The sequence below is a fragment of the Haemaphysalis longicornis genome, unplaced genomic scaffold (genome assembly GCF_048455015.1).
Source record: "Haemaphysalis longicornis isolate Haplotype H1 unplaced genomic scaffold, Haemaphysalis longicornis Haplotype H1 scaffold_4, whole genome shotgun sequence".
Classification (NCBI taxonomy): Eukaryota; Metazoa; Arthropoda; class Arachnida; order Ixodida; family Ixodidae; genus Haemaphysalis; species Haemaphysalis longicornis.
This window is the reverse complement of record NW_027526361.1, coordinates 85,941,962-86,086,140: the sequence shown is the minus strand read 5'-3', so window position 1 is coordinate 86,086,140 and position 144,179 is coordinate 85,941,962. Positions and strand designations below refer to the sequence as shown.

General features: G+C 46.7%; 5 protein-coding genes across 6 annotated transcripts in view; all 5 read left to right on the top strand.

The window, feature by feature from the left end:
* LOC144179812 (neprilysin-1-like) overlaps positions 1-14,867 on the top strand; it is a 40,944-nt gene extending 26,077 nt beyond the window's left edge. The window contains exons 7-9 of the mRNA XM_077708246.1: positions 2,304-2,721; positions 9,874-10,031; positions 14,609-14,867. Of these exons, the coding sequence (XP_077564372.1) occupies positions 2,304-2,721; positions 9,874-10,031; positions 14,609-14,867 (835 nt within the window). The remainder of the gene's footprint in view (positions 1-2,303; positions 2,722-9,873; positions 10,032-14,608) is intronic.
* A 25,832-nt stretch (positions 14,868-40,699) lies between these two features.
* LOC144179810 (high-affinity choline transporter 1-like) lies at positions 40,700-48,009 on the top strand. Its single transcript, XM_077708245.1, has 5 exons — positions 40,700-40,703; positions 41,305-41,412; positions 42,763-42,918; positions 45,138-45,286; positions 47,827-48,009. Exons 1-5 carry the CDS (start codon positions 40,700-40,702, stop codon positions 48,007-48,009), a joined length of 600 nt encoding a protein of 199 aa, XP_077564371.1.
* Positions 48,010-60,042: 12,033 nt separating this feature from the next.
* Positions 60,043-75,919, top strand: LOC144178951 (high-affinity choline transporter 1-like). Its single transcript, XM_077707102.1, has 4 exons — positions 60,043-60,124; positions 62,611-62,828; positions 73,759-73,960; positions 75,043-75,919. Exons 1-4 carry the CDS (start codon positions 60,043-60,045, stop codon positions 75,861-75,863), a joined length of 1,323 nt encoding a protein of 440 aa, XP_077563228.1. The 3' UTR covers positions 75,864-75,919.
* Positions 75,920-81,944: 6,025 nt separating this feature from the next.
* LOC144178964 (uncharacterized) lies at positions 81,945-111,806 on the top strand. 2 transcript variants are annotated; one of them, XM_077707113.1, is made up of 7 exons: positions 81,945-82,091; positions 90,136-90,380; positions 97,993-98,075; positions 104,271-104,434; positions 108,192-108,250; positions 109,096-109,161; positions 111,465-111,806. In XM_077707113.1, exons 3-7 carry the CDS (start codon positions 97,995-97,997, stop codon positions 111,584-111,586), a joined length of 492 nt encoding a protein of 163 aa, XP_077563239.1. In that variant the 5' UTR covers positions 81,945-82,091; positions 90,136-90,380; positions 97,993-97,994; the 3' UTR covers positions 111,587-111,806. The 2 variants fall into 2 exon arrangements, with proteins under 2 accessions (XP_077563239.1, XP_077563240.1); XM_077707114.1 differs by lacking the exon at positions 81,945-82,091 and adding an exon at positions 88,680-88,759.
* A 14,492-nt stretch (positions 111,807-126,298) lies between these two features.
* On the top strand, positions 126,299-134,565 carry LOC144178959 (uncharacterized). Its single transcript, XM_077707109.1, has 5 exons — positions 126,299-126,503; positions 127,132-127,295; positions 130,193-130,251; positions 131,090-131,155; positions 134,214-134,565. Exons 1-5 carry the CDS (start codon positions 126,393-126,395, stop codon positions 134,333-134,335), a joined length of 522 nt encoding a protein of 173 aa, XP_077563235.1. The 5' UTR covers positions 126,299-126,392; the 3' UTR covers positions 134,336-134,565.
* The last annotated feature ends 9,614 nt before the right edge of the window (positions 134,566-144,179 follow it).

The following is a 144,179-nucleotide window of genomic DNA, read 5'->3' as shown; positions in this document are numbered from 1 at the left end:
AGGATTTATATTGCATAATAGAAATTTGTTAAACTCCGTCTCGATATTGGTTTCAAACGCCTGGTTTTCTCCTGTAAAGGATACTTCTTAGCATGTTGCGGCGTGTGAAACGAAGACAGCTTACGGCCAGTCTGTCTCTCATTTAATTGCTTAAATCCGGTTCAATGCAAGAGAGTGAGCAAGCGCGCGATTGCTCCTCCCACCGGCGCTTCTCCGCGTCCAATCAGGAGCGTCGTCTGGCAAGAGAGAGCCAACGGCGCGCGTTGGCTCCAGAAACGCTCTTTTCTACGATGGACGATTGCCCACTAGCGGCGATTTGGCTGTGGGAAACACCCGCGCCCACTGCATTTCTTCTAGCTTGTCTGACCTCGTGCTCCGCGTTGTAGAATCTGTGGAGCAAAGTTTTTGGAATTACTCGGGGTATCGCCGTGTAAATATTTTCGCAATTCGCCAATACGTCACTACCTCCAGAATGTCCGAACATTTAGGTCCTATTTTGTGCTTATTTCATCACGGGGTGCACGTTACTGTTTCGGGGACACAAGACAAAGCTTTCTTATCGTAGCCAGCTTGTCAGGAGCTCGCTGTATATATCAAGCGTCTTATTTACCGGCTGCACGTGCATCACGATGGCTGAGTAACATCCGCCTGTTCAATGCAGTGCATGAAACTTGATGATATACTACTGGTGCGGCGGTGATCTCAGCGAAGTTATTCACTGTTCAGTTCCGAATTCGAAGCATCCGAACATTAATGACTTCGGAGCTTGTCGGCGCCCGATATCTACTACACTAAATAACCGGATAAATCCCCCAAAAAATGGGCAGATTTTTGTCATTGAAAGCTCTACAGAGCATTCAGTCTTCAATAGGCTGATGTTGATATAAAAGATTGCTTGTGGAAATAATTCAAACAACAATGTAAATTGTTACTACGACATTATGCGTCAGAGACTCCCAAGTCGCAGTGACGGTATCGGTAACGACCATGAGGTTCAAGCTAATCGACCTGTCCACGACGCCGGGCACCCACTTGCATCCCCGTGTCGACCATTAATCCTGCGAGATCTTTGTACAGAATTGCGCGTAATACTTAGGAGGTTGAACTGCCCACCCCGGAATTTTCCGAGTCTAGCTTAATTTACTCGATTCTGAACTGCACCTCCAACTTTCTGCTGTGCTCCCTTGCTCTGAAGCAATTCTATTCGATCACCAGTCGTTAGGTGCAGTCTCTTCCTCGCGCAAATGGCGGACAGTGCCGTTGGTGGTATATACATTTTCACTGAGAATCTCTTGTCTGTGCGCCTGGTTTACAAGTGAGAGGTGCACACTGTGTGCCACATTTTGATGACTGGTTGACCATCCGTTCACTGAGCGCGCTGGGTTGTGTCCGTTAACATCACCCATCAGTTTTCATTATAGAAGGAAACCAAAGCGCTCTTTCCATTCCTGAACATGACTGGCGTGTTCGAATGGTTCTAGAGACATCTTTCTCCGAACAGTTACATTTTTCCTTGCGTTGTTTCTCTGGAGTAATATTGCCATGCACGTCAATGGAAACGCAAAACGTTACCCCACGTTTCAATTTAGGGCTGAATAAACCGTGCCCTGTCGCTATTATTCGGGTATCATGTTTAATGTAACCCATGAGTGAATAAAACTACATTTAATACACTACCAGCTGGGTTTGGTATCGACTTTCAGAATTCTCTTGGCGAAATCTGCTAGCTGCGTTGGTTATTAGGGCTGGGGATGTGAATGTTCTCTCACTTCAAGAAATGAGTTGTAGCCATTGAAGAGGCGGTCCGGGTTAAGGGCATTAGAGCGCATTACGTGGGGGGTGGTGTAGATTTCCGTTTTAAAGGGCCACTCTGTGTGGGATTAAGAGGGTATCCATTTGTGCTTCCTTAAAGTGTACTTCCTTGTGTTTTTATACGTATGAACGGGGGCCGTACGTAAGGATTAAAGTGATCGCGGAGGTCTTGGAGATGAATGCTTTGTAAGTGTTAAGGTGATCGCGGAGGTCTTGGAGATGAATGCTTGTAAGGGGGGGGTTTAGCTGTTAAAGGGTGATTTTATAATAAGCGCACCTCGGCCCGCTTCCCCGGCACGTCCGGTTAACAAAATGTCACCGGCATGTACTCCATGTTCTTCGCCATAGCAAGAGCATTCCGCGTCTCTATCCTGCCCGAGCAGGGTTTCCTCGTTACCACCATGGCACCAGCTGTAAATAGTTATGAACCTCGCAGCTGCTGCGAAAAATCCACTGAGTGAGACAATCAACTACTGCTGCTTTTTCAGCAGGTCTGCGTCGTGGCTGGACGAAAACGCGCGGCTACAGGCGGCGGCCATCTTGAACCGCACACAACTGGAACCCGAGATATGGCGCCAGTGCGGCAACGAGACGTGGTCCATCAGTCCGCCGCTTCGTGCGTATATCGGTGCCATCCCGCGTACATTTGGCACAGCCTTCGAGGGTTGGATCGAGGCAGCGAAAATCCACAGAGACCACTTCCCGGGCTGGCCGATAAACGGCTCGATCCTGCATCATAACAACAACTTCTACCAACTCGTGAACTACGACTACTGGAGGAATTCCATATACGCCCACCCAGCCGTCTTGTCGCAACCCGTGTACTACGCTGACGGTCCGGACGCCATCATGTATGGTGGCCTGGGTGTCATGCTTGCCCGAAAACTGGTCAAGGCCATCGACGTGAAGGTGAGAAAACCGCACTGCAGCAGCTTTCCTTCTCTGCGGTTGGAGTAAACTACAGCAGGTTCTGCTTGAGTTTCGGTTCGCTTAAAAAGGTTGTTTAATACCGTTACCATGAACGGAGCCAATTCCTCGAAGCGAATGCTTTATTTTACCTACACAATCCCAGGATGTTGTACTTTTACCAATTTGTTAGCTACTTCACACGCACAGATTTTAGCTGCAAAAGCTTAGTTAAAAGTCAAGACAAACACAGAATTTACCGAACAATCAACCGATGAGCAGCGTTGAAAATATTTGACTACGCCTTAATTGTTGGTCACAACAAGGTTCTAGGTATTACGACAGCGGCTGCGTTGAATTTTTTCTTACCTGCTCGCTGGCTGCTGAGCCCATGTTCCGGATCCCCGCTTCTCGGCCACTACAACTCCTGCACATCATCGCCCGAGCACGCAAGCAGAAAGTTAACAACACGAACGCGTGTCCACAAGCGCGAAAGACACAAAACCAGCACACAAAAACACAATAAAATAGGAAGAAATTACCAGTAGGGAAATCTAGAGGGCGAGTGAAAAAATATGAATGCGAGAGCATTACTTAAAGGGATACTGAAGTGAATTTGTCAAGCTCCCGTTTTTTGCTTGCGCTGCGTAGACTGGCTCAAATTCCACACAATATGGGCCTGTGATCGACATCCAAAGTTGACCCCCATCCCGAATCCAACTCTAGCATCCTGGGAGGCAAGTCTGGCTTACCCCAGCGCTGCGACACAGCTCCTGCTGACGTCCAGAGCGGAGGAAGCCATGGCCACGGCTTCCCAAGACGGCGCCCTGGACTAAGGGTGCTCAGAAAAATAAAGTTTACTTCCTTCCTTCCTTCAAATTAACACACTTGTCATCGTTTATCCGGTTGATAAGTCGGTAATTATTTTATAAAGCCCGAAAGAAGAAAAACTACCATGCGCGGTCTGCGGCGGCCGCGCCAAATAGAGGCTGTGACGTCGGGAGGAGGTGCAACGTGATTGGACGATGTCCAAGATTAGCATTCAAACAAGTTTCGGTTTTGGTTCTGTAAAACAACATGCTTGACATCCGACGTTACCGTTGGGTGGGCATTCTCGATATCTCAATAATCGCCATACAGCTCCTCTGCCATGTTGTCTGCTGTAAAATGCCTAAGATAAGCCTCCCGGGACGGCGTGGAATCGTAGCAATAACTATCCGAGGCCTACGCAGTGAATGAACGCCCTCCGCGTCATCGCCGACGCTAAAATTCCATGCGCTTTTCCCCCATATTTGGAGCTTGCCACACTCCTGCCTGTATCGTAAAAAGCGTGTTCGCACTAGGGAAAGGGTCTGCTGATTCTGCACTGTGCCCTGTGCCCACTGCACCGAAGCAGTCGGTGCTTATGGCAACCAACAGCGCGGCAACGAAAACTCGCTAGAACGTCAGTGTCAGTCTGTGCGCGTTCTGCGAACTCACTTGTGGAGCAGTGAACGTTACGGCCCAAAAATGGTGAGCTCGGTATAAAACACATCGGCCTGAAACGAAAAAAATCAACTTACTAAAAAAAAAAAAGAATGTACCATAGGGGATTCGAAGTTGCGAATTGCAAGACAACATTCCTAGCGCTCCAAACCACTCGGCCACGAGCTTTTTTTAATTTTTTTTCTTTTTGTTTTTTTTTACATTTTTACAATTCAACGATGTAATAAAAGGCGCCTACCATGTTTTGGTTGGCGTAAACTACTATAAACATCAAATGATGTCAATTTTTGAAGTACTAGCAAGATTTCAGCGTCAGGATTTTACACTTTGTACAACTGACACAGATAGTTCACTTTTTCCCTGAAATATGTGCTCACGGTTTCCGCATTCACATCCGCATGGCGCACCGCCATTCAAGAACGCCAGATACTATACAATCCTAAAAGCATAATCATATCATGCAGTACATCGTCTTCATTATTTCCACGGAGGAACATGATCCCATAGGGTGTCACCGAATACTCCTTTAGGGTTCTCATTATACGTCCAAGAAAAAAATGGCATCCCAACGCTCTCATAAACACATGTTCTGTAGTTTCAGGTTTTTGACAGAGGACGCACACGTTCCAAGCAACAAAAAGACCTAGCTCTTCCATTTATGTTTTCACGGGTAGTGTGTTGGTGTGCAATTTAAAAAAGAAGGTTTTCACGGAGGCTGTGAGTAAAGATCGTTTCCCCGAAGTCCGGTGTCGATCAGGAACCCAATCACCCGGGCTCCGGTTGATTTGGCAGAAGGCTGGCTGCGCGATGGTGTTGAAGTTCTTGGAGACTGCGTCGAATTGACGAACTCGAGGCGTTGGGGTTGATTAAATGAACGAGGAGTTTATATACAGCTATTTACAGTACGAAAACTGGGTACATGAGAAATAAAAAGAAAAAACTTCAAACTTCGGCTAGACGCTATAGCTCCGAGTGCGCACAAATCACTCGAGCTCCTCAACTTCGTCTAACTCTCCTATTCTCGGAGCGTACACAAACCGCTCGAGAAACGACGGCCGAGACTCTGCCTCGCCGCAAGATCCGTCTAGTCGCCCGGTACGGCGCTGCACCCTAAACCCCCGACGCGATCTTAACCTCGACTAGGGGGCTCACAAATCCCAACCTAGTTTTAACAGCCGAGACTCCTTGTCCCGCCGGGAACTGCCAGCTCAGCGCTCAGACAAGAACCATTTCCAACGGCCAAGTTCGGTCTTATAAAACCTCGAGATCACCCTCTCTCGGGAACGCCCCTGTAGCGTTCGTACACGCGTATGGGAGTGCCCGAATTCACGTAGACAGGTGTCACTCAGCACGCCACGGAATATTCATTGAGGCGCCGCCACCTTCGGGTCAACGGCACGCCCGCAGACGAGCAGGTTCGCGCGACCCCGCGGGTTGAAAGCGAAAGACGGCGACATTGCGGCATGCTGACCAGGGCGCGACAACAATGGAGAGACTCGTGCGGCACTCGTCCTGACGCCGGTAATCCCACCACCTCCGCGCGTCAGGCATACGTTCCCGGAATCCGGCGGCGCCGTCTGCTTTCTCAATGGGGGATTATCCTTGAGGTATGCGGTGGGCCAGACGATCCGTCTCCCGTGCGCGCCGTGACGAATCCAAAGAAAATCCAGAGAAAACCGCACAGAAAAGAATCTAACTGCGTCAACTACTTCTTTCAGATATCCTCTAATTGTAGGCCATTCCTCGTTGCACGAAGAAACGGTGAATTGCTGTAAGACATTGGCAAGTGCAACTTGGAAAAAACTCCGCAAATAAGGGTCGTTTGAAACCCTGAAGAACATAAAAGGATTAACAATTTGCCTTACGTACCGTATTTACTCGCATAATTATCGCACTCGCGTAATGATCGCACCCCTGAAGTTCGTCGTCAAAATATGACATTTTTTTTATTTCCCGCGCAATGATCGCACCTTCAGCTTGCCGCAGCCATATGTCGTTGTGTGCCAACTGTAGACGACGATGGTGCTGCTTACGTTAGTTTCCTCCTCTTTCAATGCGGGCATGGCTACGTTATTGCCGCGGACTTGATATTAGCGATATCCGCAAGCGTGCACGAGTTCATTATTGGTGCGGAAGAAACTATCATTAAATGCACTTAATGTACTCACAAAACACAAAAACGCACACGGCTTGCTGCGTCGGCAGCCGTGTCTATATGTCCCACACTGTGACGGCAAGCCTCTTATTGGTCGACCTGTTCTCACCTCACAGGAAACTCGTACCGGCGCGTACCGTAATTTCGGCGCATTCTGTAATGAAAACACTGCATTTTGCATCACTGGGTGGTCATTCGGTGGTCAGTGGAGTTTTATTATGTTTTTATTTGTCATGTTTGTTATGTTTATTGTGTTCATGAGTCTTATCGTAAACATTCTGACCTGCAACTTGCATTATTCTGGGCTGAAACTTTTTCCCGAAAAATGTACCTCGCGTAATGATCGCCCCCTAACATTGCATCATATTTTTGAAAAAAAAAAAAAACGATCAGTACGCGAGTAAATACGGTATATATGCGAATGCCCGAGCCCTTCCAGCTTCACTCTTCGAAGAACAGAACTTCGGCTCGTGAGTTCCCATGTTGAATTCCAAATAAAACAGCAAAAATACGATGCAACTTATTCACATGAACACGGGAACATTGAACTCGGCCACTAGACAACGCTGCTTGAGATAGAAATATGAGGTATATAATGCATAACCAGTTTACTGTTATTTATATTTAGCATTTCAAGCAGCTCAGGTGACTATTTGTTGTATAGCGCTCGTGCAGTAAGCGTCCCCCAAATGTCCACACTACCTCACGTCTAGCAACTGCATTTCTTAGACGGAAAAGCGTTCCCATATGTGTGGTCGTGCTGCTGACCACTGTGCTTGTTCACCCAGCGCAAAAAAAGTGGTTCATGTTCCCTAGTTTTACGCTGTACGGTAAAAGTTTCAGTTGATTTTATTTCTTTAGTACTTATATTGACTTCGCCGACTCTTCTACCGCCTTCAAGTGGCCTTAGATTTTACTACTAGCGTACCAGTCAGCGAAGCGTCGCATGTGCGCTTGTGCAGCGCTTGTGTGGAGTCACTCGACTTGGATCTTGATGCAGTGTACAAACTAACAAGTAAGGACGTACTATCCGGAGTTCCATCATGTGGGCAAACACCTGGCGCGCCAGCCGTAGCTTCTCGGGTGACAGGCGCCGTGGTCGCGCATAGACCGGTGGGCCTGTGGTTTCAATGTGATGCTGGAAGCCGTGCTTTACTTCAGGAAATGCCTGTGGCTGTCGCGTTAGCTCTGGAAACTCTTAGTATGGCGGTGAAGTACGCTTCTCCAGACGGACTAAGCAAGTTTGGACTGATAGGGGGGTGCCAACACGGCGTGCCTTGTACCGCTACCCGAGAAACAGGACCTTGAAGCCGTTTGTTGCGGACGTCAACCAACAGGACGAAGTACTGGAGAAAGTCTGCGCCTAGTATGGCGAATTTGACATCGGCAGCTATGAACACCCAGCTAAACGTTCTGGCGAAACCGAAGTTCAGCTAGAGTAAACGATGACCATATGTTGTTATCACGGTGTTGTTGACAGCTTGCACGGGTGATGCATTAGGTTTCTTTCTTTCGGCTTGTGACGCCGGTATAACGCTCACCTCGGCGCCTGTGTCGACTAAGAAACGTACTCCGTCGTTGCGGTCGGTAACAAAGAATAACGAGGGACGACTTGGAGGCAACGTAGTAGCACTGGCCGCCCTCGGTGCTTGCCGCGGCTGTTTCCCGAGTACGCGCATGGTGGAGCACATTACGGGCACTATTTCCGAACCTCCGGTGATACCGCAGCATGTATGTTGGCACTGCATTTGATATAGCGGCGTGTTGGCTCGGTTATCGTTTGCGCCCTTCTGCTTGCGTGCAAAGCTGATACCGTTTCGGTGAGTTGAGAAATCGCCTCACGCATCTCTTGAAGTTCGTCTTGAGACTGCTGTGCTTGCACGGCAGCCACGGGTGTAGGCGGGGTTATCGCTACTAGTTGGTCAGCAAGCTCTGCGGCTGCGGTTAAATCTTCGTGCTCTGAGGCAGCGATGACCATGAGGACGCCTGAAGGCAACTTTTGCAAAAAAAGTTCTCGGAGCAATGCTCCGTCTAGCATGGTTGATGTCTCGCCGAGCAACTGTTGCATGCGCCGCGAAAGCTGGCTAGGAGTACGGTCGCCGAGTTCCGTGCCGCGAAGCAATTGCTGCAGTCGTGGTTCGGAGGGCGTGACTCGGCGAACAAGGGTTTGTTTTAGCGTTGAATATGCATTTTCGACAGGTGGTGCGAGCAAAAGATCTCATTTTTCAGTGGCTATGGCGGGCGGCAGACTGCTGGGCTATTTCGTAAGGTCTGCGGTGATGCGTCGTGCTGCGAACTGCAATTCCACTTGTACGAACCAAAGTGCGGGTCCGCAGTCCAAAAGGGGGGCAGCTTACCGTCGACTGAGGAGGCTGTCAGAGGGACGTCTGTCGTGGACGTTGAAGCCATATTGCGACTGGTCCGACACTCCGGTGGCTGCGTCTGAATTCCGGGTCACCAATGTTGGGACGCGCTGCTCGGCAGAGCCGCGCAAGTGATCAACGCGGGTCCCAAACAACAACTCAACTTTTATTATCAGCCTTTCTCCCGAAGATAACTTTCTCTTGCGTGCGCATGCGCTCTTTGCACCACACACGGAAGCGCCGCTTTGCGTCGCCACAGTACAAACTAACAAGTAAAGAAAGACACATTCTCCCATTCACAAACGTGTCGTGACTTAGTTTCAAATGAGCGAACGAATTGCGAAGCCGGCGGATTAAACGCTGGTCCGACTGACTCTGCCGGAAGGTCGGCGAGGCGTGCTGTAGCGCAGCCAATTGCCAGCTCATCTCCTCGTGACGTCACACGAAAACGCCAAAGAAAATGGGCGAGAGTGCAGAGAGGAGGACAGCATTTTGTAATTGATTTTTCTACTAAATAAATTCGCGTAAACGCTCTCAGAGTGGTCGAAACGTGGCCTATGGACTCCGGGCTACAATTTGCGCTATTAGCCCCGCAATGTTTCGAAATCACTTTAGTGTCCCTTTAACTATGTTGGCCGAATAAAATCACGTGTTATTCGCTTGCTCGATCACACTTATGTAGGAGGCCAAAGTGGTAACCTGCCAGACAGGCACCCGACACAAATGACAAAATACATTAATGAGAACCTACAGAGCCTTGTTTCTACACACATTTGGAAACACACTATCATAATCAACTTTAAAATAAAAAGATTGGAATTAGCAAGCATTTCACAATGTACATTCCAAGAAGGTGAAGTGACTGGGAAAGTTTTCACGGGGTTCTCCCACGCTTAAATAAACAACTTTGATTTCTTTTTGGCTTATTTTTGGACTGGTGGTGTGGGATGTGGTGTCACCAGACGAATTTTAATTGGAAAGTACCGTCATCCCTGGCTAAATTGGTCATTTTCCTGTATTGCGCCTACGCAACTTGAGGTATACCACACCACCAACGTGCGGCAACGCTTCATGTGATTTAAGTCTTTATGATGTGGATTTTCCATTTTGTTTCACAAGGAACTCAATTTTGGTGCCTTTCTCCTCCGCCAGGGCGTCTTCCTGGACGCTGACAGGCGGCCTCACAACTGGCTGTCCAAGAAGAGCTGGGAAGTCCTGATGAAAAAAGTTATATGTGCCGGTAACAGTGTCACCCTAAGCGAGATCGCGGCAATCGAGGTCGCCGTGGAAGCTTACGAAGCCACCGTAAGGCAAGTGAACCTATTCTGCGTTTTAGGCTAGAATTCTTTGTGGCGGATGACCATGAAAATAATCATGCAAAAAGCCCCATTGTCGCAGTTGCTCGACAGCTAGTGAAACAGCACCCTAACAGAACATGGCTAAAATCGCGCATAGCTTTACTGGAGACGTGGACGACGTGTTTACAGTCGTCAAGAACGGCTACCTGCCAGCGCCGCCCACAGGACCTCCACCGTCGTATGTAGAAGCACCGAAGACGGCGCTTGACGAAGACGTAAAACTCGAGAGTCACCGCTGCCATACAGGCTGTGAGAAGGCACACAGCCGTGGTAATGGACCACATATCGAACGAAATGCTGGCCAGGTTGTGCTACTCCAGCAAGGCTGAACTCAAAGCATATTCAACTGTACAGGGCGTGTTTCAACCTATCCACCGAGATAAAAAAATGTGAAAAACTAAGCACTCCTTATTATGTGACTGCGAAAGCACGAGCACCGAATTGCAGAACGCGCGCATGTCCTCTCCTTATCATCATCATCCTCTACCGCTTGTGTGTTTTTCTTCTTTTCGGTCACTATAGATGGTATTCGCATAAAAGTTTAGCGGGTGACTTGTTCGCTTGACAACGCTAAAAAATTCATGACAGTGCCCACCGTATCTGCGCATGCGTCTGCATCTCGCATAAAAAAAACAGGGCCCGCCGTCGGTCGTCTGCGCCGTTACCACCCGACTCTCGACAGTGGCGTCAACGCATGAATGATCGCAGTGAGATTGCGTGGGGATGCTCTAGTTGCGCGAGAGAACTCCACACCACCACTCGAGAATGGACCCGTGGCAGCAAAAGGAAGCGGAACGCGACGAGCGAAATTCCTACACTGCAGCGCAGTTGCCTGCGAACACGGATATCAACACGTGCGGCGCGCCTTGCCCACGGCAAAGTCGTTCAGCAGGAAGGCCAAATAATGCTTCAGAAAAAATTGAGAATTTTCACGCGCACGCGGACTGAGACCCGTGGCAGCGTAGCAGTGAAAATGTTAGCTAGGTGACTAGCGCCATCTATATGGAAGTGGCTGAAAGGGGAGGCGTTCTGTGGCAGATGAACAATCTGTGGCCGACATCGAAACGCGGCAGCTGGCAGCAATCAGCTGATCTGTGCCGACGACTTCGCTCGTGTATTGCGACGGGTAGGTTGCAGGACGCTGCGGTAAACAGCAGTTAACGTCGAGGTACAGCTTTTGAGCTCGGTGGGACGGACTTATGCGTGCGCCACCATGCCGTAGCCTGCGCGTCCCAGGTGCTAAGGTGACACACATGTTTGCCGGCATGCACGCCACGCTTTGAATACAACCGATACTCAGCACACACCCTTATTTGCATCGTCGAGAAAAGGACATTGAGAAGTACCTAACTTGCCTAACCATAATTGTGTAATTAGTATGGCCGTGTGATGTTTCACCACTTGGGAGGCCACATCCTGGGCGTTCATCCAGCAGCCGTGCACAGGCCCTTGAATGGCGTCGAGCCAGTGAAGCCTGATCGCACGTGGATCCCCCCACCCCACTCTGTGCATGAAAAAAGCAGTGAACGCAGCAGTGTTGTACGGAACGGCGTTCCAAGAAAAGGTGTTCCTGGAACTAGTTCCTTTTTGGAGGAACGGAGGACCGCAACCGTTCCATTAAGGGTCAGTGGAACTGTAACGGTGACTCGTTAGGTTTATGAAGGAACGGCAGGAACGGCGTTCCTTCTGCAAAACGTTACATCGCTAGGATATGGCTGTTTATGATGCCAAGGCTAGCATACAACAATCCACAAGTTGCTACTGCGTTTCTCATTCTATAAGCTGGCCACTTGGTTCGCCCTACAGCTGAACGTGCGGCCTCGAAGGTCAAGGGCAGAAGAATAACCATGCAGAGGGCCGCAGCTTGTGCTAGCTTTCATGCCGGAATAGCTTACGCGGCGGCGTTTCACGGGTGAATAGTGCAGCCACGAGAATCCTTTTCAACTTTCATAGTTTGTCTGGGGAGGCCAGGATGCGCGTCTGCACGATAGAATTGTTCCCTGCCGGGGAAGCGTTGTCTAGGCCCGAGTGGTGCCGCAGGTCCCTCGTGAAATTCGTATCTGTATTGTGCCAGTTGTAATTACCGCATTAGTGCGTGCAAGGCGCGGGTGCGTTGTTGTCGGGGGAGTTGCGCTGCCTGTGAGGTCATTCGAAGGATCACCGGCTATGGGCGCGCCGCAGTATTTCGGGATGTTGTACTGCTAGAAGGTACAGAGTACGCGCGCAGTTCGTCCCGGCGCCGATCTGGCGGGAATGGGTCGACGGGAGTGCCAGGTCATTTTGTATTGCACGCGCCATTTCGACGAAAATTTCGTCATTGTTGGGCCTAATTACCTCGCGCGCCGTATGGACAATAACTGATAGAGGCCGCCCGAAGGTCGACGGCCAGTGTTCAGAGTTACTTTAGTTGGTCGGTTTCAAGCTGCATTATACTTGTGCTTTGATGAATACCTGGGAGTGAGAGTAAGAGTGTGGATCACGTAATTGTTTGTGTACAAATCCTTGGGTTTTGTATACCTGGCCAATCAGCGACCCAGTGTGTGTTAGTTACTAGATCCTCGAGGCGTGGTTTTTCTGTAATAAAACCGACGTGTACGGTGTTCTTGGACAGTCAGAGCGAGAGTTAGAAAGTCGATATAGGGAAGCTTGAGTCCGTTGAGTGGACCGAATGAGAGTAAAGGACGAGCCCCTTGTGAGTTAGATATGTTTAGCTGAGGTCATTTAGGTATTAGCCTATTTTACTGTGAACTTTGTATATCAGGGGCTCGGTTAGACATCTCTGGAGTTTGCCCGATGTTCCTGAAAAAATTCGTGTAAGAGCGTTTCTTTGGATTATTTTCATCTCCAGATAAGCTGCTGCCGGCGGTGTTAATATTCGAGTAATATACGTAATTGAATGTGAGTTTTAATTTTCTCACTTTATTTCGCCTCAGGATTACCCAAAACCGTATTTTTTTTTAATGAAATGTAACGTTAATGTAACGACACGTTCCAATGTTCGAAGAGGAACTGGAACGCGTTCCTTTCGCAATAAAGGAACTTGTAACGGGAACTCGTTTCAAAATTAGGAAGGAACGAGGAACAAGCTTTTGTTCCTATTTTAGAGGAACGTGTACAACACTGGTACGCAGTTACGTGCGCATATATTGACGGGAAAGACCACGGAAAAAGTGTCGCCTCTTCAGGACCTCTTTAAGAGGAAGGAAAAACCGAGCCTTTGAACCGGTGGTCATGTTTGGTATGCCAAGCTTCGTCCACCTGTATGCCATTTTTTGTTTTGTGTGCAATGGACGCTGCATTTTGGACCAACATAGTTAACTGATGCTCTCGAATTAGAAGTTCCGAGGACTCCTAAGCACTTTTTAAAAGTACTCAATGCGAAAGCCCTTATGTCCACAGGAACGACTGAAACGTTACGCTTCTGCCCAGCGTTCTCGAAAAGCTTCGTCCTCTTTCCATTCGAGACAATTTCCTTCGCGATCCGCTTCCGCCTTACGCTTTATTGGCTTCAACTTATTACGCCTTTAGCGGCTGCTAGTTCCTGCTTGCATGCATTGCGGCAGTAAACGACGATTTTGGATCTCGCTGCCTGTCTGTTTGCCGGCTTGCTACATTCTCCCGCTCCCTTACTTCCCGCGCGGAGTTTAGGCGTGTACGGCCGCCATTCGTTACTGCCGACTTTACGGGAAGGGTATATAACGCCTCAGGCATTGAACGCTTGAAAGGCACGTGGTCGGGGAGCAGTATTGCTGTCAACGCCCGCTGCTTACCTCGACGGGCTATTTGATACTTTCGCATAAACAAGCATAGAGCTTTGAGTCTCCTTTGGTTAAGCGTGAAAGACTCTGCCAGGCGGTGTTAACCGGAACGGCGCGAGAAAGCGTTGGGTCGTTTAAACCACACGGATGCGGGCAAATCCTGAGGAGAGATGTTTAATTGAGCAAAGTAACATAATAGGGGCGCAGACTGCTCAACCAGAATGCTACCCATTGAGGAAGGACCAATGTTAGATGGTCCACCGCACTATGCTAGTGGCTGTGTCATACCGCTCGATGGTACGGTTAGTAACGGTCTTTCCCACGCTAGGTTGCACTCCACTGCCTATGCGCTCCTATTCTTTACGGCCAGAGGTAGCTCGGGGTAAAATGAACATCGTGGAAATAAATTCACTGTTGTCGCATGGCACATACTTCTTTTATCAAACTATGCCAAAGATAACTGGCGGCAATTATGTTTACGCCATTCATTATCTCCTTGGTATTCCCTTCGAACCATTGGAAGAGTATCCGCGTTCCCGTAGCGGCTTTCGCACGCCGAATTATTGGAGAACACAAAAAGAATGCGCTGAACAAGTAGATGGGAAGTTCTTTAGCAATAAGTGCTCTGACATACGTCACGTGTAAAGATCCCATCCTCCTCAAACCTTAGCTTTGCAATCTTAGAAAGGTTCCCTCATATCTATGGCAGAGAATTACTGGCGTATAAGTTGATAACGCAGAGGTCAACTATTGCTTGAACCTTTGATTCAGGTCATACGACTCCAACAAGGCTGAAATCGAAGAGCGGAGCCTCATCTACTGGGCGAATTCCAGCGAACGCCAGGGGGCTGGTCCAGGCAGCATCAACGAGAAAAGGCTATTCTTCATGGCAGCGGCGCGCTCGGTCTGCGGCCTTGAAGAGCCAAGCAGTTGGCCGGGGCGCCACGTGAGCGACTTTGGCCTCGCCTTCTCCTGTCCTACTGGAAAGCCCATGAACCCGGTGGCCAAGTGCTCGTTCTTCGGAGGCTGAAATCGGCACTGGTTTCCGTACGACCACCGTGTGCACTGTTCACCGCTAGGCCTAAAGACACTGCCACTTTTCTATATTATGGTTTGCTCCACTTATTGATTGATCCTTGGCGCTTTATTTAACGCTCCTAATAAAAAGACCAATTTTCGAACGTGATGATACGTTAGCGGAAATAATAGTTTCGTAATGCGTTGTTTCGAAAGAGGAAGAAGCGAAAACGGAGGAAGAGTCCCAAATACGGTGCAACAGTAATGGAGGTGCTAATGCCCTCTTTTGTTTATTTTGTTACACACGTAGAACAGTTCACCAAAAGGCCAACTTAGTTGTGTCCTGGGGACTTTTTGCCGTTTGCTTTATTCGGGAGCGTGGCATATGGGATGTTTACGAATTTTATAACCCGCACATTGGAGGCTTTCCCCTTTTTTTCTTTTTGTTGCACTTCCAGTATCTATGGCACCGGATCACATATGTATCCGTTTTGTTATTTTTTTTTTGCAGTGTTGCGATTTTCTTTTATAAAAATAACAGTAACGAGTTTTCGGAAAATGAAGCACTTGAGGCCCTCGCCTTGAAACTTACGCATTTGCACTCCGATGGGACATGGACTTCAATTTGGGTCTCTACAGTAGCGCCTAAAGCGCTACCAACTGTGCTTTCTCAGCACGTTGCAGACGGTGAAAAAAGTTGTCGTTCTTGTTCCTTTTTTCGTGGCACATACAACGCTTCTCAAAGCTATGAATTTGCAACGTGGTACTGAAAGAGGAGTGCGTGGTGCGTGACACCTGAACTTGATGGCACGTGAGCAACAGGTGCCCACTAGCCGCGCAGGACACGGATTGCAGTGAAGCTGTGGCTTGCGCCAGTCTGCTTGGTGACGTAGTTCACTCCGTAAGACGAAGACACGAAACGGTTGTAGCAAAAAGAAGGCGGTCAAAAGTAATTCGCGCCATAAGAAGCGTAAGCGGAGAAAGAGTCGCAAATAAGGTGCAGCAGTAACAGAGGTGTTAATAAATCTCCAGGCTTACGCCTTCACCACCACGACCATTACAATGCCAAATTCACGTACCGGACATGAGAGAGAGAGAGAGAGAGAGAGAGAGAGAGAGAGAGAGAGAGAGAGAGAGAGAGAGAGAGAGAGAGAGAGAGAGAGAGAGAGAGAGAGAGAGAGAGAGCCTTCATTTCACCAAGAAGACGCTAGGTCGATTGGGGGAAGCGGGAGTAGAAGGTGGGATGTTCGTAGCTTGGGCCATCTTGAAAATGGACAGTTCAAGTTGAAGTTGGTTGGCTCCTTACGAAGGCGGAAGAGGCCCCGCGTGGGCTTAGGAGAGGAGGTTCACGGCTCTAAACCGCTCGCGCTGTACCGCTCTCTAGAGAGTAGTAAGCAATTAAAGTCAGCGTGGGGGGTTCCAGTGTACGAGTGTCGATGTATGAGGAGGAGGCATTTGTAGGAGGCGTGATGGTTCTGTAACGCGTAAATTTCGGACAGAGCCAAATTGGGTGCTGGAGATTGGCGGGTGTGAAGGACGCTAAGAAGAGACATCGAGGCGGCAGGGATGGGGCGTACCATTTACGGAATGTCCCTGGGGTTAAGCTAGCGTTGGCAAAATATGTTTATACAAACTTTGCCTGATCTTGGGAGCGGCTGATATCACATCAGAACAGAACTTAATAGAAAAAGACCAACATTTGGACAAACACGATCGTGCAGCTTGAAATAATGCGTAATGCTTTCGCGACCATACAAGAAAGCAGTCTTAAATGTGTCTTTTAGTTTTTCTGATCAAACCTCTGGAATCAATCGACCTTCTTTTTGCCAATTGTCATGTTTGATTTTTCGCTATTTTGTTTACTCAAATTTTTCTGTTTATAGTTCATTGTTTTTGGAAGTGGTCAGATAAGCGCCTCAAAGCTCCCGATGGCTGACCAATCCACGAAGTGGGTATGTGTCACGATCAAATGAACAAGATCAACTTTTGTTCTATCGCTTGCAACGTGCGAAAATAACACTGTGGCAACGAACTCGGCTCATACTCTGTAGTCCCAGGTTCAAATTCCTCGTGAAGCCAAAGAAGAATTTTGCAGCGCTTCTCATTTTCTGTGCCGACGCTTTTTCGCAGAATGGCGCACTTAGGGCTACCAGATCTCCCCTGTAGGCGCCAAACTTGGAAACTTGGCTGCTGGATTAATCTTCTTCTCATGCGGATTTGTGTAATAAACCAACAAGATTGCTGGGAACTCAGGGAGAACAATAGAGATTTGTACAATGTCAAAAAGCTCGGCATTGCAGCGTTCGCTTTATAAAGTGTACAATGTCAAAAAATAAAACACGAGCATTGCAGCGTTCTTTATTAAAAAGAAAATACGACGACGACGACAAGGGAAACAAATACCTGCCGAGTGGAGCTATTTGGCTCAGACTACTTCACTAACTGAAAGAACATTTTCTAGCGCTCACGATATTTTGATTTATGCTTTTGTAGGATATAAGTATTTTAGGCATGCAAGACTGCAACTCTTACGGCAGTGGAATCACCTTTATTGCGAGACATTGAATGGCCTACTGAATAGAAAAACTGCCGTATGACGTCTGCAACAGAAAAACCGATCATACAGTTGAGAGAGAGAGAGAGAAAACATCTTTATTTGTCCTGCAAACGCGACGCGGCCTCACGTCGTGTCAGCCGGCCACTCGGCTTCCGTCACCTACTCATGCCTACCGCCGGGTGGGGGTGACACTTCCGGGCGTTGAAGCTCGAGGGCGTCCGACACTTGCTGGACGGGCATGTGTTGTATGACGTAGTCTTTGCACGCCGCCGCACTGACAAGGTACGGGAACGTCTCTGCTGCACTGGCCTCGCTCGGGTGTTTTCTGCAGTCCCACAGGATGTGGGCCGCCGTGGCCCTGTCCTTCTTGCACATCACACACATATCACTGGGGTACATCTCCCAGGCATATGTGTTTAGCTATCACTGGAGTCATCAGCGCACGTGTTTGCAGCTGCCTAAACACCACTGTTTCGCGTCGCGTCAGCTTAGGGTGGGGTGGGGGTAGTGTCCGGCGGTTAGTCCCGCCATCATCCGCAAGGCGTATAAGGCGGCACTCGGGCTATACACGCACACCAGCACGGACAAGCTCCTCGAGCTGGGAGTTCACAACACTCTCGACGATCATACAGTAGAAAAACCGCTCCTATAACCGCTCCAGAAGAATAAAAGTATAGTAAGTAAGTTGAAAAAATAGCAAAATTTGGGACTGGAAGGGAATCGTTCCAGCGCCTTCGAAATGGGAGTGGAGCAATAATCAAGCTGACTAGAGTTGAACGCGTTGTGGCCTTCGACATAAAAAAAAAATGAAACTCGCACTATAACGCGATAGACTTGAAGGTAGCGAAGCTGCATGCAACCTTTACGACCACCACGACAGTCCACGATTGCAGCGATTTGCTGCTTCTTCGCTGTCACAACGAGCTTTAGTCCATAATTGTGGCTACACGTGTGACCTTCTTTCATTTTTTTGGAAGTGATAATCATTGGACATTCCCTTGGAGGAGCGTACGCTATGGCATGTCCTCCTCGTTCCGAGCAAGTGTTACCGTGATTACGGCGAACGTTGGAGTCTTTCTCTTTTGGAGCGAGTGTCACCACGATTACCGTGAACCTTGGAGTTTTTTGGCCAATCTTGGATAATCTCGCTAAGCGGGTATGCTTGGCCTGACAAACGTGCGCCGGGAACGTTGGGCCGTAGCCGCGAGGCCCGCGCTCGCGTGAGTGCGCTTGGCAATTTCTGGTATTTTCAATTGCAGGCACTAAAAATTACAATTTGCTAAACAGCCTCGCTGTTAAAAACGTCGACAAGCGTTACGCGCAGCTTCGTGTAGAATGAGTTTGACGTTGACTGGCACGTCATTGCACTCGACGTTAAGGTAACCATACGTTAAAGGAGCCATGAAGACAAAATACAAGTTGGGTATATTAGAAAGACTGCTTAGTCCCGATAACAATGATACCAATATCATCGCAATCTTCGAACAAATAACGGAGATATTAAAGAAAACGTTTGAAGCATTCGCGACCCCCTAGCCAATTTCCCGCAACTTTTCTATGACGTCACGGAACCTTGTTTGTGCGATTGGCGGCCGCCCAACTGACCTGTCGCGACGACACATGGCTGGACGTCTGTAATGGGGCCTCTAGTTCTATTTCACCGCATCACTTGAATTCTAACGTGCAGTTAACGCACTGAAAATTATGTTTTATTGTTGGCCCGTATGACGTCATTCTTGCTCATAACACGTCACTGTGGCGCAAAATTTGAAAGTTTTGAAATACTTCTTGCTTTTTTTCGTTAAAAAAACTTCTTTTGTGGCTCTAATGAAGCTGAGTGAGATACTGAATCAAAGTTCTTTCAAATTAAACGAAGTTGTATTTTCTCTTCATGGCTCCTTTAACAAGGACGATAGAAAGACGACAAATGAGCGCTTGTGTTTGTCGTTTTTCGGTCGTCCTTGTTGAATTGTGCTCTAAGTTTTACCAAATATGCGTGTTACCACCACCACCACCTGACGGCAGCTGCCGTCATCACTGGCTATTCCACCCTAGTAGGCATGTTCGTATGCCTATACTCAGCCTTAAAGGAGCCATGAAGAGAAAATACAACTTCGTTTAATTTGAAAGAACTTTGATTCAGTATCTCACTCAGCTTCATTAGAGCCACAAAAGAAGTTTTTTTAACGAAAAAAAGCAAGAAGTATTTAAAAAGTTTCAAATTTTGCGCCACAGTGACGTGTTATAAGCAAGAATGACGTCATACGGGCCAACAATAAAACATAATTTTCAGTGCGTTAACTGCACGTTAGCATTCAAGTGATGCGGTGAAATAGAACTAGAGGCCCCATTACAGACGTCCAGCCATGTGTCGTCGCGACAGGTCAGTTGGGCGGCCGCCAATCGCACAAACAAGGTTCCGTGACGTCATAGAAAAGTTGCGGGAAATTGGCTAGGGGGTCGCGACTGCTTCACACGTTTTCTTTAATATATCCGTTATTTGTTCGAAGATTGCGATGATATTGGTATCATTGTTATCGGGACTAAGCAGTCTTTCTAATATACCCAACTTGTATTTTGTCTTCATGACTCCTTTAAATCGCGCTCTAAGTTTTACCAAATATGCACCAACTTGCCCAACAGCGTGTTCTACTGAAACACGCGTGTTTGTTTAGAGGGAGTACGAATGCGCCATGTTAGGCTTTTGCGAGTTTTGTTGTATGAATCAGCAGAAAACACGCACGAAATTGGAAGGGTGGCAACGGGGCGGCTCTGAGTTTATGCTCGCACACACGACAATTTCACGGAACTTTAGCTGCTTCGCTGTAAAAACAGTGCAGCTGAGCCGCGGAAAGACGTAAGGCTAGACACACATGAGCGCTGAGAAAACTTGGCAGGCACTTTCGTCTATGCTGCGCTATTTTTTTCGCGAGTTAAATACCCACTTTAGGGTCATCAAATGTTTACGGCCGTTTGCCCATTTCCCAAACACACTACTCAGATGGCCGCTCAATAGACTGGGCAATGACGAGACAGCTATCCTCAAAAGCTGAAGCCCGGCTGCGTATTCGACAAAAACTTGCCGTCTAGACACCCTCCGCGTTTTACCCCTTTTCCCATCGGACTAGAATGGAACTACTAATAAACATGTTCGCAGGCTAAAGCTCTCTAAAGGGTGCGAAACTATCCTTAGTTTTGACAAGAATGCGGATAATTGACCTAAGACAACACGTTGTGGCCAAAAAAAAAAAAAAAAAACCCCGCCCGCATCTTCCCACGGGGGGAACTCGAGCAAATGGGTCGCAGAGTGGTGGGGGTATCGCGTGAATGTTGCGTAATTGGGTATGATTTGAGAATGCTTAATTGTTATTTCGTCTTTATTATTCTTATTTATTGAATGAAGGAGAAGCGAAGGCAAGGAGTGTAAAGTTAAAGTCTGTCTTTATTGCTTGGTGTCAAGTAAAGCGTCAAGTCAAGCGAAAGCCAAGCAAAGACGCCCTTGACTGAATTCCGAACGCGCGCTCCGCCGCTTATATACACACCGCCCGCGTTCGAGGGAGAGGAGTACGGGGGAGAGACGCGCATGCGCACACTTCCGTACACAAGCGCGCGAACTTTCCACGCACCCACCACGCCGTTATCACGTGTACACACCCTGCCGCCGTTACTGTTGAGCGCGACGCAGCGCACGGGTAGCTACGACGCATGCGCGCACAGACGCGCTCCCCCCGCACCGCCGCAGCTGTTGTTGAGAGCGACGGAGCGCCCGGGGGCCGCAGAGGCATCTGCGCCTCGACGCGACGCGCATGCGCAGTGAGCGTGTGGACGGCGCCGACAACATCGACGAGTGACATCGCGAGCCTAAGAAATGCTCCGCATTTAAAATAAATTGTACCCGTTGCGGTTTCTCAGAGGCTAAGGCGTTGTGCTGTTCAGCCCTTGGACGCGAGCTTTATTCCCGGCAGCGGCGGCCGCTTTTCTGATGGAGGCGAAAAGCGAGCATGCCCGTGTGTACGAGATTTCGGCGCACGTTAAAGATCTCCAGGTGGTAAAAATTAATTCGTAGCCCTCCCCTACGGCGCGCCTCGTCGCCTGTTGATTGATTGATTGATTGATTGATTGATTGATTGTAGGGTTTAACGCGCCGACGCAACGCAGGCGATGAGGCGCGCCGTAGTGGAGGGCTCCGTATTAATTTTGACCACCTGGGGATCTTTAACGTGCGCCGAAATCTCGTACACACGGGCATGCTCGCTTTTCGCCTCCATCTGAAAAGCGGCCGCCGCTGCCGGGAATCGAGCCCGCGTCCTATTGCGCCTCGTCGCCTGTGAAGCGTCGGCGCTTTAAACCCCACAATCAATCAATCAATCAATCAATCAATCAATCAATCAATCAATCAATCAATCAATCAATCAATCAATCAATCAATCAATCAATCAATCAATCAAAACTGTCCGTTGAAACGAAAATTACGCCCATCTTCCCGCGAGGAAACCCTGGTGTGATGCGGCGCATCGGGGGGTTCAACTGGTGTTTCCGTTGGTTTGATTCTCTAGATCGCGTGAAACGTGTTGTGAACGCGTATGATGCATTTCCATCACATGCGAGTGTTCCTATACGCGGCACGATGGGCGTAATTGTTGTGTCACACCACTCACTGAAGGGACTGTCGCTTCCATCACGTCTTCATCGGAAGAATCAAGTCAAGCACGAAGTAGTCAAGCAAGGTCACGTCAAGTGCGAGAGCGAGCGCTTGAATGAACCGCCGCAGCGCGATACCCGCTTTATATTCACAGCGCTTGAAGGAGAGGAGACAGTGGAGGAGAGTCGCGCATGCGCGCACTTGCGCGCGCCGGAGCAGTTGTTAATGCAGCGTTACGCAGCGAAGTGCGCTCAAACAAGCGCGCCAGCTGTGGTATGCTAATGAGCCGGAGTGAGAGTGCTGCACACAGCTGTGGGAGAGAAGAACGGAGGAGGGATGCGGACGGACGGCGCGACGACGACGCAGGAGGGACATGCCTCAGAGCAAGAGATGCGTCGCATCTAAAATATTACAGCCACTGGGGCTGAACGCACGCCGTTAGGGTGAATACTTACGATTTTGACCGTAGGGCAAAGTCGGCGAACAGCGAAGCCTAATTAGCAATTACTCAAACGAATAGAAAGAGTGTTCTTGGCGAACCGGTTCATGGTGCTACTGGGGCTGCGTGTAGGCGGCCAGGCTTGTCGATCACGCAGCCCGTTTCACGAATCAGCGGCAGAGACGTCAAAATTACCAACCAAAACTGACGCCTACGCACTCAAAGGACCTGGCAGTGACGATGAACGTTGCCACAATAGGCTCTCAGCTGGTGCACCAGTTCTCACTGAATGCGCTGTCAACATGCTCACTCGATGCAGGAAAATTCGGCGTCCGACTAGGCATTAGCGCTTTCGCATTCACAACTCCTAAAAATTGCTTAGGTGTCCGATTTTACGTAATCATCGTCATCATCAGCAACCATCAAGAGCAGCGAACGTCATCGGCAGTTGCCAGTTGGAATGAACCGGCACCTATCTTGCCGCGTCGTTCGGGGGAGCTGTATTTCGCCTTTAAAACGGTTTAAATCCTTTGATCTACTGCTTGTTTTTTCCAAGCTGATGTCCGCTTCCATGCAGCAGTATAGTTGCAAACACTATCGCTCGCCGCGGTGTTGCTGAAACCGTTTTCAAAGGAAATCATACGCGCGTGATAAATTAATACCGCTAGTGTTTTGTTCGAGTTTTTGCAATTTTCATATTGCATTCAGCGTTCACCAACCTTGACATGTGACGTCTTTGCTTCCCGACAGTTCGAGTGACGCGGCTGCTCTCCCGTTTCTTTTCCCTGTGGACGAACAGTGGATGAACGAAGTAGCATTAAAGGAGCCATGAAGACATAACACAAGCTTGGCTCATTCAAAAGACGGCCTCGTTAGAATCACATTGACACCAGGTTTAACGTGAACTTCGCTCAAATAAGCAATATAATTAGGAAAAAAGGGAATGGCCATGCGACCCACTCGCTCATTTCCCGCAACAGAACCGATGATGTCATACAAGCCTGCTCTGCGATTGGCGGAGGCCGGCAAAAGCAACCGCAAATTAGGCAGAGCTTATACGCTTGCCGAGCGAGCCATTTGTGCTTAAATTTAGGGCACATTCTTTTAAAGCAATACGAAAAGTGGGACAAACAGCCGAAGTTACGAAAGCACATGTAAACATAGAATTACCGATGTGTACTGCTGTTGGTACTACGCGCAGTATGCTTGGTTTAGCTGCACAGCACTGCGGGGCTTTGGGGTTCTCTCAGACGACACTGGCCGAGGGACTCAAGCAATGGTGTTTTACGTGACCATATTTGTCGAGCGGGCACTATGTTTCACGAAACTATTATTTTCTCCCAGAACAACAACAGGCAAAGTTTAAATACGGTCAAAAACAAACCAAAGGTAGAAAACGTCTTGACACGTTATGGTGGCGCCATCTACGTGCAGTAACGCAAAAAACGCGCGAACGCCGCCGCTATTGCCCGGCCGTGCCCAATCGGCTGTAGTCTATATGGCTGCAGCAGAGTACCTCGATGCCAGCGCCGCCGTACAGGGTGGAGACACCATTTGAACGGTCCCGTGCCGCCGCAATTGGGTGAACGTGCTCAACCAGATGTTCTTTTCGTTTCCCACGAGACGCAGCAACGCAAAACAGATAACGTTATTCAAACTTCGCCAGTAAACCTCGCTGCGGTGATAATTTTGGCGCGGTTTTGATACAATGACTTGCTTCGGCGGCGCGCAAGTGACCCAAGATGGCGGCGCCAGCGTATACATGTCTCCACCCTGCTCGGCGGACGCGTGAATCAAGGTACCCTAGGCTGCAGAGCGGTCGGTTCCTGTGATGTCATTGCAGACCACGAAAACACGATTTAGCGGGAAAATGAAAATTTTAACCTAAATTGATTAATTTCACAGTGAATAAAGCATAGTTTGTATCCGGACAAGCGTTCGGGGCATTTTAAAACACGAAATCTTTCGAATAAAGCAAACTTGTATTTTGTCTTCATTGCTCCTTTAAGAACCATCCCCACGCTTGTGTTTCTGGGCTTACGGGATTCAAAGCCAATGGAGATGTCAAAAAATTATCAGATCTTGCTATCACAGATCCCGTTAAATTCTGTATACCGAATCTGTCTGTTAGAGATCCCGTTAAATTCTGTATACCAAATCTGTCTGTTTTTGCAACCTCAAGGTTGCATAAGGAAGAGGCGTGTAGATGCTGCTCATCCAGATGCGCTCCTGTCCAACGAAGAATACGTCCATTTAAAGTTCAGTTTGAATGCTCGTCTTTGTGCTTTGCGCCAGTGTGAAGCAACATTCGCAAGGCTCTGCCGTGGTATTTTCGAGCTCAACTTATATCTAGTAAGGTCAGGGCTTTCCGATACCGACCTGTATGCACGCTTCCAGATTGCGGAATCAGTCGAACACCCCTCTCTTTATTTTCCCTGCTTGTCGGCAGCTGAAAGTTTCCTTTCGGGGGAACCAATTACCGTATGGGACTGACGCTTTCTATGCCATTCATTCTCGCTGTTGGGGCGGCAAATATCGATATTGTAAAAGGAAATTCATAATTTTAAACATGCCTATGTTTCTAGCTACGAAAGGTCATTTGATTTCATAGAAAAGCCACAATTTTTCTCTAATTCGGATTGTCATAGCAGTCCACTTAATTTCATTTAACGCCCATATTTTCCGCAATGGAAAATAAATTTACTCTGTAACAGGGGCGCAGTCAACACTTTACCACGGCCACTCCACTCGTGTAAGTACGGGTTAAACACTTCAAGGACATCACCATCACTATCATCGTCGTCGTCGTCGTCGTCGTTGGCATGACAAAGTGACGGCCGAGTGAGAACGTATTCGTACGTCTTCGCCCAGTACTACCGCTGGACATCCCGCCTCCCGCGTTAGCACAATTACCTTCAAGGGCCCATGGGTTGGCGGGCTTCTATCCGAGCGCCGCAACGGCAGCGCCCACGACTCCTGCGAAACGCACATTCAGCAACTGGTGAGCGTGACTTTACACTCGCGGTCTTTGCGCCACGTCACGCATATTTGAAATGGTTTCGTTTGACGAATTAGCTTCGGTGTCGTGCATGTAAACGCAGAACACCAGCGAAAGTAAATTAAGCCTAAATTAAGCCTCTTAACGCTCCCTAGAGCAAGCGCCTACGTCTTGGGCCGCCTCGAAATAACAGATCATTCAACTAACCACCGAAGGATCATAGTACACGTCCCAAGAGTAGGATGCCTGAATGATATGCCTTCATCCATCGCATCCTTCGAAATATGAGAGTCCAAGTTGGCTCCGAATGGTGCCATTCGTGACAATTAAGTGAACGAATGGTGTCTTCGGTGCTGTTGATACTATTCTCGGGGAGTGACACGGCTCCTGAAGAACGCAACTCGGGGAACGGATACTCGAGTTACGTGCGGCGGTGGGAATCGCTGAAATCCAGCACATGCGTGCGATAACCTAAGGGGCACACACTCCAGCAATATGTACGAGCATATAATATCAGTTCAACATCGGTCGGTCACCTGCGACCTTTGAGTTTTGCAGCTATGGACAAAAGCGCGAATAATTTTAAATCACCGTACCAAATTTGCCGAGGTCCGCGCCCGGAATAACGCAACTATGAAGATTGATACATGCAACTATAGCCGAACTCACACGCGCAAGCGCAACCGCATTAAACATGCGGCAGAAATCACTACAGTAGTTGCGTACGATATGAGAAGTATTATGTAGGAAGACTCACGGACCCCCTACACAGGACGGATTATGTAACCAGTGTTTCTTCGCATCGTTCCACTTCGGTGCGAATCGGCGACGTTTGGCGGGAACCAACCGTATATTGTCCAGTCGAATAGTTTCTCCTCTCTGGATCATTTTCACCTGCGGGGCCGTCTTATGTGATATGAGTAGTAGTTCAAAAGCTAAATTTATCAATGGGTTCCAGTGCAATCATTGACGTCACCATCACTCCAGTGCGACACTTCGAAATCGCTTTCAGATGAGTGCTTCATTGTCCAGGAGCCAATGCAAGGGAGCCCGTACTGCCGATCCTCCGTGCACTCGCAACGCGGGTTTGGCTGCTCCTTTTGTTGCAACTCTTGATTCAACAGAAGGCATATCGAGATGAAAGGTGCTGAGGAATGCTCTTCATAAAAAGGCATCTTACCTGCATGTACAGACGAGACCAAGATTGTATCCCATCTATGACACACGAATGACTGGCGGGCAATTTGGCGAACAATACGTGCGACGGCATATGTAAGAGACAAGACGATTCTTGGTGTACCATGCGCTATGTGCTTATCCTATCACCCCTGCCTCGTCTTCTCGATCCTTTCGTGTCCGTCACAAAAGTTTGTGAAGGAAAAACGACAGCATGAGGACACGTTCCCACTCTTTCTTTTCTACGTTTTCTACGTTTTCATAGATTGCTGTGGGTGCGGACGACTTCTGGTCCGCACCCACAGCTACCTAAAAAAACGTAGAAAAAGTACATGCGGCACGTATAAACCGTCCTTCTTTTGCTTTTCTCCAAATTGTATTTCCAATTTTTCCAACTACGTTTTTAAATCACGCAAAACCTCACCATTCAGGGGTCACTGACGGTGACCTGCTGATGAGTGGCAGTTGGGTATAACCGGCGGAAGAATACCTTTAACAGTATCCAACATAACCTCAAATTCTTGTGCGTAGATGCGTTAGTTTACGCCTCGGGCGCGAACCTGAAAAAAGAATGCCAGTATCCTAGATTCAGCAATAAGCCGCACTTTGGAAATCGGGATTGTTAAGTCGGATATGATTATAAACTTCGATAAGAAAGTGCTGGGCTCTCGGTAGAAGTATTCTGGGCTCTGAGGACGCCCCTTTGGCGGAAGATTCCTTCCGATAATACTTTTGCGGGGTATTTTGTGGAAACTGTATAACAATTTGATGAGACATTAGGTTCCCAGACGTTCTCGTAGGCGATCGTCTGGCATAAAGGCAGGGTATCATCGCCCAAGGCCCGTACCCCACACTAACTGTGCAGACGCCACATATTAGCTATATCTGTGGAGATGTTCAGGGCAACCAAAGGTGGCCCAGGCCTGTTTTCATATATTGCACGCTAAACGCACTCATGAAGGCTGCTACAGAGCGGACGGGATATTAGCCAAACGTCGCATGGTTGATTTGCTAGACGGCTTCCAAACTTCTCCATTTGCTTAATCGCTAAATCGCAATTTTTTCGCTTTTGACGAGCTCCATGATTTTTCAAGGAAGTTTGCAGTGCCATTTTGTGCGTGTGTGCGTCCGTGAGTGGACGTACGTGCTTGCGAGGTAAATTTTGAAGTAGCGTGGATTTTAGTGGGGGCTCATTAAATGTGCTTGTGCTCTCCCTTTGGCACCTTACAGCCCACAAAATGGCCAGGAACCCCAAACAGCAAGAAAACGTCATTGCCTCGTGTCGGCAGTGCCCTGTGGCGACTACATTTTGTCAATTTCGGTTTTGCTGGCGCTCGTTGCCCTCTACCCTTGGAAACGGGCCCTCTGAGAACAGGACCTGGAGTCGCTGTACTCGGGCTGCCGGTTGTCTGGAGACTGCCGCGAGGATCTCAAGCTGTTCATGGGAACCGTCAACTAGTACAGCGCCCATCCGTGCGACGACTTTCGGGCGCACGTGTGCAGCGGCGGCGAAGGGAGGCCCGATACGTGGCAAGACGCGCCGCGTCTTCTTCAGGGCCATTGGTGTGACCAGGCCATCTGGTACCTCGAGGAACAGTGGATACCTTCCAAGAAGCAGACGCATATCGCAAGTGCGAGTCGTAATGAGGAGGTTCTGCAGTGACACTAACGCAATGTCGCTTGTGACTCAGGCATTGCACTCGATGAAGCTGAAGACGAGCGTTTTATTAGTGCCATTCGCTTACAAAAGCCTTTATTTCGGGAGGGGGAGAAGGCTTGTACCGTAGAAAGTGAGCAGTAGGAGAACGTGAAAAGAAGAAAATGTATAGCGATAACAAAAAAAAAAAAACTGAACAATGAGTTAATTAAAAAATAACATGACAAAGGCTGAGTACAGGACCTAGAGTATAGCCACTCAATTATATTTACCCGTGACGGTGAAAACAGCCGTCAAAACCTCATGGCCGATTTTAGTGGGCAGCACTTAGGTGCCCGCTCCTGCGGTTCCGCGGCGTCGTCATCCCCCGTGCGTATAGCCGTTTCCTAGTCTACACAGCCAAATGACGCATGACGCCATTTAGGGGAATATTCGAATCTATATCCATGTGCTTGTGGCACTTATTTAATACTCCAGAACCGCTTGGTATCGTAGTGTAGTGGTGCTGCTCCTGCGGAGCAAGCATCCAAACCAGGGTTCGAATGCTGTTAGCGCTGTTCTTTTTTATTTTTGAATGGTTTGTTCGGGTATTTTTGTTCAATGTTTTTAAACAATGGCGTTGTTTCCTGTTGACTAGGGTAACATATTTTCAATCTTAGTGTGTTTGTCAGCTTAGGTTGCCTTCCCTTCTCCGTATTGTCACGAAGCCAGAGATGACGCAGTTGTCTTGATAAAAAAAGCAAGTTACTTGGAGCGAACTTGTGCTCCCCTAACAACTAAAAAATACAGAAGCGGCGAAGCTGCAGTCAACAAAGTGGCGTGCGCAGGGGAGGGTCGGCGAGTAGAATACCGCGGCGTCAGCTCTGCGGGCATTTATTTTCCTGCGCGAGTGTTTCTCAAACCGTCGAAGTACATCCAGAACACTGTTGATCAAAGAAGATTATACTAGGCTGGTGAAGTTAGTTCGAAACACACTCCCCCTCAAAGAAGATAACACGTGCGGCATAAAAAATAAAGAATGGAACACGCTATTTACTTGGCCACAGATAACACAGGTCGGCGCAGCCAGGCGGCAAAAACAAAAACAAACCCAATGCGTGGTTCGCGGCATAATAGGTTAGCAAAGGTCTGGCTGAGTGAATACTTTTAAACACCGTCGTTTGCAGTTAAGTCGGTTAACATTAAAAATATGGTGATTTTTTCCGCTTTAGGTTGGTCTCACCTTCTGTATAAGCCAGCAAATGGCTGACTGAGCTACCTGCCTTGAGCATTTCCGTACGTTATCTTTTACAATTGCATTGTTTCATCCATTTTAGGCCCGTTTTGACTTATTTATTTCAGTTCGGGTGGCTTTGAGTGCTTTAGGTAGATTCCTGATGTGATATAGCCCTCATAGCAAGCTCAGATGACGGCTGGCTGTGTTGACTAGGAAACGCCAATACACGTTCCTCGCTGTAACCGAGTGAACTAAGGGGACACCGAAGACAGACTATATACAACGAACAGGAAAACGGAGGAGGAAAGTAGGAGAAAGTGTGAGGGGGAGGGCGATATGCAGATGATTGCGGGAGACGTGGTCCCCTCCATGCGTTCGCTGAGGCGGCGATCACTTACTGGGGCGCACCAGGCGTGCGCCGTCACTGAGAAGACCGCACTTCCACCTACTCAGACGTCCAAAAAGGCGCCTTTTGTAAGGTCTGCGTCCAATTTTCTACCAAATCCGGAACAGGAAAGGTTCCCATGGAACTGCACGGAGCCTCGTCACTTCGCCTTTCAGGAAGTGGAAAACTGGCTTTGAACTATTCGAAAACCACGTGAAAACAGAGTACCACAAACACGCAAGAATTACTGCCCAGTCATTTTTGGAAGTGGCTCATGAAAAAAATTGGCCGCGTATGTGCTCCTTTCGTTGCAAATGCCGTCAAAAGACGATAGTCTTTATCGGCTTTTGCGAAGTAAATGCCTCCCTTCGCTTTCCCGCGCACCTCTCATGTTGTTCCTCTTGCGTCGCGCTCCTCCCAAAGTAAAGACCCCAAAGGTTTGCTTAAATCATTTTAGATTTCCCGCGTTCCACTGCTCCAAACCGTGTCTCGATGCGAACGCTGCCGTACGGCGAAGACGCGCGTTAATCGAGGCGCCCTACTTCAGCGTTTATAGAACCACGTTTCCCTACTCCACGTGCGTTGCAAGCAGAACGTGGAACCTACCTAGTGGAACCTTGCGTAACTGTTGCCGGTTGATTTCTTAAAATGGCCCAGAAGCTATAGTGGCGCGGGCGACAGCAGGCGACGGCGGAGTGAATTCTTTTTCTGCAGTTGATGAAATATTTAATTTCGCAAATTCAAGCATGTTTGATTTTTTTATAAAGGAACACTGCAAATATCACTTCTGTATTGATTAGTTGTCTCATATTTGCGTAATGTCTTGTTCTTCTTCAACAATGTTGACAAGTATGAACATTCCACCGCACATAGACGGGAAGATTTAGCTGCGACTATATAAAACTATTGCGCAGGCATTGTTTTGCTTTGGCCGGGTGGCTGAATCGGGTCACAGACAGACAGACAGACAGACAGACATACAGACAGACCAAAATTTCTGGGTTTAAGTAGCCCAAGAAAGACTATCGTCTTTAAAAATAGACAAAATTATTCTCCATCTGAACAAGCAAGGAAAGATAGAACCAGAAAGAACAAGGCGTTACTGCAGACAGTCATTGAAACGGTACTTTTTTGCGGCCGACAAGAAATCGCTCTTAGGGGAGTCAGAGATTTGATTTGATTTGATTTGATTTGATTTTTATTCTCGCGCGAAAAAACAACAAACAAAACACTTTCGTGCAAAGGGGGCCGGGAAAAAAGTCGTAAAACAGCTTGACTTCCCCAGCCCCCCGGTGCAACAGGTCGGAAAAGGCATTGGCCAATATTAACAAAAATCAACACCGACAAAAAACACAACGTATATACACTATATATGCAGTGCATAAAAACAGTACTCAAAATACATACTGAGCAAGGTGTGGGAAAATAGTAAACTTGTGAATACAGCAGCGAGAAAGAGGAAGATATTCATCCTTATAACAACATCATGAGTTACACTGCGTAGGTGGTGAAAGGGAATGGTAGAAATGTCTTGAAAATTATTTAGTAAAGACAGAAATCTGTATCGAAACATTTGTTCTCCATAATTTGTTCGGAATTTTTTTACTTTACATGTTTCGGCATTGCGAGTAGAATATATCGAAGAGATTTTTTCTAGACCTGTTAGATTAATTAGTCAACCGTTATTTACTACTGCTTGTTTGTAACATCGGCAAAGTTTATAACTGCAAATAGAATCCGTGCGAATAACATTGTGCTTTTTAAATAGTTCTCGTGTAGCAGAAAGATATGGAACCTTGCTGACTAGGCGAATAGCTTGTTTTTGTAAAACTTATTTTTCATGTATTTTCTCTAGTGGTGGCGTACATGCACTAGAAGAACCTGCAGACTTGCACTAGAAATTGTGGCATACTTGCACTAGAAGAACCCGCAAAAAACGACAAACTTTTGAGCACTGCTACGCTACAGGGCGAGAGTGGGCGGTCAGATTCTTGCTGAGCACATAAAAACGTCTGGCGGCAATGCCCTCAACACAAGCCCAACGATTCAAAATGAGCTGATTGCGATAATCGTCAACCAAAAAAATTAAAGCTGTTGCACTCAATGTGAAAGCTGTCGGAAGAACAGACCAGTGATTCGCCATAATGGGCTGTAGCGCCGTTATCCGCTCACTGCTACCATCGAATGCTATTAAAATTTCCGGCCTTTGCAGTGCTTGCGCGCCCCCTGCCTGAAAGTGCGCCAGCGGCAGTTCTGTTCTTTTTGTGCTTGCTTTGCCTCCCGCACGTGCCGGCGTTACACCACTTTTTTCCCTTACTGCCGTAAAAATTCGGAGTATTCAAAACAAGCAAAAAGAGGAATCGCAAACGTATGCTTCAAAAAATTTTTAAATTGTGCCCAATTTAAAGGTACACTAAAGGATGAATGAAGTTTTGTTTTAACTCAATGATGATACGTTTCATAGCTCTCTCGGCTTTTGTTCTACAAGCAACGACGCATTATTTGCTTAGAAATAAAATAAAGCTCGCATTTCTCTCTCGCGCTTCGCTTTCATTTTTTCATGGCGTAACCATGGCGTCACAAAGTAAGACCGAGTCACTGCTGTGGTCTAGAGCGTAAATGGTTGGCGCTAGGCGCTCTCACGCTGTCACCAGCAACTTTTATGCCTGAAAGGCATGGTCTACCCCTACAACGTTCCTCTTGCCGAGGAGGCTGGATTGGACATTTATGATTTGTCACTGGCAGAATGAGAAGAGTCTTCAAATGCTCGAGCGACCGGTGTGCCAGGTTTGAGCCGCCTCCGAGACCCCATCGAGCCGGATGCGAGCGAAGCCTCTTCTGAAGCAATAAGCATCGTTTCGACGACGAAGAGCGCGTTACCACTAGCGCCCTTCGGACGGAAGACTGCAACCAACCAACCAACCGACCAACCAACCAACCAACCGCTTACACGGCGTTCCTGGAGTCGCGTCGAGCTTCCGTGGAGCAGGTGTTGCGGCAGCTGTGGCGGTGTTGGTTGCTAGGCAATGCGAGGCGCTCCTCGGAGTTTTCGCCGGTTTTATTTATTTTTTCTGAAGCCACTGTGCTTGCCGCAGACGCTGGGCGGTCGCCTCGAGGCACACGCTCAGAAGCGCTCGGCATTTTCTTGGTATTCTTAACGCGTTACGCGGCACGCATTACCGCCAGCTAAAACAGCTCCGCTGTTAAAAACTGTAGCAACGGCTATTTCAGCGTGCTACACCGAGCTTGCTACTTGGCCGCCTGTACTCTCTCGCGGAGGCGCACCACTCAACAGCGCTGAGCAGGTGGTCAATTGGCCACCAGATGTGTTCAAATTGTGCATTCACGCTTTTGAATTCACATTAGAGTGGCATCCTAATATATAGTAGAGGTAAATATGTCGCTGCAATCGCGTGCCATGATGGGCGCGGCCATAGCAGACGGAAGCGTTCCTCTGGCACTTTGCCTGGCTTGCAATTTCTTCTTGTGTTCCCTGACGACAAAGACAATAAAGTTGGCGTCATTTTTTTTTTTGTGTAAGGGTGCAGTAAGCCTTTAAAAATTTTAGACATGGAAGTCTTTTGTTAGCTACACCTTTATAATAATAAAATGAGGAACACGTGTTTTCGGAGCAAAAATTACTCTTTATGCAGCTACAGGGAACTCTTGACTTTGTTGGCGAGCCATGGAAAGTTAGGATGAAGCGCTTGTATAGGTCGCTGTGGCTGCTCTGGGGTACATGACGTCACGCTCGCTAAACGGCGGCTCCCGTAGGCAGCCTTAATTCCCTCTAGCATATACCAATAATGAACTTTATGGCACTCACAACTGATAGCAAGTGCTTTGGTGTTTTTCCAACTTACAAATCCAAACTGTATTGCACTTGAATTCTGTCAAACCTATTTATTTGACCGTGAGTCAATCCTGCTCTACTAGTGTAGCAGGTAGAGGCATACATAACGTTTTAATTTTTTGCGTCTACCTTCTCCGTTTCAGCTCAGATAAAACGTTTATAACCCCACCACCACTGGTCCCCTTATCATACTTGAAGTGCAGTAGCATTTCTAACGGTCAGGGGAGAATCCAGAGGGGGTGTTTCCTTGTCAGAAAACCCCCCGAAATTTCCTCAGCACGGCGTCCCTCCCTCCCCCGAACTTTCACCCTTTTTCAGCTATGCTAGCTACACACCGAATAGATACACTTTAATGAAAAAAAAAAAAAAATAGGTGGGGTGTCGGTTCATTAAAGCGAAAAAAAAAATGAAATTTTGTGGGGCGGAGGATCTTCCTTTTTTGTTTTTTCACCGGCGCCAAATAACACACCCAAAAATATTTCTGGCTACGCCACTGCTAAATATTATTCTCCTGAAGCATCATGATCCCTTCCCGTCTGGTACAGCGAAGGTTCATCTTGTGTCCGTGTGCTTTTTGTGCGCTTAAGATGAACGTTATGGAATACCAACTAGCCCGAACGCAGGCCCTTCTACAGCGAAGGGTCATGCAATCGCATAAAGGGAACAAAATGATCCGACCCTCTGCCAGTACCAAAGAGTTGGTGTGATGGATGGGAAGGAGGCGTGTGCCCCTGCTTGCGAGCCCAACCACACTACCCAGAGCCCGAGACGCTCGAGCACTTAATGTGCTCTTGCCGCCAGCATAACACCGCGAGTCGGAGTCGCAGTGACTCGTGCACCAAGCCACAAGCTGGAAGACTTCCTGTTCCCCACGAGACCGGACGCCATCCGACGGAAGGTCTTCCAGCACCTACTGGCCTTCCGGGTTGCTGCAGGACTAGCGCAGCGTTCGTAGCCATCGAGCCTTGGACGAGACGAACGCGACAGACTGTCCCCCACTCCCCTCCCTCTCTCCTGTTTCTTCCCTCTCTTCCTATCCATTCCCATCCGCGACCAATGTCAACAGTGCAAACTGTGCATTTAGGTGCCACTGACAGAGTGAAATGTGCATCTTGTGAATAGGACCTTACAACTAGAATTGTGTACACTGTGTGAATTGTGATGAATTGTGACCTCTCCCTTTCTGCTCCCCCTCCGTCATCCTCACTTCCCCACAGGGCCTCATGGCCTCTCGTCCTTAAAGGAGCCATGAAGAGAAAATTCAACTTCGTTCAACTTCGTTTAATTTGAAAGAATTAGGGTTCAGTATATCACTCAGCTCCATTAGAGCACCAAAAGGTGTTTTTTAACGAAAAAAAGCAAGAAGTATTTAAAAACTTTCAAATTTTGCGCCACAGTGACGTGTTATGAGCAAGAACGACGTCATACGGGCCAAGAATAAAACATAATTTTCAGTGCGTTAACTGCACGTTAGCATTCAAGTGATGCGGTCAAATGGAACTAGAGGCCCCATTACAGACGTCCAGTCATGTGTCGTCGCGAAAGGTCAGTTAGGCGGCCGCCAATCGCACAAACAAGGTTCCGTGACGTCATAGAAAAGTTTCGGAAAGTTGGCTAGGGGGTCGCCACTGCTTCACACGTTTTGTTTAATATCTCCGTTATTTGTTCTAAGATTGCGATGATATTGGTATCATTGTTATCTGGACTAAGCAGTCTTTCTAATAAACCCAACTTGTATTTTGTCTTCATGGCTCCTTTAATAAAGTATTTCACTCACTCATTCCCCACTCCCCCCCCTCTCTCCTCTTTCTTCCCTCTCTTCCTATCCTTTGACACCCCCACTTCCCTTCCCTGGACTGGTTTCTATGTGGGTGAACTCCCCGTTGAGTTCAAATATATCCCCAGTTCTTTTCTGTTCCCTCTTAATAAGTCACCACTACCACCTACCACGCTACGAGCATCAACATCGTCCTCAGTTATCATCATCCCTATCTATGCATTCCTTTTGCAGAGGACATTCGTCACCATTCCTCACATAACATGTTTTTGGGCATTCAAATGGGGACTCAACTTCGATTTTGTATATTTTTTTCCCTTTATTTGGGCCCCAGCAGTCTGTTCGCTTATGAGCCGCTTCCTAACAACGCGTGGCCAACCACCCTCAGCGAGCGACTACCTGCCCACATACCTGAGCTAAAAGAGGACCACGCGCTCGTTTTCCGCGAGAAAGAGAAGAAGAACGAGGAGGAAGGAACGCTCTGCCCTCCTGCGCTACATTGAAAATTCAAAACGATTCTCTTTATGATTGCGATTGGTCACCCTCGCTTTGATTTTTCAGGATTTTTTTTTCCCCTTTTTTCTCAAAAATTTTTCAAACCGGTCTAAATTATCTTTCCTAAAAGTCGCGTGATTAGAAAAGAATTCCATTCATTTTAACCATCCTCTGTTGATTGGCCGATCCCCTGATTGGGTATGTGCCATACCTAAAGGCGCAACAACAACAACAGCAACAAGGAACCTTTCAAGCGGCGTCATGCTCCTCGCGAGCGTCGTGGGGGCCTTGGCGCTGTTCCTGTTCTTGGCCCTGGTACTCTATGTGGGCGTGTGGGCGAGCCGGGAAACGGAGGACGACGACTCGCCCGACCATTCTTCCACTCATGGGTAAGTGGGCTTGCATCCGCTATCATTTGTATCTGAGGCTGACGACACGGGTGCGTCCATTAGCGGCCCTCGCCGGCCAGCTCATCCGCAAATCAGTGCAGGTAAAGTATAAACAATATCACTTGAGGCCATTCTCCATGCAGCGAAAAACCGGAGGAACAGCGCAGCAAATGCAGCGAAAAATCGGCTTCGAAAGAACCCTGTTCAGCGGTAGTCTGACCGAGCTGGATATTAGGCGGCTATAGTTCGCCGCCTCTGGAAGACGGCCAAGCGTACCTCGTGGCTGCAGCCAATCCCGGCTTCTACTTAAGCCCTGCGCTGCGGAAGGGGGCTCCCAACAGGTCACCGTTTCGCGCTCCTTTTTTGCGGGTAGCGCTGCTTTTTTCTCTCCCACACGTCCACAAAAATAAACAGGAATGATCGTCTGCTGCTCGTCGAGAGGCTGGTCGAATAGATACCCTGCGAACAGCTGTTTTTTTTTTTAATGCCCACGACGTCGTTCGCCGCTTAGCCGGTTTTTCGCTGCGAAGTGGTTGGTTTTTCTCGAGCAGATCACTGGCGAACATCCGTTTTTACGATATCGATGGACGCGAGGCCGCCGCAGTACGTCGTTCGGCACTTCGTAAGTTTTTCGCTGTACAGAGGCGGTCCTTGATATTGAAATTTCTTGCATTATAGATTAGTCCGATTGGTCAATGCAAATAGTTCAGGTTTTGTCAGAATGGAAGGAATGATGCACCTCCGCCGGCCTTTCGCATTTCAAATGCGCTTTTTATTTCGGAATTGGGGTCAGAAAAAATTTCCGCGGATTGTATGCACATCAAAACATTGCGTTAGCAGGTTTCTGTTTTTGTGTTGGCGATATTTTTTAGGTCCCGCTATCTGAGGGACTTAAAGTGGCTATTTATGATGTGTCATGAACGTTTTAGCCCATTATTCTGTTGTGGCAGTCTAAATCATTCCACCAAGATGGCAAGATGGGCGAGTTGGTATTGGTTCATGGTGATAGAAAATAGCCAGCGCAAGAAAGACAAAAACGAAGAAGGTAACAGACAGGTGTATGTTACCTTCCTCGTTTGTGTCTTTCTTGCGCTGGCTATTTTCTATCACCATTCGTCGTAACAGTTCGTCCTGACGCCTCGCAGGCTCGGACAAGTCCGGGCATACCCTTCGACCTAGGAACACGGCATTCTTCCCATGAGACCCTTTCCCCATCCTACCTACATGGCATATTAATAATGCTATAGTGTCATAAAGAACGCCCAGGATAAAATACTAAAAAAAAACGGCGCTAAAATTTTACCCCTCTTTGTCAAAACTGTAGACCGTGCAAGCGCAGGGGAAATACAAAGCCCCGGTAAATTTCGTTAGCTACTTGTCCGCGGTGGCAAAAACCCACGTAGGCAGCCAGCCGGGTCAAACAGTTGCGTCTAACAGATATCCCGGTGATGTCATGCTGTTTTAAACGGCCCATTCAGAAAGTGAACGGTCTTTCTCTCCACTGAAGATGGAAAACCGCGAAGCTGTGATTGTGGATAACTGTGTCGAGTTATGCATGGTGACTTGCCAAATTATTTTAAAATGAATTCGAATAGATAAATGTTTTGGTATAGTTTCTATATATCAAGAGTCATAGCCATTTTGCGTAACCCTACTCTTTTCGTAGAATGCCGTGTATTGACTGCAGGCGGTAATTCTTTAGCGTTTACAACTTCACTTTAGAAACTAATTATGGCAATGAAATGAAACTGAGCGTTATGATGGAGTCGCTCTAGCGTCCTAATTTACTATGACTTTTTTCCCCCGAGATCCCCCATTAAATTGACAGCTACAGGGAATTTTACAATAGCTCTGGGGCAGGCGCGTGCGATTCTTTGTCGACGCGACCCGAGAGGCGCTCGTCACACGTCAGAATCTGGCGCAACGCATCTGTAAAAGCTGGTCGCTGTGGGATCACTGCACCGGACCTCTTTAAAGTTATTATATAAAACGAAAACAGTACGGTACTGGGACCGGATAGTGGGTCCCTGTTTCCGAGAGTAAAAGGAAAACATGGCACATTTTGGACATTATTTTTACTAATTGTGCAACGGATGGTTCGAATACATCGAATCAGTATCGCTGCTGGCTGTGTTATTCATAGTCCGAAACACCAGTGCTGATAACACAAGTAATCGCAATTTGTATGTTCAGCAAACTAATAGCATTGTCATCAAAATAATATGTGGTTAAACACACAAAACGATTGCTAAAATACCTAAGCTAACAGTTTTCACGTTATTTATTAGATACAGCGATTTTGGCAAGGACTCTTCTGTGGCCAAAGTGGCCAAAGTCTGTTCTTGCACGAGATGTCACAAAGGTTTTTTTTTATCAGTTTCGGTTAATTGTATTGATTTCAAACGTAACTCATATACAAACGTATACAAACGAGAGATCCATAGTCAAAAGACTGCATCGGGACCCTCGATTAATTTCGATAAAATAAAAATACAGAACGAAGCGGATATCATTAAATATATTGAAAAAGTTATCGATTTGTAGGATTGACAAAGCGCAAACTACTAATGAATACAGCTAAAACAGGGAAAAAGTGAAGGCCAACAAATACCTTAAAATAAACGCAGCAAAATGATTAAAAACGATTACTGCCATGATACTAGCTCATTGCTAATTCCAATGAGATGCAAGTGTACACAGAAAAACAAGAGGTGTACGCTTATACTACGCGTAGAACTTGACTAAATAGTACAGTCACGTAGTCAACTAAACAAAAAGAAACCTTTAAGTATTTCTTTGAAGGAAGACAAGGATGATGATGATTTTATTGCTGCAGGTAGACTATTCCAAAATAAAATTGCTGGAAAATAAGATGTCATCTGTCCATGATTTGTGTGGGCTATACGTAGTAAATAATCATCTTTGGCGGCGAACTTGGGATTATCGTTTTGTAAACGGTGCCTTTCAGTAAACGGATATAAGAATAAATTAGCCCGCATTTGTAAGGGAAAAGTTTTGGTTATAATAAAAAGAATTCGTAAAAGATAAAACGCTCTTCTGCTGAACTAACCTGCTACTTTTGGAGAACGCATCAAACCACGGGTGATAGAACAAATTGCCTGCTTTGGAGTATTTTACAGTTCGCAGCACTATTGCATTACTGATTCACTGGGTTACAGTACTACACATCATTTGCGAATCTTAAAACCTTTGTTTATTCGTTCGGAAGAGATTCAACTACTTTCAAATACTCTAGATTACGAGTTAACGGAATATTTTAATGCAGGTTATGCCACAATAACGCTATAAGTAATGCCTTACTAATCCGAAGATTGCGGACTTTCTTCTATGACCGAATACGCTTATGCATAAGAGCTGCTATGCAATCTAAAAGAGCACCTCATATCTATAGTACTTGACCTCCACATCTGTTCGCTGGAAGATCACGCTGCTTCGATGAAGTTCGGTATTTCTTACAAACTCGTTGAGATTACTGGGCGCCATTGCGTGATTGCGGATAGTGGTGGTCCTTTACAAGTATCGCAATTAGAATTGTATCAGACTGGCTGATTGTGGGTGGGGTTTAACGTGCCAAAGATACATATTGGACGGTGTAGTGGAGGGCTCTGGATTCGTTTCGATCAGCTGGAGGCTCTAACGATGCGCCGACATCTATACACACACGGGAGTTTTCACTCGCCTTTCGCCTTCTCCGTCAGAAAAGCAGCCACAGCTGCGGGGATCGATCCCGCGTCCTTGGGCTCAGCAGCGCAACGCTTTAGCCCCTGAGCCACCTCAGCGGGTTAAATATATCGCACTGCGGTCACTAATATCTGAACTTCGAACTGCAGATCCGGGTCGGGTCAAAGTAGCCCCTTCCTTAGACAATTCGGCAACATTGGACGTACGTATCTTATTGCATGCACTCAGGCAGCAGAATATGTAAAAAAAAAATGCGTTTCAAAGGAGAAGAAAGTGAGAGGTGCGGTTCCCGGTAAAACAAAATCGTTCCGACGTCGTCCTGAGGAATCACCTCATGCATAGCTGTTTGTCTCTCATTCTTTGCAGCGAACGCCTACAGTCACATATTCCGGGGTCCAGGCCGCGCGGTAACAAGACTCCCAACGAGCTCTTGCTGTACCTCTTGGTTGCCAACCGCAGCCTTCCCGTGGCACTAGGCATCGCCTCCATGACCGGTGCGTCCGGGGCCCATAATTATATTCTCCTTAGTATTTCCGAAAATACTTAAAAACACACCGGAATGCGTGGGTTTGCTCAGGCTCTTTATGAAAGTCTCTAGAAGAATATTTCACTCAAACGAGCTACTTGGTGGCATTACTTCACGCTGGCATCTACGATTTGGCTAGAATGATCATGGGCGCCTAATCTAAAGAATGAAGTAATAAATTTTCCAGGACAACCAATGTTTTTGAGTGACTTTGAGGGTCATAAGGCTGCTTACAACCGACGCGACTCATGTAATGGAGGTGTATGTTTATTACTTGCGCCAGGCAAGCGAGCGTGTTACCACCGGCTCGGCTGATAAGTGTGCCGTCGGGCACGGACTTCGCGCGTCACTGCAATGATAAAAAAGAGGAGGTACCTACAGGTTGCAGTGCGATAAAAGTGTTTCGCTCCGAAATTCAGCTCAGGTATAACTCGTCCATCAAGTTGCGACTGATTTCAAATACTGAAGCTGTAATAAATATCATGGCCGGGCCTAGCACCAAAACAATTACTTCAGTTGTTCTGTACCGCTTGTACACAAAGTCGTCGCAGCAATGGTTTCCATGGGAATGAAGCGTTTATTTTCCGGGATAAGATTTCTGTAGTGAGCAATTTGAGCTTTGGCCCCCTGCGGTGCAGCGACTTGGGTCGGCGCAGGCTACATAAACGGGACGGCTGAAGCTGTCTTCGACTTGGGCCTTGCCTGGTGCCAGGCTCCACTCGGCTACGCCATCAGCCTGGTGATCGGTAAGTGATCAGTGATTATCTTCAATACCGGCGCTAATGAAGTGAAACTCGGACTTTTCCGCATCGCCATCGTGATACACATGATCCTAATCCTTGAGGGATGCTTTTCCCCAACATTAGCATAAAGAATGTCTTTATGAGTGCCGAAAAAGTTTTCACGAACTTCAGAGTGTCCCACATGTATGAAACCCCAGACCATTCAACGGTGCCTTGTCCCACTAGCTGGCCGATTTCGTATTCTCTTTACCAAGCTACGTTATTCTGATGACTTTGAGGAAGGATGTGTTTCTTCTGACAAGCCGTATTACGAAAATTATGTCTGCCGTAAACCCCACCGCTCCCCTAGATTTTAAGTACAGAGCACTTTAGGCGCTCGCCTTGTCGTCCTAGCTCGCTCGCTCGAACCAAGTATATGGAGCACCAAGGCGACGTCCCGGGGTAATGGTGTTATTCGCAGCGTACACCAGAGGCTTCGAAAGCCAAGCGGTTTATATAGTCATAAGCGTTCGAAACTCGTTGAAACGATAGCGCTTGTCATACATCTTCCCGTTGCTTAGCGCAAAGAAAACTATAGGTACATTTGATGAAAAATAGACGTGATTAACCGGCAGCGCCAGCGTTCATTTAGTTAAGGACTACCGTTGGGTTGGTTTTTACGATTGTAAACGCAAAATGTGGCAGTTCAACAACGGCACGTGCGGGGAGAAAAGCACAAACAGAACAGAATTCTTGCTGGCGCAGTTTCAGGCAGGAGGCGCGCGAGCTCTGCGAAGGCGGGGAATTTGAATTGCCTGGGGTGGTAGCAGTAAGCGGATAACGGTGGTACAGCCCATGATGGTGAATCACTGCTCTGCACTTCCGACAGCTTTCACATTGAGTGGAACGGCTTTGATTTTTTTTTAATTCTTTGAGTGTCCGTCTTCTCACGCTCATTTCTGCCGTGCAAAGCAAAAGTTAAGGCCGTTTTCCAGTCCTTACGCAAGGCGCCACGAATAATTCAGTTATACTAGTTTCACAACTAGTCCCTTCCATTCCTCCCCACTCTGGACGTACGTATCACATCGTTACGACGTTCACAGAAGGTGTGCGCTACGGTAGCCTTCTTCCCCCCCTCCCCCCCCCCCCCCACGCTCTTATTGTAAACTGATCATCACTCACCCCGCAAACTTTGTTTAGCAGTCACGTTGGCAGTACTTAGTTCTGCTACAGAACGCGGTACCTTCTCGCCTTATTTGTCGCACGGCGTTCAGCTAGATTTCATCGGGAGCCGTGGGAAGTAACGTGCAACTGCTGACATGTCACCTACATCATTCTCACGTACAAAGATGCTTACGCGCCATAAACGTGCAGGTGGGGCGCTATTCGCCGACAAGGTGCGGCCAACCAAGGCCGTCACCATGCTGGACCCTTTCCAGCAGTACTATGGACCCTGGATCGCCGTGCTGCTCTGCGTACCAGCGGTCTGTGGTGAACTCTTGTGGACGGCCTGCAACTTGTCCGCGCTCGGTGAGAAACTGAAGCTGCGAATCTCCTTTGCACCAGGCCGTGGGGAGTTGAAGACTGTCTCCACAGCCGTACATAACTGTGTTGAACATTTTTGTTCTCGAAGAAATGGCCACAATAATTTGTTAGAAAATGTGCAGCTTTCGCGCTATCACGTATTAAGACAACAGAAGCAGAGCTCTAAGAGATAGCCGCAATAATTTGTTCGAAAATGTGCGGCTTTTGCGGTGTGGCGTATTAAGATAACAGAGCCAGTGCTTAGTAAAGAATGGACCATTGGAGTGCGATAATGGAAGACCGTTGCTTATACCCTCACCAAAAAGAACTAAAATGCTAGTTGCATGTTTTATAGGCGGAACGCTATACTCCGTGCGTTAATGTCCCTCGAATGGGTCTTGACGACTTGATAGGAAACTTTGCATGTAATGTGCCGTTTCACGTCCAAGCCCAACGCACTTCCCTCACCTGTAGTCGTCATTCTGGAAAAGGCTTTGGCCAAGCACAAAACAAGCTCTGCCGCTTAAAACATTCTTCTTAGGCTATCATTCTCCCTCATTTGGTCAGTGATTGGAAACTGAATAGATTGGAAGTGAAAGTAATTGGAGAAAATGGGAGAATCCTTTGCCCTGAAGTGGGCGTGAATAGGCTGGTGGTGGTGGTGAAGATGATTATGATGATGATGGAAAGTGAAAACGTTCAACGTAGCTATTTACGCTCCTATCCATCACTTAGCAGAGGAGCTTCGTAATAGTCTATATTTAATTCAGACCATCAGCATGGCTATAAGGTGGACACGGGGGAGATCTAAATTTTCACCTCCATCAGCAAAAGAAAGCTAGGCACCTGGAACAGAACCCCGCGGCCTCATTCTCAGCACACAAAACCTTACCCTTGATTTGTTTCAGGGGAGAAAGTTATGGAACAAGTTACCGCAGGAACAAGTTACCGCCACTTCCACGTTCTACTTCAAAACGGGAGCAACGCGATTTAACACACGGAGCGTACGTAGCAGTGGCGGTGAGCTGGAGAAATCTCCTATTTGGGCTGAACGACAGGGAGTTGCATCGGCAAGTGTTATAATAGATGGCGCCGTTTTTCTGGTCAGCCGGTAGGGAACGTCCCTCACAAAACCTCTCATTACTGTCGTTGTGAAAATGCCACGTGGAGGGCTGCTAGAAGCTAAGTACTTGTTTTGGTACCTCCTGAAAGATGGCTCAAAGCTGGTTGGAACACTATGAAAACAGCCAAGCAGGTCAACATTTCCCGCTGGGCCGTCCGCCCCAGGAAGGTTATACGACATTTCGCCCACAGGGCCAACAGGCGTGCTGTATGACTTGACGACGTGCTCAGTTCCGCTGTACCTATCTTGTGAAGGGTTACTAGAGGCATGATTGAGGACGGGGCTTTGTGGCTATTATTCACCAATAGCAGGCCTGCCATTGTAGGACCCGGACAGTGGTTTAGAAAGAGAGCGTACACGTTTATGAAATGTGACCGGGAATTCGAGGAAAACAATGATCATTCGTTCCTTGTAACAGCGTCCAGAATAGCTGTGCCAACCAATGACGTCACAGAGGTGTCCTGCGTAATATTGTGCCTCCAGAAGTGACACGAGGTGTGACAACAGGGCTTCGTTTCCTCACTGTGATCATATCCCATTTATTATCATTCATCTATGTTCCCCATTCGTTTATGCGAATACTGAGCCTGCGGTTAACTTGGCGCTGCGGTGTTCGCTGCGCCCTTGAGGGTAAGCAAAACCATATTTGTGCGTGCGTCTGTGACTGTGAGTGTGCCTCTATCGGTGTCGTGCATGAATGCGCTGGCTGGTGAATGAATGAAGGAAGTCTTCCACTCTGATTGATTGTGGGGTTTAACGCGCAGACGCTACACAGGCGATGAGCCGCGCTGTAGGAGAGGGCTCGGGATTAATTTTGACAACCTGGGGATCTTTAACGTGCGACGAAGTCTCGAACCCACGGGAATTTTCGTTTTTCGCCTCCATCAGAAAAACGGCCGCTGCGGCCGGGATGCGAACCCGCGTCCTTAGGCTCCACAGCCCAATACCGTAGCCACTGAGCCACCGCGGCCGTTAAAGTTGTCCACTGTGGGCTCGCGATACCACGAGGTCAAACCGGCAACTAGACAGTTATTTTATTGGAGCACGAAATGAGGGAGCTACGCAATATTCCACTAAACTCAAGATTGGCGCTTCCCTGCAGGCGACACCGTGTCTATCATTTCTGAACTAAACCCCACTGTGGCTATGGTGGCGGCCGTTGGCGTCATCCTCTTTTACACGTCCCTGGGTGGCATCGTATCGGTGATATACACGGACGTCGTCCAGATCTGCACCACCGGTCTCGGCATCGTAAGTACAGCAACGACCAGACTTTTTGTGGGGCGCATGAGATTCTTTTAGTAAAACCAACCCATCGTAAAATGTTTGTGTCCTAACGTGCACTGACACTTCCGCAAAAGGCGACGGCAAGGGCATTACCCATGGCTATAGGCCAACAGTCGCTTTGGAGCTTTTTTATGTAGACGAAGTGCCCTGGCAATTCCAGCTGGTTGTTTTCGTTATGAGCGGCAGCTGCCAGTGGTGGCTATACTAGGTTTGAAACAAAATAGATATGCTGTGGTTTTACTACTAGAAGTTCGGACGGAAGCTGCTTCACGTTTTCTCAGATGTAATCGAATGTGAACGTACAATGGTAAGACCGTTAAACGAACAGATTTAGGGGAAATCCCCAAGGTGGAGTAAGATTCTGCGAAGGAAAATTTGACATCCACCTAAATGCAGCCATACCAAAGGAAAGCTATAAAGCTTTCTCAGAAACTTCGCAGTTGAAGAAAAATTAGTCCTGGTCCAGGATTCGAACCCGGGACCACCGCTTAACCGGAGCAGTCGCTCTACCAACTGAGCTAACCAGGAGGCTAGTCGTTTGTAGCGCGAGAGCGAATTGATCAACAACTCGAAGTGAAGGACAGGGGTTAACCGAACAGATTTAGGGGAAATCCCCAAGGTGGAGTAAGACCGACACTGCAATTGTGCTACGAGGCGCATAACAGGCTGCGTGAAGGGAGCATAAGGTGAAGCCACTAGAGAATCTTCGTTTGCTTCGCCTGCAGTGGCAATCCCTAACAGCCCTCGAACCGGCGTGCTCGTCAGCACAACTTATTTTAATCATTAATTCACCGCCGCGGACACTGTGTCCGCTAAGACTACTTTCTGAGCATGCTTATTAACGGTCACCCATAAGCAGCCAGCGAAGATTTAAAACCAATAATACTATGTTAACTCTGGCGTTAACCACTATAAGGAGACGAAAGGTAGTAGTGCTTTGCAACGGTAGGGGTTGTGGTCTTGCCCGGATAGGTACCAAATAAATCCTACATAATTGTATACACATTTTTTGGACTAAACTTGAAACCCGCCCGTCGGTCTGTAACACTTGATGCGGCGCACAATCGCCTCACCAGAAAATGCTAATCCCTAGGGCGGTCATATTTTCATATAGGACGGAAGATATTTCTTCTAAACCTGTCTTTTGAACATTTCACTTGTGTGAAGGGGTGAAGCTGACTTCAAAGGCGCTTAGTGTATGCCGCCTTGTAACGATAGATGAGCTCTTGCGAGAAGGGTACACAAAAGGCGCTAGGGTCTTCACAACCGATATCACTCTTTATATTGCCTCTAAAAATGCCTCACCAGCAATGAGTTTGCTTAGAGTAGTCAAACAAACGTTAACCTGGCTCGGTTTACAGCGTTTTATATTAAACCATGGCGGATTACGGAGTTATCCAGCGAAAATATCTAGGGCCTGGCTACCTCAGTATATGAGTGCTTATATTGTACCTAAAAAACGTTTGCAACATTGCATTCGTGTATAGTGGTGGGGCCGACTTTAAAGGTTCGGGTATGGCTAGATGGCTTCCGACAAATTTATCCGAGAATTCCCACTCTAATAGGGTTTCTGGGAATATTGGCCTAATATCTACGTGGAGCATGTTACAATACAATAAAGCTGCAATTTAACACAGTGTTATGTAGTTCTATCAGAGTTATATTATTCATATGAACAAAGAAGCTGAAATTAAATCGCTTGTTACGCCTTTCCCGCAGACCCGTTCGACCGCTGAAATAGCTTGTAACATGGCGACCTCACCTCGGTGGTTTTAATAGCGAAGCTGTGTAGTAATTCGTTGATTCCGGCTTGGATAGATTGGTCGCAGTTAGCACAGGACAGGGATAATTGGAGACCTATGGGGGGGTCCTTTGCACTGCAGTTGGTGTAGATAGGCTATGATGATGATGATTAACGCGCCGACGCTGCACGGGAGATGAGGCGCGCCGTAGCGGAAGGCTCCGGATTAATTTTGACCACCTCTGGATCGTTAACGTGCGTTGAAATCTCGAACACACGGGCGTTTTCGCTTTTCGCCTCCATCAGAGAAGCGGCCGCCGCGGCCGGGAAGCGAACCCGCGTCCTTGGGCTGAGCAGCACAACGCCTCAGCCACAGAGTTCTACTGATATGCGAAGGACGATTACCACGTTTGGTGGGGCCGCAGCCCTGAAAACTGACAGAGCAAGTGATAATAGGGAGTTGTAGCTGACCGTTTTTCACGCTCCGCACCGCTCCGATAGCAAGCGCGAGGGCCACTGCGCATGCCTGGTAGTGCGCTCGGCGGCGAACGGCATTGGCTCCGGTTGCGCTGAGCAGGACGCCGCTACCGGAGCGGACCGTCAAAAACGGTCAGCTAAAACTCTCTAATGTCACAATGCCGAGACACAAATTTAGCGATGTGGTCATTCGCGCGGTAAGGCTAAAACGCGCTCATCCATCAGCTAGGCTTGCGGCTGTCACATCGAGGCAGCGTTTGCTAAGCTTCTCTGCGCATGCGCGCAGTGGTCCTGCATGGCATTCTTGACGAGGAGTAAAGTCGTTGGCAAAGTGGGCGCCCCGCACAACGACTGGTTGGGCCGGACCGAGGAGGGAGACGGCAGTCGGATGCTCGACCAGTTTCTGATGACAATCCTAGGCGGGATTCCCTGGCAGGTACAAAACATCACATCAAATTATGACCGGTAATACCGCTTTTGGGCAGCTTTTTTTCTTGTGCAAACACGTCGAGTTGCCGAACGAAATTGTTTACCCGTGAAATATAGTGTATGTACAAAATAGTCTTCTTTGTGTCGCCAGAACTATAAGTGTTCTGTGGATCTTTGGTGAGCTTGCATACGAGATGGGGATTCCACGAAGTGGTCACAATGTTAATCTGGGAAGTGTCAAGCGATTCGCTCTTTCGTCTAAAGTCTCCTGAACAATAGCGTTGTCCCTGCACCCTGCGCGCTGTGCGGAGTTTGTGTGCCCCCCCCCCACCCCCCAACCCTCCCTCCCCCCCAAAAAAATAATAATAAAATGGCTTTAAAGGGACACTAAAGTGATTTGTAAGCATTGTGAGATTAGTTGGGCAGGATAAAGTCCGGACTCCCATTGCCATGCTTCGACCACTCCGGGTGCGTTCACGTAAATTTTAGTCGAAAAATAAATTCCGAATTGCTGATCTCTTTTCTGCTCCATTCTTGCGGGTTCCCGATGACGTTTCCTATGACGCGTACTCTTTCGGATTGGCTTGACTGCGCCGATTGCGTGGCTCGCCGACCTGCCAATTACAGCGCCGACAAAATCAGTCGGCCGGCCTTCGGCGGGTCGTCGCAACTCGATCGCGCACGGAAGCCTGAGCCCTTGCAAGATTTGTTTCCGAAAAAATGTGGCTTTATTTTGTTACTTTGTAGATCTTATTCAGCTTAGTAAAGGCGAGCAAGTCGAAATGACTTCACACTAGCGCGTATGCACAGGTAAATACTATTGACTTACGACGCCTCGCTGACTTTGTGGGAATTGTAAGCTCCATATGCCTGCTAGACTACAGCCATCATCATCATCATCATCATCATCATCAGCCTATCTACGCCAAGTGCAAGACAAAGGCCTCTCCCATTATTCTCCAATTATCCCAGCCCTGTGCTAACTCCGGCCAATTTATCAGTGCAAACTTCTTGATCTCATCTGCCCAAATAACTTTCTGCCGCCACCTGCAACGCTTGCCTTCTCTAGGGATCTACTTAGTTACCCTTAATGACCAACGGTTGCCCAGGTCCATTTCTTCTTCTTAATTTCTACTAATTTGTCCTTAACACGCGTTTGTTCCCTGACCCACTCCGCTCTCTTCTTGTTCCTTAATGTTACATGTATCATCTTCCGTTCCATTGCTCGCTGAGTCGTCCTCAATTTAAGGTGAACCCTCTTAGTGAGCCTCCAAGTTTCTGCCTCTAGGTGAGTGTGAGTACCGGTGAGATGCAGCTGTCATACACTTTTTTCTTCAGGGACAATGGTAAACTGCTATTCATTATCTGAGAATGCCTGCCGTATGCACTCCCGCCTATTCTTATCCTTCTAATTATCTCTGCCTCATGGTTGGGATCCGTGGTCACAACTTGGCCTAAGTAGATATATTCGCTTATCACTTCCACTGCCTCGCCACCTATCTCAAACCGCTGTGGGGTTTCGACCGAGTCAAATGCTTTCTCATAATCTATGAAGGCTATATATAGGGGTTTAGTATACTCAGCACACTTCTCTATCCCCTGATTGATCGTGTGAATATGGTTCATTGTTGAATAGCCTTTACGGAACCCTGCATGTTCTTTAGGTTGACTGAAATCTAAGGTTGCAGAGATTCGGTTAGTGATTACCTTGGTAAATACCTTGTAGACGACTGACAATAAGCTGATCGGCCTGTTATTTTTCAAGTCTTTCATGTCGCCTTTCTTATGGATTAGGATGATGTTCGCGTTCTTCCAAGATTCCGGTACACTTGCGGTCATTAGGCATTGCGTATACAGGTTGGCCAGTTTTTCAAGTACAATTTCCCCGCCATCCTTCAAGCGGTTAGCTGTTATCTGATCCTCGCCAGGTGCTTTGCGCCCTTTCATTTCTTTCAAAGCCTTCCTTACTTCTGTCATTACTGGTGGGATGTCTATCTCCTCTGAACTACTTTCTCGTTCGGCATTATCCTGGATGTCCCGGCTGCTGTAGAGATCTCTATAGAACTCCTCGGCTACTATGACTATTTTATCCCTATTTGTGATGATATTCCCTTGCTTGTCTTTAAGTGCATACATATTTTTCCCAACACCCAGACACCTCGTTGTTGCTTTCAGGCTTCCTCCGTTCTTTATAGAATATTCGATCCTCTCCATGTTATACTTCCGTATGTCCGCTGTCTTACGCTTATTGATTAACTTCGAAAGCTCCGCTAGTTCTATTCTGTCAGCTGGTGTGGAGATTGTTATGGTTTGCCGTTTCCTAATTAGATCTTTCGTCTTCTGGGAAAGTTTACCGGTATCCTGTCTAGCCGTCGCGCCCCCGACGTCTACTGCACACTCCGTAATAATGCGTGTAAGACTGTCGCTGGCTTCTTGTGTCGTAACTCTACTGTGACTACAGTACGCTTGTAGAAAACCAAAGGCCCGTTAAATGTAGAATAGTCGGTGAAGTTAAGCTGTAAGGAATAAAATGAACCGAAACAATTCTCGTAAAGTGTAAACCAATGTGATGGAAGCACTTTTTGCGGGGTGCACTAGCAGACCGGTTTGCAGCACGACCACACATATGTGATTGTTTTTCCTGCCTGAAGGGACGCAGTCGCTGATGATCAGTTGTTTGTGGGCGCTAGGGGACGCTCATTGCACAAGCGTTATTCAAGAAATGTACAGCTTAGCAGCTATAAGGCCTAAAATTCAACAACGGCGCAGCAATGTACATGTCGATGTCGGCCTCCTTGAACAATATCTATGCCTGTTATTTGTGAACAAATGTATGTATATACCTATTATACGTGTTACCGTAGCTTATTGTTTTGAAGTACTGCGCGAGTCGTATCTCACTGTGCGGGTTGGACACCCTGGAATCTGGCAGGATTAGTTTTTCCTTCAAATAGGCCAAGGGTTGGCTGTGTGCCCACGCACCTTTTATGACCCGGTGGCTGTGGCAAATACAGAGATGAGTCGGGCGCGCTGCGAAGGCGTGGGAAGTACGCCTCCCAGTTGAGTATCGCTGATCGAGCGGAGGGCTCGTCCTTCGGCGCTGAATGGTATTGTATTGTTGCCAGCACTGAGTGGTGCTGGCAAGCTTATCCCGCCCATTTTTGCAGCAAACATGGCAAGAGCGGGTCGCGTGGCGACTTTTGAATTATCACTAATGCCTGATCACAGATAAAGTTGGAAACCATGTACGTGTTGCACAGAACCGAAACCGAAACTGGTTTGAACAACTCTCCAAAAATAACGACTACATTCCGACACATATGCATGGTCCCATTCTACCAAAGTCATGTTTTTAGGAAAAATTGTGACCCACACGCAAGTGCGTATACACGAACTTTAAAATCTTGGGCATCGTTCAATCACATCGCAAGAAATGTCCGCGACTTTTCGCGTCAAAGCTGTAGTTGTTAACGTCGCCGCAAACGTTACATTTCTTCTTTCAAGCTTGAGTAAATAAATTTTGCTCGAGAGACCGGATAAACGATGAAACGTATGTGTTTAAAATGCCCGTTTATACAATTCAAACACAAACGGAAGCACAAATTTGACAAATTCATGCACTTCAGTATCCCTTTAAGGCCCGTGTTATGCCAATGATATGTTGTAACACCTTTACCAAAAAGAGGCCAAGCGGCCACGTGGGCTGGGGGGGGGGGGGAGAGTTCAGGGTAGTACGTTCTGCGATCTTCTGACGATTAGTTCTTAACAGGATAAAAAGTCACTGTTGATGCTGATTGCACAGCTTGTTCGAGCCATTTCTTCGTATGATTGATTGTAGGGTTTAACGCGCCGACGCAACGCAGGCGATGAGTCGAGGGCTCCGGATTAATTTTGCCCGCCTGGGGATCTTTAACGTGCGCCGAAATCTCGTACACACGGGCGTTTTTGCTTTTCGCCTCCATCGGAAAAGCGGCCACCGTGGCCGGGAATCGAACCCGCGACTTCGTGCTCAGCAGCGCAACGCCTTAGCCACTGAGCCACCGCGGCGGGTCAATTCGTTGTATAGTCCAGTACAATGCGCCACATCTTCGTCGAATGCAGTGTAGTAGAGGCGTGATATTGCGTGAAAAATAAATAGTTCAAAACAAGACGGTAGTGGTCTCTCGGCTTGTGTGGACGTTTGACAGTTCGGGCGTATTGCTGAAAGATGTGGGCAGACTGTTCGCAAAACAATCCCAGTGGCGTAGACTGCATTGACGAAGTACTGATTGGCAAGGATTTCTTTCAAGTGTGGATGAATGAGAAGGGTCAGATGCTAAAAGGGGCCTGAAAGACAAGACAGCTTTTCTCAGTTCGGAAGCAACACCCTTGGGCGGTGTATTGGCGATGACGCTATAGGACGTTCCCAAAAATTCGGAGACATGAGAGGCATGGACCTGAAGTAGTAATAGATGTAGTAGAATCTTTTATCTATGCGGACGGCCCACGTTAATTTAGTTCCTCAACTCATATCTACCGCAGAACTGGAAGAGTGGTAACCGCATCACATTGGCATCAATCGTGGATTGGTGTCTAAATTGGTGTCTCAATTGCTGTGTTTACCCCTGTGTTTAGACAACAGCTAATATAAATGTGGCAGTTCTTGTTTTTGTATCGCAAAAGGAGTACGATATGTGTATTTTAATTGAGTATTCGTAGCCCCTGTCTTGAACTCTAATACGAGGGGCGTAGCCAAGAGCGGCTTTGCGGTGTCAGAATGCCCTCAGAAACTTTATAGGCGGCTCATACCCTTTTTCGGCCCCCCTGTTAATTCTTGGCCTTTTATAGCGAAGCTGTCAGCCTCCAGTTGGAACATTTTGTCTCGTAAACAAAAAACCCGGGCAGGACCCAGCAGTCTCGACTAAGACTGCGAGCGCATGCGTCAGACTATGTATGCGTACAGCATAGAACTCAGTATTCGTGTGGAGAAAAAATCACAAAACATGCATCGAAACCACATGATGGGTGATAAGACGCCTATGAACAATAGGAGGCCTCCTCCCCCATGTGTTTCTCGTAAAGATTAGGTTTGCAACTGCCCTCGAAAAGGGGTGTGACGTCATTCGAGGGCGAGCGCATGCGTCAGACTAGGCAGGCGTACAGCATAGAACTCAGTATTCGTGTGGGGAAAAAACCACAAAACATCCATCGAAACCACATGCAGGTTGATAAGGCGCCTATGAACAATGGGAGCCCTCCTCCCCCATGTGTTCCTCGTAAAGATTAGGTTTGCAACTGCCCTCGAAAAGGGGTGTGACGTCATTCGAGGGCGAGCGCATGCGTCAGACTAGGCAGGCGTACAGCATAGAACTCAGTATTCGTGTGGGGAAAAAATCACAAAACATGCATCGAAACCACATGATGGGTGATAAGACGCCTATGAACAATAGGAGGCCTCCTCCCCCATGTGTTTCTCGTAAAGATTAGGTTTGCAACTGCCCTCGAAAAGGGGTGTGACGTCATTCGAGGGCGAGCGCATGCGTCAGACTAGGCAGGCGTACAGCATAGAACTCAGTATTCGTGTGGAGAAAAAATCACAAAACATGCATCGAAACCACATGATGGGTGATAAGACGCCTATGAACAATAGGAGGCCTCCTCCCCCATGTGTTTCTCGTAAAGATTAGGTTTGCAACTGCCCTCGAAAAGGGGTGTGACGTCATTCGAGGGCGAGCGCATGCGTCAGACTAGGCAGGCGTACAGCATAGAACTCAGTATTCGTGTGGGGAAAAAACCACAAAACATCCATCGAAACCACATGCAGGTTGATAAGGCGCCTATGAACAATGGGAGCCCTCCTCCCCCATGTGTTTCTCGTAAAGATTAGGTTTGCAACTGCCCTCGAAAAGGGGTGTGACGTCATTCGAGGGCGAGCGCATGCGTCAGACTAGGCAGGCGTACAGCATAGAACTCAGTATTCGTGTGGGGAAAAAACCACAAAACATCCATCGAAACCACATGCAGGTTGATAAGGCGCCTATGAACAATGGGAGCCCTCCTCCCCCATGTGTTCCTCGTAAAGATTAGGTTTGCAACTGCCCTCGAAAAGGGGTGTGACGTCATTCGAGGGCGAGCGCATGCGTCAGACTAGGCAGGCGTACAGCATAGAACTCAGTATTCGTGTGGGGAAAAAATCACAAAACATGCATCGAAACCACATGATGGGTGATAAGACGCCTATGAACAATAGGAGGCCTCCTCCCCCATGTGTTTCTCGTAAAGATTAGGTTTGCAACTGCCCTCGAAAAGGGGTGTGACGTCATTCGAGGGCGAGCGCATGCGTCAGACTAGGCAGGCGTACAGCATAGAACTCAGTATTCGTGTGGAGAAAAAATCACAAAACATGCATCGAAACCACATGATGGGTGATAAGACGCCTATGAACAATAGGAGGCCTCCTCCCCCATGTGTTTCTCGTAAAGATTAGGTTTGCAACTGCCCTCGAAAAGGGGTGTGACGTCATTCGAGGGCGAGCGCATGCGTCAGACTAGGCAGGCGTACAGCATAGAACTCAGTATTCGTGTGGGGAAAAAACCACAAAACATCCATCGAAACCACATGCAGGTTGATAAGGCGCCTATGAACAATGGGAGCCCTCCTCCCCCATGTGTTTCTCGTAAAGATTAGGTTTGCAACTGCCCTCGAAAAGGGGTGTGACGTCATTCGAGGGCGAGCGCATGCGTCAGACTAGGCAGGCGTACAGCATAGAACTCAGTATTCGTGTGGAGAAAAAATCACAAAACATGCATCGAAACCACATGATGGGTGATAAGACGCCTATGAACAATAGGAGGCCTCCTCCCCCATGTGTTTCTCGTAAAGATTAGGTTTGCAACTGCCCTCGAAAAGGGGTGTGACGTCATTCGAGGGCGAGCGCATGCGTCAGACTAGGCAGGCGTACAGCATAGAACTCAGTATTCGTGTGGGGAAAAACCACAAAACATCCATCGAAACCACATGCAGGTTGATAAGGCGCCTATGAACAATGGGAGCCCTCCTCCCCCATGTGTTTCTCGTAAAGGTTAGGTTTGCAACTGCCCTCGAAAAGGGGTGTGACGTCATTCGAGGGCGAGCGCATGCGTCAGACTAGGCAGGCGTACAGCATAGAACTCAGTATTCGTGTGGAGAAAAAATCACAAAACATGCATCGAAACCACATGATGGGTGATAAGACGCCTATGAACAATAGGAGGCCTCCTCCCCCATGTGTTTCTCGTAAAGATTAGGTTTGCAACTGCCCTCGAAAAGGGGTGTGACGTCATTCGAGGGCGAGCGCATGCGTCAGACTAGGCAGGCGTACAGCATAGAACTCAGTATTCGTGTGGAGAAAAAATCACAAAACATGCATCGAAACCACATGATGGGTGATAAGACGCCTATGAACAATAGGAGGCCTCCTCCCCCATGTGTTTCTCGTAAAGATTAGGTTTGCAACTGCCCTCGAAAAGGGGTGAGACGTCATTCGAGGGCGAGCGCATGCGTCAGACTAGGCAGGCGTACAGCATAGAACTCAGTATTCGTGTGGAGAAAAAATCACAAAACATGCATCGAAACCACATGATGGGTGATAAGACGCCTATGAACAATAGGAGGCCTCCTCCCCCATGTGTTTCTCGTAAAGATTAGGTTTGCAACTGCCCTCGAAAAGGGGTGTGACGTCATTCGAGGGCGAGCGCATGCGTCAGACTAGGCAGGCGTACAGCATAGAACTCAGTATTCGTGTGGGGAAAAAACCACAAAACATCCATCGAAACCACATGCAGGTTGATAAGGCGCCTATGAACAATGGGAGCCCTCCTGTGTTCCTCGTAAAGATTACGTTTGCAACTGCCCTCGAAAAGGGGTGTGACGTCATTCGAGGGCGAGCGCATGCGTCAGACTAGGCAGGCGTACAGCATAGAACTCAGTATTCGTGTGGGGAAAAAACCACAAAACATCCATCGAAACCACATGCAGGTTGATAAGGCGCCTATGAACAATGGGAGCCCTCCTGTGTTCCTCGTAAAGATTACGTTTGCAACTGCCCTCGAAAAGGGGTGTGACGTCATTCGAGGGCGAGCGCATGCGTCAGACTAGGCAGGCGTACAGCATAGAACTCAGTATTCGTGTGGGGAAAAAACCACAAAACATCCATCGAAACCACATGCAGGTTGATAAGGCGCCTATGAACAATGGGAGCCCTCCTGTGTTCCTCGTAAAGATTAGGTTTGCAACTGCCCTCGAAAAGGGGTGTGACGTCATTCGAGGGCGAGCGCATGCGTCAGACTAGGCAGGCGTACAGCATAGAACTCAGTATTCGTGTGGGGAAAAAACCACAAAACATCCATCGAAACCACATGCAGGTTGATAAGGCGCCTATGAACAATGGGAGCCCTCCTCCCCCATGTGTTCCTCGTAAAGATTAGGTTTGCAACTGCCCTCGAAAAGGGGTGTGACGTCATTCGAGGGCGAGCGCATGCGTCAGACTAGGCAGGCGTACAGCATAGAACTCAGTATTCGTGTGGGGAAAAAACCACAAAACATCCATCGAAACCACATGCAGGTTGATAAGGCGCCTATGAACAATGGGAGCCCTCCTGTGTTCCTCGTAAAGATTACGTTTGCAACTGCCCTCGAAAAGGGGTGTGACGTCATTCGAGGGCGAGCGCATGCGTCAGACTAGGCAGGCGTACAGCATAGAACTCAGTATTCGTGTGGGGAAAAAACCACAAAACATCCATCGAAACCACATGCAGGTTGATAAGGCGCCTATGAACAATGGGAGCCCTCCTGTGTTCCTCGTAAAGATTAGGTTTGCAACTGCCCTCGAAAAGGGGTGTGACGTCATTCGAGGGCGAGCGCATGCGTCAGACTAGGCAGGCGTACAGCATAGAACTCAGTATTCGTGTGGGGAAAAAACCACAAAACATCCATCGAAACCACATGCAGGTTGATAAGGCGCCTATGAACAATGGGAGCCCTCCTCCCCCATGTGTTCCTCGTAAAGATTAGGTTTGCAACTGCCCTCGAAAAGGGGTGTGACGTCATTCGAGGGCGAGCGCATGCGTCAGACTAGGCAGGCGTACAGCATAGAACTCAGTATTCGTGTGGGGAAAAAACCACAAAACATCCATCGAAACCACATGCAGGTTGATAAGGCGCCTATGAACAATGGGAGCCCTGCTCCCCCATGTGTTCCTCGTAAAGATTAGGTTTGCAACTGCCCTCGAAAAGGGGTGTGACGTCATTCGAGGGCGAGCGCATGCGTCAGACTAGGCAGGCGTACAGCATAGAACTCAGTATTCGTGTGGAGAAAAAATCACAAAACATGCATCGAAACCACATGATGGGTGATAAGACGCCTATGAACAATAGGAGGCCTCCTCCCCCATGTGTTTCTCGTAAAGATTAGGTTTGCAACTGCCCTCGAAAAGGGGTGTGACGTCATTCGAGGGCGAGCGCATGCGTCAGACTAGGCAGGCGTACAGCATAGAACTCAGTATTCGTGTGGAGAAAAAATCACAAAACATGCATCGAAACCACATGATGGGTGATAAGACGCCTATGAACAATAGGAGGCCTCCTCCCCCATGTGTTTCTCGTAAAGATTAGGTTTGCAACTGCCCTCGAAAAGGGGTGTGACGTCATTCGAGGGCGAGCGCATGCGTCAGACTAGGCAGGCGTACAGCATAGAACTCAGTAGTCGTGTGGAGAAAAAATCACAAAACATGCATCGAAACCACATGATGGGTGATAAGACGCCTATGAACAATAGGAGGCCTCCTCCCCCATGTGTTTCTCGTAAAGATTAGGTTTGCAACTGCCCTCGAAAAGGGGTGTGACGTCATTCGAGGGCGAGCGCATGCGTCAGACTAGGCAGGCGTACAGCATAGAACTCAGTATTCGTGTGGGGAAAAAACCACAAAACATCCATCGAAACCACATGCAGGTTGATAAGGCGCCTATGAACAATGGGAGCCCTCCTCCCCCATGTGTTCCTCGTAAAGATTAGGTTTGCAACTGCCCTCGAAAAGGGGTGTGACGTCATTCGAGGGCGAGCGCATGCGTCAGACTAGGCAGGCGTACAGCATAGAACTCAGTATTCGTGTGGGGAAAAAAACCACAAAACATCCATCGAAACCACATGCAGGTTGATAAGGCGCCTATGAACAATGGGAGCCCTCCTGTGTTCCTCGTAAAGATTAGGTTTGCAACTGCCCTCGAAAAGGGGTGTGACGTCATTCGAGGGCGAGCGCATGCGTCAGACTAGGCAGGCGTACAGCATAGAACTCAGTATTCGTGTGGGGAAAAAACCACAAAACATCCATCGAAACCACATGCAGGTTGATAAGGCGCCTATGAACAATGGGAGCCCTCCTCCCCCATGTGTTCCTCGTAAAGATTAGGTTTGCAACTGCCCTCGAAAAGGGGTGTGACGTCATTCGAGGGCGAGCGCATGCGTCAGACTAGGCAGGCGTACAGCATAGAACTCAGTATTCGTGTGGGGAAAAAACCACAAAACATCCATCGAAACCACATGCAGGTTGATAAGGCGCCTATGAACAATGGGAGCCCTCCTGTGTTCCTCGTAAAGATTAGGTTTGCAACTGCCCTCGAAAAGGGGTGTGACGTCATTCGAGGGCGAGCGCATGCGTCAGACTAGGCAGGCGTACAGCATAGAACTCAGTATTCGTGTGGGGAAAAAACCACAAAACATCCATCGAAACCACATGCAGGTTGATAAGGCGCCTATGAACAATGGGAGCCCTCCTGTGTTCCTCGTAAAGATTAGGTTTGCAACTGCCCTCGAAAAGGGGTGTGACGTCATTCGAGGGCGAGCGCATGCGTCAGACTAGGCAGGCGTACAGCATAGAACTCAGTATTCGTGTGGGGAAAAAACCACAAAACATCCATCGAAACCACATGCAGGTTGATAAGGCGCCTATGAACAATGGGAGCCCTCCTCCCCCATGTGTTCCTCGTAAAGATTAGGTTTGCAACTGCCCTCGAAAAGGGGTGTGACGTCATTCGAGGGCGAGCGCATGCGTCAGACTAGGCAGGCGTACAGCATAGAACTCAGTATTCGTGTGGGGAAAAAACCACAAAACATGCATCGAAACCACATGATGGCTGATGAGGCGCCTATGAACAATGGGAGACCCACTCACCTCATGTGTTCCTCGTAAAGATTAGGTTCGCAACTGCCCTCGAAAAAGGGGTGTGATGTCATTCGAAGGTGAGCGCACGCGCCAGGCTAGGCTCGACGCATCATTTTCCGCCAGAGAAGCCTAGCGCAATACCACAAGCCCGCCCAGACAACCAGGAACATTCCATACTCTTCCCCTTCAGCATGTGTAATGGTTTAATGGTTTAATGGTGTAATGGTTTAACAGCTTTAATGGACACCCGCTTTCACAGGGTGGGATGGCGGCCATTTTTTTTGTCCATGCTTATTACACTTTATAAATTTAAATCTAAAAACGGGAGGAAGATAAGAGTACGAAAACAAGATGCTGTTTGTCCGCAGGCTGTCTTCTCTTAAATGTTTTTACGGGCGGGTATAACACTCCCGAAAAAAATTTGTCTATGCCACTGGCTAATCGCACTTGACATAAAACACGGTAGTCATTCTGCTAAACAAAGATAACATTATTAGGCCCAAAGTTGGGGATGTTTGCACGCGCTCTTCCGGCAGGAGTGTTTTTTTTAGCTGACTGTTCTCTTCAGCCGAAACTAGCAGTAGAATGAAGCTAGAAAAGTGGTTCTTCTTTAAAAGAAACAGAACGGCTGTTCGGCAAGGTAATTCGCAGTGGTTCCCTGCGCCATGCCTGCTTTTCCAAGGACGACGAACGGGAGACTGACGCAAAGAAATGCTAGCACATCTCGCTATTTACCACGCTTTGCCTGATTCTTTTCTTGCCACTGTGTAGAAACTTTCTCCCGTTCAAAAACACAGCAATGTACCAGGAAGTTGACAATAACCTTTTCTGCTTGGTTCACTGCGCAGGTCTACTTCCAACGTATCCTCAGTTCCGATTCCATCTTCACCGCCAAGATGCTGTCGTACGTTTCTGCGGTGGGCTGCCTACTCTTGGCCATCCCACCGGTCATCACAGGCGCCGCCGCAAGAAGTGCTAGTGCGTTAGTCTTCACGCTTGCCACGCCTTCTAAACGCAGCTGCAGAATGCTGCAGGACGCCGATTCCAGTAAATGCTATAGGCTTGAAGATAATATGTCAAAGGCTTTTATCGCTCGGTTGTGGTGGTGGCGAAAATGTTTAGTCAAACCTGGATATAACGAGGTCGACAAAAATTCGCAATTTTTCGTTAAACGCAAAGTTTCGTTACATGCATGTTTCGAGTTAGGGTCTGCCTGTATAAAGCAGTAACTAATACAAAATTAGACATCGGTGATGGTGAACTCACCCTTAAAGAATTTATTTCACAGTGAAAGACTGCGTGATTCGTGCGTGCTGCTTTACTACGAACTTACTCACTACACGGCACTCCAAAGAAACAAGGTAACTTACATTCGTATTCACTACCGTAATATAAGTATCACTTTTTGCGTTTTCACACTTTTCGGTGCCTTAACCCGTTTCAAGGACCGAACTTACGCTGAAAGGGCGCCTTCTCGCGAACTTGATGCTCTTTGCCGCCCTCAAGATTGTTCAGCGGATGCTACCTGGAAAACTGCACCAGCCGGTGACGTTCTTCTTTCTTGCCGCAGAAGACAACATTTAAAACTGCAAGCTTGTCTTCAAAAGACAGAACTTTTCGTTTTCTGGCAGCACTCATCCCAAACAAACCTACTTCACCGAAAGCAGTGCAGACGCGAGGCTGCACGCCGGCAGGCAGGCCCAGCACCTGATTGACACCGCCCTGACACTGGAAACGCACGGCAGTTTGTTCTGCGGGCGAAGTTCGATAAATTAGTGCATTTCTGCAGCCTATTTGTTAACGAAAAAGTGCAAAAAAGAATGGCTAATCAGCGTAGCAATTCGTTGCACAAAGGTTAACCGTCGTAGAGCCTTCGCTATACAGAACTCGCAAACACGTGGTTTTCAATGGGGCTGGAAAAGGTGAATGGAAACACTTCGTTAAATCTAGGAATTCGTTACATAGAGGTTTGTTAATCCAGGCTAAACTGCATTGAAATAAAGGGGATACGCAAGGGGAGAAGAAAGAGAATGAGCTGTGGGTAGGCCGCGTGCCTTCGCAGCCGGCCTGGCACGAGACATCAAACTCCTGGTCTTCAAGCCGGCTGCTTCATGGCTGTTGTAGGTCTAGTCTTCCCGTCCGTCTGCTGAGAGTCGTGCGTCACGTAGATGTAAGAGAAGGTCACCAGACCCACTAATAGACGGCGAAGTGGTCTCGCCTAGCGGGTTCCTCTGCCTCACACTAGGGGAGGGAAAGTGGAGGGATCCTTCCGCCACTGAGGGTTAGCAGCCGATTCGTCTGCCCGAATCGTATAATTTGCGCGCCGGCGGCGCTGCTGTCCTGAAGCGAGCCCCGCTGACGTTCGAGCCGAAACAAGAGAACCGCAGCTCCGCTGGTGCAGAAGATTTCCCACTAAGTTGTATCGGGTGCAATTTTTTAATAATCTCCACCATTAACAGAAGCAAGAACCTTGTATTTTGTTATACTGCAGTGACCAGATGCGGAGGCTTTTTCTAGATTAATTTTGCGTTGGTAAGCTCTTCAGCTAGCTGGTGAACGTAGATAAAATTTGTTTTTTTTTTTGCAAGCAGGCATTAACACTCCTTGCCATGCTGGGAGAGAGGTAGGTGTAATAACGATGTTGTAGCCAACTTGAATAACTCGCTTTGGCGACATTATTGCCTGAGTGCGTAGTCTTTGGAGCAGCTCGAGCGTTCTAGCAGAGCTTGTCAGTTATCTACCACTGCTGGATAGAGCTATAGTTATCATTGCTGCAACAGTTCTAATTTCCTTCTTCTTTTTACATAATGTGATGAGAGTTGATTGAGAGCCTAAGCTATAGGTTTGCCCTGAGACCCACAATGGGCCAAGGTACGAGGAATTGCTCATTTACTTACTGTGCGATGAAAAAGTCTCCCCATAAATGCTTATAGTGGTGGTGAAGACAAAATACCACTTAGTTTTAAAGTTTAAGAGCTAGCTTTTGGTAACTCACTCAGCCCCATTCCAGCCGCGAAAGAGGTATTTTAAATGAAAAAAATGCAAGATATATAGAAAAACTCAAATTTCGCGTAACAATGACGTCATGTGGTCCGGAGTCAAGTACTATGGGCCAGCACTAAAACATAGTGTTCAGTGTGCTAGCTGCATGTTAGCATTCAAGTGATACGGTCAAATGAAACTGGAGGCCCCGATGCAATCGGTCAGTCGTGTTCTTTCGCGGTGGCTGAGGGCGGCGGCCGCCAGTCGCACAAACAAGACTCCGTGACGTCACAGAGAAGTTGCCGAAAAGTGCGTGCGGAGTCGCCACTGCTTCAGCTGTTTTCCGTTATTTGTTTGAAGTGTGCTGTAAAATTGGCATCATCGTTGGCATAGCCTTTATCGTGAGCCAAACTTGCATTTTGTGTCCACGGGCCCTTTCAACGGTGTATCCTACATTTTTCTTCGTGGTATCTCGCGAGCAGACTTCACAATGGCCGGCTACCCGGGGCCGTTCAACCTGATGAACGACCACCGGAAACACGTGCTGCCACTCACGATGCACTACCTGATTCCGGAAGACATGACCATCGTTGGCCAGCTGGCCATCACAGCGGCGGTCATGTCGTCCGTGGACTCCTCCATGCTGAGCGCCTCATCGCTCATCGCCCACAACGTCTACTGCATCCTGCTCAGACCCACGGTGCGTTCTCGATACCGGGATTGGATTCCGGCAAAGGCGTAGACACTGGTTAAAGCATTATAGCATGTGTGGGCCACAGATGTATGACGGGCTCCTGATTGTGAAATTGTATGAAAGTCTCACTGAGATGCACTTGAAACGTACAACGAGTGTTTGCGCTCTTTAGGAAAGCAAAGTACAGTGCGCTCCCGTTAAGACGAACTTGGTTAAGCCGAACTCTCGGATATTCCGAATAACACGGGTACGTTTGTTTTGTTTTCCTCTAACTAAATGCAAAAGGAAAAATCCGCCTGAGACGAACCGCCTCACAGGTGACCGCCACCGCCGGCGCATTCGGGGTATTCACCCGACCGAAGGGAAAGCAAGAAAAGCACTGACGATTAGTATACTCCCTAATGCGAAATTTGTACCCTGAGCGAACTGTAGTATTTCCGGTCACGCCAAATGTCCGGTGCGCCTCAGGAATTTATCGCGTGATAACCGCGAGCGCACGGCGGCGCGCGCTAATCTGTCGTCTCGCAGCGCGTGGTCCCGCCGAGTTTGTTGTTGCAAATATTGTTTGAATATCCCGCGCACATGTCAAGTCCAATTTGTTCGGCTGGGTGCCGCTGGAGCACCTCTGGGGAAAATGTAAGAGGGAGGGCGCTTTCTGCGGCGACGCATAGGGAAAGAGTGAGGAGGCAGTGGGAGAGATGACTCTATATACCTGCGCGTGCCGCCCTCTTCACATTTCCGCCAGACGCTTCTTTCCGTTGTCTTTCTGCCTTGATGCCTCGTTCGCTCAATGGGTTACTCGGTCTCGACGGACGCCGCCAGTCGCCGCTGCGAATCGCGGGTACCGGGCGCCAGAGGGCTGCACGCTAAAAAATTAAAAGAAAATGCGGTAACGGCGCGAAGCCAATCTGTGTCTCTGCGCCATGGAATAAGAGAACGAGGGAAGCGATAATACAAGACCCGCTGATAAAGCCGCCGTTTCCACCTCCCCCCCCCCCCCTTCCCCAAAAGCACGGAGCCTGCACAGATCACCAGGTGTGTGAGAGAGCGAGCGAGCGAGAGAGAGAGAGAGAGAGAGAGAGCGAGAGAGAGAGAGAAAGAGAAAACTTTTATTCCCCCGAGGGCTTACTCAGGGGATGGGTGGTGACCGAGGGAAGAAGGTCAGCGGTCACTGGGCAAAATGTCATCATTTGTAGCTGCTCGCCGATTTGCACAGCAGCAACAAACGTCCATTAAGACTGGCTTAAACCAAGCTACAGTACTTGAAGACAGTTTAAGTTGAGCCAAATAAATTGTTTCTGTTGCCATTTTTCCTCATTGTAAGACTACTTTACTAACCATCATGACGTGTAAATATTTGGGTGTATCTGGGCGTGCAAAGAAACCTTTTTCGGGGCAGCTCTGTTAAATCGAGCTCCTGGTAAGTCGAACAAGTTTCACAGACTTTTTGCCAGAAAAGAAAATGGTTCTTCCAGGAACCACTAGCGTTTCTCATTTTCACCGCGGACTCTTAGCGCATTGCTAAATTATCGCCAGGCGAGCGGCGCGGCCGCCGCAATTGCTGCTGCTCGTATGCGCCTCTCTTAAAACATCTAAGTGGAGTCAACTGCTTGTAATATGATAATCCCGATATCATGAAGTTTTCAGTTTAACGAAACACTAGTTTCTCTATTTAACGAAATAATTCGCAGCTCCGGGTGACTTCGCTACATCGGGATTCAACTGCATCATTGTCACCCGCGCAACTTGTGAAAGAGGCCATCAGATACTCGCCGCAGTAGTAAGCCTAAACGTCTCTAGGCCGAGAAGGCTGCCCCGAACCGTGTGGAACCGCCGCCACAGGCCAAATGGCGCGCGCGTCGTATGTCGTTTGCTACTTGAGAATGAAACAGCTCCCGACGCGGAACGTGCGGCGCGGGCATAAGAAAACTTGCGCCGACATTTGACGCACTTCATTCACGTGTAAAAACGCACAGCACGGTTCACACTGAACGCATGTTCGTTCCCGCTAACTGTATTTCGTGCACTGTTTGGTGTTGACAGGTGTAATATATCATTTTTAATTTATTTCTCTCACGTTAGGGTCTACGTTGCGGGCTCCGTGGCCTGCACCCTTCGGCTTTCGCAACGCTGTAGATGCGGTGCACGAACAATGTCATTCAAGTTTCGACGGACACTCAAAGGTCGCAAAATCACCGTCGGGATTATTCTCACAATTTTTGGAAAAGAGTGACTTCATCGGCGCGATATAACAAGAAACGCACGCCGTGCGGTTTTGAAGCGTAAGAAGAAAGAGCGACGGCTAGCACTACACATGCGGCAATACACCGTGAACGCTAGTTAATTCGCACCTCATAAATTCTGACAGTCATGGTCCGGTCACGATTCATAGGCGTCTATGTATCGTGTATGTATCGTACATAGCCGTCTCCCCGAAAGCCAAACATTTTTGGGGCGTGCCTGGCGGCCAGTTCAGGTTCGCCGTCGCGGCCGCTAGGGGGACCGGTATCAGAAAAAAGTTCATTCTTGCGGTCTTTTCAAGTAATGTTTCGTTAGTTAGAATTCGGTTTAATCCGAACTCATTGAGCGTCCCCGCGAAATTCGAATTAACGAGCTTTCACTGTACCATGGTAGCCTAGCTGGCTTACTCGTCTTTGAGGAGCTCGTCGGCGCCCCAATGGCAGCTGTCTCCTACCACATGACAAGGGAGGTAGTAACATGGCGCCATGGCTATGGTAATGCTCCTTTTTTGTCGGGGCAGACTTTGTCGGAGCAGAAGGCTGCAGACTTCACAGCAGCGGTCTTGTCTTGGTTACGTTGTTGATCGAGCTGTAGAAAGATATTTCTTGTTCCAGACAGGAGCTGCTTCCCGGAAGAAGAACGCTGGTCGTGTTCTTTGACTCACGAAACACTCATGAAATATTTGATGTCGGTTTGCTTTTGCATTTTAAAGCAACATGTCTACCAGACTCATGATAGAGATTCGATTGCAACCCTCTCGTTAGTATGGTGTTAGAATGGTATTACTAATCCACTTCCAGAGCCAGGGTGGACAGTACAATAGCTGGGGTATATCCTTTCTTGTGACACATTAAGTACGACGCATTGCGATCTGCCTGGGCACGCAGGTTATGAAGCCGCGGATATTTATCACTAGGTCATTATGTTACATTTCAGAGCAACGGATTTCAGGGCCACTTGCCCCTCCCAAACATTCTAGCAATGACTTACGCAGCTTTACAACCTTCTTGGCGTTCGCGGTGGGACGAAAGTTGGCCAATGGTTGCAGGATGGCCAGGATGGAAGCGAAGCATTCCCTAGGCATCCAGGCAGTCAGGGCAAACTTGCTTAAAGGGACCGTGCAACACTCTTTAAGCAGTGGAAGCAAACCTACGCGACGTTTAGATGACACTGCCAGGAATACCTGAGACAGATGTTAAACGTGCACGTTAAGCGTTGAGTGCGCAAATCGCTGTGCAATATGCGGAAAAACCAACCACGCTGTCTTCAATTTCCCTCAGTATGCACCCTTGGCATGGCCTAAACGACGTCAATGCGGCCATGGCTGTCTTGTTGGCTGTCGCTGGTCAACTTCGCGGCTTATTTCTCGCATTTCTTGTGACGAGGCGTCGTAGTTGGCGCTGTGCAGCAACCGCCCTTCCCTCCCCGCCCAACACGCCTATATCCTCCGCCGATTACAGACCGAAGCCTTCTACAGCCACATCATCCTAGTCCCCACATTTCCCCTTCTGTCTTCCCACCCGACTGCCCACATTACCACATTCCTCTCAAAACCTACCACCTTGTCTTTTCCTGCCACCAACACCCACATCCCCACCCCTCTCCTTCCCCTGAGCAGTGATAGTCCGAGCTGGCCAGCTCTGCACCGGAGCGCCAGGTCGCGCCCTGGAGGCGGCCCGGACAAGATGCCTCCTGGACTTAGGAAGCTAACCACAGACTTCTACCCCCTCCCGTTAAGCTCAATAAACGTTTTACCACCCATCAATTGCGGGAGGAGATTGCTGAGACAATAGACTTTACCCCAAGATACATTCCGAGTAGTCGATGGTAACTGCTGCAGGGTCTCTTTAAAGGCTGATGTTACTTGCCATGGGCTTGGCAGTGCCTGACACCATAGTGGAAGATCTTTGCTCAAATAGATATTAAATTTCTTCCTTAACGGGGCCACGCAGACAAAATACAAGTTTGTTTTATTCAAAAGATTTCGTGCTTTATAGTGCCCCCAGCGCCTGTCCGGCGGCAAACGATGCCGTGTTCACTGAGAAATTAATCAATTTAGGTTGAAATTTTGATTTTCCCGCCAAATCGTGTGTTTTTGTGATATCTGCCATGAAGTCCCAAGGACTGGTATTCAAACGAACTTCCACTGCGTCATTAGTTTCTGCAGCCTTGTTTACCGTCAGTCCCCCCAGGTGGCGCAACTGCCTGAGCCCTGGACCATTATCCGCCGTTGCTTCGTTGCTGACCGTTGTTAAGTTCGCGCACCTCACTTGATTAATACCGCCCGGCATCTAGGTATCGTTCGTAGCGTATAGTGTGTTTACCTGCATTGTCTTTGTTTTCACGTCAACCGAGCTGACTTGGGCGCGAGAGGCGTGAAGAGAATCCGCGGAAGTCTCTTTTTGTCCGCCCCGCTTTTGTGTTCACCCGACGGGCAGGCTCAGGGAGGACTTACGCAAAGGTGGCGCCGGTCACTGCAGGATAGTTAAAAGCCATGTTGGCTTTTGAAGGAGCATTTTCTGTCTGGAAACTGGTGGAGGCTGGCCAATGAAGTTTAGCGACCGCGTTTACCACCATGAGAATGCCCGCAGCGGACTGGAGCTGGAGGTCATTCAGGTAGTCAAAAATATTAAGGGGGGCACTAGACGTTCCGTCTACCACGGTTACACAGCTCAAAGCTACTGGGCGAAGTTTCCATTAGCTCGACGTCTGAACCTGGCGACTCGGTGGCTGGGATGCGTCAATAGAGAGTTTTAGTTTGGCGTTTTTACGCTCCGCTCAGCAGCTAAGAGCAGCGGAAGTGCGAATGCGCATGCGCTCTCCGCTTAGCGGCTAAGCGGACTCGCGGAGCGAAAAACACGGTCCGCTAAAGCGCAGCCTTAGCGGACCGTCGCGACCTTTTCCACTAGCGCGGCGGGGCGCTGCGGGCGCTTTCTCACGCGCCCGCGACGACTTGGCTTATTCTAAGAAGGCTGCCTCCAAAGACACCACGCCTGCGACGAGCGCCGCGGCTTGAGGCTTTTGTTTGACGCGCAAACCGCGAAAGCAGGTCTTCATCGACGAGGACCTGTGCTTGCTGCGAGAAGTGCCGACTGTGAACCAATTTGAAAACCAGGGTGCATGGGGCGAAGTGTTAAAGAACGCCGTGCAGCACGAGCTCACCATTCTCGGATTTGAACGGACCTGAAACGCAACTTTGTTGGCTATTGGGTGGCTATCAAGTTCAAAACTTATTTTTCAATCAATGTAATTGACCAGTAATGCAATACGATGGTACGTGTCAATACTTAATAAACGAAGCTATACGTACTGGTTTTACTTTGTTAAAGTGGCGAAATAGTTTTCGGTTCTGTTTCATTGTGCCAAGCTTGGCCAGGCAGCGCTGCTAGTCCGAAAACCATGGAGGAAAGAAAAGGTATTTCCTCCATGCCGAAAAGTCTGGTCTGCTGCGCATTATGGGTAGAGGTGTGCGCCGAGACGTCGGCGCGCCGCCGCCGACTGTTCTGGCCGCGCCGCCGCCGCCGACACTAACTGATCGGCGCGCCGCCGCCGCCGCCGCCGACGTATTGTTTCGGCGTGATCGGCGCGGCATTTACGTATATAGAATAAAAATGACTTTTAAAAATTAATCCAGCTTTGTTTGAGATTTCGTGTTTTGTTCAAATTTTTTTTCATGCCTCGGGCATTTTTCAATGTCACGTAGGAGAATAATGAAGCAACAGAAAACAAAAGCAACCCTGCTCTCCGCTCATCTGCGCATGCGTGTCGTCTCTAGCCAGAGCAACGTGGGATTGCCTAACTACTCTTTCGCGCGCAAAATGGCGCAACGAGAAGCAGCGGCCTCTGCTACGGTAGCCACGGCCTCGAAACGCCGGAATGACGGCTTGACGGTCGCGTGTACTGAGGTTGCGGATGGAATCGGCGACATATCTGCAACTTGTTGCGAGGAAGAAATTCCTGGCCCCGATGTGTTTAAGATGCCGATTGGAAGTTTTCGGATTGTTCCTTTGCATTCGAAGGGGAAGTGTAGTTTTGTTTGGAAACATTTTGGACGCCTAGCATACATCACGGGGGGAAAGCAGAAGACAGTTGGAACGGACTACTACTGCAAGAGCTGCTTGACCAACTCCTCAAAGAAGGAAGACTCAAAGCCTTTCGAATCGTAAGTAGCGCCCCTTTGTTTCTCTAAGTAACTGAACCGTTGGCTGGCGCCTCGTAGGAATTGTGAAATTTGTGAGACTTAATACCGTGCAGTGCGCTCCTCAGCTGTTGTGCTCGCGAGACCGGCTGCCGTTTTCGCGACCGTACATCAGGACGCCCGTCTAGAGTTCAGAGTTCACATACGTTGAAATTGACCGTGAAATGCGCGCATATCACCTCGCAGGAATTAGCATAGTTTCGGGTTCGGGTGAGGGGGCCGGGGGGGGGGGGTGGGGGGGCGGAATTTCATAACGCCTACCAAGGCGCCTGCCAAACCGTTTGTTGTGAGCAGCCTAATCGTTTAGTTGTGAGAGTTTAAATAATCGCCTGTTTCCTCCGCAGCTGCAACGTGAAACGCTACGCGAGCACCGTAAGCACGTCGAACATGCACAGACACTTGATGGATGTCCATAAACTGCAAGACGACTGCAAGAAGGCGGCGACAGTCAAAGATTATTTCCGAATGGTTCCTGTGGTTACTGTGTGTTGGGCACGGCCTACACAACTTGGTCATCAAGGACGGATTTGGAAGCGTCCCAAGACTCCACGATTTGCTGGTCAACTGCCGTGACATTGTGAAGACTGTGCACTACCGGGTCTCCGACCTGGAGGAGCTCGCGGACTCGGAACTGAATGCTGCAGTACAGTCGTTGGTCAGTTTTCACCAACAGTTTGCAACGAGTACCCGTCTATAGCGTAAAAATTTTTCGAGGCATTTCTTTTCTTCGTAAAACACATGTGTACAGGTTTTTTTCAGGTTTAATGACATGTGCCGCTTGTGACACCACAGCTGAATGTTGTCCAAATCGCGTTGGATGTAGCGGAACGATTTTTTTAATGGCTGGCCTTTTTTTAATTTGCGGTTCCGGTTTCGGCGCCGCCGGCGCCGCCGCCGCCAACAAAAATTGGCCGTGCGCCGCCGCCGATGAATACCCGGCGCCGCGCCGCCGACGCCGCCGCCGCCGACAAAAAACGACCACCACGCCGCCGCCGGTCAAAACCGACACGGCGCACACCTCTAATTACGGGTAACTAAAACGAGAAAATCGTTCGCCGCTTCGCTGCAGCTTAGCGAGGCCAAACAACCAAACTAACACTCTCTAGTGGGTAGGCGAGCGGGCTTTGTTATGCCCTCGACGTGTTTACGGACCAAGGAAATTTTGTTGGAGAGGGCACGAACAAGCGTGTACAGTGTGGACAATACTTTAAGACGGGTCGCTCGAGAGCCGATGGCCAGTGGTAGGTTTGCTTTTAGTTGGTTGCTTTTTATTTGTGTCATAGTTGTGTTTGCGGAACACCTTCAAGTTTCGCTATGAGAGTGAAAGGTGGGTCACGTGATTATGTTGTGCCCACCTATTTCATTTGTCGCTGCAGTCAATCAGTGTCCTAGTGTTGGTTAATCAATAGGCCATCCTTACTAGCAAGTTGTGACGTCCCTTTTGTGGGCGGGGTTTTTGGTCGTAGAACCGAGGCGTTTGATGTTTTTGGAAGGGGAGAAAGAGACGAGCTCCGCTCAATGCGGGCCTTGCCCGAACTCTTTTGTGGGATGATGAGCCTTAAGAGTTGTAAATACGTAGTGTAAACAAAGTGTACATATTGTACGTCTCGCTTTTGGTTGGAATTGACCGTCGTCGGCTACGTGCCGTCGGCCAACGAGCCAGCTAGTCGTCGTTTCATCTGATCATCTCTTCGATCATCAGCCGACCGATTTTCATGATTTTCATCGTCTCTTATATTTAACTACCGTATTTGCACCTGGCATGTTTTATTACGTTAGAAAGTAATCGTTTCGTCAAACATGTGGTATGCTTGGCAAACAGGGCACGTAAGACGTCGGCTACGCCAATCATCTAGTGTCGTGTAAGACAACTCTAAAGCGGCGGACTGCTGTGCAGCTAAAACGTGCATAGTGTGCCCAGTACCAACAGCAGTGCGCATCGGTACTTATATTAAGTGCGAATGCACTTCTTAAGCGACCCTGAACCTGCGTCCACCGGCGATGTCCGCATAGCATACCCACGTGGGGGATTGGCCAGGAATCTCCTCGTCTTCCTTGGCAACGGGTGGAGATGGGCGCGCGCTGCCTGGCCGCTGACATGGCACATACCCACGTGGGGGATTGGCCAGGAATCGGGCGTGAGAAGGGCTAATGCACCCGCTTAAAGGAGTACTGACACGAAATTTCAAAGCTGAGATCCGCTCTAGCAATCAAGTACAACGACAACACAAATAGGTGTCTGTGAATAAATGCATCTTTCTTTCTTTGTAGTTTTGTGTGTGTGTGATCTCTCTTTCGCGAACATTACCGAACCGCGCAAATTCAACTCGTGCATTCGCACTTTCACATTCTTCCCCTCGGGGAAATGCGGGGAATTTTTTTTTACGTGTATTTTCGTAACTTTCATTGTTTACCCGACCATTCTTTCTTACTGCTTTAAAATAAATAACCGTTATATTTAAGCGAAAATAGCTGGTTCGGCAAGCTTATAAGCCCTGCCTAATTAGTGTTTGCTCTGGCCGGTCTCAGTCAATCGCACAGCTCGACATATGACATCACAGGTTCTGTTGCGGGAAATTAGCTAGTGGGTCCCAGGGCAATTCCCTTTTTTCCTAATTATATAGCTTATGTCAGCGAAGTGTGCTTTATAAGTGGTGTCAGTATGATTCTAACGAGGCCATCTTTCCAGGGAACCAAACTTGTGTTTTGTCTGCAGGGCCCCTGTGAAGTTTGGGTAATTAATTAATTAATTACCCAAATTAATTGACAATGTATTCAAAACCTTGATGTTGCCCGATTTTACCTCGCTCCTAAATGAAACCGTTATCTTAAAACATTTTTGGATTAATACATTCAAAACGTGTTACACTCCTGCTCGGTCCCTGAGACCGAAGCAACGATACGCAATTCCTCGTTGTTCCACAAGGTACGGGAAAAGAACACGCGGTTATTATGTGCCAGCTATATTTAACACTTTGCCATCTGACTTTTTTGCGCATGCTTCGAAATATAAACTGAAAAAGGCTTTAAGGCGCATGCGCTAGTGCTTTCCAGAGATCTCGGGGATACCGCATGGTTATCTGTTCTTGGTTGGTACTGCGTACTGTAACATATATAATTTTTTTAACGCTTGTCGCCTGCCAGGCTCTGCCTGACAAGCCCGTTGCGGCTTAGGTAGGCCTGATTATGTACATGACTTCTGTTTGACTAATAAATATTATTATTATTATTATTAATTAAATTTGGGTTATTGATTACTTATTAATTAAAATCGCCCGCAACTAGATATCTTTCGCGGGGGTTAGCTTGTTTACCTGTATTGTGCTTGGTTGCCCGCCGGCCGAGCTGAGTTGGGCACGAGGGGCATAAGGAGAAACGGCGGAGGCTTCTTTGCTATTTGCCGTGCTTTTGTGTCCACCCGACGAGCGGGCCCGGAGACGACGCATACAAACGCGTCGGTCGCCCCAGAATAGCTGAAGATGATATAAGCTTTCAAAGGAGGATTTCCTTGCGTTCGTTTGAGAAGCCGGCGGAGGGGGACCGTTGACATTTTAACGACCGCGATTACCGCCACGAGAATCCCCGAAGCGGACGGGAGCTGAAGGTCGGTCAAGGGGTCAAACCTTGGGTCAAACATGGGAAGAGGTCACCAGACGTTCTGTCTATGACAGTTGCACTGCTCAAAGTTACTGGGCGAAGTTGCCGTTCGTCGCACGTCTGAGCCTGGCGACATGGCGGATGGGATGTGTCGTTGGGTAGACGACCAGGCTTTGTTAGGCGCTCCACGTGTTAACAAAGGAAATGAATTTTGGCGGCGTAGGGCACAATGATAGGCGGCGTGGTATGGACAATACTTTAAGACCTGCCACCTGAGAGCCGATTCCCATCGTTATGTCTGTTTTTAGTTGGTTGGTTTTCATTTCTGTTATATCTGTGTTTTGCGGAATACCTTTGGGTTTATGCATTAGAGTGAGCGGTGGGCCACGTGACTATTTTGAGCCCACCTAGCTTTGTTTGTCACGGTGACCAATCAGTGGCCTAGTGTGGGCTAATCAATGAGCCATCCTCACTCTAAAAGTTGTGACGTCCCTTTTGTGGGCGGGGTTTTGTTGGTAAAACCGAGGAACGGAGAGCACAGAGAGGGAGAGGAGGGCGCGACGAGCCCCGACTTGATGCGGGCCTCGTCCGACCTCTTGTTCGCGATCACGAGCCATGAGAGTTGTAAATACGTAATGTAAATAAATTGTCCATATTGGACATTTTGAGGTTGCTTGGAGTAGACCATCGTCGGCTATGTGCCGTCGGCCAACGAGCCAGCGAGTCATCGTTTCAGCGATCATCTCACTAGATCTCTTCGATCGATTGACGTCGGCGACCGATCCTACTTCGTATTTTAACTCCCACTTTAAGCAACGTTGGTTTAACAGCAAAAAACACGATCGCTGAGCGTCGGGCACTTAAGCGGAAAATTCCCACTACCTGCTTCTTTTCCTGCAGGCGTCTGACATGGAGGTTGTCACGGTGCTTCGCTGCATGCTCTGCCTACTCGGTGCGGTGGCTACGGCCATGGCCTGGAGCGTGGAGTCGGTGTATCGCCTCTGGGCGCTCTCGTCGGACCTAGTGTACGTCCTGCTCTTCCCGCAGTTTGTCGCTCTGTACTTCCTGCGCAGCCAAAGCAACGCCTACGGGGCTGTCATAGGTAAGTGATATCAATACAGCCTGTTCTTGTTCTGTGACAACAGCTAATTTAATGGGATTGCATTATTGACTCGGCAAATCAAAAGTCCGGCGTGATCAGCGTCGTAAGCTATCGTTGGTGTGCTATCTGGAAACGTGCAGAGATGGCACTATGGCGCTTTGCTGGCATCGCCCTCGACTGGTTTTTACTTCCTTCGCGAAACGTGCTGACTCTTGGCACGCATAATCCCGGAATGCGTGTATTATTCCGTGTGCTCAAAGCTATGGGTTCCTGTTCTCTCGAACCTCTGCAATCCCTCCATGTGGCTATGTATCTATATTTGCAAATAACGTTAATGTTAGAAAAAAACGTGCGGTGCTAGCACTCTTCCTAAGGAACGAAACTTCTCCTGTGCAGGCACGTGCTCGAATACCATCGAATTACAGATGTATCTTTATTTATTAGTCTTTGCAGCGGCGGAAATTTTCGTGACTGGAGAACGATGAAGCTTTTTTAGCTGAATGGAGCACTGAAGGCTTTCGCCTTGAAGCGCTGCTACACAGCTCTCCACTTCAAATAAGCAGAGCCCAGCTGCCTCATTTCTGGTTTGTTGCGCCCATGCTCAGTAGATTTCTGAAGTCATTTGCACCGTACTTTATTCTGCGCACGCATGAAGCAGTCCACCATGGCGGTGTCCAGGTGGTTTCAATTGGCAATGTGTACAGGACACCTGACAACGACACGATGTAATGACACTGCGCATATATGGCGAACAGGACCACTGCCCAACCAGATACACATGGGCGTTGACGAAAAAGTGCTTGCACCCCAATTAGCCACAATGTATGCAGTACTCCAGTAGCTTAACCGACGTTTGGAAAGTAAAGTAGGTTCGTATTGATTAACTTTGAGATTGCACGATCCGGAATACAGCGGTTAATAGCGACCTTAGGTGAACAAAAGCCTGATCAGGGCTAGTTGGTTGAACATACTGAATAAATTTGAGGCGCTAAACAGGTGAACAGGCGGAGAACAGTTCTCGGCATTTCTGTCTTTCATTTTTTCGAGAAGGAGGTGTTCTCCCTCGTCGCCCTTCCTCGCAGGTTTCTTGGTTGGAATCGTGGCCCGAGTCGCGTGCGGTGAGCCGCAGATGGGTGTCCCGGTCCTGCTCAAGCTCCCGCTGTACGACGTCGAGCGTGGGCAGCTGTTCCCCTTCCGGACGCTCTGCATGCTGCTAAGCCTCGGAAGCCTGCTCGGCGGCTCTCACCTGGCCGCGTCTGTCTTCCAGTCTAGGCTGCTGCCAGACGTCTGGCACTGCTTCACGGCAGACACGTTGATTTTGTACTGCCCACCTAACTCGCCAGCCGCGGTGGCATCCCCCATAGTTTGCAATATTGGGGATAGGGCGTCGGCACCATTCAAATATAGTGCGTCTCAGACAGTTGTCAGCAGTGGTGGGTCGGACGAGACGCCCAAGCAGGAGCCCAAAACCGCCACGCTCTCGTTACCGGAGACAGTGCCAACCCCAAGTGCAGCCCAACTAGAGTCCTCTCCTACGCCTACTCCTCAACAGAGCCCGGCAGACATAGACAAGCCCAAGAAGAAGCGCAAACGCCCGAAGGATGGTGAGTCGAAAAGCAATGGTGGGGGCGCCAAATCGACGTCTTCTTCAGCTCCAAGCGTACAAAACGAAGCAGTCAAGCTTGAAGCCGCTGCCGTGCCCAAAGGGGGCCCTGGTGCCTCTGCTGACCCAGACAAGAAATCACGAGAGGCGAGGCGTTCAAAGGGTGCTACCCCTAAAGGCAGCGCAAGGAGTCAGAAGACGGTGGGCGGTGGAATTGTGGGATCAAATGATGGCTCAATGGTTTGCAAAGAGTACAACAACCCAAAGGAAACCGGGAAAACGCAGATGCCTGCAACCTAACTGTTTTGCCGTTCGTGCTGCCAACCACCGTCGCCTGTCATCACCCATAGCCTGAACGTTACAATTATATTTCATATGCTTGCAGGTCTCTGTGTGTTTTAGCGTGTGCACAGCATTCTTTTTTTTTCAATTTATTATACAACTAAAACCTTGCTGTATGGAGCATTATCAACTTTTTTGAACACGACCATTCCCACGATTTGTATAAGTGAAAGTCTTGTTTTTTGACATTACTGGCTGCATTTTAGTGTATATATTGCATGATGCCTCTGTCGATACTGTTTTATGCTATGGGCGCCTGTGTTTTTATGCAGTGTGTGTCACTAGTCTATTACCACTAAAATAGATTCAAATATTTTCTTCGTGTTCATCGCTCGTCCGCGTTACGGCCACTTGGTCTTCAAATATCCTCGTAGTGTTTTAACCACTTATGCATGGACCTTGAAATTTGTCTCTGAAGGAATTCTGACCCACTTTAAGGTGCGAAGCCCCTTACAAGGCTGGGGCAGTTGACGTCTCCTGTCGTTGTCGTCGTCGTCATCGTCGTTCGTCTCATGTAGCCACGGTACTAAAACGCCGGGAAACTCGTTTACGCCTCGCGCTAAAACGCAACGCGTATTAAAAAAAAAACACCGGGACATTCGTTTACGCCTGGCGCTGGAGCGCTTCGTAACGCGTACTAAAAAAGCACCGGGACACTCGTTTACGCCTTACAGAGCTTCGTGCTTTAAAGACACGAGACTTGCAAAGGTGTATACCTCCATTCCCCCAACAGTTTCATTTATTTTAAATGCAGAGCATTTCAGTAACTCACGATGTCACCCGCGTTGGCGTCCGTAGTCCGCATCGCTCCCCGTCGATCTGGCATTGGATTGGATTCGATTGGATTGAATTGGCTTGGATTGGATTGGATTGGATTGGCTTGGCTTGGATTGGATTGGTTTGGATTTGGATTGGATTGGATTAAAGTGGATTGTGTTGGATTGTGTTGCGTCATAGCCGCGCCACGTTGCGTCATAGCCGCTCCACGTTGCGTCATAGCCGCGGCAGGGGGTTCACGGCACGTTTCACGTTTCACCATCGACTTCATCGACAATGTCTACGCGGGAAGAGAAGGCGGCGCGGCGGCGTGCTGCGGATGCTGAGCGCAAGCGCCGCAAGCGAGCCGCCGACGCCGAACTTCGCCAGCGAGAAGCCGCAGCCATTCGTGAACGTCGGGCGGCGATGCGGGAGGGAAAACAAGCACAAAAAGAACAGAACTCCTGCTGGCGCAGTTTCAGTCAGGGGGCGCGCGAGCACTGCGAAGGCGGGAAATTTGAAATGCGTCGGGTGGTAGCAGTGAGCGGATAACGGCGCTACAGCCCATTATGGCGAATCAGTGCTCTGCATTTCCAACAGTTTTCACGTAGAGTGGAACGGCTGTAACTTTCCTTTTTTAATGAGCCAGGTTTGCTTATTGCACGCTCTTTGAATTAACTGCACGCAATGTATGCCTCCATATTTCCCTCTCCCCAATCCCCCGACTGCGGAGCCCACGAACAGTTGCTCAGTCGTATCGTTTGGGAGCGCCCTCTAACTCATTCCCCGTCATCTCTTCTGGGGAGCACTGGGAGGCGGCGGCAGCTCTTGTCAGAAATAGTTAGAATCATTAAACCTGGCGGAAGTATTGTTTACTACTCGACTACGGCAGCCCGACGAGCACCGCATGAAGACAAGGAACAGGTTTCGCAGTGACAAAAAATACTTGATCCAGGTAATTTAAATGGCCAGACAGGCATATTCCATTCCCCAGTAGGTACAACACTTCCTGGATAGCCTGGAGTCATTTATTGGTTTGCTTAATATCACTGCTGCTATTCTCTTGTGCGACTGCTTAAGAGAACTCGCCGTGAGGCTTCCGTGGCTTCAGTGTAGAGTTCTAACGCTGATGGTCTTTGTTCGGGCCTCTGTGGGTCCAACCACTTTTCTCTATTTTTTCAAGAATATTGCCTAAGATCAAGTGGGGGGGGGGGGGGGTTGTTAATAAGGGCGGTTTGGAATCTCTTAGGTCGGTTGAGTACGGAATGTAGTCAATGACCATGTTTAATCAAGTTTCTGCAACGGGCCCATGGTATTCCGTTCTGAGATAGGTGCAGCCCCGGCAGTTCCAGTGCAATGCGGAACGTTAACTGAACGTGTTGATATGACGCGCCGCACTCCTAAACCGTCCTGAACGATGCAAAACCACGCCTTTCCCGAAAAGTATGCGTAGGCATGTGCCAATAGAATATTTTGCTGCACGAAAAAATTGCTGACGATTACAATACTCCCTAATGTGAAATTTGGCGGTGGCACCCTATGGGCACCACTTCACCATCGGGACGGATCATCAATCGCTATGTTGTCTCTCCAACCTTCGCGATCCTTGCGGCCTTCTTGCACGTTGCGCCCTGCGTCTGCAAGAATATAACTTCGCCGTTCCGTGCGAGAGCTGCTGTATCTATGCTGACGCCGTCTGCCTTTCTCGCCTGCCGCTGCAAAGAATCGCCGTAGTGCCGACCATTTTGATGAGCTCTCTTTGCTGTCAACAGTGAGTTTTAGTACAGCGTTTGTTGCCTTTGCGTACGGTAAACGCTAAATTTTTGCGTTACCCTACGTAAACACCACGAGAGGAGTTTTAGAATAGCGTGTCATGAGTTTTGCGTAGCGACACGCTAATGCTTACGGCGCCATCTGTAGAATGTTTTGCGAAATGACTCGCCGGCTGATCTGCCAGCGGAGTGCCGGTGCTTGAACATCTTACGACTATCCAAAGAAGTGTAAACAAACACTTTCCCATTAGTATTAAATGCAACATGGCCGCAAAGAAATGGCGTTCGCTAAGTGCTTGCGTACGCGTGCGTACGTTATTTTAAAACTCTCTAACACCAATCCTTGACCTCGCAACCTTCAAGGTGACGAAAGGCGTGCTATTCGCTATTGCGAACGCGACGGCTTACTGTACAAAAATAATTACTCTGCTGTTGGTTCGAGCCTTCTGGTCGTGATGGCGCAAAACCATCAGAGCAGTTTCTGAACTTCACGTGCGACGACCTCACATCTGACGCTCGACGGCGCCCCGCACGACGCACGAATTTTACGCACGACGACGACGACGCGCACACTGCACCGCACCAAACCAGTGGCGTAGCCAGGGGAGGGCTCCCCCCCCCCCGCCCCAAATTTTTCCGGCCGTCGCCGGGCTGCCTGTATGCCTGGTACGTCGCCTGTGAACAAAGCTGCATATCCTTTGAAAGTGCCACTAACAGAAGCATTAACGACTCAATGTTTGCCCCACCCAAGGGTGTTAACACAAAACCACGGCCGGACTCGACTCTTTTTCCGCGCTGCGGAAAGGGAGTCGAGTCCGGCCGTGACAAAATGAAGCGCCTGAGGGTGCGAACCGCTGAGGGATGATAGATGGAAGTTTCCCAAAATCTGCATTATTGTGGAAATGGCATGCGGTATACGTCTTCACATTCTCCATATTTTTCAATATTTTTGTCATTTTTTTTAGTTTTTCTAAATTTCGTTCGACAAAGTATCTTCATTTATGTTGTTACAACGATTACATTTGGAAGTTTAGCGAAATCTGTACTATTGTCAGAATGGAGGGAGTTACACTGTTCGCCATTTTCCGTAAGTAATTTATATTTTTCTTATTTTTTTTAGCTTTTAAAAATATCGTTCGAACAATTATGTCCAATAACGGGATTATAACGATTACCGATGGAACTTTCGCGAAATCTTCATTATTGTGGTAATGGCATGCGGTTAAAGTTTCGCCATTTTCCGTATTTTTATACTGTTATTTTTTAGTTTTTCATAATTTCATGCGACCAGTTATCTGAATTTACGTCATTATAGCGATTATAGGTGGAACTTCCGCGATATCTGCATTTTTGTGGAAGGGCAGGGCGTTACACTGTCCTGGCCGCGAGGGTGCTCGGCAAAGAATGCTACACATTAAATCATGAATGGATGACTGTTTTGTCTGTGCACAAGAGTTCGAAACAAAGTTTTCGGTGCCACCAAGTGTAGCCAGTTCATTGCTTTGACACGTATATGCAGGTAATCGGCTTTGTGATTGTTGGTGACGTAAGGATGCAAATTAGCAACTAGAAGCGGCAAATGCAGCAAATAATTTCCGGCAAGGGCAAGCAAAAAGCACGAATCCATTGAACGTACACAATGAAGCAGTTTGAATTAAGCAGTCTTAAATACCTCGAAAACATAGCGGGCCAACCAAAATGTAGACATTTGTTTGAATTAACCAAAAGTTTGAATTATCCGAAGTCTTCTGAAGTAAAATTGTAAACATTGAACTGCAGTAAGTGTGAATTAAATTAGATAAATGATATTTCTGTGTCGCGCTTTTCTCTGAGAGAGCATAAAAAGAGGATATTGTAAAAAAACAGTTCACAATAGACAATAACTTCCGGCTGCCTCTAACCACACGACTAATAGTCCATTATCTGCTTTCGTTAAAAGGTTTTTCCTTACCCTCTCTTTTTCCCCAGAGCAGACACAAGTGAAAGCACCTGGCGATGTTTTAGTACTCTGTCCGACGAAACATCACGAACTGAAAAACTGGATCTGTCCCTTTATAAATGAAGTAATAATATAAAGCGAAATTCATAACAATTGCCTATATTGTACTACCAATTATAGGGAGATAACAGAAACCAGTAATTTAGTACCGGGGTAAAATGTATCTCTCCATATATGCAGTTGATAAACAAAGCCGTTACGCGCTTGTACACTTGCTTACAGCTAATGATAGCGATAGCAGTCTCCTCAAACTTTCTGCTTAGTATCTTTTGTTTCGGCCTGCAGCTACAGATCGGATTACTCCCGCTGTTTAATCAGGGATTAACTTAGTACGCTTTTTATTACCCTGTTCTCCGCATCGGAGATACGTATCGGTAGCGCAGAACAGGTTATATTTTTACGCCTATTTTCTTCTAAATACGTGGCTGAAATGTAGTTCTAAATTCTCAAAGACATCGTAGCCACCACAATTCATGATTTTCACAGCATTGTAACAGTTGAGTCTAGAGAACGGCCTGTACCTCACTGTGCAGTCAGAAGTTAAGCGCGTTGGAGTTTCACGGAGATGACGTTGCAAAAAGAACATGAATTTGTTTAATTTGCCCAATTTTGAGAAATAGGTGCTGTTAATAATAGAGAGCATTCTAAGATACGGCAAGAATGTCCCTTTGCGACTCGACCTAATGCCAACAACAGAAGTTTTGTTTGAGAAGCCACAAGGCAGGCTAAAAACGTCTAAATTCAGTTCCTCTGGCAACTTCTGCCTATTGAAATGGAGCGCTAGTTTTTATTGGCTCTCTTTACAATGAATCAAAATTTTTCCCCTGTGCTAAACCTTAAAATTAATCAAAGCTCTAAGCGCTGTGATTACAAAACACCCCAATTGAAGGCAAAATAAACTTTTTCCTGTGCTAGAAATTCAATTCATAAAAAACCAAAGCACTGTGACTACAAAACAACACAAGAGAAGGCGAAATAAACTTTTTTTTTTGTGCTAGAAATTAAAATTCACGAAAAACTGATGCACTGGGACTACAAAACACCACAATTGAAGGCACAATAAACTTTTTTTTTCCTTTGCTAGAAATTAAAATTTATGATATACCTAAGCACCGCGACTACAAAACAACACAAGTGGATGCAAAGTAAACAAAAAATAATTGCCCTAACTAAATTCTAATCAACAAAGGGTGCTAAACTGCAAGCTGGTGACTTGGAACAATCGTAAGAGCTTCTATCTCATTCAAGAAGCTACCGGCCGTGGTGAATCCGACATACGGGAAAGAAAGTTCCAACGCGGAAATTGTAAGTTGATCGTTCCGCCATTTCGAAGGCGTGGCCTAAGTATATACGAACCAAAGGAAAGCCTGACACGCCCATCCACTCGGCCTTGGGGCCAAGGTTGCTGTAGTTGCCAGCTTTCCGGAAAAGTGAACGCGGCGTCCCCGGGACGGACTGACGTTTGCACAGGACGCACGCACGCAGGCCCACAAACACATCTATGACGCAGTCGAGACGGAGAAAGGAAGTAATCAAGCGGAGAAACAAGTAAAGCGAAATCTACACCGTCACGTGACTTAATCGTTGCTTACAAGGCATGTCGCTATGTGTACTCAGTTGTGCCGTGGGCCGCCGCTGGAGCCTGTGCTAGGGCCTCAGGTAAGGATTGGACTTTTTAAACAGTGAAACGCTTAGATATTTTTCTTGCTGTTCCCGCTGCAATATAAAGAAAACGCAACAGCTGAGATGTTGTCCCCAGAAGATTATCTATGCATATGCCAACGACTAATTGTGATGACCTCGTTTGTCCCTGACCTCTGTGCCCGAGCCTGAATCACAGCAAATTTTTTTCCGTGTCAGACTGTCCGTTATTTTTCACAGAATGGATAGGAGACGATGCGCTTTAAATTCATGGACGGCAGTAGTTGCAATATGACGCTATTAGAGAATGCACACACTTTGAAACACAAAAGCATGGAAATAAAATAGGCAAAGGCAATGAGCATGTTGCGCATTGTCTTTCGGGGGCACTTTAGTGACTTCTGCAGTCAGTTTAGTTCAAAACAGTGATAATGAGCTAGCGACCGTGATGATGCGTTAACAACAGCCCCGAGTTTCATCTTTATTTAGTAGCAGTATCACAACAACGTATGAGTCATCGGTTGTGAGATTTCATGTCGTTTTTGTTCAGGTGCGTGGCCATATACATGGAGATCGATTGGCATAGAACAATTTACCTGAATGCGTAGTTATTGTGTAGAAATATTGGCTTGACACGACAGCTGATTCTAGTTTTCACGAATTGATTGGCCTTCCAACTATGTATGGCAAAATTGTGCCAAAGTGCGCAAATCCTTTTCAGAATTTTTCATGGTGTCAGAACGTTAATTTTGGTAGCTCTTGACAGCCTATCTTAGAACGTGGAAATGACCTCAAGGAACAGTGGAATGAATACATCCAGTTATATGGTCTACGGGGATGCACGCATTGGACAGAAAGATTTAAAGCAGGAAAGTAGCAAACTCAGAACAAAACATTTTTAAAAACCTGTGCTTTGACGCAGTCTAAAAAGGGGGGAGGGAGTACAGCTTGATGTGCATCATTCTTATAAACGTCATATTAATACACGTGCTTAACACCCTGCGCTGACAGACACACAGACAAACTAAAGGGCTATAAATTAAAATAAAAGCCCAACCCGTAGCACATACGTATCACGGGTGACGCCGATTAAAAAAATGCCCGCGTATCTGCTCCTTTCGTTGCAAATGTCGTCAAAAGACGATAGTCGCTATCGACTTTTGCCAAGTAAATGCCTCCCTTCGCTTTCCCGCTCACCTCTCATGTTATTCCTGTTGCGTCGCGCTCCTCCCAAGGTAAAGACGCCAAAGGTTTGCTTCATCATCACCAGCCTATCTACGCCCACTGCAGGGCAAAGGCCTCTCCCATTATTCTCCAATTGCCTCGGTCCTGTGCCAACTGTGACCAATTTATCCCCGCAAACTTCTTGATCTCATCTGCCCATCTAACTTTTTGCTGCCCCCTGCAACGCTTGCCTTCTCTAGGGATCCACTCTGTTACCCTTAATGATCAGCGGTTATCTTGCCTTCGCATTACATGCCCTGCCCACGTCCATTTCTTCTTCTTAATTTCTACTGATATGTCTTTAACACCAGTTTGCTCCCTGACCCACTCCGCTCTCTTCTTGTCCCTTAATGTTACACCTATCATTTTCCGCTCCATTGCCCGCTGAGTCGTTCTCAATTTAAGTTGAACCCTCTTAGTGAGCCTCCAAGTTTCTGCCCCGTATTTGAGTACCGGTAAGATGCATCTGTCATACACTTTCTTCTTCAGCGACAATGGTAGGCTTCTATTCATTATCTGAGAATGTCTGCCATATGCACCCCACCCCATTCTGATCCTTCTAATTATCTTTGCCTCATGGTTGGGATCTGGGGTCACAACTTGGCCTAAGTAGATATATTCGCTTACCACTTCCACTGCCGCGCCACCTATCTCAAACCGCTGTGCTGTCTCGAGGTTATTTATCATTACTTTAGTTTTCTGCATATTAATTTTCAGGCCCACGGTTCTACTCTGTTCGCCCAGTGCGGAAAGCATGCTTTGCAATTCGTCCCCCGAGTTACTTAGAAAGGCAACGTCATCAGCAAATCTGAGGTTACTGAGGTATTCTCCATTAACCCTTACTCCCACCTGTTCCCAATCCAACGTTCTGAATACTTCTTGTAAACATGCTGTGAATAGCATTGGAGAGATTGTGTCTCCTTGTCTGACACCCTTCCTTATAGGTATTTTACTGCTCTCCCTATGGAGGATGATCGTAGCTGTAGACCCATTGTAGATATCCTCTAATTCTTACATAATGCTCATCTACCCCCTGGTTCCGTAATGCCTGAATGACTGCTAGGGTTTCGACCGAGTCAAATGCTTCCTCAAAAGGTTTGCTTAAATCATTTTAAATTTCCCGCGTTCCACTGCTCCGAACCGGGTGTCTCCATGCCAATGCTGCCGTACGGCGAAGACGCGTGTGAATCGAGGCGCCCTACTTCAACGTTTATAGAACCGCGTTTCCCTAGTCCACGTGCGTTCCAAGCAGAATGTGGAACCTATCTAGTGGAACCTTTCGTAACTCTTGCCACTTGCATTCTTCAAATGCCGCCAGAAGCTATATGGCGCGGGCGACGTACAGCAGGCGAAGGCGGAGTGATATTTTTTTCTGGAGTTGATGAAGTATTTAATCTTGCTAAAATCAAACATGTACGATTTTTTATAAAGGAACGCTGCAAATATCACTTCTGTATTAATTTCTTGTCTTATATATGCGTAATGTCTTGTTGTTCTTCAACAATATTGACAAGTATGAACATTACACTGGACTTAGACGGGCACATTAAGCTGTGACTATATAAGACTATTGCGCAGGCATTGTTTTCTTTGGCCGGGTGGCTGAATCGAGTCAGACAGACAGACAGACAGACAGACAGACAGACAGACAGACAGACAGATAGACAGGCAGACAGACAGACCAAAATTTCTAGGTTTAAGTAGCCCAAGAAAGACTATCGTCTTTAAAATAAACAAACCGGACGGAAGTCAAAAAGAGTTTTTAAGAGACAGGGAAAGAAGACAGGAAGAGGAAAGAAGAGAGATCTATCACGCGAAACACTGCGTTGACCGTAAACTTGGCATAAATTTGTAATTCTTTGTTCGCGGAAATCGGGAATACAAGGGCCATTTATATATTTATTATTGTGGCATCGGCCGTAATCATCGACATGTAGCCACATGGCAGCTTTTTGTCTGGTAAATCCATCTTTTTGTCTCATATCTTGCTAGCTGATACCACAAACGGCGTTTTGTTTCTTAAAACAAAATTTTGGTTAGAAACGGCATGTTTTCACCGCTGAGGACGAAGATACAATTATGTAGTATTGAATGTTTTGCTGTGGTACATCCGAAAATTGTACGCGTGATGCGCACAATTTGCCGTTCATGCCTAGAGAATTCGTTTTGAAATGTAGTCAGTGTTTATTCCCTTAATAGCCAAAAGCACAAAAGTGTAGCTAGCACCTGCACCTGGATTATTGTGGAGCCAATATAGTTGCAGCAAAACGTGAGCGCAATAAGAAGAAATAAAAAGATTCAAAATACCCTTAACTGATAAAGGTGAAGCATCACGTTTATTTCAATTAAAATTCTGGCGGCTAAAGCTAACTAAACTTTCATAATATTCCAAAGTTTTATCTCGACATCGCGCGAGTGAGCTTACGGTTAATACAACCATGCCCATACAGTACAGTCATGGGTAAATGAAACACGAACGCGAAAATATGTCGGAACACACAAACAGCACAATTTTTTTCATAGAAGTCATGTTGTCACGTGGTGACTCCGTAACAGTAATGACGTTTAGAAATGTGACGTTCCAGACATACCACAGCCGCGCCATTACGCGATCTCCACTAACCATTTTCTCTGATTTCGCCTGTTCTGGCCAACATTTTTGTTCACTTATCATTTGTGTATGCCTATTCATTCGTAATAAACGACAAGTGCATTAGCGATAATTCCGTGCTTTGTTTGAAGTTTACGGTTTATTTCAAATCTATACTATCAAATGATAATGGCAAAATCCCTGCATTTTGTGCGAGTTGCCCAAAAGGCTAGTTTATTTATCATTGATCCTTTAAATCGACAAATCTTCTGGTCCAGGTGATGTGCCAAGTGCTTTTAGCAAAATGCGAAAACGTTATTTCATTAAACGTTAGCGACATTACTGGCACATGGAGAAGAAAAGCCGACATCCGGCGTCTTCGGCAGTGAAGATGCTTCTGAAATGGCCAACGGCTCGTGGATAATGAAGGTATTGTAACTGAGTAACATTACGAAACTTTGTTACTGGAGATAAATTGAATCCAGGACCTCTAAAATGGGAGTCCGGTACGCATCCCCGGTTCCACAACGGCTACATGTTCATAGACCGCTGAAGGTGCACCTCACGCATGCGTTGAGGCAGAGTCCTTCAACTGAAGGACTCTGGTTGAGGCTTTCGACGTAGAAATCGCCAATAACGGGTGCATGCCGTGCCTTTTTTGTTCAGTTTTTATTCTTCTATTCTTGTAATATTAGACGTCAAGTGCTTTAGAGATGATTCCGTGCTCTTTTAGGAGTTTAATGAGTTGGACTTTGCTGCAGGGGCAAGTAATTGGATTCAACATAGAGCCATAACTAGAGGTTAAGGCTGATTATAGACGTGATAATTATCCCACTCAGATGGATTGGCCAGTAACGATGTCAACTGATATGTCATTAGCTCCCGCCCATTTCACCAATTCTCTTTTGGCTGCGGTGTCAATAACCTACCAAAGCATTCATACACCCACTCAGTGGGACTTGCCAATAACGATAACAGTTGTCGTCCAAGGAAAACGGCTGTCTCACCAACTGCCATTGACTGCGACGCCGACATACCGCGTCGTTTAAACAGACGTTATACTTTCGCACTCAAAAATAATAAAAAGTAGTTACGTTTCCTATAAGATTTTTAAGCGATATGCGGAATGATGCGTTGGTTACCTATATGTTTTCTTATTCAGATTTCAGAATGAAACCTACTTAGCAACTGTTTTTGAAACTGATTGTGTGCTACTGGATTACTGGAGAACTGCAATAATCAAGCCCATAAACAAAAACGAATACAAACACTGTTACAAATCATCGCCCAATGTGAATTCTATCGGCATTAAGAAGTAATAAATATATATTGGAAAAGCACATTTGTGAGATTATGGAGGTACATAACACAATCAATTTTTTTTACACCGCGTCAAGCATAGGTATTCAATTTACACACAGTCCAAAAAAGCGCCATATCACCCGTATCATACAAACATCAAAACTTACGCCAGAAGTTTTTCTACCAAGTAAACTGGAATTTACACCATCAAATTTTTATATTTCATTTACTGAGCTGCTTCCAATACAAGACACTTACAGGCAAGGTCAGTAAGAACGCTCAATTCACGCAGCAACCGTTTCAATAACTTCCATTTCCACGACCCATTGTACACTGTAACAATTCCTCCGGCGAGGCAGTAACCGAAAATTCACTGTAGGGTTTCAGTTGAATCTGCAAAATGATGTAACACTTTCCATTTTTTCTGTGTAGACTATGTGCGTCTATGTTGTCCTGCAAAGACACTTCCGAGAGTTGCTTTCCCATCCTGTTAGGGTCTTGTACTAAGATCGCAGCATTCAAGGATTGCAGTTGCATTATATACATTTTGTTTGCAACAACTGGGAGCTGAAGCCGATAATATTTAGATTTATAGCGTGGTCCAGAAGAGTTAAATTTCTGCTGCCAAACACGGGACTTGTTATCGGCAGAGTTTCTGCCTCCCCATACACAAAGACGACGCTGCCAGCGTACTCTGCACTTCAGAGCCGGAATGTCATGTGAAGTCGCAGGAACGGATCATTACCTGGCAGGGGCTTGGAAACGTTTGTCTAGCATATAAACTTACGCAGTAATCCCCATCGGGTCACATCGTTTGTCATGTGCGATGGCCCATTTTTGTTTTAAATTACGAAATCCGGAAAGGGATGTACTGTAGCGAAAGATTCTTTTCCGGAAACCAAAGAGCGGGATGAGGTGGTCATTATAGAGGCGCGAAATCTTTTCTGTCTTAGATACAATTAGGTTGAGACTGGCTCGTGTTTTATTTCAGATTTCCACTAGCTTATTCCGCTGAAGCGTGACGTACGCTGGTCTTTTGATGGCAAGTATTGACCGTCCCTTTAAAGAAGCAGTGAAGGGCCCGGATAGTCTCCCTTGATCGACAACTCCTTTGATCACAAAAAATGATGCCCGAAATGTCTTAATCATTCGATCACAAGATTTGCATCCCCAACAGCTGCTCCAACGTCACGCTTCCATGGGTCGAGTGGAAATTGCTTCATCCATGACAAAAACTGCAGCCAATGGCGGAAAATGTGATCTTGCGAACCTACATAATTTGAGTACAGGTTGAATTCGCCGCCAACGTTTGTCCCTTTTTCGCATGTATCTTTCTGTCACCTTGAATTACAAACAAGTAAACATAGACTATTCTGCTTCAGGTAAAGACAATCACTGAGCGACTGCATATCTCTAGGTAAACGTTGAGCTATGTTGCTGGCGAAATAACAAGAGGGAAAGCTCACAGCTGTTGGCTTCATTCAGATGCTGTTTAAAAGCATACAACCGCTTCAAGCCTGTTATTCTTGTTTCGGAAGTAAAAGCAACAAGATCACGATTTTCAGCCGAGGTAAGCGCAAAAGTCTGTTTTGCATGACACGCATTTGCCAATGACATACGGGTGATAAAGTAAAAGCTGTAATTGGTGGTGGCGACGACGCTCAACTGCAACGCCTAAGCAGAGAAGAGCTTCTTGCTGGGCTAGTTGGTGAATAGTTGCCATGATTTCAAGCGCAACAAAAAAATACGGACGAAGAACAGAGTAGACGAGACAGGCACTAACTCCAACTATTTTATTCGGCTACTCATGTGCTTATATACCCTAGGAAAAGAGAGGGCAAGATAGAAGGAGCATACACATACACGGATGATAATAAAAACAGATATGTTTACAGCCCGTTTTTCAGAAAACCCATTTCGCTTCTATACAAAGCAATCGAAGTATCATTATACAGTCGTTCGCTCTCTCCCTGATATAATACACTTCGGCTAAATCTCTCGACGCCCTGTTCTTGCTTTTGTTTAGTATTTTTATCTCATTGAACCACAGTTGTGAGCCATGGTTCAATGAGATAAAAATACTAAACAAAAATAAGAACAGGGCGGCAAAGGAATTACCCGAAGTGTTTTATATCAGGCAGAGAGCGAATGACTGTATAAGTGATACCTCGATTGCTTTGTATAAAAGCGAAATGGGGTTTCTGAAAAACGTGCTGGAAAAATATCTGTTTTTATTATCATCCGTGTATGTGTATGCTCCTTCTATCTTGCCCTCTCTTTTCCTAGGGTATATAAGCACATGAGCAGCCGAATAAAATAGTTGGAGTTAGTGCCTGTCTCGTCTACTCGGTTCTTCGTCCGTATTTTTTTGTTGCGCTTGAAATCATGGCAACGCCTAAGCACTTCAAAGGAAAGTTTGAAATCCACCTAAATGCAGCCAACGGCTACAAAGGAAAGCTATACTGCTTTCTCAGAAACTTCTCAGTTGAAGAAAAATTTGTCCTGGTCCAGGATTCGACCCCGGGACCACCGCGTAACCGGAACAGTCGCTCTACCAACTAAGCTAACCAGGAGGATAGTCATTTGTAGCGCGAGAGCGAATTGTCCTCACTCCTGCCTCACTCCTCATTGCCTCACTCCTCACTGTTCTAAATTCGAGATGTTGATCAATTCGCTCTCGCGCTACAAACGACTAGCCTCCTGGTTACCTCAGTTGGTACAGCGACTGCTCCGGTTAATCGGTGGTCCCGGGTTCGAATCCGGGACCAGGACGAATTTTTCTTCAACTGCGACGTTTCTGCGAAAGCTGTATAGCTTTCCTTTGTAGCCGTTGGCTGCATTTTGGTGGATGTCAAACTTTCCTTTGAAGAATCTTACTCCACCTCATAGGATTTCCCCTAAATCTGGTCGATTAACTCCTAAGCACGCTCCTTTTTTTTTGCACAGACTGCCTCCTGCTGCCGCCGGGCTGAAGCCCATGAATCAGCTTGGACGATTGGGTTCTGCACTTGTCTGACAAGACGCAAGTGGTTATAACGGAAGGCGGCGTAGTCTGCGTTCATCGTCCGCGCATCTGTTTGAGCGGCACCCAAGCAATTCTTCAAAAGGACGCCATCGGTAGCTGCTGGGCTCGCTTGGCGGTACCGACGACGCTCAACTGCAAGGCCTACGCACGCTCCTGTTTTGCATAGGTTAGTGCACGGACATTATTTTTGGTTGCCTTGTGTGTTGCACCGCGTCGTCTCCACCGCCAAGATGTGATTTGTTTGCTGTTGCATTGCAAATTTCCCTTGGAGCAGTTTCTGTGGAAAAATGGCTAAAGACCTCGGGAAGATTAAAGGGGAAATACGTGCTGACCTTCTGAAGGTCGAAGACGAACTGACGAGTGAAATTAAGTCATCGAAAAAATCAATTGAACGGAGCCTCATAAATGAAATCCGTGAAGGGCGAAACGAGCAAGCACAGATGCTCCAAAAACTGGAGTCTGCAAATAAGGCAATCGAAGAGTTGCAATGCCGGCTAGACAACGAAACTGCTAAGAGCACTAAGCTTTCGCAAGAAAATGATTTGCTCCGTACCAGATGTACAGGCTTAGAGCGTACATCGCTCGAACTAGAGAGGCATGTGGTAAACATGGAGCAGTACTCGCGCAACATGAACTTAGAGACCCAGGGCATTGCACAGGAGGAAAACGAGAACGTTTTGGGCATCGTTAGCCAAATCGGAAGTGCTGTTGAAGAACCAATTGCCGAAGCTGACATTGAGAAAAACCATCGCGTACCTACCCGACGCCCTTGTAAGACAAACATTTGTACAGTTCAAGTCCCGTGCAAAAAGAGACGCGGTGCTATACAAGGCAAACAAGTTACGGCTCACCAACGAAGACGCAGGAATCAATAACACAGACCCTATATATGTGAACGAGCATCTTTATCCCGCACTGAAGTGACTTCTCGGCATGGCGATCAAACGAAAACATGAATACGAGTGGAAGTCGGTGTTGTCCGAGAATGGCAAAATCTATGCGAAACAGGCAGAGGGCATGGACGCTGTACCCATAAATCATCAAAATGATCTCGACAGAATCTGTTAAGAACTGTCACAGCCACTTGGACACAACAAATTTGTCGCAAATTTGCTACCACGAATTCACTTTTTCACAGAACATACACCCTAAACAGCACACCCTAAACTCAGCCTTGCACATCAATGCTCGCTCAGCCCGCAACAAAGAAGAGTCTATAGCTAACTGTCTTGATCAATTTTCTTTAAAATTCAACATAATAATGCTGGCAGAAACGTAGTACCGGGGTGATTACGATACGATCCGCATTAATGGCTACAATAGCTTTTATATCCATCGCCCTGAACAAAGAGGAGGTGGTGTCGATATTAACGCTAACCTAGGCCGAAACTATAAAATAACCTCAGAATTTTGCAAAACTACACGGGATTACAAAATTGTAGCAATACAGAATAAGCAGGATGTAGCTGCAGTTGTATATAGGCCCCCAAACGGCAATGTTTCCAACTTTGTCACTTTTTTCGAACAGTTTCTAGAATACGTTTCCTCAAACCAGCTTCAACTTGTTCGCGGAGGAGACTATAACATTAACATCCGTGAAGATAACTCCACCGTTCGAAATTTCATTACGGTGCTTAAATTCTCTGGTTTTAGAAACGTCTTAAAAACTGCAAATAGAGTTACGGTTTCCGCCACGTCTATTCTTAATTTATTAATTACTAATGTTGAAGTTGTCATTTAGGATGCTGGTACGATCACGTCAGACATAAGCGACCACTGCTCAGTTTTATCTTTTTTTATTCCGAAGGGAGGAGCCCAAACAGTCAGTCAAAGCATTCGCGTACAGAACCTAACTGAAGAAGCGTTGGATTATTTTAATTACACAGGAAATTGGTCTTCAGGACTGGTCTTCCGTACTTACAATTTCAAATGCAGAAGAGGCGTATTCTACGTTTAAAAAAATTTACACAGATATACACCAAGCACTTTCGTTTTAGGCTTATAAAGCAATACCCCAAAAAATCAGGAAGTCTTGGGTGAGAACTACGCATGTACGCATGATCAGACAGAAAAACTATCTATACCACAAGTTTCTGCGCACGCGCGAGCCCGACACGCTAGATGAACTTGAAAAACTAAGGAACGTTCTGAACGCCGGACTGAGGAGAGCCAAGATTAGCTACTATCAGGAACTGTTTGCTGATATCACTCAGAAGCACCCTGCCACTGCTTGGAAAGTTATTAATAGTGTGCTATGCCGTGATAGACAAGGTTATTCTCCTGAGAAGATAACTTGTTAGGACCGAGAAATAACGGAAATGGCGCTGGCGGAGTACTTAAATGAATATCTTGTCAACGTTGTCCCTCGGGAATCTGATATTGTAGTTGCAGAGAAACCAGTCGGTAACGTGTGCGAAAGTATGATTTGGAGCCAGCAGACGAATCTGAGGTCTATTAATATTCATGAATATGAATAATACGAAGGCGTTAGATGTTGATAACCTGCAAATAAAGCAATTAAATATATGCTAGAGCTTATCGTTCCCGTACTCGCACATATTTTTAAGTTAATACTCAAAACAAGCGCATTTCTGAGTGCTACGAAATATTCATGAGTTATTTTAATATTAAAAGGGGGCGACAGCTACTTGCCGTCAAATTATAGGCCACTATTCGTTATTCCTACATTTTTCAAGGGATTAGAGAAGCGAATTTGTCGACGGACAACTAAATTTTTCGAAAAACATAACATCCTTCCTGAAGCACAGTTCGGATTTAGAAGAAATAAATCTACAGAGACAGCTCCATTAGATTTGAAAGAGAACATTCTACAAAACATAGAGAATAATATTTACACTTTGGGGCTATTCATAGATTTTACCAATGTATTTGATTGCCTCAATTATAACATACTGATTAATAAACTTTCGCCCTTTGGAATTCGAGGTGAACCACTTGCACGACTTCTATCATACTTAAGCAATAGAAATCAGTGTGTATGCATGGGTCCCCTCCAATCATCTTTTTTAGCGATAACAACCGGTGTGCCCCAAGGGAGCGTAATGGGGCCACTGTTCTTTAATGCCCATATTAATGATATTGTTCAGATATATACAACACTAATTTTATCATATATGCGGATGACAACACCCCATCAATTTCTGACAAACTTGAAAATAATTTAATTGCTAAATGTACGACGTGTTAGAGAAGCTCCAATTATGGTAGCAACTAAATAGAAAGAAGTTAGTACAGCGAAAACAAAAGCAATTTTTTAGAGCAAAAAATAAACCAATCACATTTCAGCACTCGCATATATATGCAGGTAAGAAAGTTGTCTTAGTGTCTCAGCATAAAATTATTGGCGTCATTTTTTCTGCTCACCTTAGTTGGGATGCTCATGTAGACGGCATATGTAAAAAAAACTCCCACCTCCCCTCGCGGGAACCCCTGTGTAGATGCGGCGCATAGGGGGTTCACGTTGCAGCGTTGGACAGCGGAGGAACGGCGCTGGAACGATGGAGCGGAGCGGCACAGGCACCGCGTTTTATAGCGCGCATAACGGTGAGGGGACGTGCCGGCGCCAGTGCGTCTGCCGCGGCTATGACGCAACACAATCCAACACAATCCACTTTAATACAATCCAATCCAAATCTAATCCAAGCCAAGTCAAGCCAAACCAATCCAAGCTAATCCAATCGAATCCAATTCAATGCCCCTCGCGAGAGACTGTCCGCTATCGGAGAGGAAAAGGGGTGAGCGGCGGAGAGCGAAGCTGGCGCGGCGAGAAGAATGGGGGAGGGGTGGAAGCCGACAACGACGACGGCGCCGGATGCAGGGACAAGGCGAGTGAATGAGATGCCTTCGCATCTAAAAACTTTCCGCCACGACTGGAGCGCTGTTTCGCTGTCGTGCGCTGCTCCCAAGAAGGGTTAAACTTCACGTATACTACGCCCTTTTTGCGTCGCACATCAATTATTGTAGTTTAATTTGGTCTAGCACAACGAAAACAAACCTCATGAAATTTTCACTGTTCCAAAAAAAGATCATCCATTTAATCGCCAATGTGCCTTATCCATGCCCAACAAGAAATTTGTTTCCCATTTACAACATTGTGAAGGTAGACCACATAAACGGATATGAAATTTTGCGCTCCTTTTTATTTTCTTCCCCCAATACAGAGACTATATTACTCGCCTGGCTTCTTTGCGAGAAAGCGAGAACTTTCTAGCACCCGCAGTTCTGATTCTTGATTCATCCCGCATTTCCGAACCAATTTAAATAACAATCGCTACAACACAATCTCCCGTCCCTTCTAAACAGCTATAATCACACGGCAAACTTTAATTTTCGGGAACTACGAAAATATTTTGTGACCTGGTAATTATCATGAAAGTTTCACTTTTGGTTGTTTTTTTCTCTGCAAGCTGTAGATGTTTGTGCTGCTTGGTTTTTATTCCTTGTCTGCATCTTGTGATGTTTGGGATTGATTTTGTATTATTTACACTCCAAAGCAAATCCTTCCGACCGATTTATGTAACCTGCCATTGAACTGAAAGACGGTTTAATAGGATTTACATTTTTGTTTGTTATTTTCGTATACTGGGTGTCTGTATATTATGTTCTCTTATGTCACGAAACCGCGTAGAGCTTTGATGTTGTCATTGTCGTTACTGCCATGTAACGGTTTGCTGGGCCTCGTCAAGCTCCTGTTGCAGCTTTTAGCTGAGCAACCAGACACAAATTTTTGGTAAATAGAAGAAAGCTGTTGCCCCCCCCCCCCAAAAAAAAAACAATTACAGCAATAATTTAGAAACCAAAAATAATTTAAAAGACTAGGGGCAAAGATGAGGACTACTTTCGGTTGCGCAGTTCAGGCACATTGTAGCGTCTGAAGCAACAAGATGTTAGCCATAAGTCAGCCTACCGTCGGATGAATACACACACACACACGAACGGTTTTTTCATGGCAACAAAACAGTGGTTGAAAGCCTATGTTTACAAGATAGCAGCTCACGCGAAATATGCTGAGTTCTTGTTGCAAAATGTGTATTCATAAAATGGCTGAGGGGAGGGGAAAAAGAAGAATTAGGAGAAGTGGGCCATCCTAGTCCGCTAGGCCGCGCGCCGTCGCCGCCGCATTTGCCCGGAAGATCAGAACACCCTTGTCTGCGAGTTGGGAAATGAGCAACAACCTCTCCCATCGCCCTATAGGAACCGGGCGGTCGTCGTATGGCACCACGGTCGCTTCAGCGAACAGCGCCGCCCGTGGCGAAACGCTCGTCGGTGGAATGGCGGTGGTGGTCTGCGCGGCGTGCTTCTGCGTGGCTATACCTGTCATTCTGCGTTGCGGCTTGCGAAGCGCAAATAACCGCAAGGAATACTTCAGATCGGTTGGTCTTGAGAGCGGAGACAACCGTTACAAGGCACGCCACGTGTACGATTTGCGCCAGTATTCAATAAATGAAACTACATACGATACTGAATGGGCTAAGCTACGTGGAACTGGAAGTGCAAGTTCATTCCTTGGTGCAGCCGTTGTAATACAAAAAGCTAATTTTTATGCCTAATTGTCGCAAGCGTGCAGTTTTGTGCATCGATGAACATTTTGGAGCTAAATTAACCGGCAAAGCCAGTGTGAACGGCCGATTCAAGCACGCTTAGACCCTGGCATTCACAGTCGATGAACGAACGGCGTAGCGCACTAGTGAAGTACAAAGTTCTGGGGCGCCTTCTAATTGATACCTGTTTCTGTGATAGAAAGCCTGTGCTCAAAGAAGGATGCCACGTAGCCTTATTACTGGTAGAAAAGGGGTTAATTTCATGGTCATACGCGTACATTAGCCACCGGGATGCGTTTCCAAAATACTGCACGACAGTAAAACGTTAGTGCTTCATGCGGAAAACCAAAGCTTTATGCCTGTAATAAGATTTGGTTGCCGGTAGTTGGTTCATGGTCTTTGAAAAAACAAGCACTCCGTGGCTAAATCAGGGCAGAGACAGTGGGGTGCGAAAGAGGTTCCTTTAGTTACACATCTGAATGCTGTGATCACATTTTGTCACATGCATCTACCACCTACGCCTGAATAAACAGAAATGGCGTCGCTTGCGCAGCACTGACACCGATGTCCCAAGTTGTAGGGGGAATTGAAGCGCTCCGCACAAAAAAAGCTGCAGAAACTTTGAGAATTGCCTGTTGATACGCAAAAATTCTACGCGGCTTCTCCATTTCACAAACCCTGAGTTTTTTTGGTGACACTGCACTCGACAACCCAAACAGCGTGTTTTTTCGATTTTTTTGTTGCGTTAATCACGTCATGCCCCGGAATGCAAACAAACCTTTGCGATTTCGTCAGTTATTTTCAGCTCTTTTTTATTGTTTGTTGGTTTCTGGACACGCACATGAATGAGTAGAATTGAGTATAACTTTGTAATATCGTTTTTTACTGCCACTTGTTTATTTAGTTTCATGACATCGGCATAAATGTCTTGACGAGGCATTACACAGTAAACGTTGCGGCACCTGGAAAAAAAATGTTTGCGCATTAAAAACACATGTTAACGTTAGTTGACACGCTCTGTCCCAATTTATAACCCCTTTGCCGTTTATCGGTGCCCCACATTTTATGTCACACAGGTGTGAAAATCTGGGGCTGTAGATTGGGATGTGAGTCGATCACTGCTTTTCTCAATAATGACCACTACAAACACGGAAGTGTGGCTTCAGCTCCCAGGCTGAACGCACAAAGCGTATGCTTACAGAAAAACGTTTTAAACGAACACGTTTTTTCGGCCAAAAAGTAATCTAATACGTAAGTAAGTGCCCCTCTTCAAACCAAACTGTACCGAGGTATCCCACCGTTAAGGCTCATGCCGAGTCGTAGTGATCGAAACCGGTACAAATGAATACTAATGCTAACACTTTTAATCGTGCTCACCGCGTGTGGAGCAAGGTGAACAGGACCGCAAAAGTTAGAACTGCCCATGCCGATGAAGCGTGTTTGCTCAACCTTAGAAGTGTTCTAAGAACTTAAGTAGGTGTTAGTCTGCCAAACTTCGTTTCAGCCGATATATCCGCTCAACACCTAAACATCACGAACGTCGACGCAAACACGACAAAAACAACGGGAGGCTGCGTTCCCCAATGCGCCGGGCCATTCCAGCAACGAGGGGAGCGCCGCAGGGTGGCGCCACACGCGTCCAGGTGCCCGGGGCGGGTAGTTCGGGGTTCAGTGGGCACATCCGCACAAGGTGCGGGGAGGCGTTAGGAGTGTTTCGGCAGGTGAAGTTGGGTGCAGAGGAGACGGGGAGATGCGGTGTAGGGAGACATGGTTGTGGTTTGTGTGGTTTAAAGTCTTCGCCATATGCGAGCGTCGGAAGCGCACAGCAAGAAGTGGGGGATAGGTGCGTCGGCAGGCCCTGTAGTGGTACATAAAGTCACTGGTACAGGATGTCTGAGTAGGTTTTGGGGAGGGGGACAGAGCAGGTAGACCGCAGCCAAGGTCGGGGCGGTCGGCCTCGTCTGGGAGTGCCCGGGTAAAGACTTCGTTCCCAGGGAGTGAGGTGTGGCTGGGTGTCCACAGGATGCAGGCTAAATCAATCTTCAGCCCTTTCTTAGTCATCGCTTCACAGCCCTGCAGAACTTCTGATCGTATAGCCTCCCCACCCCCACCCCTCCCCACGAATTTACGTGAGGCATAAAAGGTGTGAACGGAGTTCCGTTCTCGTGCTGTAGCGTGCGTGTTGTTCTTGAAGTTGTTCTTGTGTTGTTCGTGCAGAAATGAGCTCGACAGTGTTTGCCTTTTTACTGGTCCTGACGACGCTCGGAGCATCTGCTACTCCATTGCAAGAATTCTTTCAGGTAAGTAAAAGCAGGAGAGTTATATTTAAGGGCATACTGAGGGGAATTATTTAGCGCTGCTCGACAACTTCCTCAGGTTAGAGTCTCCCCCGTGTAGGCTAAATTCTTAACAGAGGGAATAGCTTCGGAAGCTTAAGTCCAAGATGTCTTGGCTATGTCCTGAGTTTGTCCGGAAGATCTATCGGCATTTTTATCAAACGAAAACTATATCAAAAACTCCCATTTTCATCCTAATTAGCTCTTCGTATCTTTAAACAGAGACTGGGACGTGACATGGGTAAATCCGCCGGATGGAGTTTCACGAATCTGGAACGCGTTTAACTTATGTAAACAGCCCGCGGGAACAACACTAAGCATGAAATAGCGAAGAACAATGTTTATGATAATTCCAACAGCATCAAGCCGGAATTGAAAGCACTGCGACATCGTTGCAACAGTATTGCTACAAATGCTGCGTTTCATTTTACGGGCGCAGCACAGCTTGGCAATGCCTGAGTTGTTTTCAACTTCGATATTTCTCCGTAGCTTTTTTAAGCCGTTTCAAGCTCCCGATGCTGTAGAACACTTCGGCCATCTCAGTGTGTGTGAATTCGAAGCATTTATCCGCAGGCACTATTTCCAACTACTCGCACTTGCGGCACAATTTCATGCGTTTCAAGACTGCTTAGCGAGAAAGAAGATATTAAAGGCAAAACAAAAGTACCAGGTCATGCCTAAAGTGGTCTATTAATACAAAATATGTATACAACTGTTTGTTCAGGAAACGGGTTTCGAAAACGGCCCTGAAAAGAGACGAGCTGCCCCGCTGACATGGCCGACGTGTTCTAGTGGTTGACGTCGGCACCGCATCCATGAGCTGCGATACCTGCATTGGGAAGTTTCCTCGGTGATGCAGAGAGAGAGAGAGAGAGAGAGAGAGAGAGAGAGATTAAGTTTTATTATTCTCTGATAGTTACGACGTCGTGGGTGCGAAAGTCCAGGGGCTGCAGTTTTCAGGGCACCAATGACTGCTCTGCCAATCGTTTGGAATTGCATGTCGTACTCGGCACTACACAGTCCCTCACTCCACTGCTCCACTATTAAAGGGTGTTTGTAAATTTGGTCGCACCTGCTGCCGTGCGGTTACAGGGTGATTGCACTTGGGACACAGCTTCGGTTGCCAGGTTGGGTAAAGTTTGTGTATTCCGGTGCTGCCCCTTAAACGTGAGGCGCAATTTAATGTCACGGTGACTTTACCCACGGCAAAGCAGCCACTAAGTACATACCGACAGGGACGAAACACCTTAAAGACCTAGGCTGTCGGCGTCACCTGTCGCTGTTTTCTGATGGTCATGGTCGACGATGGTCAAAAAACAAGTGTATAATGGATAGAATCGGCACAACATAAGCTAACATGAATTAAACTATTTTAAACACAGCAATAATCACAATTTAATTGCATAAATAACAAACATTTGTTAAATTCCTTCTTCGAAATTGATTTGAAACGCTGGGTTTTGTCTTGTAAAGTCGACTTCTTAGCACTTATTTTTATTTTATTTGCTCAATACTGCCAGCAGTCATTTGGCTGCCAAAGCAGCAGTGTACGGAGCAGTGAAATAATGCATTTTTCAAACTGCGAGCACAGAGGAGGAACAAGGAATAAATTGGACATATAATACAAATATGCAGAAAATTCAAGGAGCAGTGACAAAAAAAGAAACAAATATCACTGATTTCTGTAATGTGTGAGGAACAAGTTGGTGACAGCATGATTGGGCATGTAAAAGGCAAAAAACACACTGGAAGAAAGTGCACGACAGGCGTAGCGCTAGTTGTAGCTTATAAGGAACAAAAAAAGACAATAAGGTCATATATAGGCCATAACTGCTCCTGTTGGCGTCAACACAAAAAATACATGAACAGGAGAAACCCAACAGCAGAAAAAACAGCAGAGGCCACAGCCAACACGTGTAAATACATAATATTGAATGGTTCAACAACACTCCGCTGTACGGAACCATAGCGCAGCAGTTGTCGGGTTTGAGATAAGGCATGCAGGTTGAGTTGTGTGTTCAAGGATTAGAGCCGAGCGTCGCAAAAAAAAAATCCAAGGATGACGCATTTACAACGTCGTACGAAACATCGTTCCAGTCCCTTATCGTCCTTGGAGAAAAAGAGAAACGGTTGGCGTTTGTTTTACTACGAGGAACCAGAATTCTCCAGAATTGTCTTATCATGCTTTCTTCATGTCTCACGCGCTGTGTTATACTGTACATAGTCATGATACTTTAGTCTAGTGTGCCCGCTGACAGTGATGAACAGGGTTTTGAGGCGGTGAACTTTGTTACGTGATTTAAGCGTTGGGAGCTCAGACCTGTTGCGTAATTCCGCGATAGAAACGTGCCTCCCGTATGCGTGATAGATAAATATTAGCGCTTTGTTCTGAACATACTCTATACAAGCGGGTGCCTCCCGTATGCGTGATAGATAAATATTAGCGCTTTGTTCTGAACATACTCTATACAAGCGGTGTATTTTTTTTGTGCGGGTCCCAGATGGTGTCAGCATATTCCTATATTGGGAGTACCAGGTGTTTGTAGGCAACGAGTTTTGTCTTGCTAGTGCAGTGCTTTAATCGCCGTTTTACAAACCATAACCCTCGCGATGCCACCGAGACCATGTTGGTGATGTGGGAATTCCAAGATAGATTAGGTGATATAAGAAGGCCTAGTATTTGCACTTAGTAACCTGTTTGATTGGATTGTCATTTATTTTGTAGACATGCCGTAGCGAGCTCTTTTTACTAGTTATGGTCATTGTAATGCATTTTGAACTGTTTAGGGTCATTTTCCAACGTGTTTTCAACCGCGAGAAGATACGTTTTCAACCATCAGTTTTCAACCGCGAGAAGATACGTATCTCTCAGTTGGTGATCGTCAGGTGATCGGACACCATGGTAATCTACGCAGTCACCCACAAAAAAGCGGCACCGCAAAGGACATTAAAACGACAAATTATCTAAAAAAATGACAAATAGAAGCGGCCCAAGGACAGAACCCTGCGGCACGCCCGAGAGTACTCCAGTCAATGTGGAATTGGAGTTGCCTATGTTAACAAATTGGTGTCGTTCAGAAACACAGCAATCCAGCTACTGGGTTATTTTTGGGTTGCGTTATATTTGGCGCAGTTTAGTTTTAGATGAACGTGAGAAACCTGATCGACGGGCTTGGTAAATAAAAAAATAACGGCAACCTGTCCGCCGTTATCGAGTCAAGTGAAGATTTCATTAGTTTTGACGATCAGCTGTGTCGTCCTTGATAGTCCACGCCGGAACCAATGCTGACGGTGAAAAAAAGTTGTTAGTCTCTAAGAATGAGCTTACGTGGCGGAAAAGAAAGTGCTCCAGTATTTTGCCACAAGTGCATAGCAAAGAAATGGGTCTATAATTGGATGGCTAAAGTTTGTCACTAGATTTGTGGATGGGTTTAACCTTCGCCGTCTTACATTCCTTCGGTATTTCGGTTCGGCCAAAACTTTCATTAAATATTCTAAAAAGAAATTTGCTGCACCATTTTGCGTACCTAAAAAGAAAGGCATTTAAAATTTCGTCGGGTACCGCAGACGTTTTAGTGTCTAAATTTAGTAGGGCCGAAAAAATTCCTTTTTCACTTATTGTTATATCAGGTAGATCTAAGCCTTTTATTTCGAATGATTCTGTTGTGATGTTGCTGCGAAGAAAAACCGACGAAAAAAATAATTAAAAGCTGTTGCTATCCTGGTGGAATCAGTAACTTCTGTGCCGTCTTTCTTTGTTCTAGTGACAGGATTCCTTCTACGTGTGATGTGCATCCAGAACTTTTTTGGGTCTTTGATAAGACCTGGCAAGACCTGGCGCCACCGTCTCAGCGAGCACGCGATTGCTCCTCCCACCGGCGCTTCTCCGGCGCCCAATCAGCGCGCGCCGTGTGGCAAGAGAGGGACTTACAATCTTTGGATACACTTATACACTGCATGCTTCGGCCTTCCCCAGGCTTCACGTTAGTGAGGATGGTCCGGGGTTTTTACTTGCCCAGACGTCCCAATTTGCTTGATCCGATGATGTGTAAACATACGTTAATGTTAGGGAAATGGCTCGTTCTTGTATATAATGACATTCATTTTATAACACATGACAAGCGGTCACTACCACGAGTATGCTTTTGCGATGGAGCAAATATGTGCCTGTCATCACATTCCCCCAATTGGGGCCAATTTCTTTTCTGCTCACTCTTGTGATGTACATCACAACATGGACAACCTCATATGTAAATATACGCGATTTCCACCTCCCAGAACGTCGCTCATAGTGCCCGTCCCTCATAGTGTCTCATAGCAGCAGCTGTATGTGAGATTGCATCTGAGTGCCGTGTTACGTCTTAGTCTAGTCCCAAACGCACATCCCGAGGCACAAAAGCTCTGCTGACGTTCCTGCGAAGTACATGATGGGAACACTGTCTACAAATAACGCTACGCAAGGATGCCCCTCAAGTTGATGCTTATCATCATCACTATCTCCATTATATTCATCACATTAATCGCTTTTTTGTTTTACGTTTTCCTTACGTTTACGCGTAGCAATCTAGCCGCCTCGCCTTTGCCAGGCCAACCTCACGAGCTTTATTAATGACCCCTCTCTGCCTCTCTCTCTTCTTTTGCGCATCACCTGAGCAACCCGCAGAGGGAGTTCTTGTATGTTTTTTTGGGCTACGCAATCGGTGAATATTTGGTGCTTTTGTCAGGCGAATCTGTGGGTCCGCTCCGTAGTGGATCACTGAATCCCGGGCACTTCGTCGGTTTTTGGTCACCCCCGAGTGAGGACCAGTCACCCAAATATGAAACACCCACCTGTCGTCCACGGACCACAGAAGGGCGACTTGATCGGCGAGAAGGCGGACGCTGCTGAGAGTATAGAACAGGGAGGAGGTAAAGGGGAGGCAGCGAGAGGCACCCGAAACGCTACCATCGTTCGATGTCGTTTGAAGAAAAGTAGCCGGTTCTTATTTCCCAGCGGAGCTGTCCAATCTTGAGCATGGTCTGGTGGCGTTTTAAAAATATATATCAAGAAAAAAATTGGCTCGCGATTACGATACTACTTAATATTTGTGCGCAGCAGCACTGCGTTGAGGCAGCACTCCCTCGTGGGTTCTCTCGACGGCAGCGATGATGAGCCTCTGCGTCGGCTGCGCGAAGTGCGTCTCAGGAAGGGACCGCGAACTGCGTCTTAAGCGAACGCACATCATAGTCACGCGCACGCCCCCCTCCCGTTTTCGCTCGCGTCGCGTAGATGAACGTCTCTTGCGGGCACAGCATACCGCCCCCCTGCCCCACCGCACTCTTTCGGCGAGCACTCGCGCCGCCACGGCGTACCGCCCTCCCCTCACAATTTCGCGACACTCTCCTCCTTTGCTTTCTTTCACTATTCTGTCTTGCCATCGTTCACTTGGTTACGATGACAACGCGGCTCAGCCCACAGACGGCCGCGAAAGGGCTGCGCCCTAAAAACTGCGCTGCCTGTAAAGTGCGTACCACCCCAGATAGGGTATTAAAACAGCGAAGCCGGTTTTCGCGCAAGCTACAATGCGAGCACCTGGGGCATATGCATATTCGCAACCCTTACTATACCATTTTAAAGGTGATTTTGTTTCTTGGGCGACTAAAACGCAAGAAAATTGGCGCAGCTTGCTTTAATACTGGAAGGCTGGAGAAACAGCGGAGGTGGTGGTCGACCTAGCTCCTTCCCCCCTGGCATTTGCTGTCAGAGTGGGGGACCGACCGGAACCGCCTTGTGAAATCCGGCTAAACTTGACCTCTCCCCTGATCAACTTAGCCTATAGCCTAGCAAGAACATCGCGAAACCTAGCAAAACTTTGAAAAGCCTACCAAAAACTAACAAAACTTGGAAAATCCGGAAGAAGCTAGCTCGACCCCCAGCTCCGCTGTTTCTCCAGCCTTGCACCACTAGTGCAGGCTGCAACCATTTTTTTTTAGTTTGACCAGGCTACAGACTTTAGCGGAATAATGAGACAAGATGTAACATGCATTGAAAAACGCACTCGAGCCTCAAACAGGCGTTCCCCTAATTCACTTCAGTGTCGCTTTGAAAGGTGAGATGGCGAATCATGAACAAGCAAGAACGTCGTGAGCCCTGTTTTGTGAAATGTTTTTTTTCTGTAGAGAATTCAGAACAAGCCGTTGCTGACCTACCAATGTTACCGCAATGGCACAAGCTTCGAGCCCGACACGGCCCAGGATCTGAGAATCCTCTGGACCAGCGCGGGCGAGAACAAGGCGGACTGTGTCGTTGAGTTCAACATGCCCGGAGTGGAAGAAAAGACCTCGTGAGTCGAGGGGACAATATTCATTTCGTGCTTGCTAATCTCCCGAAGATGCTGTGTTACTGAACTTGGAGTATCGGGTTCGATTACGGTGTCAGCGGCTGCTTTAGGAGAAAAAGTAAACCTCTATGGGTAAGACATTTTGTCGGGTGTAAAAGAACGATAGATGGCTTTAATTAAGACTGTGGTTGTGTCTTATGTTTCGGGTGTAGCTTTGGCAGGTACGCCCAGCTTAACTTTTTCGTCATGAAAAGGTAGCATAGGCTTCGTTGCGGTAAAACCTTTGTGTGCGCTCTTGTACGTACGCACGTACCCAAGGCCCCCAATATAAACACCTTTCTACCGCTCTAGTATACCCACCACCGAGGCGTAAGTGCAAAGATTCCAAATGTTATAAGTGGGGTTTAATGCATTATTCAGTAAAGCCATTTTATCGCATTCATCACATTGTAATTTCACTTCAATTGCCTTTAAAAATAATTAGTTCCTATTTATCTTTTACTTTATTTGCCTTTTTTGTAGCAGCAATAAAGCCATGGTGCTTTCCATCCCGCGAATATTTTAGGCAATCAAATTGCCCAAATAAGTGCACATTTATTGCAATGCTCGGGTCAAACTGTAAGAAGAAAAGTATGTGTGACGCCTGGTGACCTCCAGTCAGGCGATACCGCCAGCAACAATTTGTTACCCTGGCGGGAAATGTTTCCCGGCTCCCGCAAATATGTAAGTGGAGGGCACACGCGTCTACCTTAGCTGATAGCACGCCGCAAATAGCATGTTGAGCTATACGCGTGCCCATTCTATCCCCGGCTCCACAGGACGTCTATCTTGTTACTTTCTGCAGCTGCGTTGCTTGAACAGAGCTTTAAATTATTTCTGCCGTGACTGACATGCCCTCGAATGGTACAAAGTTTTTTTTTTTTACGTCTTCCCGGTTCTATACAGATAAACCTGAACGTGCATGTTCCGTGTGTTGCCATTTGTCCATGAAGTTAATTGCATTTTCTGCGCGAGCATGACGTGTTGTGTCTAAAAAGTTGGCCGCGTATCTGCTCCTTTCGTTGCAAATGCCGTCAAAAGACGATAGTCTTTATCGGCTTTTGCGAAGTAAATGCCTCCCTTCGCTTTCCCGCTCACCTCTCATGTTGTTCCTCTTGCGTCGCGCTCCTCCCAAGGTAAAGACGCCAAAGGTTTGCTTAAATCATTTTAAATTTCCCGCGTTCCACTGCTCCAAACCGGGTGTCTCGATGCGAACGCTGCCGTACGGCGAAGATGCGCGTTAATCGAGGCGCCCTACTTCAACGTTTATAGATCCGCGTTTCCCTACTCTACGTGCGTTGCAAGCAGAACGTGGAACCTATGTAGTGGAACCTTGTGTAACTGTTGCCGGTTGATTTCTTAAAATGGCGTCAGAAGCTGTAGTGGCGCGGGCGACAGCAGGCGACGGCGGAGTGAATTCTTTTTCTTCAGTTGAAGTATTTAATTTCGGAAAAGTCAAGCATGTCTGATTTTTTATAAAGGAACACTGCAAATATCACTTCTGTATTGATTTGTTGTCTCATATTTGCGTAATGTCTTGTTCTTCTTTAACAATGTTGAAAAGTATGAACATTACACCGGACATAGACGGGCAGATTTAGCTGTGACTATATAAGACTATTGTGCAGGCATTCTTTTGCTTTGACCGGGTGGCTGAATCGAGTCACAGACGGACAGACGGACAGACATACAGACATACAGACAGACCAAAATTTCTGGGTTTAAGTAGCCCAAGAAAGACTATCGTCTTTAAAAGGAGGGATGGGGTCGCCCTTATTTTTTGAATGACCCAAGCCATCACTCAAAAAACACACATTTACCACCGTATAGACCCAGGCACGGGCCTCACTATCCGGGAACGAAGCAGCACATGCAGGAGCGCCCGTGAGCTTCGCTTCCGGGTGTTCACTATAGAGGGCCAGTTGACTCGGGTTCTACAACGGCTTCTGTCCATGTTATGCACCCCTAGTCCATCAGAATGCTATAGCACTACCGTCACGCTCGCCAAACGTACCCTGCGTTACACCAAGCCCTCTCTGTCGAAGAATACGCAGTAGTCTGCCATTGATTGCAAAACGACAGATACTCTAACATTATTATGACTTCTTCAAAACCAGCGTGAAAACTGGGACTCAATAAGTGGTAAACACGCACGAGCGCTGTCCTCTATCCGTCACCATCCTCTACCGCATCTTCCCCTTACGTTTAAGGTATCACCTCCCGGACTGCCAAGCTCCTGTCACCACATCCCACCTGGCCTTCCTGGGCCCTCAACTCCCCCTTCCTCTGCATATTCCTGCTCCTCAACCGTGGCAATGTGTGTTAGCAAGCTTGGACCTCCAGGGACAGCGCAGCGTGATGCAGCAGGCCACCGAGCAGAGGAGGCGGGCACTCCTGAACTCAGGAGGCGACCCACCGACTTTCATATTTTCTGAAAAGACGTTTTAGCTACCTACCCAACCCAACTCATGCTTCTGAGGCACTTCGGATGTGGTAACGCTGAACGTGAAAGTGCTGCAGTTTCTCAGTTACGAATTTTTACTTTCTATTATAGTGATGACAAAAAGCTGTATAATAGCTGCTGTGAGTCACTGACAATTGTTTAAAGTTTATCAAGAGCGGAGAGAGAGAAAGAGAGATAGAGAAAGAGAGAGAGAACTTTATTCTGGAACCGCTGGGTCAACGACGAGTGGTGACCAGCGCTTGGAGGGCGCCGGTGATCTGGGCTGCTCGTTCAGCGAGTCCTTGCTGTCAACGATTTGAAAAGAGGGCTACAACTGTGGGCGAAGACCTACTCTTAAAAAAATGTCCGCGGTTCTATTTTGCCACAATGCACCGAAATGACACATCGCGGCATTCTCTGGAGCAAGTCCGGCAAATAAAGAGGCGCAAAGTATGATGAGTCTCAAAAATGTGATCTGCGTTGTGATATCGCGCGGCGCATATCGTCACGCAGGCATTGCGCGATGTCGTTGCCCTGACCACCTTTTTCGAGTTAATATCTTATGGTGCCGTCGTTGGCCTATATTTGACCGCTATGATCGCAGTAATTGCCCTGCTGGGAGCATTGTTGGCAAACAGATTTGCGGAAGAGTGCAGGTGAAACAATACGCGCTGTTGAAGAAAAAAATGTGTTGATTGGCGTGATGAAATGTATCTAGCTTTACTGCTATTACTATCTCAAAAAGTGTGTTGATCACGCTTAGCAGAGGCATGGCCTTGTCACTGCATGAATCATTTGAAGAGTCCGATTTTAAGAGGGGTGCGACTTTAGCTGGTTTCAGTGTGTATAGACTGGTAACTTACTAAAATTAATGATTAAAATGGGTCACAATTGAACGGAAAGGACTATAATCTTGCATTTTGAAATGTACCAATGGGGTGCCATCGGGGCCAATTTCTTTGTTCACCGATAATCGCTGGCTAATTGTAAAATGGCGTCTCCTGTGGTGTCACGGAAATACAACTCAGCTCTGTATTGTCTCGAACGCTCAGGATATCCATGTGAGAACGAAAACCTGTTAGTAAGGCTCTCATGGGTACTACAAAAGTAGTTATTGAAATTATCATACAGGTATACAGTAACTTCATCGGGAAAAGTGCGTGTCAGTTGACTATTCCACCCACGGATATAGGGGTGTCCCAAAGTTGCTTTTAACTACCATTTTTTATAGCAGAAAAGAGCTTTGATCGCCATATAATTTCTTTTTATTGTTCATAGGTTTCGTGGAACTGCAGAGTACGTGCCGGATAAGGACATGGCAATTTTAGCGGATGACAGTAAGTCATAGTTTAGTTTTGAGTAACCCACGTAGATATTGTTTGGTGTGGCTTTTGTAGCCAATAATAAAGGTACCAAGACATTTTCTACACAGTATATTTTTTCCGAAGTCTCACACATAAGTACTGATACTATTCCTCCTAACGCATACATCTTCCGAACACTGATGATTTTACAAGCGACGGTTAATGATTCTGATAAGTTATGTTGCTCACGCTTGCGAAAGTGTGGGGGTGGCAACACGCATACTTTAACTAAACTTGTTTGCGTTAGTCGTTTATTGGCAGTAATCAAAACTTTCTTAACATGCTGGCAACTGCGGTTTCCTCAAACGGGCTTGTTTTATCGCTTTTGTTCTTTTAACGATTGCCCCCAACGCTCGATAAAAGCGTAGTCGCAATTAAGCCCTCTTTTTTCGAGAAATACATAGACCTAAACGTGTATCCTGAATACTGGATATGGGAAGCGCAACTCGGAGGTTTCTGTGGAATTAGATCCAACAGGCAATTCTGCCATTAACTTGAAATTGACTGAAATTCAATACATATAACTGTTCCAGTATCAGGAGGCCGCTCAATAAACGATTGCTTGCATTGGTTGTAAAAACTATCCAAAACATCGCGCTCAGTAAAAACAAGAAGTGGATAAAAAGTTATCCCGGCATTAAGAATGTCGTCACCACCGCCCTTTTCGTTGAAACGTTCATCTCTTGGCATCCTAAAAGCCGGCTATTCTCGTCCAGAGCTTTATGTTGTTCGTGCTTCCTAATCTGCCTATAGATATACATTCCGTAAAAAAGCCGGTCACGCTTAAAAAGTCTCACTGTTTCTCTTCGCTTGCCTAGAACGTACGGCGGAACTCTACGTCCTTCAACCACCGTACAACGGAGAAGCGTACTATTTCAAGCAGAGTAAGTTCATTTCAAGACTATGGTGTTTCTGGGGCGTTACCTATTACGCTGGACCCAGATGAAATCAGCCTGTCTGCGCGAAAAACTTAGCAGCCCGACGCAGCAGCGTTACCAAAGTATCTGCACCAAGGTGCCCCTCAAAAGGAGTTGAATGGCGAATTACGGCGTGCAATACCGGGTAGGTTCGCCGGCAAATTCAGCAGCGACGATGTTGGACAAATCTCTTGGTTATAACTCGTAGTAACGTTTCCATGGAACGCCTATAAATTCCACCATCGCGTTTGTAATAAGGCAGAGTCGCTCTTCCTCGAGGTCACGAGTCGAAGTGGGCATAGAGAGCGTCTGCCTTCATACCACGCTTATGGAAACATGCGTGTTCGAACTTCTAAGGACGATCACGAAAAGGCAGTTCTGCGCTTAGCGTCAGCTGTGATCGATACAACGTGATGGATTCCAACCATGCCGTAACGAGGGTGAAACCCGTGCTCAAGATCGCAAGCGTTTAACCATGATGGCACCCTGATACAGAATACGTAACAATTGAACAGGCTCTGCCGTAAGCAGTAGCTAATGCACGCTTGTGAATTTGGAAGAGAAGGAGTGCGGTGTCGCTGAAGAAATCACTGTGTTCTAACGCGTTTTAACTGTTTCAAGTGAGGGATCATAGATTTTAGGGAAGTTTCGCCGGGCTATATATTTTATGCAAAATACCCTCGCTGCAAAATATGCAGACCAGAGCAAGATCATTACTAAGGAACGCTGAATTAGCCTGGCCCCTTGCTTCGTAGCGGTTGCAAGTGACATACGACGTCGCATTAGGTCTGGGTGATCTTCTCATTTTATGTCTGAATCTTGGTTTCCGCGGAACGGCTTCACCTACAGCACTCTGTTCCGCAAATATGCAATGCTAGGTGATATGGGCCCAATATTAGAATGGCTCAAAGGGCCCTCCTAGACCTTAAGCACAAAGATTTCCACCGCTTCTGTGATATCAACAGCCAAATTTAGCTTCACGGAAATTCGCACATGCGGTTCATGGAAGCCAACGGTGACTTGTCCCTGGACTTTTTCTGTGCACGTACATTTCTTCGTTTACCGCGAGACGAGCTCTTTCCAAGCTATCCGTTAGCCATGCATTGAGGACTTTCTTAGTAACGTATGTTATGAATTCTCAGAAACGTCAGTTATGGTCACAACCCAGTACCAGTATATTTTGTGGGACGCGTCTGTGCCAATAAAATACCATCGTTTTTGACTGATTAAGTTTGGCGCCTTAAACGAGAAGACATGAACTTGACGTGCAGGGTAATTCGAATGAGCGAATAAACTTCATGCTACTGGAAGCGAGATCTTCGGGCATCCTTGCGGTGGTAGCTGTCCTCAGAGTCCAGGGCACCTTGGTGCTTGCTGGCGAAATGCGCCTTCTCCACTAGCATACGCTAGACGGCTAGCGCCGGCCTGGTCAGCAGCTCCACCCGTTGGTGTAGTGTAATATGAGGGAGTAAGCGAAAAGTTGATATGTGCGAGCATGCAGGTGTTATGTGAAAGAGTTTGCCTTTGCAGTGTAGGCACGTAGCAGTGTACTGGGTGTTAGAGGTGTCGGGAAGGATGATATTGTGAGGGTACGTTTTGTTTTGCAGTTTTCGGGTGGTGGTAGCTTTATGTCGAGAGAGTTGTGGATGTGGTGGTGGAAATTGTCGGCTGGACAGTCGCTAGTGGGCGAGAATATTTGTACAGGGGAAGAAGAAAACATTAAGTGTGGAAAGGGTAAATAAGGGGCCTTGGGGTCGACTGCCCGGTGTAGGTGATCTCAAGCCGCACTTAACTTCTGTCTAATGTAATCAATTTCAAGGTGAAATATTATCAACACGTTTTTTCGCCCACCGAGCTGTTCGCTTGTGACCTTACATGTTTAATAAATTATCACATGACCCCGCAGATATAGATGTTGGAAGGAAGGTGTATGTTGGAAGGTGTAGGTGATATGTTGACGGAACACCTTTTCGTCGGTCATCCCTCAGCGTCCTTCAACAGCAGCGCATACCCAGATAGAGAGGGAATGAACGTAGCTGGTAATGCGACTCTGCTGAGTGTCAGCTTTTTGGGGCAGCTAGCCAAAGTTTGTGACAATATAAGCAATACTTTATCCAGCTATAATTGAATTGATACCACGTCTTACACTGTTTTTTTGTTTTTTCTTGGTACACACAGCTTGCCTCACCTGAATACAAAACTAATTGCGTTAACTCTTTATTTTATTTCTTCATTTTGCTTGGTTGGTATTGTTTTTCTATTTGTCGCAGTCATAACCGCTACCGGACACCAAAGCTTCAAGATCTACGACACGAGCCAGACGTGTGAGAACGCCATGGCTCTTCGCCAGACCGTGTGCACCGACCCCTGCAACCTGAAGGACGTACAATGACGTCTCCTCAATGTGCTCGCAGAAGAAAGGACAAATTATACTAGACCCGAGCATCGTGTATTGTTGCCGTACCTGGGCATAGCCATGCCAAAAAATGTTGGAAACTTCTCCTCCCTAGCGCCACCATCATAGTTAAAAATTTATCAAGCGACCGCAAGATAAGTTCAACCTAGACAGTTCCAGATTATAAAAAAGATCCTTTAGTGGGTCAATAAAAATGCCTCAGCATGTCTCCATCTTCGTCGCGAACGTGAGGCTGTGCGCGCAATACGCACGCCTTGCTCCGGCTTTAAATACAGCCTCACGGCGCATCGCGCACGCCCCTCACATAAGCATACAAATCATGATTTGCGTTCTACCCTTCACAGTGGTCACGTAGCGTCTTTGGCTGCCTGTCGTTGCTTTGATTGTCTACCACCTACGGCATTTCGCTGCCGTTATTTCCCTTTCATTTTACTTTGTCGCAAACTCGGACCTTCATTCACTGAAAACTCAATTTACAACGTGTAAAACAGGAAAGGGACCCGTCGATACGACGTGCGTTGGCCTCGGCTCCCTACTGAGTCGGCAGCCATGCGACTGCAGCGCCACCGCAGCCACTTCTCCTGCCGGCTGGGCTGACGTCACCCGTGACCACACGCTCTCTGTCTTTGTTTTCCTGTCGCTTTCTATCCAGTGATCAACGGCGAAAATTTTTGCCGACATGTTTGATCCATTGCTCACACAAAAAACAGGAAAAACTACGCCTCTTTTCGAAATATCCCATGAAAATTTCCAATAAAATGTATTCCACCGAGTGCTGTGAGGTTGCTGTATCCCGCATCGCTGAAAACAATTGGTTGATTGTAGGGTTTAACGCGCCAACGCAACACAGACGATGAGGCGCGCCGTAGTGGAGGGCTCCGGATTAATTTTGACCACCTGGGGATCTTTTTCGTGCGCCGAAATCTCGTGCACACGGGCGTTTTTGCTTTTCGCCTCCATCAGAAAAGCGGCCGCCGCGGCCGGGAAAAGAAACCGGGACCTCATGCTCAGCGGCGCAGCGCCTTAGCCACTGAGCCACCGTGGCGGGTGCATCGCTGAAAACAAGGTTGTACACTCTGAAGAGTGGCCTGCCGGGCATTACATGGCGCAGTGTTCTACCTGTCATACAACCGCTCATGCGAAGCGCAGATGCGAGTTCTCAAGGCCAGTCCTGACTAGCCAAGCCGTAGTTATCGCTTCACGTATTCGGATGTCACGTAGTAAAGATGCGTCTGCTCTACTAGCGCCCTTGTTGCACAATGGTGATATTATTAACCTCGCCACTTGAAATGGTCGACGGGAGCTCGACTGAAGACGATGCGAAGATTGTGGGAAACTTTCACCCTAGGAGCAGAGCACATCGCTTCTCGTGTCATCGATGACCGGCCTCATTGCCTGGAATGATAAAGCAGCCGCTGAAATCGGATGGTATATACCTTCGGGCTGAGACGTTGCACATGCCGTAATGACCGTTGCAAGTCCTTTTCATGGGCTTCGAACGATGTAAAAGCTGCAGCGAAGCTTTTGAATCTATTAAAACGACGATTTTCTGTCGTCTATACACTCTAGACCGGCTATACACTCGTTTTCTGTTGAGGAAACCAATTGAAAAGCTTTACAGCCAGAAAGCCGTATACAGGTGCGCTAGCTCTATAGCGCTGAATGATTTAGCCATCCGTGCAAATTTGTACTTGATTCGACTGTTTCCTTCAAGGGTTCGAGGTCTAGTGGACTTCATAAGTCCACTGGGATTCCATTTTAGTAAAGGGAAGCTTAGAGTACGGGTTATCATGTTATGATGGTGAGACCGAAGTTTGCCTTTTCCCGCGCCATTCAGCGAGTAATCGCTTATAGTGTACAGCGCACTTTGAGCGTGAAACTCTGTTCTCATGTGAAAACGCCTGAAAGCATCCGTGGCTCCTGGACGCGTTAGGTTCGTGAGTTACCTATATGGGCCCAACAAACGGAGTAAGGAAACTTGAAACTACGGTCGTATCTCCTCGCTTGGCGCCCCTTGACGAACCCCAATCGATATTCTCAGCCCATTGCCGTGTAGCGTTGAAAGCTTCAACGGAGTCATAATGCGCATCTGAAAGAGAAAACAGGGGCATCTGCCAAACACCGGTCGCAATCGGGCTGAGTGCAGGTTAGCATGGAAAGGTGAATCACACACTCAGATGCGGTTTTTCACAGAATACACACACGAGCGGTCAATGACCTGATGGTTGCGCGCACCGCCCTTCGCCAGTTGTCTGCAGCCAAGATTAGACACCAAGAAAGCGCAAGTAAACGGCATGACAGGTGACCAAGTTTCTCAGCTTGACACACCAAGAATAGTTTTACGTGCGTGCCATTAACGAGTGGAATTCTTTCCCCCTTAGAGTTTACAATCAAGAAACTTCTCCTAATTGGAAAACTACGGCCCTCTTGAATTAGAATAATCTAGGCCAGTGCTTGTGACCACTTGTACTTTATCAGAAAATTACCTGCTGTTTTGTTATATTGGTGCTGTGTTGCTGTTAGGGCAAGGCGTTTTTCCCCGCTGTGATTTCATTTGTGGTGTTCTGATGTTGCGTTTCTTGTGCAAAGGCAAGTATTTCGAAGTTTTTATAGCAAGTTATAGGAAGCATCCTGTTCATGCATTGCTTGTATCTTTTCTGCTATGTATTGCCCTCCCTGCATAGGCCACCATATTGGCCTGCAGCGTGAATATGTGTTAAAGTTAACCGTATCGGTATAGGCATCTTCTATACATAGCCCTTCATTTATTTCTCCGCCATCTTCATCTCTCTCGTCCTCTATCCACACTCTTTCCTCCACTTTCCCTTCCCACACACAGAATAGCTGGCCAGATATACTATCGTCAGGCCGACCTTTCTGTGTTTATTTCATTTCAATAAAATTCCTCCTTGCAGCGTGAATAAATGAATGAAAAAATGAATGGACCTTCAGGCGGGATTTATCGTTTATCTGGCCAGAGCATTGCCATTTATTATAACGAAGGCTGATGAAAAGTAAGAACTTCTTCTGAAATAATAAATTAGAGTACAAAGAACCTCACCAGCTGATCGACCTCTCTTACTGGAGTATTCCCTGCGAACATTTCTTTTTTTTTTTTAAATTGGCCCAGCTTGCACTAGTGGTGCAAGGCTGGACAAACAGCAGAGATGGCGGTTTTTTGTCGACGCCGCTGTACACGAGCCTTTATACCATGCATTGCAAAGTGACGTCATGGCTTGTCGGCCGCCGGTGAGGATCGGCAGAGCCATGGCTAGGCTAGCGAAGCGATCGCGAAGCTATGCACAGCTGCGCCAGGGGTTGCTAGGCAACGCGAGGTGACGTCATCGCTTCGCGAGGTTTTTTTGGTGCGACGGATAGACACCGCTCGCCTTAAACAGCTCTGATGTTTCTGAACTGTTAACAAAGCAGTTCCTTTCGAATTCTTTCGAATTCCGGTGTCTGAAGAGCACTGATAACAGACACTGCCAAAATGTTTAGTTTAGGCAACGTGTGCCAACAAATGCTGCTGTTCTTGCCTTCTACAGCCTCAAAAACCACGAACGCAATGTATCGCAGGACCGCCGATCGCGAGCGCGCCCAAATCAGTCCTCATCAACAGGAAATCTGCCTCTCGTTGGTTTGTTAGGAAGCCTAAAGTGCCCCATTGCGCGAAAAAGACGTCACTGTTGTAGCTGTTGTCCGGTGCAGAAAATATCAATAAACGAAAAACGCATTTGAATTTACATGAGATTTAAATTCGCGTCACTAGAATAGGAGCCCAGTGCGTTACTACTGAGCCACCTTCGCACGTTGCCAGTGCGGAAGAAAAATTGACCCAGAGCGGGCCGCTTGACAACTGAATGTTGCCCCACGTGAATACACCGGTGCACCTCAGCCACGTTGAACTATGATTCTGGGGTATTTGTGGCGTGGGTCACCAGTTTCCCTGTCGAAGTATCCCGCCCCAAAATACGATGTAGATGTGAAGCAGTCGTATTCCACGAGTTTGCGTTCAGAGCTACCGACAACTGTTTCAATGCGGGAAGCCGTTATTAGTTCATGCGGTAGTTTTGTTGCCAGCGCTACTCGCTAGGAGTTGGCTAGCGTGCTTCAGTGTTTGTGCTGTCACGAAGCGAGGCTGCGATCCATAGTGAAGCAATGAAAACGAAATAGGAAGTTTTTATTTGTTGCTTTACTTCGACTATTTGAGTCGGCATGCACTGCACTTCCAAGCCCTTCTCCGCAATGCGTCGACGGGGTTCCGCTCCACTTTTTCAGGCCAGCATGCCATCGCATTCCAAACTATGCTTCCACGCGTACCGAGGACGCTGAGCTAAGCTTGAACTTTTAAATTTCATCAATGATGCCCTGAGAACAGGCTCTATTACCCCTGAGCAGAAGACACCCAACAACGGTCCCCGCACGACACCAGGCAAACAACTCGCGTTGAACACTCTGCGCCAAATTTCACTTCGTCCTGCGTCTGAAAACTGATGGAGTGAATGATCCTCCATCGTCTGACTTGCTTGTTAATCATCTCTTGACAGAGCCATTACCGGAATCCGCGGTAACAGCTCCACACAGGATACAATGCTACGTATTAATTCAGCTAGAGGGATACACATATCCGAGTGCAGCCCAAAGTAGAGCGATTGTCACTCTGGAACTCCAAAAGGCATTCGATGTGGTTTCTGACTGTGTCATTTTTGAACAAATTCAGTTACCTATCCTAGCTCCCGAGTTTGCAACTACATAAATAATTTTCGTACAACGCTACTTAACTCACTGCTGTTAGACGACTACCTTCAACCCCCTTGGACTCCTACCAGGGGTGTTCCGGAGGGATTCGTTCTTTCCCGCACGCTTTTCAATTGAGCAATTTTAGACGTTTAGCCGATTGCGCCAGTATTCTGAGAGCTTTGACAGTAGTTGCCGCATATGAATAAATACGTAGAGTAACCCGGGACAACATTTCACATTCACTCGCATAAATCTTCCAAGGATACTTCTACAGCAGGAAAGTTGGTCCAAAATAATATATAAAACAAGGTTTACAAGCATTTCGCGTAAAAGAGTCTTCTTAAGTTGATTTCCAGCACTAACGTTTCTGTGTTTTTAACACGGCGCTAAGTAGGACTTCCCATACACGTTTATTTTACATTTACATGTTCCTGGTGCCTCTGTGTTAGTTTCAGAACAGCGCTCAGACAAGTTCCACAAATCCCATGCTTCATCATTCAAATATTTTGAGGTCACAATATGTGGTGCGACAAAGTGAATAAGGCGGCGATACGTGTTTTCCCGGCTCCAGCATTTTTGGCGTTAATAAACAATTGCTGCTGTTACTGCGAGTGGTATATTCGTATTCCAAACACTCTAATCTAGCGATATAGAAAAACTTTCTTGAACGTTTTTGTGCCCCTTTGATAGGTATACTGAAAGAAACCTCACAGGATTACCCAGACGGCCTTGGAGCCAAGGTTGCTGTTGGAGCCATCTTTCCGTAAAAACAAACTCCCTGTCAATCAAGCCGGATTCAATTTGCACTGCACGCAGAGACGCACATACACAAACAAACATGCCGCGCAGTAAAGCTTGCGACAGGCGGCCATGAGGCGAGGAAACAGATAAAATACAACTCACACTCACGCGGCTTTCCGGGCGGCTTCCAAGCGTGTCACTATTTTTACAGAGTAGCCCATTCTCTGTGGACGCTGGAGACTGTGCGGAGCCAGCACATAAAGTAAGGAGTCTAAGGACTTAGTAAAAAACAAAAATAAAGAGCATGCTCTTTTTAAAATGTTAGGTTTTTTTCATGTTTGTTTTCCAGCTGTAACTCAAAAGAAATGTAATGAAAGAAATATAGTCCCAAGAAACTTCCTTGTGTGTAGGGTAATATAATGTTGTGCCTGGTGTCCTTGTCTGTTATTGACTTTTGCTTGCATTCTTGATTCGCAGCAAACACGCGTCGGCTCTCTTTTCTATTCTTATGGATTGCTTATAGCAGCAATACTGTTTTTGTTTCAAGCACAGTGATAGTAATATGAGGCCATTCGTGAATGTGCCGTTATTTGACAAACGGAAAAGGCAGTGGAGAAAGAATGGGTGCGAGACTTAAAAGTTTAGTCCGTTTTATTACAAAACTCTTCGTTCGGGCAGCTCAGGTCGTCATGCAGAAAAAATGAACTACCGATTGGCCCAATTCAAACATTCTTAGTAGCAGTAGGGTTAGACGGCGTGATTTGTCGGCGTACAGATTTTTGTTCCGGGCTGTTTGCGTGAGTCGCAATGAAGAATCAGATGAAGAGGCATGGAAACAGCCACCTAAGCTTTCTAGGCTGTGAAAAAATAGTGGCTGCACACTGACAACGGAGTCTGACTTTCGCAAATGCATTCTCCTTCAATCAACTCTTAACAAAATGGCGTGTAAGGGCACAAATTAGTTTCCAAACTTCTCGTGATTGTAAGATGAATGATTTCTGGTAGGTATCAAGGTGGCTTATCAGAACTTTAAAGCGCCCTCAAGGAGGTGGGCAATAAAAACAGCCACTCACGCGATCTACTTCGAGGAAGGAATTGTGCAGAAAGTAAACGGAGAGTAGAAGATTTAGCACAAAACATGGCTCATAGATTGTATTTCAAAGCATTCGTATACGCCGGGGCAGTCAGTACAGATAGATGTGGATCGTGCTCATAAATGCCGTATCAGTTTTCATAGTTATCCCCCCCTGTGCAGTTGACGTAAAGTCGTAATTGCTTTTTATTCCCAAATCGCTATTTAAAGAAATGTTTATTTACTGTGCAGACATTACCTTATTCAGAGACATGTAGGCACGCGGTGCTGTGGCTATATGGAGGGGTCTGTACAGGGCTCTGGTCAAGTAGTGACGGGCTCACCCGCAAAGTTCAACAGAAACTTCCACAGCAGGTCCCAAGGATATCGAACTAAAGTCTTTCACCTTCACATTCCCCCGTAATTTTTGTTTCATAGCGTGGTACCTTGACGGTCACTAATGGAGTCCCGTGGCGGAGAACAAACGTAGGCGCGTTTTATTAGCCATTGTCGCTTTGGAATAAACGAAATGACAGAGCACTACATACTATAACTCCCATACCTTTCCCATAACTAGGCTTAGAAACCACGTGGCCACATCGTGAAATTCACACTGAGATATAAATAACTGTTAAGTAAGGCGGCATTTCTGCAGCAAAGTATACTTCGCTTCGTTATTGGCGGAGTTACTGGCTGCCTGTCCACAAAAGAAGGCGCTGCCAACTGACTCGACGCTTTAGAACCGGATTATCATGCAAATACGCTTCGGCTGATCATTAGCCGGTAGGGCCTTGAGAACCTTTGACCAGCTGTGTAAACAACCGAAATGGTGACTCTATTCTCTCTTTCATTCGCTATTCTATATCGCACCATTAAGGTGAAACCGGCTGCAGAGGGCGAACCCCACAGACACCTTGCCGGCAGTCTTGTTCCAGAACCACCCATATATCATTACGTACTAATCCCCATCGTGTCATGTTGTTTGCCGGGCGCAAAACCGAAGAAAGGTGTATTGTACCTGAACTTTGCTTTCCGAATACGAGAGATTGGGAGTAGTTGTTAATCATTGGATAATCTCATTAACTAGTAAAATACCTTTAGTGTATTTTTTTTACTAGCTGAATTCCTCCAAATTGTGACGTGTGATATTCTTCAAATAAGAATATCGAGTGCCGAGCACATAAGGGCCTCTGCTTGTCGTCGTAGCTCGTTCGGGGTCACGGTATCTAGTCACCGTTGTCACGCAGCGTCACGCACCCAAACAGAGGCTTAGAAAACATTACTGCTTCCCCTGGTGGGGTTCGAACCTGGGTCCCTCGCATTACGAAGCCAATGTCAATCCCATTTAGCCTAACAGACAACGATACTCATTTAAAAGTGTTGGGGGTGATCTTTGTGCTACGCCGTTGCCATGGAGGTTACCGTTGCTAGGCCGCAAATACGTACACAACAATATATAAAAAAACAAATCCTGAATTAACGCAGTGATTGCCCCCAGTAATGAAAACTCAATCCAACTCAATCCAGTGTCTCCTTACAGGCTGTATCAGGGGCTGCGGAGGCCTCTCTTGACTGCTTTTGGTATCAACGGCACGCTGATATTGCAACTAGTCAAGAGAGGGCAGCACAGCCTCTCTAGCAAATCACTGCTCTGCACTTGACAGCTTTCACGTTGAGTGGAAGTGCTTTAATTTTTTGACAGTACCTGCGACCATTGAAGAAATGCTGAAGGAGTCCGGGTGCCTCAACTAAACGAGCAGAGTTTTGGGGCCTCAAAAATTGCGCCCTATATTTTCGAATGATTCCACCAAACAAAATTGGCATCGTCAACATTCGCTCCAGCTTCATGCTTCTATGGCGCGAGCAGCAATTGTTTCCGCCCAGGCAAGACCTACGACCCATGATGAACTCGTTTTGTACCAAGGACGTGCTTAGTCAGAAAATAAGATTGATTTGTGAGTCACCAATGCATGCATATTTTTCGTCCTTTTATTTGAATTGTTTGCGCCTTCATACATACTACTCGGCTTCGTGAAAAAGCAGTCACTGAGCAGCTACTTATCTTTGACAACGCCAACCCTGAGCTATATTTATGGGGAAATAAAGAATATACGGGCATGTGCTCTCTATCCCTAGCCAGGCCTTTCAAAGGTATACAAATGATTTAAGCTTGGAATACATGTGTTAGAGTATAAGAAACAAGCTGGCAATTTTCAGCTAAGGTAAGCACAAATGCGGAATTTCTGAAGGAGAAGCATTTATCAGTCATGCATGGGTACTTTACCCGACGCGGTATGTGTTGTTGCAATTTCGAGTGCAAATAAAGAATCAATGTACCTTTCTTAAGAGAAAGATTGTTAAAACGTGAAACTTTCTCTCTTGCAACCTGATTGAAAGTCCAAAATCCAAACTGCTTTGGACGAGTTGGAATGACGCAATCGGTAGACGTCGGCTTCGTACCTCGTGGGGACCCAGGTTCAATTCCGACTACGTGAACCGATTTTTTTTTCTTGTGGAGCTTAATGTATCTTCGCTTATAATCATCATCGTTTCGTGAAACCCACTGTGTAAAGTTGGCTATTCTGTATTGCATTCCCGCGTTTCGTAGTCATCAGTAAGTCATAGAAGGCTTCGCTTTAAAAATTAGACAGACGTAGGGCCCAGATGAGGAGTACTTTCGGTTTCCGTATTCATGTGTGGTACAGGGTGCACAACAAAACGAGTATATACGGATAAATTAGGGTGCCGACAAATGAATACGCACTCACTTATGAGTACGAGTGCATTCTTCAGTTACTACCCAAGGAGTACGCCCTCCGGATTTGCAGTAATATCTAGCTGGTACTCATTTTTTTGTTTCTTCATTTAAGTGCCCGTACCATCACGGCCGAAGCACTATTTACGGGAGGGGTTGCTGCCAACATAGTTATAGAAGTCAAGAAGGCTAAAAATAATATAAAAAAACTGGTGAAGCTTCCACAAAATCGCGCAATGCATCAACCATAGCGAAGCTTGTGGTAGTTTCTTTTTTTTTTTTTACTATCGCCACTGCGTGAGGCGGGGACGCTAGGCGGTCACCACGAGGCACGCGCTCATGAGCACTCGGCATTTTCTCGGTATTTCTGACGCTTTACGCGCCACACATTACGGCTAGCTACAACAGCTCCGCTGTTAAAAACAATATTTTCAACCTCGAACGTTTTATTACGCTTACTTGCCCTACTCCTAGCTAACTTAATAGATTTGCTTTCCCCCATCTCCCCCTCATCCCTGTTTTAAGGTGTTATCGCTCCCATCGCACTTTTTTTCTCCCCCTGCTGTTCTAAATTCTCATCCGGATGATTAGACCACTTGCGTACCCATCCATTCCTTATTTTTATTCCACCACCTCTCCAGTCGTCTCTCCGTCACTTTTATGGCCTTGAAATTGAGGTTCTCCCTCGCCCCAAATCCCAAAGCCTCCGCCAGCGTCGTTTGCCCCTCACCCCGGGGTGTTCGTATCTCTGCAGCCCCTGGCAATATAGTCTGTAGTTTTCCCGATCCCTGCCGCAGCATGCACATATTTCATCCTGCTGCCTGTAGCTACCCGTGTATGTCTGGGTTCTCAGGCACCCTGCCCGTGCCTCGAAGAGCAACGCGCTGCCTCTCGTATTGCCATAGAATCCTCCCTTCTTAATTCCCAGTTTCTCTGTCCTATAAGTCTTTAGGGTTTTTTTCGCTTCCATTCTCTGTGCCCACTTTGTCGTCTCTGCTGCCTTTACCTGCGTTTTAACTGTTGTGTAAACCTTACTTTCTCCTACCGACTTTCAGTACCGCTTAGTCAGCTGTCTGGTCCTCCGTAGCGACCACGTGTACATGCTCCACATATACAGGTACTTAAACACCCTCCCGGCCCATGGGAGCGAGGGTGACTGGGGGCGCCGTGACTGGGAGCGCCGTCTGGTGCCGAATAGGGTTATCGACGGTGGCGTTCAGTAAACCGACCCAGTGAAGGAGCTTCCAACTTACGTTGTACGTCGTTTAGCAATCCTTCGGGAGTCGATGGCGTTTCTGGTACTGAAATGTGGGCTTTCAGTTCTCGAAAACGCTAAAGGCAGTAGAAAAAAACGAACTCCCCCGGGGAAATTCGAACTACCAACTCCCAGAACACGAAGCGGATATTTTACCTCTTGTCCACCTCAACAGATGGCGCTAGTGTGCAAAATAATGCATGTCAAGCTGGGCACTCGGTACATACGGCTGGCTGCTTCTCGTTTTTTGTTGTATTTGTGAGGCCCTCGCAGTGATACCGCTTGTTCCTCACTCGCCGACCTTACAGACGGGCCCCATGCTGTACCAGTTATTTAGCCGGGTCGCCTTTATTTATTCAAAAAGAAGCTATCGTACATGCCTACCTCGTCGACACCTGCCACGGCAGTTGGGTTGGGAACTTGTTTCGCTTGTGGCTTGAGCTGTCAGAATCGAGCGGACTTCACTTGGTGCAACCTCATTTCCCTCAAACGATCTCAAAGTTACAATCCGTTTTTTTAGTAGGCGTAAGCCAAGTGTACGTAAGTCAAACTCTTCCAAAGCGGTCGTCCGCTTTGAAACGACGGACACGGAACGTCTCGGTACCGTCCTGCCAAGTCGCTCCGGTTTACGGTAGGGTTCTGCGCATGCGCGGTGGCGTCCAGAGGGTAGACGGTACCATACCGGGACCGTTTTTCCGATATGCTATAACTCTATATTGGTGTTAACTACACTTTAAGAAGTCCCCACCGGGTGTCTTCACCACAATGTTCTAGAATCACCTACTGAAGTGGCCTAGTGTGCAAATTTGGTGAATGACGGGGCCGAACATTCAATCTGAGCGAAAAAAGAGCGTCTGGGCGGGGACATTCGGCAATGCAAAACTCCTTGCACGCCTTGCTTTTTGTCCCTGCGCATACGCATTTTTATAGTCAAATGATACGTTGGGCTTCGTGATTCGCCGAATTCGTCCACCAGGCCACTTCGATTGGTCATTCTGAAACATTGTGGTCAAGACACCCTACGGGTATTTACAGTGTAGAGCAGCTGTGGCGGTATTGAAGTTTGTAAAAGAAAGGAAGAGGGACATGCAGGGTCAGCAACTTTGCGGCCATGGTGATGTCACTGACCCGGTTCAGACACGTGATGAGTGCATGAATGAATCATTTCAAAAAATGGTGATGGTAACGTTTTAGGAATAGCCGGAGTCAAGAATGTTTCTTCGGTGTGCTGAAGTTTGTAATTTAAGTGCCAATTTCATAGAGCTGATGCTGGCTGCCCTGGAATACGGGGTGAAATTGGGACAAGTGCAGTTACTTTAAACCATATTTTTCAATGAAAAAGGCATGGTCGGGATTCCAGATGGAAGCCGAATATTAGAACTTAGGCCTTGTGAGCGTTTTTAACAGTATTTTCATGGAATATGGGAGGGTGGAAATGTAAACGGTGGTTAGCTTTAGCAGCAATGTGTTCTATGCGCATATCCCAGTTCAGCCGATTAGTAATATTGGCTCCTCAGTATTTTTACGTTACTGGTTTTTTTTATGATAGCCCTCTAAGAGAATGTGTAGTAGTTAACTTTGAACTACGAGTTATCCGCAATGCCTTGCATTTATAAATGTTAAGCTCCATTGGCCAGTTATAACTTCATCTTGTTATATTATCGATGTCGGCTACAGAATATTTTCATCGTCGCTACTTTTAATTTAATTTCACGTGTCACAATAAAATCATGAAAAAACAGGGGAACAGGTTTATTTATTTTATTTATTTATTTATTTTGAAAACCTAAAGGCCCAAAAGGGCATTACATAGGGTGGGCATGCAATTCAAACAACGCAACTCAACACATATGAATACAAACTACTAACGGCAGTCAGACACATATCTGTGTAAAAGGTTCAATTTACAAAAAAAATAGAGAGAGAGAGAGAGAGTAAGATGACAATTAACATCTTCAGTGCATGACACCACTGAACCAGGCACTCGCGGGGGTCAGTTTTAGAGTAAATTCACTGTTCAAAACAACACCACCAACAACAACAAAAAAAAACCCCAAAGAAATCAAAGGGCTGACAAAAGTGACGTTTGTGCATCTAATAGATGTGAAAATATCTTATATTTTTAAAAACGCACCCAATGCAGATTGGAAAGCAGAAGTGTTAGTGAGAGACACAATATTTTGAGGAAGAACGTTCCACTCCTGTATAGCCAACACCAGAGGGGAGTTTTGATGTTTTTTTGTCCTGGCAAGTATGGGAGCAACTTTGCAGGTGATGAAACACAATGGGCAAGTAATATTAAACGTAATAATAGTCCTAAAGCTCGACGGCACTGTTGCTAATGAAGATTTGAAATAGCAGAAAAAAATTATGCTGTTTGAAAAAATTGTACCCATTGGAGCAAATTATTGACGCCGTTAAGGCTACAAAGCCATGGTGTTACTAGCCGGGAACATCCCTTGCTAAATTCCTTATAAAAGCCCCAAAAATGCATTATGCGGATGAGCACTCATCAAAAATTAGGTCAATTTTTTGCGTGAAAAATCACAACTGTGTGAAGCGTGAGTGGTGTTTGCTAAGCCAATGTTGAGCGGGATGAAAAAAAAGTTGGATACAACAAAACGGGCAAGATTAGGGTACAGGATCTATTCAAAAACTCCACAGGGTGTGCCGGCGAGAAATATCGGACGATAGCTTCAAGCTGCTACTTTATTACTGCATTTAAAGGCTGCAACTACTTTTACAGTCTTTCACTGCACAGTCAACATTCGTGATTGTAAGCACTGTTGACACAGCTTAGCCACAAAAGGGAGGAGTACTGGAATTTGTGTTTTTTAAATCGAATTCATGCCGCCAAGGTCGAAAGAGGAATACATTTTTAACGAATCAATTATGAGTATGATGCCGGCTAGGCATATCAACAGGGGCAACATAGGGATGTATTTGTAAACGGGAATGTCTAGATGTTGAAAACAATCAGGAAAAATGGCATGAGAAAAGTTGTTGGTGAAGGCTACACTTAAAATTGTAGGGCAATCCTCATCTGAAACTTTGTTGCCATGGGCACCAACTAGCGAAATCACGTTATATATATTGCCACAAGGACATATACAATTCCGAAACTTTTGGGGTTTCCTAATTACCTAGAGAGTCGTATTTTGTAAAAAATTGTTTTATGTCGCCTTAACGGTATAAATGCATCCCTTGGATAAATCATCATAAGCTGTTTATCGCTGCCTGGTTGCAATATTTCTTCTGGAACGGTCAAGAAATCTTTTGTGAGAAGCTAGCTTTTTATTATTCCTGTCGAACCAGAAGTCATCGGGATTGGAAAATGTAATACTGATAAGTTTTTATTTAACTCGTCGAATTTTTACTTAAACATATTCCAGTTACCTTGATCCGATCGTGTTTCAAAGCTGTTCATTCAAGTGTCTGGAAAGGAGCAAAGGTTCGTATTATTGCATCAAAATTTGAGACGTGGCAGTTCCTAATGAATTTAGGCTTATTTTTTCCGGTTTTACATTCATTACACGTCAAGAAACAATGGTCACTGAGGCCATTAACGTACATTTTGTCTGACTGGAGGTCCATAGATGTCCTTAATACCAAATTAACAAAATTACCAGGTGTAGCGAATGTCGTGGTAGGACCGGAGGCAAGTTGAGATAACTACAGAACACGCATGAAAGAAATACTTCGCTTTTATAAAGGGGGCACTCACGAATACTGACGTACAGAAGGTCGTGCCAGTGAGCACGCACCCGCGATTACGTAAACGGACTGAGTCGGTACTCCTGAGTTATCACCCAGACGACTCTATGCTCTTATCTGCAGGCTCATATTTTTGGTCTGAGCCTGTAATCTCAATCCATCCACGAGTTTCTACGCAAATAGCACAAGTACATGTACTCGCAGGTGAATGCACCACTGACACTTAATTAGATCCGAACTTAACTGTTGCAGTCGCGCAGTGGGTAACGCTTTGCGCAATGGAGCGTGAGGCGGCCAGCTTGAGTCCCAGTCATGCCAGCTGTTTTCCTGATAGAGAAAAAAAAAACAAAGAATCACCTGCGTGTGAAATATTGCGGTCCGCGTTAGAGATGCTCAGTTCACCAGAGTCACTCCGTCGCCCTTTTCCAACGCGTGTACCACAGCCCTAATTTATTTCTGTGGTCAGAAAATACGTGAACGGAGCTCCACTTCTGCGCTGCCTTACATGCGTCTTCCTTGCCGTAATTGTGCAGACATGAGCTCGACAATGTTTGCCCTTTTAGTGGTCCTAACCACAATGGGAGCATCCGCCTCACCAATGGAGGAATTTTTTCAGGTGAGACAACACTGAGGGTTGCATTTAAAAGAATACTGAAGATAGCTTTAAACACGACCTAATTACTTTATCAAAGTGCTTACTTTTCTACTTACTACTTACTCCATCACTTACTACTTACTTCATCACACTACTTACTTACTCTATTACGTACTACTTACTTGATCAAGCCGTAAGCGGTGTAGATTATGCTCTGGAGACGAGTCATTACGTCTGTGGACCGAACTCCAGAATGTGAGGGGACGTTCTATGTTGGTGTGGTACACTTAAACGCATTTCTTCACGACAAAGCTATATCCCAAAGTGGCGCTTTTTGTGTACCTTGTAAACAGGGACGGAGGGAGGGTTGGCAAGAACGCTGTCGTCTTTTGAAATCACTTGCAGTGAAGCATAACATACGATATCATTTTTTTTTTCTTTGGGGGATAAATCATTATATCGGGATCCAGGCTTCAAATAAAGCATAAAACCAAAGTTGCATGTATTACACGACACAATCGAGTCTCAGTACAGTTTTCACCTAATTCATATATGTGTCACTTTAAATGACTAGGACGTTAGATAGTGAACAAGAACCAGTGTCGCGAGGCCTTCTCTGCACTAATTTGCTTATATTTCTCTTCTATAGCGAATTCAGGACCAGCCATTGATTACATACCAATGTTACCGCAATGGCACCAGCCTCGAACCGGATTCAGCCGACGATCTGAGCATCCTTTGGACCAGCGTGGGAGACAACAAACTGAACTGCGCCGTTGAGTTCAGCATACCTGGAGTGGAGGGAACGACTACGTGAGTCGAGGGCGCGATATACTTCTAATAACCGCTAATCACCCCAAAAAGTGTTTCATTCCGGAAGACGCTGTGTTTTTAAATATAATGGCTTTTTTTCCCCTGGAGAAAGAAAGTTGATGCTTCTGTGTACGAACTTTTGCCGGGTGTAAAAATCCTGGGTCATCTCCACTAACGTAGAACCTGGGGGAGGGGCGAAGCATGCAGTGTATAAGCATATTATTGGCGCCTTGACGTTTTCGCCCACGGAAATAAAAGGGTTGAGGGTAGAGGTATACAGCTTTGCTGTAAAAGTCTCGTGTCTTTGAAGCCCGAAGCGTTCGAGTATGAGACGTTGGCAAACGAGTGTCCCGGTGTATTCGTTTAGTACGCATTTTTCGCACGGAGATGACCCGTTCTAGCGCGAGGCGCGGGAAAATGAGTGTCTGGATGTTTTAGTACCGCGACTACATGATACAATGACGACACGAGACGAGAACAACATGAGACGCCAACAGCCCGAGCCCCTAAGACTTAGTTAACCCACTATCTGCGCCTCAAGCTCATGATGTAGCTTTGCACGAAAATACCTTTTGGTCGAAGATTGTGGCACACCCATGAATCCAAAAAAGCGTTTGTTTGTGTGAACGTATGTTTATGTACATACGTTATAAAAGCCTCTGCCTAAGCTTCCTAGCGATCTATCTACCAACCGTGATGCGTAGTTGCTAAGACAACAAAAATAAATAGCGGAATGATGACGTCTCTTGCACCACCGAAAGTTTGTTTGGAATCAACCAATCCCTAAATCGATCAATCAATCCATCCATCAACCAATCAATAATAGAGTTTGTTTCCACCAATGTTCATACACAGGTAAAAAAGCGGACGGAAAACAAGCTGAAACCATGCAGCTTGACAGAGCACCGTCCGGGGACGCAGCAATGAGAGGGTGGAAACTTAAGATGTGCGTTGAAGAGATGACTGCACAGAATTAGGAGAGCGGAAAAAATGGCAAATACATTTCCTTTATATAAACAAATGCAATATACGGCCATCGTTACCAGCCAGACTATCATTCAGACCGCCTGTATACATCTGCTTCAGGAAATCTATCTTTTTATATTCATCCCTTTGTGTGTTCTCGCCAGTTCCTTTACAGAAGAGTTAATCCCAATGGTGTCATTTATTATACTCGTTTGTACAAGAGTATGGGGCATAGCGCTTTCATTACAGCAAATATTTTTAGGACCAATGTATTAGCCCTACAAAGCGCGAGCCCTGAGCAGTGCTCGACGCCAACATGTCAGAAGAGAAGCATGTGTCACGTATATTCGTACCCGGTGCAGTGTTAGGGCCAGAGGTGATTTATTACTCTGGCGGCAAATGCTTCGCCTACAAAAAACACGAAAGGAGGTCACACGTGTCTAAATCAGCTGATATGGAACACTGCAAAAGGTTTGTGTGACCTGTGCGCTTGTCCATTCTATTTGCGGGTCGTCAGGGCATCAGCCTTCTTACTACTTTCTTTTATTTTTTTATGCAACTCCGTTTCTTCAGTACATATGAAGTCAAATGCATCGAGATTGACATGGCCTTACGTGGACAGTGTTGCTTCTTGTTTTTTCTATGTCGCAGACTGGTGAGCTGAAGCGTTCATGTTCCCTTTTTTGTAGGACGCTCTGTAGGACGCTGTACCTGTACCTGTACCTGTACCTGCAGGTACAGGTACTGTACTGCAGGTACTGCAGGTACCTGTACCTGTACCTGTAGCTGTACCTGTACCTGTAACATGCGAGTGCAATGCGGGAAAACATATTTTGCAGCACCAGGTCATTGAATGCTAGGCTTAACATCCATGCACCGGACCACATTGAAGCTGATTTCACTATTATAATAAAGATTGTTGATTGAAGGGAATGAAGGGTATCGGTGCAGTATAAACTATGGGACCCTCGTCTGGATATAGCTTCTCTTGTAACCTTCCTGTTTTGCAAGAGAAAAACGCTTTCTTTTTTCTTCTTTCTTTCTTCTCCCGCGCTTACTCATTCAAAGCGGTAATGATGAAATATATTTTATGTATAATGAAAGTAATGGCCCCAACACAGGCCTCTGAAGTACACCGAAATTGGCATGTTACGTGTAGGAACAGTTACCCATTTTTCTTGTTTTCCAGATAGTAAATGGTTCTAGAAGAATTAATGTGAGACATTACCAATTCGATATGTTTCGGACTTCAAAACACCCCATGCCAAACCCCATCGGATGCTATCTTCATATCTGAAAAATTCGCATAGCAATTTCGCTTGAATAAGTGCGGAGTTGCAATTTGGGAAGGGCTAGAACTTGCTGTGTATGGAGACCTGTGCAAAAACAAAACCATGCTGTGGAAGTAAGCACTGGTTGTTGAAGGGAATGAATGGGTCTACCTTTACTGTAACTAACACTCTCAAAAGCCAGGGAAATTAAGCTTCGTGAGTATATTGGCTCGTAACTACAGCTATCATTCCAATTGCCCGTTTTGCAACTATGGAACATCCTTAAGTTCAGAATATAAGTATAAGGGTTAGATTCAAATGCATCGCTGATAATGTAACACAGTTGAGTGCAATGTACATTTTTGTTTCGTTTTCGAGCCTTCGTATGAAATAAGAATGGGACCAATTGTTTTTTAGCCGTGATATGCTACGCACTAATAAAATGTTGTCGCCTGTAGTGCCATGTAGAATGAATTTATTACTGCTTTTTCCGGGTCACTCTGGATATGCCGGTGTGGAAGAATACTTGTTAATAAGGCTATCACCGATATATACGATAAAGGTAGTTATTGAAATTATTAGTTGTTTTGAATGAGCCATGTTTCTACACTAACAGCCAAGAACAGCCTCTATCGCGTTTTTTTTTTCTCTCGTTCGTAGGTTTCGCGCGTCCGCAGAATATTTTCCGGATAAAGACATGGCAATTTTAGCAGATGAAGGTAAGTTATAGAACTGTTTTAAGCAAAGCACGTAAATATCAGTTAGGTTGTTCATTATAATGAACGATAAATGTTACGAGATGTTTATTAAGGGGCCATATTTTCCCGGGAGCGCACATATTGGTGGTGAGGCAGATCTCCTTGAACGCCAAACTCTGATCCGTACTAGCAGCTGTGATAGACTCAGATGTTCCACCAATCACGTTGACGAAGATGTGGAGGGCGAAACGCGCATACTTGGACACAAAGTTAGTGACATTACACACTTATTAGCCCTAAACGAAAATTCCTGTATATGCTACAAACTGCACCTATAGTCTCAAGTGAGTGCATTTGACAATTTGCCGTCTAGTGACTATTGACTTCAATCGCTGGTAAGAGCGCATCAGCATCTTACGTCACCATTTTATAGAGTTATACAATGACTTAAACGTAAATTCGTGAAACGGAGTGGAGGAAGGACAATCCGGCGATTTCTCCAGACTCATAATCAAGACAGTATTTTGCCATTAACATCAAATTCTCAAAGATTCATGGAGTATACTTGCACCGGTCATGGGCGCCTCATTAAAAAATCTTTTGTCTTGCTCGTACCTACTATGAAAGATATTGAACTCGGGGGCAATATAAAGGACGCAGGGGCAAAATATTGCCCCCTCATCAAAGGGCGCCATCGCGGTTATAGTTCAAACGTCCATCTTTTGGCGTCCTTCTAACCGAATTTTAGCGGTGATAGCTTTATTTATTTCGCCATACCTAGCATGTGTTCGATATGGATCGCGTTGAAAATCTGAACGTTTTAGAAAGCCCTTCTGTTTATGTTTTTTTATATATCTAGAAGTAATGGCGCTACTCTACCTTCTACAACCGCCGTACAACGGAGAAGCCTACTATTTCAAGCAAAGTAAGTTCGTTTGAAAAATCGTGCTTGCGTCTTTAGAGCTTTATAGTTGTTGATGCTATAGACGATTGTAAAACCACTCTGGCTGTACTTAAAACTTCGCACCGAGACGCCGGCAGAATTTTCGCACAAACGGCACCGTACAAGCTCAGTCGACTCGAACACTCTGTAGGCCTATGGGAAAGGTTCGCTGGCATACTCAGAAGCCACAAAGCGGGTGAATTGCCATAGTAACAGCCCAAGCGTGTATTGGCGCACAAGGACCGCTCTTCCTCGTAATCGCGTGATTGGAGAGCAACGTGCGCGTATTTTCACATCACCGTTATGAAAAGATGCGCGTTCTACACTTTTGACGAGAATCATGAAAAGGTCTGCGCTATAGCACGAGCTGCAACCAATGCAGCCTGACGGGCTTGCATTACAGCTACAGGGTCAATGACAGTGGAATGAGTGCTTGCTGTTAGGAGCGTACTCCCAACACCTTGCATAACCGTTATTGCGCCGTAACGCGGAGAAAGGGAGAATTGAATAGGCTGCGTGACCAACACCTTCAATTCGAAATAAAACCGACGCAGTATCGTTGAACAACAGCAGAGTGCGCCGTTTCCCCTTGGGCCTGTCCGTAATCTGAGTAAAAGATAGCGGGATTAAATATAGCGATTTCGCAAAGAAGTATCACCCGTATCATTCCGTGAGAGATATCTGAAAATGTGCAGATCATTGCAGCATCAGTCTCAGGAGCACGCTCAGTCTCAGTCTCAGCCTCATCAGTCACAGGATTGGTCTCAGGAGTAGGTGCCTTACCCGCCCATCAATTGCGTCGTAGCAGCTACGATGGACGCCGGCAGTGCCATTATGTCCGCGAGATCTCCCTTATCATTTTTTCACAGAATCTCGGTTAACGTGTGGCACACGCCGATTATCAAACCTGCTTTAAGAGAACATGCAAAGAGCTGAAGCGGAAACATTCAGAATAGTGGTTTAGTCACGACAGTCAAACAGTATGCTCATGCTGAAATTAGGCTTCGCGTAATTGACACAGCGTGCGTGCCAACGAACGGTATCTTGTCTCAAAATTCTTTTGAGTGCGCAGACTTCCTTCTTTGTTGCGAATTGAACTTTGCTCAAGCTGTGTTCATTAGTCATTCTTTGAGGACTTGCCACTTAAAAGAGAGAGAGAAAGAAAGAAAGAGAGAGAGAGAGAGAGAGAGAGAGAGAGAGATAGAGAGACTTGAATGGGAGAAGCTCAGCAGCGAGCTCGTTTGCTACTACTCCATGTCAAGAGAGAGAGAATAACCTTGATGAAGACCATCGACAACACATAGACTAGACAACATCACAGCTAGATCACTACGCAAGTTATTCTTTCTACGGCGTTCCTTAAAATCGTCCACACCGAATGTACGTCTTCTCGCATATAATGCAATTATCCGACCAATAATAGAGTACGCAGTAGTAATCTGGGACCCATTCACAAAATCCGATATTAATAAATTAGAAAGGTTGCAAAAAAAAGGCCGCAAGATTCATTTACAATTCATATGGGCACACCTCAATATCAGCTCTTCTTGAACAAAGCGGGATGTTGCCCGTCTCCGAAAGAAACCGGATTTGCCGCCTCAAGTTCTTCTTTCAATTAATTAGAGGGCATTACTCGGTTGACACTTCCCGCATCCTAAAATATTCATCCGGTTATAATACAAAACGCCGCCACGCGTCCTCTATAACCCCATTGAACCCTCGAAATAACTGCTACAAATATTCATTTTTTCCTCGAACAATTGTTGAATGGAACTACCTCACTAACGAAGCGGTAACACAGCAGTCATTGACTTCATTTGAAAAGTGTTTGTAATAAGATATGTATTTTTATTGTTGTGCATTTTATGTTCTATTGTTTGTTGCCTTATCTTGTATGTATTTGCATTTACTTACCTGTACCCACCCTGCAAAAGTCTAGAGAGAGACTGCAGTATTTACAAATAAATAAATAAATAAATAAATAATCGACGTTTACCGAGCCGTCGGGCTGGCTTGCTACGCTAGATGAGAGAAGAAAAACAAAAAGAAGAAAAAGAGAAAAAAAATGTGAAAACGAAGAGATGTCATTTGAGGTGCCCTAAATTTTCATAAATGGTGAAAGTTGGTGAACGCATATAATCACACAAGAACGTGCACCTACACTAACAGCCGCAAGAAGGTAACCATCAAAAGACGCCAGAACACGCACACTCCACTCGCACGGGGGTACGACGTTTAGACGAAACTTCCACAGAATTTGCAACATGGCGCAGTCAGAAAGCATGCCACGTGCGCCGTTACTTTTCAATTGCTATTTATGTTCACGACCAGGCTCTACGTAATTTCGTGGGAGGCGTCTGAGCCAATGAAACGCGGTCTTTTTTCACTGCCCTGGTATTGCGATTTTAACGCCAACACGCGTGTAGTCACGTAGGGATGTGTAGACACGTTCGAGAAGTAAAAAATAACTCAACTTCTGATGCACGTGACTGCAAATCAGCCTAAAATAAGATCAACCGGCCACTGAGCCTTTCCCTTGGGGCCTCACATGTCCTTTGAAACTATACCACATTTCGTAGCGAAAAAAGAATCCCGGGCCATCTCCACTGACGTGAAACCTACGGGGGCGGCGAAGCATGCAGTGTATAATTGTATTGGCGCCTTGGCGTTTTCGCCAGCGGAGACGAAACCACTGGGAGGTAGACTTATGCAGCATCGCTGTAAAAGTCTCGTGTCTTTGAAGCCCGAAGTGTTCTAGCGCGAGGCGTGGGAAAACGAGTTCCCCGGTGTGTTTTTTTTTTTTCCTACGCGTTAGGTTCTAGCGCGATACGTTGGAGAATGAGTTTACCGGTGTTTAGTACCATGACGACAAAATGACGACGACGACAGGAGACGCCGACAGCCCGAGCCCCTAAAAACTTTGTTCTACCGTGCCTTACCCGCCGTTCTTTTTCCTTTGTTATGCTCAATTCGGAGAAATTACCTGGCATTTTCTTGCTTTATTTTCCTCCATTGCTTTTGTTTATTTTGCTTTTCGCAGTCGTAACCGCTACGGGAGAAGAAAGCTTCAAGATCTACGACACGAGTGAACAATGCGAGAACGCTCTGGCCCTTCGCCAGTCAGTGTGCCCCGACCCCTGCGACCTAGAAGACGTCCAATAATGTCTCCTCGGTGTGCTCGCTATTGCGGATCACGTACAGAGGGCCAGTTGAACTGGAGCCCACCATATTGTCTTGTTCTTTTTGTTGTAGCATCAAGTGGTTTTACCCTTGGGAAGTACGTCGGATACGTCTCTGTCCTAAAGGCACCTAATCATTAAATATTCGCGGTATGTTTGTTAGCTCACTGTGCCCAAGTAAGTCAATAAAGAGAAACAAGTTTCTCCGCAGTATTTTCTGACCGTTTGGGAAGACGGTGTGGCCCAAACGGGTTGTGGGGCTGTTATCTTCCGCATCGCCGGAAACAAGGCCGTCCGTTCAGCAGCGTCCTGTGGGAAGCACACTAAGCGGTGCACATACCATGCAACCGCACGTAAGAAGCACAGAGGCGGGATTACTAAGCACGCCTTGTTCGGGTATGATATAGAATGGGTCTATTCTTTGACACAAGTTTGATGTTAGTACTGACACGGTCACTTTCAGGAACCCTGCAACACTTTTTTCATGTTCCTTGGAAATCTTAAATGCTTGCAAAACGTAGTCAACCAACACATTCAGTACTTAGATGAGGACTCGCAAACTACCTCAGCCAAAAATCGCTGCTCTATGCCATTTAGTTAGCTTATAAACTCGCTCAAAATATTTTTCTCTCTGTCCCGGTCTTGGCATTCTTCTACCGCTAGAATTACGTCATTGAAGCGGTGTAGCGGGTATTGGCCGGCTTTCCTTCAGTTGCAGCCATCAACGCATTCGACAGCCACGTTAAAATGAAAGCCACAAATGCATAGCGGAAATTGCAGGCATATCTGCTGCGACGAGCAAATCACGCAGGGCCGCTGTGTGCTGGCGATAACTATAGCTTTCGCAGTGCTTCCTGACACGAATAAAAGTGAAAAGATTCATCGGAAGTGTTGCAGAGTCCCTCGATAGATACTCTCCTCAAGGTGATTCGATGCACACGAAAAATTTCCCTGCGGGAACAGCTTACGGTGCTTTCTGTGTCATCCAGTCGGCGGCCTCGATTCCTTTGACGCCAACCTGAAACAAAAACCGCTGGAACGTACGTTGCATTCCTCGCTGCTGAGACATTGCACAAAACGAAAAGAACGTCGGAAAATATTTTCTATTGTGTTCCTATGCTGTCGAAACTCGAGTAACGCTTCTGAATGTGCTGAAATGACGACTTTCTGGGTCAGTAGTCTTAAACTTGCGGTAAGCTTTCTCAATGTTTTTACACTCGCTTTTGGTAAAGAAGACTGCGTTATCATACCGAGCATCCAAGGAAAGCGCTACAGCTGAAAAGACGTACGTAAATACGCCGCTGCACTATCTCTTCGGCGCAGATCACCTAAGACATTTGTACAACTCTTCTGGATAATTTGTCTGTTTGCTTGAAGTGCTCAAGGGTTAGCGATCTTGCTTTTTCCATGTAGGTTCTGCGCTTAGCTGCCTTGCAAGAAACCGGAAACTAACAAAGGAAGCTATTAGAACTAAAGACCACGGTGGGACCGAAATCTGCTTTCTCCCGGGGGGCACACTGTGTGAGCAAGGTGTTGTGAGCGTTGTGCCCTCGAGATTAAAATATCGGGTGCAGCCTCCTTACGATTTCTCTTCCAGCACCAGTGTTCTGGGCGCATTCTGTGCTTGAATAACCTCTGTGAGGCCAATCAACGCAGGTCTTTCTTGTTCACCACTCTTTGAAGAACCCTCTTTGCCACCTCCAGGCCTTTTCTGTGTACTGGGGAAAGCATCCGCAGCCGTACTACGCATAAAAGAGAGATAAAAGTGAGAAAATCAGGGCTGAGCGCAGGTTTGAATGGATGTCGAATTCTACACTGATCTGCGGGTTCTCCTCAGAATGTTCACACGAGTGGTCAGAGACGAAACAGTATCGCCCACTGCCTTCGGCCATTATTTTGCTGTTACGAGTGATAACAAGGAACCCTACGTGAGTGACCTTACGAATAACCACTTTTGCCAGCCAGTTACATGGTGATCTTCCTACGGTCGGTCGGTTTGCCTGAATTTTGTTTATCTACACAGTGCTGATACATTAATTCTCACCAGCTGAACATTGTCACTTAAGATAACCTATGCACGAAGAAAATATACAGCATTTTTGTCAAAATATAAATCCACCTGAACGTACGATCTACCTGAACGATCGAATCGATCTGTCCTACTCTTGTAATTCCACTCATTATTTGTTGCCTTACAGTATAGCTATTACTTCTTCATTCTAGTGTTTCCCCTAAATAAAAAACGCTGGTGAAAGAGATTGACAAGATACTCAATATAGTTATTGCCGGCAAAAAATGAACCAATTCGGCTATTTTTACCGTGTACAGCCCGTAACAGAGATAGGACCAGGGACCGCAGGGCTGCCGATTGCAGTCGGTCCACTGCAGTCACACTCAAAAAGACATCCGCCTCTTTCGATTTTTTTTACGTTGTACAACCGGTTACTAGTTTACACAGGGATAATTTAGCCGGGTGTCAGCGTGCGTGGGTATCTGTGCGATCGAAAGCCAAGCTCCAAGCTCCGTAGTGAAGAAGACCGGAGGGAAGAAAGGTCTATTCTAAGTCGCTTTTCTTCGCGTCTAAGAGAAGTGTGTGCTAAATTTCGAAGCCATTCCTCCCTACATATCGATGGGGTTCTGCTCCATTTATCCAAGCCAGTACGTCATCATACTCCAAACCATTCTTCTACGTGTATTGAACACGTTCCACGAAATGCGGGGGGTAGAACTCTTCTTTAGAGTTTAGAAGGCGGCAACAGCCTCGATATAGCGTATTTTCGCGATTCTATGCACCCCCCTCACTTGGTGCATCACAATCGTGGAAAAAAGGTGGTGCTTAGAGTCGAGTAAATGCGGTATATAGCGGGAAACAAAATTTATCCAGTGTGCAGGTACAGGAATATTGCTCCTGCAGATTGCATTTGTAAGCTTTTCGGATAAATCGTCACTGAGTGCAGCAATGGCCGTCCCACGCCTGTCTGGTGAACTTTTGACCCAACCATTGGGTCTGTGCGTGAAAAAATTGTCCGAAAAAAGTACAATCTATGAGTTATATGATAACTAAGCTTGAATTGCTGGTTCGTAGCCCTGCATTCTGAACTGTCCTCATTTATCTATTGCCATGAAAAATATTTCACACCTTGAAAAACACCACCTAAGAGACCCCTTTTCGTTCCATATCTGGAAGGCCTGCTGCTTTTTGGCCTTTTTGATTAGCGAGGGGGGATGAATGAACGAATAAAACCTTTATTCAACAACAGGGGCTGCTGTTACGGCACCGAACCGGTGGAGGGGATCCTCACTCCAGGATCCCTTGGCTGTGGCTGGCGTTAACGAAGTCAAGCTGGATTGAAATCATTTAAATGTAAAGAGCAAGCGTCGTTGGGAATGGAGAATATTTTGACTCAGTTAAGTGCCAAACCCACGTGTTTTGTTTGACAAACAGTGAGGTATGCTTCTGAAAGTTTCAATTGAGTTCAACAAGCAACTGCTCTTTCATAAAACGAAGCGCTAATTCTTTGTTGCTGCCTTGACAACGACTGCAACATTTATGCTCACGGCAAAAATACATAGAAATCGCAAACACTGTACCATGGCGCAAGGGAAGATAAACTGAAGAAAAAATATTGCCTAAACTAAATCACGCTGAAGAAGAGAGAGCTATACTGCAGATTTAACAAACGGCTTGATGGAAATAAAATTGCGCTAAAAGGACAGGAGGAACAGAACACACACCAGACGGCGCAGTGGAAATAAAATTCAGCTAAAGGACAGGACGAACAGAAGAAGACACACCACACAGGCCCTGTGTGGTGTGTCTTCTTCTGTTCGTCCTGTCCTTTTAGCGCAATTTTATTTCCATCGTGACAGACCAACTAGCCCGTCCGAGTGCTTTGATGATCACACGGCTTTAACAGCAATCTAGATAGCGCATTCTATGAGTTGCCCCTTCATTTCTTCTCCCATCCGAAAACTTCAAAAAAGAAGAAACGTTTGAATGCACAAACTGGCAGGTGATCATCCTTCCATATGAAATTTATGACCCAGATTGATGGGAACCAATCAGAATTGGAGCCAAGTTTAATGTTGTTGCCAGCATTTAGGAGGAATAATTATCCCTCGGTCATGCCGAATTCAAGTCTGCACTGGACGCACAGACAGACATACAGTAACACACATGTGGTGAAGTGGACACGGTGACAAGATGTCACCAACCGAACGAACGAATAAAATGAAATTTACGCTGTCCCGCAGGTTCCTCGTCGCTTCAACAGCGTGTCCCTATATCTACTCACTCGGCCACTGTGTGCCTTCACTGGAGATAGTGTGAAGCCAGCAGGTAAGGTTTGGACTTCGTAAAAATGGGGAACGTGCGTGATATTCCTGGAATGGGTACCTTCTGTTGTATTTTATATAGTAACTTAAAAATGTACTATGAGAGGAAGAGTCCCAAAGAAATTATATACGTATAAATAACACGATCCTGTTTCTGATGCACCTGTATGTCCTTGACTTGTGCCCTGTGTTTTTATCACAGCCAATACTGGTCAGCTCTCCCTTCATTTTTTGTGGAATCCATATAGCAAGATAATATTTTACTTAATAGGCAACAGTAGCTCTAATATAAAGTTAATGCACTTGAGAAAACGTACAGCAGCGTGGAAACAGAATGAACGAAAAAGTAATGAACAAGTTGCGTGCATTTTATTGTCTAGAATCTCCTTTTAGGCAGATTAGGGCGTTCTTCAGAAGATTGCGTTAGCAAAAGGTGAATATTCAGCATGCTCTGTATGGTGTAATCTTACAAGGTGTGACTTCTTGACGTCCAGATTTTATATGGTTCCTTGCTGTTTGATTGCGTCGCCTTGGAGATGAAGTTGAAGAGCCATGTTACTATCCACCCAGAGTTCCTACGGAATAAAATTTTCCTACTCACAGGCAATAAAGCCTGGATTTAACGAAAATATCGCATTAGATGGTCGGGCGAGTGAGCATGTACTCACGAGTACATAACCTAGTGGGTCCGTACTCATGAGTTATATCACACGTGCATGGTACCTTAACATCGGGCTCATATTTTCGTTCTGGGCATGCAATCGAAATAACGCCTGAAATGTAACAGACACAAGTACAAGTGCGTGTGCTTATTGGAGGATGTGAAGAGACCTGCCGCAGACGCTCAGTGGATAACCCTTGGCGCAACTAAGCTGGAGGCAGCCACTATAGGTCATTGCCGTTTGAAGTGTTTTTAATTGAGACGAGAAAGAAATAAAACGCCCGTGTGGGCGAGATTAAAGCACAAGTTTTATTAAATTTAGGCCGTAGCCCTTTTCTGCAGCACGCCTCTCAAACATGCTGACATTCTGCACTCGCAGGACCAATTAAATTTTTGGTCAGAAAATGAATAACGGAGCACCGCTATTCTGTTGTTTCATGTCTATCGTTTTTTTTTTAATTACGCAGGTATGAACTCGACAACGTTTGCCGTTTTAGTAGTCCTTACAACGGTGGGAGCATCTGCCACCCCATTTCAGGAATTTTTTGAGGTACGAGAAGTGCGAAGCCTTATTCTTAAGGAGTTACTCTACTTTATTTGGCAAAGCCCAAAATATGTATGGTATGTTCTGCGGATGGGTAATTACTTTTGGATGTTCGTGCAGTATTGTAGTTATTTATAATTTACTCAGTTTTTTTTTATTATTTACACGCACTCTTTTTACAAAAAACTTCATGGAAAAGGTTCGTTTAGCTGGCAGTGTCATCCTCACGTTGACCCTAACGCCACATTGGTGAGCCCGCCGGACAGAATTTTACGGATTGCGAGAGGTTCCACCAGTATAAACTGTGCTGGATGGCGAAACCAAAAATAAAACCTGAAATATATGAATCAGTTATTTGGAAAGCGAATTTAGCATCAATGCAAACCACTTGGACGTTATAAACTACTTGTACATCATTGACAGCATTATTACAACTAACTTGACTTGGACAAACCGCCTGGACATGCAAATGTAGCAAACCCCTTGCACATGATATTTATAGTTGTGACGCGGCTACGGCTGGAGAATGCTATTTTAATGAGTAGCATTGTTTACCGAACACGCCACAGCTAGCACCGTGTAACGCCCTGCGTTTCTACGAAAAAAAAGATTTGGCGGAAGTTTCACCTGTATTCGTTATAATAGCGTAAATAATTGGTCGGGCCAAATTTATAAAAAACCAAAACAAGTGGCTGTAAAGACGTCCCACTCTAGACAAGCGGCATAAGAATGCTCCGCATTAGCAGACTATTCTCCGAATTTTTGCAGATTTTTTTATGAGCGATTTTGAGGAAGCGAAACATTTTCTAGCTTCAAATATTCCGCATTGATTTTTGTGTTCTATTCTAAGGTCACCATTGGAGCAAACAAAATTCTTGCATAGCACTCCGAATGAATACAAATTGTATACAGACGAACAACTTTCCCACCAACTCGCACTGGTGGCACGGTTCACGCACGTCAATATTTCTTTGGGCGAAGGAAACGCTGGACACAATAAAGGCAAAGCACAAGTACGTAACCAAGCCCCGTGTGTTCGAGATTTCGGCGCACGTTAAAGGTCCTGAGGTGGTCAAAATTAGTACAGAGCCCTCCCCTACAGTGCTCCTCATCGCATGTCAATAGCGTCGGCGCGTTAAACCCAATAGTCAATTAATCAACGTACCCGAGCCTAGCAAAGCTTTTTTATTTAAAATTCGCTCTGATTTTATTGTTGCGAGCGAACGACACAAAATCGGCACCGAAAAAAATCAGCTAAATACAGGAAAGGCAAACATGTCAACTACCCGCTTTACGAGTGCTCCCGCTGACGTTCTCTGCTCTGCTCTGTGTAGTTTCGGGGTCAAAAATACGTTATAGCTGTCCCGATTGACCGCTAACTGTGCAAAACAAACAGTCACCCACGTTCTGCTGCTTGATGAACTGCTGCCGCTGAATGTCACGGGAAAATAGGGTCCAGGGCAAAGCGACCACTAACAGCACCCTGTCCCGAACACAAAGCCGAGACCGAAGCTCTGGTCGGGTCTGCACGGTTTACGTTTTTCATTTTCCGGTTAGTCCTCATTCGCTTTGTCAACGGATGATTTGACGAAAGTTTACGCTTGCGAAGGAAACACCTACTGGCTCGGATAAATACAGAATTACTTCAGCAAGCCAGACAAACGATGATCCACTGGGATTGACTTTTCTCGAATTAGTAAATCTAAGCTTTGCACCACAAGAGCAAACCTAGGCGAAATCTATGGTGTTTTTTTTCTGGGACTATAGCACAAGCAGTCGCCCAGATTAACCGGAAAAGTTACAGGTGAGTGTTCTCCCGAGCTGGTCGCTGACAATTCGGCCGTCCGTGGGAATGCATCACATGTGAACATGGAACGACCCACCAGCGGGCCACCGGCGAGCCACGTCCCCCGCGAGGAGCAAGAAACTAAGAATAGAACGAGGGGTAAAGGTGGAACGGTGGAAGGGAGGGGCAATTGCAAGAGTGTACAGAGAGGGGTGGTAGAGAGAGACAAAGAGAGAGAGAGAGAGAGACTTTATTGAGCGTTCTGTGGTGTAAGGGATGTAGTGGCCCCCCACTTGTGCGGGTGGCCACTACGGTAGCTCTGTTGACCGTAGCGGTCTGCACCTCTTGGTCTGAGCTTACCAGCACCTACTCCTGCGGCTCTTCACAAAACATACAGGAAACCGGTCTTTAGGACATCCCCACATGATGTGAGGAAGGGTGGCGAGAGCACTGCATGCAGGGCATTCTGGGGAGGGGATAGATTAGGGTGGATTAGGTTGAGTTTTGCGGGATTGGGGAAGGTGTTTGTCTGGAGAAGATGACACGTGTGTTTTTGAAAAAAGTGGAGTTAGGTATAGGAAACGCTTCCGTTTTATATCATTCCTTGCAGCAAAGCAGTATATACGAGGTCAGCTTTGAATGCGAAAGCAATGAATGCCGCATTCTCAGAAATGCCGAGTTCGTTCTCGGCGGGGCCGAAAGATGCTCTTTAAAACAGTCGACAGCGCGAACAAAATAAATGTAAAGGAAAGATAATTTTGGTGAATTTGGGTGTAGGATTCGAACCCAGATATTAAGGAATGAGTGTCGAACCCGAAGCTCTTGCAACACGGCCAATTCTTGGATCCAGGTAACAAACGTGCTTGGTTATTTTCGTAATAGCATGTTCAAAGTATTCCTGTAGGCCTCCTGGGGCGCCAGTGTGGCCTCTCATTACCATAGTCCCGCATGTTTTTCTTTTTCGTCGTTATATTCTTCACTTATCTAAGCACCACATGTTCTCTAGTGGTGTGAACGCGCTTCGGTACTTCTGTAATTATTGTGCTCGAATCACGCCTGTAGGATTTGTTACTCAGAATCATTTTTAGGCCGACGGCCAGAACACATTGAAAGGTTACATGCCATACATCTGGCGCCAAAAACATTCTCCCAACAACTGGTACATAACCGCGGTTGTCCGACCATTAGACCTGGAGGATCGCATAGTTTGTTTCCGCTCTTCCTTTTGAAGAAACGTGCATAAAATACGCTGATGACTTCCTAGAGCTGTATACATATATATTAAAGCGAAGAGTGTAAGCGGACGGCCCCCCCTTCCCCCGAGCATACATTCTGATTCGCTATATATATATATATATATATATATATATATATATATATATATATATATGTATATATATATATATATATACACACACACAACAGGATAAGGGTTGGCAGTCAAGAAAACCTCGGAGAGCAAAGGGGAGAATGCGGTTTTCTTGACTGCTAACCCTTATTATGTCTTAATTCACCGAGCCCCTCATTTCCTATTTCTGATTCGCTACATGCGTAGCGAGGGCCTTTGTTCTGGCAGTCTTGGTGCCAAAGGTAGCTTAAGAGGGTTCAACGCTGGTCGACCACTCTCGACATGTCGTAGACACTGGAGTCACGGCCCGGGGGTTAAAAAGGAGGTCCCCTTCACCCCGAGTAGTCCGAGTGGCACTGGCTACCACCCCCAAGTGCAGGAAACAAATATATATATATATATATATATATATATATATATATATATATATATATATATATATATATATATATATATATATATATATATATATATATATATATATATTAGAGAGAGAGAGAGAGAGAGAGAGAGAGAGAGAGATAAAGATAGATATATTCACGTCAGGGCGGAGGCACTATTGCAGTATACGCACTACCCCCGTCCCCACCCTTACTGCGCCGCTGGTACCGCGCTTAAGTTATATAGGAAAACCAAAGGTTACATGAAACTGAACAAGACCATCTGGTCTCAAACAAAGTTTCACTTGATTCTCTTCAGTGTTCCTTAAAATTGCTGTGAAGGTAGACCATGAACAGCACAAATGTTGTTAGGACTTTTCTGCAACAACTTGTTTTCTTTTCTGTTTCGCAGAGAATTCAGGACAAGCCATTCACCATATACCAATGTTACCGCACTGCCGCCAGCCTCGAGCCAGGTGCGTCCAGGGATCTTAGAATTACCTTTACCAGACAAGGAGAGAACAAGTTCGGCTCCATCGTTGAGTTCAGTGAGCCCGGAGTGGAGGAAGGACGTCGTGAGTAGGGTGCACTATATGCTTTCCATGAGTACAAGCCGTCCTAAGGGGCTCATTCTCTGTGTTCCTAAGCTGACAGAGTGGCGTTCGATTTGTTGTTTCAGTGGTTGATATACCCCTCCTAGAAAGTGAGCAAATGCTCATTTGTGCAAAACTTTGCCTCGTGCTAAACAAAATTACCAAATTACCAGTGACGTC

Bases quoted from the DNA above. Each gene is read 5' to 3' on its own strand.
- LOC144178964 (XM_077707113.1), top strand. From the start codon at position 97,995: ATGAGCTCGACAGTGTTTGCCTTTTTACTGGTCCTGACGACGCTCGGA. The intron at 108,251-109,095 runs GTAAGTCATAGT...TCGCTTGCCTAG, and splicing joins GGCAATTTTAGCGGATGACA to AACGTACGGCGGAACTCTAC. The intron at 109,162-111,464 runs GTAAGTTCATTT...TATTTGTCGCAG, and splicing joins AGCGTACTATTTCAAGCAGA to TCATAACCGCTACCGGACAC.
- LOC144179810 (XM_077708245.1), top strand. The intron at 41,413-42,762 runs GTAAGTGATCAG...ATAAACGTGCAG, and splicing joins CGCCATCAGCCTGGTGATCG to GTGGGGCGCTATTCGCCGAC. The intron at 42,919-45,137 runs GTGAGAAACTGA...GCTTCCCTGCAG, and splicing joins CTGCAACTTGTCCGCGCTCG to GCGACACCGTGTCTATCATT.
- LOC144178951 (XM_077707102.1), top strand. From the start codon at position 60,043: ATGCTGTCGTACGTTTCTGCGGTGGGCTGCCTACTCTTGGCCATCCCA. The intron at 60,125-62,610 runs GTGCGTTAGTCT...TCTCGCGAGCAG, and splicing joins CGCCGCCGCAAGAAGTGCTA to ACTTCACAATGGCCGGCTAC. The intron at 73,961-75,042 runs GTAAGTGATATC...CCTTCCTCGCAG, and splicing joins CGCCTACGGGGCTGTCATAG to GTTTCTTGGTTGGAATCGTG.
- LOC144178959 (XM_077707109.1), top strand. From the start codon at position 126,393: ATGCGTCTTCCTTGCCGTAATTGTGCAGACATGAGCTCGACAATGTTT. The intron at 126,504-127,131 runs GTGAGACAACAC...TCTCTTCTATAG, and splicing joins CAATGGAGGAATTTTTTCAG to CGAATTCAGGACCAGCCATT. The intron at 130,252-131,089 runs GTAAGTTATAGA...TTATATATCTAG, and splicing joins GGCAATTTTAGCAGATGAAG to AAGTAATGGCGCTACTCTAC.